This window comes from Hevea brasiliensis, chromosome 9, assembly GCF_030052815.1.
Source record: "Hevea brasiliensis isolate MT/VB/25A 57/8 chromosome 9, ASM3005281v1, whole genome shotgun sequence".
NCBI classification, from domain to species: Eukaryota; Viridiplantae; Streptophyta; class Magnoliopsida; order Malpighiales; family Euphorbiaceae; genus Hevea; species Hevea brasiliensis.
Genome location: NC_079501.1, coordinates 9,209,725 through 9,316,029, shown reverse-complemented (window position 1 = coordinate 9,316,029; position 106,305 = coordinate 9,209,725). Strand labels below are relative to the sequence as shown.

Here is a 106,305-nt window from a genome sequence, read left to right as displayed (position 1 = left end):
ATTTTTGAATTTTTAATTGATAAATTATTTTTTTTTATTTGTCTTCACATCCCTTAAACGCCTCTGATCAAATTTATGATATCTCCCACTTATTTTATCATTATCGAATATAAAAGTAATTTAATAAAAATCCATTCGGTAATAAAAAGTTTCAAAAATTAAAAATATTTAATTACTTGTTTCTGTATTAACAATTAAGCATGAACCCATTAAGATGAATACTCAATCTGTCCATAGCTTCAACTTTTAATTTTATTGCATTCATGGCGAAAGTGAGTCTCCTCAATCTCTTTTTATTTTTAATTAAAAAAATCAACATTTTTTTTCCGGCTCTCTTGATTCCTAATCTCTATTATTATGAAAAATGATCTAATTATTGAAAAAAATATATAATCATTGAATTTCTTCCTTTTTTTAATTTTTTTTTGTTCCTTTTTAATGCAATCTAACTTGACACTTCCAAGTTTAATTCTTAATTATTATGATTTCTCTTCTGTCATGCACCATCTAAAGATTTTTTTTTTCTCAAAAAGAAAATTCGAATAAGGAAATTCAATCATTAATTAAATTGCATTTTGCTAATAAGGCCACATTGGAATAGTATATTTCCTAAAATTTTATGGAAATTATATTTTATGATTTGATTCAACAGAGGTGTTTGGTTTCTTATTCCCTTTTTATGTGCGGCAGAGGCGTTTGTGAAAAGGAATTAAAAAGAGGAAAGAAATCCAGTCATGATATCAATAAGCGAGAAAGACAACAAAGTACATAATATATATATATATATATATATATATATATATATATTCTTCAAAGGATTGGCAAATAAAAAAAATGTGATAGGTGTTATTATCTCATTGTCCATTTAATACTTTTATATTCTTCTTTTAAATTTTTAATAAAATTTTAAAATTTAAAATAATAAAAATAATGATAAGAGTAAATTAATTTTAAATAATTTTATATCTTTAAAAATATTTGTATTATATTATTATATTTTTATTATTTTATTATAAAATTTTTAATAAATTTTAAAAAATATAAAATAATATTTAATTAAAAGAATACAATATATAAAAAATAAAATAATTAACAAAATTATTTAATTTTCTTATATTAAAATTCAAAATATATATATTAAAATTATTTATACACGTGATATTATTTTTCATAATACTATTATATGATATTGCCTATGGTATTATGAAATGATATTTTTTATTTAATTATTATAATAAAATTTTAATATTTAAAATAATAAAAATAATGGTATAATTCAATCAATTTTAAGTAATTGTATATTTTTAAGTAATGTTTTTATTATATTTTTATTGATTTTATTATGAAATTTTTATTAAAAAATTTTAAGAGATAAAAAATTAATAAAAAATTTAAAATATTTTTTAATATATATATATATATAAAATAAAATTATTTGCAGTAACGTCTAATAGCACTAGGGGTGGCCACGGTTCGGTTTGAGTCAAAACCAAAACCGACCGAAACCGTCATTCTACGGTTTGGTTTAGGTTCATAATTTTTAGAAACCGTGAACCAGCGGTTCCGGACCGGATTGAACCGATTATTCCGAACCGAAAAAAAAAACCAATGATTTAAATACAAAAAAATTCAACAAATACTTCACTCTACTCCTAATTCATTTATAATATATATATATATATATATATATATATATATATATATATATATATATATCATTAATTCTCTACACAATTATTCTCTATACTCTCTTTAATTCTTAATACTCACAATTATTCTCTATACTCTCTTTAATTCTTAATACTCTTTCAATTTCTCTCAAATTTTCTAAATAATTATTTTCTATATTCCTTTTAATTCTCAGTACTTTCAAAATTCTCCTACTTTATTATTTTTATGCTATCTCAATTACTCTGTTATTATTTTATATCTTTAATAAAATTTTCAATACCCTCCATTTTGATTTTTTTTTATATTTTTTAATTATCAATTATCATATAATTTTTTTAAAAAGGGTAAGTAATACTCAATTCAACTAAACTTTTATCCCAAAAATTTATTGGGGTCAGCTATATGGATTTTCTTTCTCCACTCTAAACGATTTTGGGTTAAATCCTCGGAAATGTGTAATGCTTCTAGATCATGTTGTACTATTTTCCTCCAAGTCAGTTTAGGTCTACCGAGTGAAATGCAACATCAACATCATATTCACATCATAGCATCAAAAAGGTAATTAAAGAATCGTAATTTTCTAAGCTACCACGATATTTTTTATGGATTTTTTCCTATTTGGTTAGTACATAAATTTTTCAGAATTTTTAAGCTCATAATGGTAAAATTTTGAATTTTTACTGCCTCGGGAAAAAAGGTCCAAAAAAGAAAAAAAAAAAAAAAAAACAAAAAAAAATATAAAATATGTATATATTTTTTTTTTTTTTGTTTCTTTAAATTAATTTTAAAATTCAAATAAAATTAAAATACCAAAAATACTCATAAATAATAAAATTTTGGGGTGTTACAATTATTTTCTTTCTATCCTCAACCCAATATGCTCTACTTGTCTAATTGGAGTTTTGCTATGTCTATGCTTCACATGACCAAGCCACCTCAATTCCCCTTCTCTCAACTTATAACTGAAAATTTTGATTCCTCTAAATCCTAAAGGGATGTATAGGCAAAATTAAATTCATGCACATTTTTTTAATTTTTTTTTAAATTAATTTCATCTCTAATTTTTAATAAGTTCAAGTTTTTGCTTATTAAATTTTTCTTAAAAATAAATTATTTTTATTCTTATTTTTCTTATTTTATTTTGATTGAAAGATTTCTAAGAAAAATTAAAATATTTTAAATATAACTTAAATTCTAAATCAATAAAATTTTCCTTTAATTTTTTTCTTTAAGTCGCTCTTAAACCGCCCCTAAATCATTTTCAAACCGTCTTGAACTGTCATTTTTCGAACCGTCCTTTAAACTGTTTTAAACCGGGACTCAAACTGGAATCGGCGGTTCAAGAACCATATTTCAAACAGTCCTATGACAATTTAATTCAGGTTCATAATTTAATTGAACCTGAACCGACGGTTCAAGAATCGTAACCAGCGATTCCTGAACCGTAGCCACCCCTGAACAGCACAATCAATTCCCTATTATTCACCAAAGCAAGAACAGCACACGAAACGTGGCGCTTTTCTTTCACTGGACACTGGTCAAAACTCAAAACCCTCGTCAAAAATTTTCAAAAACCGCTCATTGCATCACTGTTTCTGCTAGCACCAAACATCTATCAGAAAGTCCCCTGTTTTATGTCCGATGGCTGTTACCCTGATATCAACAACTAGCTTCCTCAACCTCAAGAAACCGGAGGCCCATCTCCATCTTCGCTTCCCCCATTCCAAATCTACTGTCATTTCCACCAGAAGATTCGCGCCAATGGCTGCCCTGACAACAGCTCCTACTATTGGTCTATGTGACACGTTCTCCAATCTGAGAAAACAGGGCAAAGTAAGCACCTCATTATCTTTTTCATTGTTTTTTATATGGGTTTTTTTTTCTGTTACTTGGCGGAATTGGTTATTGTTCTTGGGAGTTGTCATTTTGATATTGGAGAGATAAGAGTGTAGTTCGTTTAGTGATGAGAGGAATTTGGTTTGATGGGATCTGAATTTGGAAAGAAATGGGAAATGTGTTCGTGGTTTGGCAGTTGATTTCCTTTATATACTAATTTCAGACGTCCATATAGTGGAGGTCAGAGATGAATTGTGTAATTATAAATGGATTACTCGTTTTTCATTGCTGGTTATTGATAATTAAACATGGAATAAAAGAACAGCTTAATTGGATTAAATTGACAATATTACAAGATAAAACGCTTAATTCATTGGATGGCCCTATAAGTTAATCCACAGGGCATAATTTGCTGTGGGAAATATGGAATGTTTTCATCTAGCTTTTGAGTGCTTGTTGCAGTTCGTTGAAGAAGGCAAAAATGAAACCCTGGAGCTCAATTGCTCTGCTCTAATATAGTTTGCAACCTTATAAAACAGGCTAATCTCTCTGTACAACGGATTTGGCCATCTGTTTTCCTTTTATTTAGTTGTCGAAAGTAAAGGCGTTAATTAATCTAGTGATTCTATGATGCTGGTCCTTGAATCCAAATATTATACGGGAACAGCCAGAATTAGGGTCGATAACAGTATTTTTGGATGTCCAAAAGGGAATACTTTCTGGCTTTGGGGAACAAGGAGGGGAGAAGAGTGAGAATTAGCATTAGGATTCATATGGTGGGGGAAGTTAAAAAGGAATTATTGTAATATCTTATAATCTTGTTTTAAGATTATATGTTTGTGTGAAGGTGGCATTCATTCCATACATCACAGCTGGTGACCCTGACCTTTCAACCACAGCAGAAGCCTTGAAGGTGCTGGATTCCTGTGGATCTGACATAATTGAATTGGGTGTTCCTTACTCTGATCCACTGGCAGATGGTCCTGTTATTCAGGTCTGGTTGATACTTTGTCCTCGTTGAGCAAATTTTTGTTCCTAATTTTCTTACAAATTTCTCTAATTTTTTAGGCAGCAGCTACTCGTTCCTTGGCAGGAGGGACCAATTTTGATGCAATCACGTCAATGTTGAAGGAGGTAAGACCATCATATGATACCATGTAATTAATCTGCTGCAGTGATATTTAGATAGATTTATGGCTGTTGTATCATTGAAACACATAATTCTTAGCCTAAAGCAAACACCAGCTGTCAAATAATTACCAAAGTTGTCAGAATCGGTCCGGTTTATGTTTAAAACCCTCATTTCAGAAAACTAGAGTTGATACGTGTGAACTGGCTAGTTAACCAGCAACCTAGTCAACCAGGTCCTGCTCAGAAGAGATAGACCAATCCATCTTCATGAAAAAATTTACACTGCTTGCAGGGATGGTGATTTGAACCAATGACTTCATGGTAGACATGGCTGGTGTTCCGGTCTGGGCCAAAATCGCTGGTTGCGGTTCAAGGGTTAGGGTTAACAGGGATTGGACTAAAGGGTCCTGGTTTTTGTCCAGTTTTGATTAAATCCAACGATTAAATTTTTTTTAAAATGAAAAAATAGGTTTTGGCCCGGAATGGTACCGACCAGTATTGGTCTAGTTTTGATCAACCCAGGTTGGACTAGCCCTGTTCAGGTTCCAAAGTAGACCGTGGCTATGATTGCTTCATGGGTCACCCGATACCTTACAAAGTCAACCACTTGAACTAACCTTATAGTTGTGTACCTATGTTCCAAAATATATATATCTCTTATTCCAGACTAATTATTTTATTTTATAATTTTGTTATCAAATTATTTTACATCAATTAAATTATCATATATAAAATATATTAAAATTCTATTTATTTTTATTTTTATGATAAATAAAATTAACTTACTATTTCTTGTATTATAAAACATTGGTAATTTTAAATTTTAAATCTTAATAAAATTTTAAAATAATTTATGAAGACAAATTTAGTTTATTCAATTTTTTATAGCATTATTTAATAATTTACTTATAAAATTTAACAAAGTCTATGAATATAAATTTATAATTTTTACTAAATTTACTTATTGCTTGTATATTAAAATAGTACGTGATATTTATTTGAATTAATTCTCGTTAAACCCTGGTTAAACCTTAAACCCATGAACCTTGGCCTTCACCGGTTCAAAGGCAAGCTGTGTTTGAAAACCTTGGTAATTACATCAGTCAGATTCATGACTTTAAATTATAATAACACACCCAGAAAAATTCACTAGATTTTTTCTCCCTTTCCTCCCCCTTTTCTTTAATTTAAGGAACTAATTAAGTATCTCTAGTTACAGCTTCATGCTAATTTATTTTTTGATTTAACTGTCCTTATACCACTTCACTTGTTCACTGTACAGGTGGTTCCACAATTATCCTGCCCAATTGCTTTATTTACATATTACAACCCAATATTAAAGCGTGGAATTGAGAAGTTTATGTCCACCGTAAAAGACATTGGTGTACAGGGTAATACACAAATCTTATATGCTTAAGGTTTTGTGCTTTTTAGCATCATGGCAGTCAAGTCTACATGATAATCTTTAACCAAACCAGTGTTATTAAATGCTAGGGTGATGCAGGTTGGATGCCCTACTTACCTAAATTGTTGTGCATGTAGTCAGTAAAATTTACTCCACTTAAAGACTATCTTGTCTTTCTTAGCATTCATTCAACACACTTCATTAACATTATTTGTCTACGACTACATCCTCTGCTAGGCTTTTTGTTAGCTTTTATGAGTGCTTCAAGTCCAAGCTGTTATTTGTGTCTTCTGTGTGACTTGACCTACTCCTAATTCACAAACAAGTTGTGTTGGGGGTTGCTTTTGCAATATGCCAATACCTTAAATCAATATCATGTGTTGGATGATGTCTTCTTGGAGAAGGGGGAAAACTGACTTATACTATGATATATGTTAATCTGAACAATTTGGGAAATGAAAATCACTTGTAGATATAGTGTGAATTGGGATTCCTAAATTATGTTTTCTGTTTTCATTTATTTTTTATGTTAATCCTGGGTGTCATATAATGTTATTATTTGAATGCTCCCAAACTTGGTCTCAGGACTTGTTGTCCCAGATGTACCTCTAGAGGAGACTGAAGTTTTGAGCAAGGAAGCTGTCAAGAACAATATTGAACTGGTTTGTATTTCACTCGTACTTTTGTATATATGTCCATTTTTATCTATTCATATTTATTAGCATACCACTTGGAGTAAGAGTGAACTTGTTTTTGCTTTACCAAAAATTTAAAAACATGGACATCTATGGTTGGTGGTAGATTGACGGTGATAGTGTTATAGAATGAAAGCATTTTTTCTTTGTTTTTTTAATCTTCTTTAAATTTCTTGAATGTTGACTTAATTGTGCACGCTGGTTGTTACCTAATTATTATCATTTTAAGGTTTACCTTGAAAGTTACGTCTTTGTCGGCTGATGATTAAAAAGGGATGCATGCCTGTGGTGTGGTGCATGGTGATTATAGGTTTATATCTTAAGTTAATTCTGCAGGTTTGAATTGTTAGGCTTTCTGGTGAAATCAATAATGAAAGTCAAGCACTCTCTTTTTTTTTTTTTTTTTTTTCGTGCTGCTTTAAGAATAGGCACAGTTGATTTTACATTTCCAAATTGCTGGTGGCTAGGTACTTCTTACAACACCGACTACTCCTGTAGAAAGAATGAGAGCCATTGTTGAAGCATCGGAGGGATTTGTGTATCTTGTAAGAGTCTTTAGAGAGTTTATTCTTTATCATGGTTGAGTTATAATACTAAGGAAGATGGAATGGTTTTTGATGTAGCATATTCTATGACTTCTCCATTTATTTTGGAATTATAGGTCAGCTCAGTTGGAGTTACTGGTGCCCGTGAATCTGTAAGCAACCGAGTTCAAACCCTTCTGCAGGATATTAAAGAGGTCTGTCTTTATAATCTTATAACAGCTTTTGATAGATGACACTGGTATAGCGATTTCCAAACTTCAGTGGAATAATCCACTTTTAAATAGGACATTGGCAATTTTTTTGGACTAAAACCCTCAACATAAAATTGGGTTGTGCTTGGTGCATTGGTCATTTTGGCCTCTCGAGATTTAGAGTAATGGATTGGATGATAGGATTAGTGTTTGGGAGAATTTGTTATCCAATCTAATCCTTCTATAAAGAACTTTCTTCTCAACTTAGAATCCTACTAATAAATGGCAAAAAAATCAATTAATTAATACAATGCTTAATCATAAATCTGACGTCTATTGAGATGGATGGATTATATTGGACAATTCTGATCTGCTCAATGAGCAGTGGTATCGACACAATCTGATATGCTTTAAAGCAAATATCTTTAATCATTAGTGACCACTTAATGATTCTCTGAACTAAATGGATTTAATCACATCTGCCTCATGCCACCATTTTTACCACAACAGGCAACAACTAAGCCCGTAGCAGTTGGCTTTGGCATATCAAAACCTGAGCATGTGAAACAGGTTAGTCCTCTGACATAGAAAGATTGATGATGGCCATGGGTTTTCCTGTTGGGTTTATGCAGCACCGTCAAGCTAGATATTTATTACCTGCTCTTTTATTGCAGGTAGCAGGATGGGGTGCTGATGGTGTCATTGTTGGTAGTGCTATGGTGAAGTTGTTGGGTGGAGCAAAATCTCCCGAGGAAGGGTTGAAGGAACTAGAAAATTTAACCAAATCTTTGAAGTCTGCACTTCCTTGAATAGAATTTTATGTGATTACTGGAAGTTTGTGAGTCTTCTTTTCAACAGTGGCATAAATATTAATTATAATAATGTATGCTTTTCCTTTTCCTTTTTTTTTTTCGGGTTTTATAGCTCGAGGTTGCAAGCTCTCCTTGAGGCAGCCTAAGGCACTGAATAATGTAAAATACATGCGCTTTTCTGTGAACTCAAGTTGAGCTACACCATCTACCAAATATCCACAATTCTCTTTCCAGAATTTCATGAACTCCTTGGTGCATTTTATATTTCTGCTGGCCGCTACCTGAAAAAGCTCAGCGCTATTACCAAGTTGATAGAGACAAAAATCTCAGTAAAAAAAAAAAATTGTAAATAGTAACTATTTTAAATTGGATTGCTATTTATAGATTTGATTTATATTTAAATGTGGAATAATTTTTCACAAAATACTAATTTTATAATTTTTTTATTAAATTTTAGAAATATACAATAATTATTATATCAAATAAATATTTTTTAAATTAATATCACATAAATAAAAAATAAGTATTTCATTTAGAGATTTTAATAGGTTTGATATTTTTGGGCATTCATTCTGATCCAACCATATAATGATAATTTTAAATAGCATGTATGGATTTGATAATTAATATTTCTATCAGATTTAATTTTATATATTAAATAACTATTATTGTAACATCCCGTGCGGCAAGGGGAAATAATTTGCTGTTGGAGGCAGAGTTTCGCTTGAGACCCTGACCAAATGGGGAGCAAGAATGAACCGAATCATACATTGAGATGGGAAAAACTAATAACTAGAGGCGTCTTTTGGTGGAATGGCCTGGAGAATTGGAAGAACTCCAAGGTTAAGCGTGTTTGCTTGAGAGAAATTCTAGGATGGGTGACCTTCTGGGAAGTTCTTCATTCCACCTATGGGACAAAACCATGAGGCTCATGATGGGCTGGGCCAGAGAGGACAAAACCTTTAGTAGTTGGAGTAGGGCATTACATATGGTATAAGAGCTAGACCCCCTCTAATAGATGTGTGGTTTGGGAATAAACCAGGCGAAAGCTGGTGAGCTTGTAACATTTCGTGTGACAAGGGAGAATAATCTGCGGCTGAAGGCAGGGTCTCGCTTGAGATCTTGACTAAATTGGGGGCAAGAATGAACCGAATCATACATTAAAATGGGAAAAACTAATCACTAGAGGAGCCTTTTGGTGGAATGGCTTGGAGAGTTAGAAAAATTCTAGAGTTAAGCGTGCTCGCTTGAGAGAAATCGTAGGATGGGTGACCTCCTGGGAAGTTCTCTATTCCACCTATGGGACAAAACCGTGAGACTCAGAATAGGGTAGGCCAAAGTGGACAATTCCTCTAGTGGTTGGAGTAGGGCGTTACAAACTTGTAACATCTCGTGCGAAAAGGGAAGGTCTCAGCTAGAGCAGTCCTTTGGGAGGGCAAGGCTCATTGGTTCCCTTGTCCAAATGGGGGGTAGGAATGAACCGAATCATACATTGAAATGGGAGAAACTAATCACTATAGGCGCTTTTTGGTGGAATGGCTTGGAGAGTTGGAAGAATTCCGGGGTTAAGCGTACTCACTTAAGAGAAATCTTAGGATAGGTAACCTCCTGGGAAGTTCTCCATTTCACCTATGGGATAAAACCATAAGACTCAGGATGGGGAGGGCCAAAGCGGACAATTCCTCTAGTGGTTGGAGCAGGGACATTACAAATGCATGTGTGCTGTTGGGGGCGACGGGCTAGAAGCATGGGGGAACCCGCCTTCTCAGAGTTTGGAGGGGAGCCAACTAGTGGCCGAATCCAATCCCACATAGAAATGGGAGAAAAAGGTAATGATATATAAAATGGAGGAACTAATCACTAGAGCAACCTTTTGGTGGAATGGCCTAGAGAGTTGGAAGAACTCTGGGGTTAAGCGTGCTCGCTTGAGAGAAATTCTAAGATGGGTGACCTCCTGGAAAGTTCTTCATTCCACCTATGGGATAAAATAGTGAGGCTTATGGCCAAAGCAGACAATTTCTCTAGTGGTTGAAGAACTGTCCGTTACAATTGGTATCAGAATAAAGTAGGGACAACGATACGTAACGCCTACGATTCCTGAGAACTCTCACACGTGAACTGTGGCGAAGCGTGGCTCTCTGCCCAGGAGCTTGCAGGGACGGTGATACGTAACGCCTACAAGTGCTCTAATAGGTACCCTTTTTTGCCACCAAAGACAGTGAAAAATGGTATCAGAGCCGGACCCCCTTTAGTAGATATGTGGTTTGGGGATGAATCAGGCGGAAGCTGGTGGGCTTGTAATATCCCGTGCGAAAAGGGAAGGTCTCGGGTAGAGCGGTCCTATGGGAGGGCAAGGCTCGCTGGTGCCCTTATCCAAATGGGGGGCAAGAATAAACCGAATCATACATTAAAATGGGGGAAACTAATCACTAGAAACGCCTTTTGGTGGAATGGCATGAAGATTTTGAATAACTCTGGGGTTGAGCATACTCGCTTTAGAGAAATCTCAGGATGGGTGACTTTTTGGGAAGTTTTCCATTCCACCTATAAGACAAAACCGGCTCAGGATGGAGTATACCAAAACGGACAATTCTTTTAATGGTTATAGTAGGACGTTACAGTTATCTAAATGTTTTTTTATCGATGATTAGTCAAATCAATAATAAGTTAAGTATAAAATATATTTTTATAAAAATATTTATATATTTTTAAATTTTATATTTTACATAAAAATAAAATATAAATTATTAATAAAAATATTTTATATATAAATTATTAATTAAAATATATAAAATTAAATGTGTTCTAGTAATATTTGAGCAATGATAATTAAATTTATGATGAGTAAATTAAGATGTTTATAATGAATTTATTAAAATTATTAAGTCGATTCATATTTAACTAACCCATTATTATTCATAATTTCATTAACATGAATAAATATTTTTCTATTTTTAACCTTTAACATTGAATAAACCAAACAAGTCCATTCTGAAGTTATTGCATTCCGATGTAAGAATGCAACAAAAGTTGAAGGATACTTGACTACACAAGACAGTAATTTGCCTTTTCTCAGCAACTGAACATTATCCAACTACTGTGCACTACGTCAAATATTTAAAAAATTATATGGGGAATGTATGTTAGCAATTTTTTTTTTTCCGAAGATAAGTAAAAACATTGATAAAAGTTGGAGCAAGTTGAAAATCAAGTTGAGGCCTAGGTCCATTATATAATTGATCCCATACTAAAAAGCTCAACCTCCAGCCATAGAAAAAACACATTAAGACCAGAAAATGGGGGCCCAGCTCAATAAGAAAAGTCCTAGCCAGGGCAAGAAGACAACCACCATGGGAAAAAAGCACAGCCAAACACAGCGCCGTCGAGTCTCCAAGAGCAGTTGTCAAGAACTACCTCGCCAAATAAAAGAGACATGCAAGACCAAGAGCAAGGTCCCCTACAAGAGCCTTCCTAGAAGAAGGAAAAAAGTTGGGCGGTAGAACCATCAACAACCAAAAATCACAGAACCCAGGCCAAGGAAACAAGAGAAGTCATGGATCATCACTAAAAATGGTAGAGGTGGTAGTGATAGTTCTCCCCCATCGGCGATAAAGCTTAGACCAACGATCCACAGTCTCCCTTAACCACCTACAACCACTAACACATCTTGCAAAAAGTCATTGCACATCAAATAACAAAAGACAAAAACAGATAAAAAAAAACACGCTCTCTCTCATTAGGATCAGATCTATCAAAAGAGAAAACAAAGCAAAAGGTTATCTACTAACCCTAATTTTTAAATTAATTATTTTATGGGTAGCCATTAATATTTTATTTTATTTAAATTTTAAAAAATTATTTAAAATTTTTAAAATCAAGTTTGACTTTTTTCAAAAGTATAAAATTTTGATGATTTTTAAAAATTTATTTAAAGACTACGTGGTAAAATTAAAAATATATTTAGACCCTATAAATTTTTTAAATTTTTTAGAATTTTTTCAGAATTTTTTTACCTCGTTTTCGATTCCATAGCAAAGTAAAAATTCAATTTTGAGTATCTTGAATCTAATTGGTTGAATCGAACCTGTCCGGTTAGACTGGTCGAATCGGACTGGCCCTTTCTTTTTTCTCTTTTCTTTTTTCTCTTCTCCTCTCTCGCGGGCCCGACTCTTCCTCTCCCCTCTCTATTTTCTCTCTCCTCTCTCCTCCCACCGCCGCCCCAGCCTTTCCAGTCGCCGACGCGTCTCTAGGACACCTCCACGCCGCAGGCCGATGCTCCAAGCCACCGGAAAATGACCCCAAAAACTCCCCTTAGCGCACGTGTCGTTTCAGCTTCTCGGGGCACCGATTGGTCAGGATCTTGTCTTAAAACATATCTACACCTCGAGAGCTGTTCATAGACACCAAGAAGTTTTAGGCCATTTTGACTTTTGAGCTAGATTTCTCAAAAACCGTAAACCCCACCAAAAATCCGAGAGTACCAAAGTGCTCCACTTGACGAAAGCTTTGGGACAATACCCATTTCAAATTTTTTCGACATCGCTTTCAGGTGAGTCCTGCGAAACTTCACAGTGTTTTTCCGAGCTTTAAATGAGTTTAGAAAATTCCCTAAAAATTATATGCTAACCCTCGTGTTGTGGGCTTCACGTGAGTACCTTCAATTCGCAGAAATTCAATAGTTGCTCGGGTCTGCAATTTCAAGCTAGGCAAGCAGGCTACCGAAAAAATTTTAGAATTGGATCGAAATTATAGGCTATCCCACTATTTTCAGACGTTCCAGACTCGTCCCCAAGGTCGGAATTGGCATAAGTAAACCCGAACTCTACTTTTTCTTAATTATCTAGTGCCTGATTTTGATTAAAAATCTATAAAATATTCGTGATAGGTTAGAAAAATATAATTCCTTTTGCATTAGCTTAATAATATTGCTAAGGACCGCGGGACAAAGTTTTAGAATTTTTAGAGCTCATTTGGGCAATTTGTGCAAAAGGGTTAATTGTAGGGACTAAATTGTAATTTTTTAAATTGTGGTTCTTGACTGTTTGGATGGGCCCAGGAGGGGTCATGTGATGTGATTGAGTTGTGGATTATGACTTGTGGATATAAAAGTGCATTTTGAGCCATTTTGCTGGTTGGGTAGGTCCTAGGTATAGGGGAGACTCTGCCGGATTTTCGGCACGACTTAGAGCGTCTTTGGTCCTTTCCAAACTTGTATTGAGTCAAATATATTAAATAATTGCAATAAAATTTATCAGGTGAACCGGGACAGCCTTCCTCCTCCGCCTAGCTACCGCAGTGACATCGGTTCCAGTCTGTGAGTAAAATATTAATTTTAATTATAATTTTAATATTATTATATGTTCAGGCATGCCCATGTGTAACACCCTAGTGACGCGTTTTAAAACCGTGAGGGCTTCGGCCCAGAGCGGACAATATCACTAGTGGGCCGGGCCATTACATTTGTGGTATCAGAGCTGCTCCGCGTGCAACCTTGAACGATGGTGGGGCAAATCTCAGCGAGGACGCTGAGTCCCATAAGGGGGGTGGATTGTAACACCCTAGGCAAATCTCACATCGACAAAACACGGGAGAGATGCTGGGTTCATAAGATGGAGATTCCTAACCTCTAGTGACGCGTTTTAAAATCGTGAGGGCTTCGGTCCAGAGCGGACAATATTACTAGTGGGCCGGGCCGTTACACCATGCATCACTTATAAATATGTATCTATGTAGTTAAATACTAAACACATTTTATATTACATTCTTAATTGATGAAGTGCCATGGATATTGCTATGGTAATTTGGAGCAGTGTGCATGCGTGTGGTGTGTGGCATTGAATATGGATAGGACGGGTAGACGTGGCTTGAGAGACACTAGCTAGGACCCGATTCTTTATGGATAAGTCGAGGTAGGCATGGCTCGAAATGATCTCGTTGGCCCCCACATTTGGTTTTTCAAGCGAAAGTCCAGCTTGAGAGACACTCGCTGGCAGATGTTAGAGTAAGAGAGTTGTATAGGGAATCAGCTCCCATATATGTACTGTTTGAACATTATTGGGTGTGTGAGTGCTCCAAATTGCCTTTTTGTTGTTATGATGTGATGTGTATGAAAATTTTGATTGTGTTGCATTCCACTCCTTAGGATGCATTAGCTCTAGGCAGCTATAGAAATTATAGTTAAAATTGGTATTTTACTCTCTGAGTCTAACGCTCACTCCTGTTCACCTTATTTTTCCAGGTTACAGGAGGATTACTTATTGTGACTAATCTGCTCCTCTTCTTCGCAGATCAATTAGTAATATCTAATGTATTTTGTATAATTTAGCCAAACTTTTAGACTCCACATGTGTTAGGAGTATTTTAATCAATTTGGGACTATAATATAATATTATGTTAAATTTGTAAGAATATTAAATGCATGTATATGTGAGTGTGATTGGATTGGATGAGAGAGCAGAGCTCCCATTTGATTTATAACGTGATGAGTATGTGGAGGGTGAGCTGAGCTCCCTAAATTATTATATATTGTGTTTACAGGTCGGGCGAGTAAAAAACTCTCCATTATATGGTCCATATTATGGTCGGATTCTGTCTACTTGAATTCTTGAAATTGGGCTTAAAATGGGCCTTAGGATTGTGTTAAGGAATAGTTATTCTTACTACGGACCTCGGGGACTTTAGGATGGCTCAGGTTCTAGTGTCGGTCCGGCCCATAGGTTGGGTCGTGACAAATGTGGTATCAGAGCTTAGGCTCCATATTCATAGGGAGTATATGTCTAAAGTTTTAGGAAGAGTCTAATAGGAGTCACATGCGGAGAATAGGGTCCGCATTCATCCTTGCATTGTCATCTTTGCTTCTAGTTTCTGCTTTATATAATGGTTTGTAAATATGAGTCTATAGAGCTGTGTAATATGTTGTTTTGAATTTTTATGGGCTAATGCTATTGAATTTCGGGCAAATACGTAGAAGTAAAAGAGTTGTCACTGCACCAGAACGGGATGTGCTAGATGAGGTATCGGCACAAGATGAGGCGCCTGTCCCGAGGAGGCAGGGCAGGAGACTTAGAGCTGCTCAAGTAGAAGAGCAACCGCCACCAGTACAAGAACAGTCTTTTGTGGCTTAGGGTTCTATGAACTCAATGGCAGCTACCCTAGCCGGATTGCAGAGAACCATCGATATGATGGCACAATATATGGTCCACCATCTACAACAGCAGCAGCCCACCGCTCCAAGAGGGGAACCTTACAAATAGATAATTAATTTTAAGAAGTTGGTGCCTGGTATCTATGATGTAACTGATGATGCTTACCGATTTTTGGACTCCTACAAATAGGCAAGGGTGGAACTGCAGTTAACTGACAGAAGATTGGTAGAGTGTGTGTAGCATGTATTAGGGCTAGTGCCAAGGCAGTGGATGATAGATTACGTACTACCTCATATTGAGGGATTATATTTGACCCAGTTTGTGGAACCGTTCGTCAATAGGTTTGTGCCAGAAAGCTTCAGAGACCAAAAGCAGTGGGCCTTTGAGGCTTTAAAGCAAAATGGCAGATCCGTAGATAAATATGTTATATAATTTTTGGAACTGAGTAGGTATGCCCTCACAGCAGTGGCTACAGAAAGTATGAAGGTAAAGAGGTTCCTAAAGGGGCTGGACAGGAAGTATGCAAACCTGGCCATGATGTTTAATCAATCTTTCAATGTGGTAGTTGATCGAGCCTGACAGATTGAAATCAGCTATACAGGAAATGACAGTGGAAGGGCAAAGAAGAATAGAGTAGAGGTTTCTTCAGGTGTTCCCTATATGGGTACCACGGATAGTGGAGGCCAAAGTCATTACAGAGGAAGAAGTAGAAACAATAAGAAGGGTGGTTTTAAACACAGATCTCGAGGATTCAGACTAGGGTACTGATCTAGCAGTGGTCACAGTTCGGGTTACAGCAGTTCTAGGTTTGGTTTAGGATCCTCCTTGGCACCTTACACGCAGTGTGAAAGAGGACATTCAGGACCTTGTATGATGGGTTCAGAAGTATGTTTCTGATGTGGCCAGCAGGGTCACTTTGCTAGAGAATTTCCCATGTTCAGCGATCCACATATAGGGTCACAGGGTTCTGTTGCAAATGTTCCTCGTCAATTGTATCCTGGTGCTTCCAGCATGGTAGGCAATCAGTTCAATGGCCAACAGAGCCAAGGAAAAGGAGGACGTGGATTTGGAGGCAGGTCAGGAGGTACAAGTGAACTTCAGGGTTCTGCAATGCAAGGTAGGGGTCAAGCTCGGGTTTTCACCTTGACCTACCAGGATGCTTAGGCTTCCAATGCAGTTGTGGCAGGTATTCTTCTAGTCTGTTTCTATGAGGCTCATATTTTGATAGATTCAGGTGCTACGCACTCATTTATCTCCCCGTTTTAGCCATGAGATTGGGTAGGAACCCTGCAATTTTAGAATACCCCTTGTCTGTAGCTACCCCTCTTAGTGACAACATAGATGTAGATATGGTTTTTCTGGGTAGCCCAGTGATAGTGGATGGAAGGATCCTCCCAGCAGACTTGATTCTTTTACCAGTAATGGATTTTGATATAATTTTGGGAATGGATTGGCTGGCAACTTATTATGCCACTTTAGACTACAGGAACAAAAAGATGTATTTTCATATACCTGGTGTGGAAGAATTTAGCTTTGATAGTCACAGGAGCGTGGCTCCATATAACTTGGTGTCAGTAATTAGTGCTAGAAAGATGTTGAGGTATGGGTGTCAGGGGTATTTGGCATTAGTGAGAGATACATTTGTAGAAAGTGTTGGCATCAAGAATATTTCTATTTTCAGAGAATTTATGGATGTCTTCCCTGAGGAGCTTCCAGGGTTACCACCAGGAAGGGCAATTGAGTTCTGCATTGATATTGTGCTGGGTACAAACCCCATATCAATGCTGCCTTACAGGATGGCCCCAGCAGAATTAAAGGAACTGAAGGAGCAACTACAAGAGCTTCTGGACAAGGGTTTTATCCGTCCAAGTGCCTCCCCCACGGGCGCTCCTGTTTTATTTGTGAGGAAGAAAGATGGGTCCTTAAGGTTATGTATTGATTATAGACAGCTGAACAAGGTGAATGTAAAAAACAAGTATCCACTTCCTCGAATCGATGATCTATTTGATTAGCTCCAAGGGGCTAGATTCTTTTCTAAAATAGTTCTACGGTCAGGCTACCATTAGTTGAGAATCAAGAATGAGTATGTGCCCAAGACAGCGTTCAGGATAAGATATGGTCATTATGAGTTCTTGGTGATATTTTTTGGACTCACTAATGCACCATCGGCTTTCATGGACTTGATGAACAGGGTGTTCAGGCCATTCCTGGACCATTTTATCATCGTATTCATAGATGACATTTTGGTATACTCTTAGACCGAGGAAGAACATGTGTGGCATTTGAGGATGGTGTTGTAGACTTTGAGGGAGCACCAGCTATATGCCAAATTTTCAAAATATAAATTTTGGCTAGAAAGCATCTCATTCTTGGGACACGTGGTTTCTAGTGAAGGCATTCAAGTGGATCCCAAGAAAATTGAGGCAGTAACTAGTTGGCTTAGGCTTACAACAGTCACTGAGGTGCGAAGTTTTCTGAGCCTAGCTGGCTACTATAAGCGTTTTGTACAGAATTTTTTCAGGATAGCAGCTCCCCTAACTAAGTTAACTCAGAAGAATATTCTATTCATTTAGACATATGATTGTGAGGAGAGCTTCCAAAAGCTTAAAGAATGTCTAATTATAGCCCCTGTGTTGACATTACCGATGAGTGGTGAAGGATATACTGTGTGCTATGATGCCTCCAGAGTTCGTTCAGGGTGTATTTTGATGCTTCAAGGCAGCTAAAGAGGCATGAGCAGAACTACCTCACCCATGATTTGGAAATGGTGGCTGTAGTCTTTGCATTAAAGATCTGGAGATACTACCTGTATGGTGAAGTATATGAGATATACACTGACCACAAGAGTTTGAAGTACATCTTCCAACAGAGGGATTTAAACTTACGGCAGAAGAGATGGATGGAACTTCTGAAAGACTATGATTGTACCATCCAATATTATCCTGGGAAGGCCAATGTAGTATCAGATTCTCTGAGAAGAAAATCTTCTGGTAGCTTGGTCCACATATCATGTGAAAACCCATATACATTTATTATTTATTATTATTTTATTTTAATTAGCTAACAATAATTTAATATATTTATAAAAAATATATATATTTTATTGGATGGTCTGCTTATTTATTTTTAGATATATATATATTATTTTTGAAATTAAATATATATCTGCAATCTGAACAACCCAGTTCAATAATAACTCTTATCCCATTTTACACCTAATAGAACTCTTGAAATATATATATACCCTAATCATCTCTTCTGTTAAACTTTACTCTCAAAACCTGTTTGTCACCTCCTTTTTTCTATCAAATACTCTCAACAGAGAATCCCTAAATTTTTACTTCTCTATTCATCACATTCGATTCTGTTTTCAAGGTAAAAATTCTCATTCTTTATTCAATAATGGGTGAATTTGATTTTATTTTCTTTCATTGATTTGTTACAGCTACCCTAGAAATTTATTTTTTTTTTCTTTGATCATTAGTATTGAATTGGGTTGATCATAATTACTGTTGAACAATAATTAATTATTATTATATATATATATATATATATATATATATATATATATATATATATATATATATCCCACCTCGTCCCGTTCTCGTCCCACGCGTCCCGTTCTCGTTTTTATCTCAGTTCTCGTTTTTATATATATATATAAAACTGTTCACCCAAATCCGCACCTCCCACGACCATGCGTCAGTTCTCGTTTATATATATATATATATAAGTTATTTTTTATTTTATTATTATTTAATATTTTTCTTTTATATTTTGGGTATGTAGGAGATTCAAATATTCAATCAGTCAATTGAAATTGTCTCCCTTTCATTGAAATAACTATTGTCTTGAAGGTTCCAGGTGAGTGGTAATTATAGTACATGGCACCGTTTTTGTCCCTTTTAAAATTTCTTAGCATTAAGTTTGTTATTAAATGAAATTTTAAATCAATATTTTAACAATGATTTAATATGTGATTTTCTAGAGTTTTATTTTATTATTGAATTTTATTTCGATTTTGATTAAATAATTGATTTTGCCAACTATCTCTGCATTAAACCCGTTAGGATTCCGGGAACAGGCCTTTAATGTATTTATATTGATTGATATTTGACTATAAAATTTTACTGATGTGTTACTGAATTGATTTGAGATTGATTTGATTTTATTGAATTGATTTGAGATTGATTTGATTTTATTGAATTGATTTTATTGACTCTCTGAAACTATTGAAATACACTATTGGAATTGCACTATCAGTTATTATTTGCTATCTGAAATTTTTTATTGATTTTGATTGATTTGTACAAATTGATTTTCTGTTTTTAATTGGTACCGTGCCCGATGTCATTTACATTATCCGCCCCGCCGTGTGGACTATCACGGTATTAGGTTGCATTGTCGAGTCATGCATCATTGCAGTTTATGGTTTGCATTAGTATCATATGCATTGATATCTGTGAAGGAGGAGGAAGGTATCTGATATCTGGTAGCGCGCTTACCATCTGGCCTTTGGTGATGTGGGGTATCATCACCCTGGTGCACTGTACCATAAAATTTTTATTGAATGAATTTCTTTTATATATATGTTTTATGAAGTTATTTTATTAATGATTTTTGACAGCATGAGCATGATTTTATTGAATAAAAAATTTATTGTGAAATTAATCAAGCGTCTGCCTGTTCCTATTCCGTTGTGTGCTATAATTATCATTCACTGAGCATCTAGCTCAAACCACGTTTTCTCATGCATTATCTGTTTCAGATCAGTAGAATTCTGCAGCTGATCCAAATATTCAGTCCATTTTCTGGAGAGGGACAACTTTGATTTGTTCTCATGGTATGCCCGAATTCATGTCTTCTCGGGCTAATAATTAGTTTTGTTTATTGAATAGTTTAAGTTTTTTTTTTGAAATCTTTAGAGACTCCGCAGTTTACTTATGGGATATTTATGATGTTTATTCAACATTTTGTCTATTTAGATTTTGTCTATTTTTTTGGATTAGTAAGTGACAATATATTCATTCAAGATACTCTGATAAGGCTTGCATGATTTAAGAATACTTAAATTATCTGCGGCCTGATTCGTAATTTTGGGTCGTGACAAAGTTGGCATCAGAGCTCGGTTAAGGTCTAGTAAACTTGCAGAGCATAGGATCCTTAACGTCTTTTCAGTTTATCATTGCTTCAGATATCTACGTCCTTCGTACTTTTTCACCTGTCTTAATTTGGCTCACATTTTCAAATTTAATACTTGTTTATTAAAATGAATAAGTGCCTGAGTCTGTTAAACGTAAGAGGAGAGCTTGGGTCAAGGGTCTTAATGGTGCAAACCTTGATCCAACAAGGGAGGTACCCCCTAAAACTATTAATCAGACATCTAAACAGATGCCTATGGCTAAGACTGGGGCACAACCATTCTTTTGTTTCTCCATACTTTTCCATGATATTTAGTACACCACCTACTTTGTTAGAGTATCCTTCATCTGTATCAACACCTATGAGGAACGCAATAGACACTAATATGGGGGATGTATAATTCACATTGGAGATAGGGAATTAGTTGCAGATCTTGTTTCTTTGGATATGTTTGAGTTTGATGTGATTTTAGGCATGGATTGGTTAGCCACTTATCACGTTTCATTGGATTGTCATAATAAAGTTGTACTCTTTAAAATTCCTGGGGTGGCAGAATTTCAATTTCAGGGAGATCGCAGTATAGCCTCTAGTAATCCTATCTCTGTAGTGAGTGCTAGACGATTATTACGAAAGAGGTGTAAAGGGTATCTAGCTTATGTTAGAGATGTTCAGGTAGAATGTGCAGGTTTGGAGAATGTTGCAGTGGTTAAGGAGTTTCCTGATGTGTTTCCAAAAGATTTATCAGGTTTACCCCCGGAGCGAGAGGTAGAGTTTGGTATAGACTTAGTTCCTGAAATTGAGCCCATATCTATGCCACCTTATCGTATGGCGCCCGCAGAACTTAAGGAGTTGAAGGAGCAACTACAGAACCTACTAGATAAGGGGTTTATTCACCCTAGTGTTTCTCCATGAGGTGCTCCTGTGTTATTTGTACGGAAGAAGGATGGGTCTTTGAGAATGTGTATTGATTATAGGCAATTGAATAAGGTAACTGTGCGTAATAAGTATCCTCTTCCACGCATAGATGACCTGTTTGACCAACTTTAAGGTGCAAAGTATTTTTCCAAGATTGATCTTCGATCTGGGTATCATCAATTGAGGGTCAAGAAAGAAGACATACTGAAGACGACCTTTAGGACTAGGTATGGATACTATGAATTTCTTGTAATGTCTTTTGGTCTTACCAATGCTCCGGCCGCTTTTATGGATCTCATGAATAGTGTTTTCAAGCCTTTCTTAGATCAATTTGTTATTGTGTTCATCGATGACATTCTAGTGTACTCAAAGAGTAAGGAGGAGCATGAACAGCATTTGAGAATTGTCCTTCAGACCTTACGAGAACACAAGCTATATGCCAAGTTCTCAAAATGTGAGTTTTGGTTAGATAGTGTGGCTTTCCTAGGCCATACAGTATCTAAGGATGGGGTGTGCGTTGATAAGAAGAAAGTTGAGGCAATGCTTCATTGGCCTAGACCCACAACTGTGTCAGAGATTCGTAGTTTCTTGGGTTTAGCAGGGTATTATAGACGGTTTGTTCAAGATTTCTCTCGTATTGCAGCACCTTTAACTAAGTTGACACAGAAGAATGTGAAATTTCAGTGGTCTGAGGCTTGTGAAAAAAGTTTTCAGGAGCTTAAGACTCGTTTAACTCTGACACGATGTTAGCCCTTCCATCCGGATCAGGGGGTATGTAGTATATTGTGATGCTTCTAGGATTGGTTTAGGATGTGTTTTGATGCAACATGGACGGGTTATTGCATATGCTTCTCGTCAGTCGAAAAGGCACGAGCAGAATTATCCAACTCATGATTTGGAAATGGCTGCAGTAATTTTTGCTTTGAAAATCTGGAGGCACTATTTGTATGGTGAGACTTGTGAAATCTTCACTGACCACAAAAGTCTCAAATACATCTTTGACCAACGTGATCTTAATCTTAGGCAAAGAAGATGGATAGAATTGCTGAAGGATTATGATTGCACCATACAGTATCACCCTAGAAAGGCTAATATGGTGGCTAATGCTCTAAGCAGGAAGTCTTCTGGTAGTTTAGCCCATATATCTACCAAGATGAGGCCTTTGATTGGTGAATTACATGAGTTGCTAGATCAGGGAGTAGAGTTTGAAATCATAGCTGGATCACTCTAAGCACATTTTCGAGTTAGGCCTATCTTGATTGATCGAATAAAGGCCGCTCAAAAGAGGGATTCTCAGCTGTGTGAGATTATAGATAATATTCATCAAGACCAAGCTCAAGGATTCATGTTGAATGATGATGGAGTTCTTCGTTATGGCACTAGACTTTGTGTCCCCAATGTTGATAAGTTGAGAAGAGAAATCATGGAGGAGGCACACCATTCTGCTTACACAGTACACCCAGGTTCAACTAAGATGTACCGTGATTTAAGGGAGCATTATTGGTGGGGTGGCATGAAGAGGGATATTGCAGAATTTGTTACTAAATGTTTGACTTGTCAGCAGGTTAAGGCAGAACATTAGAGACCATCTGGGTTACTTCAGCCATTGCCTATTCCCGAGTGGAAGTGGGAGCATATTACCATGGACTTTGTTGTGAGTTTACCTAGTACACGAGGTGGTTACAATGCAATTTGGGTGATAGTGGACAGATTGACAAAATCTGCTCATTTCCTTCCTGTGAAGACTACATATGACTTTGCTAAACTTGCACAGTTGTATATAAACAAGATTGTTAGTCTTCATGGAGTTCCAGTTTCTATTGTCTCTGATCGTGGTATTCAGTTTACTTCTCGATTTTAGAAGAAATTCCAAGAAGCTTTAGGAACAAGAGTAGACTTTAGTACTGCTTTTCACCCTCAGACGGATGGACAGTCAGAAAGGACCATACAGACATTAGAGGACATGCTTCGTGCATGCGTTATGGATTTTGGTGGCTGTTGGGATCATTATTTGCCTTTAGTGGAGTTTGCTTATAATAACAGTTATCAGGCAAGTATAGAGATGGCTCCATATGAGGCATTGTATGGTCGAAAGTGTAGGTCACCAGTTTGTTGGGATGAAGCTGGAGAAAGAAGGCTTACTAGACCAGAGTTGATACAATTAACTTCAAAGAAGGTTCGACTAATTCGTGATCGACTTTTGACTGCTCAAAGTCTACAGAGAAGTTATGCTGACCCTAAGCGTAAAGATGTAGAATTTATGATTGGTGATCATGTATTTCTGAAAGTTTCCCCTATGAAAGGAATCATGATGTTTGGGAAGGAAGGGAAGCTTAACCCTCATTTTGTTGGTCCATTTGAAATTTTGGAGAGAATTGGAGCAGTTGCTTACCGTTTAGCCCTTCCACCTGGTTTTGCACATGTACATCCAGTTTTCCATATTTCTATGCTTAGGAAGTATGTACCAGATCCATCTCATGTTTTACAACCTCAAACCATGCAATTTAGGGATGATATGTCATATGAGGAGCCAGTAAAGATTTTAGATCGACAAATTAGGGAACTCCGGTCTAAGGAAGTAGCTTTGATCAAAGTCTTGTGGCATAATCACTCAACTAGTGAGGCCACATGGGAGGCAGAATCTAAAATGCGAGCCAAATATCCTCACTTATTTGATTCTTCAGGTTAAAATTTTGTCTATTCAAATTCGGGGACCGAATTTTTTTTTAAGGGGGGAAGTATGTGAAAACCCATATACATTTATTATTTATTATTATTTTATTTTAATTAGCTAACAATAATTTAATATATTTATAAAAAATATATATATTTTATTGGATGGTCTGTTATTTATTTTTAGATATATATATATTATTTTTTGAAATTAAATATATATCTGCAATCTGAACAACCCAGTTCAATAATAACTCTTATCCCATTCTACACCTAATAGAACTCTTGAAATATATATATACCCTAATCATCTCTTCTGTTAAACTTTACTCTCAAAACCTGTTTGTCACCTCCTTTTTTCTATCAAATACTCTCAACAGAGAATCCCTAAATTTTTACTTCTCTATTCATCACATTCGATTCTGTTTTCAAGGTAAAAAATCTCATTCTTTATTCAATAATGGGTGAATTTGATTTTATTTTCTTTCATTGATTTGTTACAGCTACCCTAGAAATTTATTTTTTTTTTCTTTGATCATTAGTATTGAATTGGGTTGATCATAATTACTGTTGAACAATAATTAATTATTTTATATATATATATATATATATATATATATATATATATATATATATATATATATATATATATATATATATCCCACCTCGTCCCGTTCTCGTCCCACGCGTCCCGTTCTCGTTTTTATCTCAGTTCTCGTTTTTATATATATATATATAAAACTGTTCACCCAAATCCGCACCTCCCACGACCATGCGTCAGTTCTCGTTTATATATATATATATATATATATATATATATATATAAAAGTTATTTTTTATTTTATTATTATTTAATATTTTTCTTTTATATTTTGGGTATGTAGGAGATTCAAATATTAATCAGTCAATTAAAATTGTCTCCCTTTCATTGAAATAACTATTGTCTTGGAGGTTCCAGGTGAGTGGTAATTATAGTACATGGCACTGTTTTTGTCTCTTTTAAAATTTCTTAGCATTAAGTTTGTTATTAAATGAAATTTTAAATCAATATTTTAACAATGATTTTATATGTGATTTTCTAGAGTTTTATTTTATTATTGAATTTTATTTCGATTTTGATTAAATAATTGATTTTGCCAACTATCTCTGTATTAAACCCATTAGGATTCCGGGAATAGGCCTTTAATGTATTTATATTGATTGATATTTGACTATAAAATTTTACTGATGTGTTACTGAATTGATTTGAGATTGATTTGATTTTATTTAATTGATTTGAGATTGATTTGATTTTATTGACTCTCTGAAACTATTGAAATACACTATTGAAATTGCACTATCAGTTATTATTTGCTATCTGAAATTTTTTATTGATTTTGATTGATTTGTACAAATTGATTTTCTGTTTTGAATTGGTACCTGTGCCCGATGTCATTTACATTATCCGCCCGCCGTGTGGACTATCACGGTATTAGGTTGCATTGTCGAGTCATGCATCATTGCAGTTTATGGTTTGCATTAGTATCATATGCATTGATATCTGTGAAGGAGGAGGAAGGTATCGATATCCGTAGCGCTTACCATCTGGCCTTTGGTGATGTGGGGTATCATCACCCTGGTGCACTGTACCATAAAATTTTTATTGAATGAATTTCTTTTATATATATGTTTTATGAAATTATTTTATTAATGATTTTTGACAGCATGAGCATGATTTTATTGAATAGAAAATTTATTGTGAAATTAATCAAGCGTCTGCCTGTTCCTATTCCGTTGTGTGCTATAATTATCATTCACTGAGCATCTAGCTCAAACCACGTTTTCTCACATGCATTATCCTTTTGGATCAGTAGAATTCTGCAGCTGATCCAAATATTCAGTCCATTTTCTGGAGAGGGACAACTTTGATTTGTTCTCATGGTATGCCCGAATTCATGTCTTCTCGGGCTAATAATTAGTTTTGTTTATTGAACAGTTTAAGTTTTTTTTTTTGAAATCTTTAGAGACTCCGCAGTTTACTTATGGGATATTTATGATGTTTATTCAACATTTTGTCTATTTAGATTTTGTCTATTTTTTTGGATTAGTAAGTGACAATATATTCATTCAAGATACTCTGATAAGGCTTGCATGATTTAAGAATACTTAAATTATGCGCCAGTCACGGTTCAGAATTTTGGGTCGTGACATATCAGCAGTGAGGAGACCATTAATTCAGAAATATGAGTTGATGGATTAAGGTCTGATCTTGGATATTTTATATAAGGGGGTATTATTAGTTTATTTTTTAGTAAGACCAGACCTGCGAGATAGAATCAAAGTTTCTCAGCACAGGGACTTGTAATTAATAAAGATTATAGAAAGAGTATAGCAGGGTGAAGGTTGTGAATTTGGATTTGCTAGTGATAGCGCTCTTATACAAGGTTCCAAGATATGTGTGCCCGACGTGGACAACCTCAGGAATGAGATCATGCAAGAGGCACACTATACACCCTACAATGGCCACTCAGGCTCTACCAAGATATGCCATGATGTGAAAGATAGCTACTAGTGGAATGGCATGAAGAGAGACATAGTAGACTTTGTGTCCAAGTGCTTGACTTGTCAAAAGATGAAATTTGAACACCAGAGGCTATCAGGAAAGCTGCAAGAGCTCTCTATCCCAGAATGAAAATGGGAAATGATCACTATGGATTTTGTAACTGGGTTGCCTCATACCACGCGATGATATGATTCGATATGGGTAATTATAGATCGTTTGACTAAATCAGCTCATTTCTTGCCTGTGAGAACCACCTATTCTGTTGCATAATACGCAAGGCTCTATGTTTGAGAAATAGTCAAATTGCATGTAGTTCCTACTTCCATAATATCTGACAGAGGGCCCCAGTTCACTTCTAGGTTTTGGAGAAAGCTGCAAGAGGTACTTGGCACGCAGTTAAACTTTAGTACTGCCTTCCACCCTCAGACAGATAGGCAGTCCAAAAGGACAATTTAGACACTAGAAGACATTCTTCGTATATGTGTTCTGGATTTTGGAGGTCAATGGGATGATTAGCTACCCTTGGTGGAGTTTGCCTACAACAACAGTTATCATTCCAGCATCGAGATGGCACCCTATGAGGTGCTATATGGCAGAAAGTGTAGGTCTCCTTTGTGTTGGGCAGAAATGGGAAAAGCGAAGGTGCATGATGTAGACCTAGTGTAGTACACTTCAGAGATGGTTCCTTTAATCAGAGAACGATTGAAAACGGCTTTTAGCAGGCAGAAGAGTTATGCAGATTCTAGACGGAGGGATGTAAAGTTTGCAGTAGGCGATTACGTATTCCTGAAAGTTTCTCCGATGAATAGAGTTATAAGGTTTGAAAAGAAAGGCAAGTTGGCACCTCGGTATATTGGACCTTTTGAGGTTACTGACAGTGTTGGAGCAATTGCCTATCAGTTGGAGTTACCACCCAGCCTTTCTCATGTTCTCCCTGTGTTTCACATCTCCATGCTCAGGAAATACATACCTAATCCTTCTCATGTGCTACATCCGGATACTGTAGAGCTGAAAGAAGATTTGACGTTTGAAGAGCAGTTAGTAGCCATAGTGGACTACCAAGTGAGGCAACTAAGATCAAAACAAATTCCTACGGTTAAGGTTTTGTGGAGGAGCCAATCAGTAGAAGAATACACCTGGGAGTCAGAGTGGGACATGCGTAGCAAGTACCCTTATTTGTTCAATGTGTAATTCAGTTCTTTTCTCCTGCCTTGTGTAAAAAATTCAAGGACGAATTTTCTGTAAGGGGGAAAGAATGTAACACCTCTAATTTTTAAATTAATTATTTTTATGGGTAGCTATTAATATTTTATTTTATTTAAATTTTGAAAAATTATTTGAAATTATTTGAATTTTTGAAATTTTTCAAAAATATAAAATTTTGATGATTTTTAGAAATTTATTTAAAGACCACGTGGCAAAACTAAAAATATATTTAAACCCTAAGAATTTTTCAGATTTTTCTAGAATTTTTTTAGAATTTTTAGGCCTCGTTTTTGGTCCCAAGGTGAAGTAAAAATTCAATTTTAGGTATCCTGAATTGAACCGACCGAATCGAACCGGACCGGGTCAGACTGGTCGAATCGGACTGGCCCTTTCCTTTTTCTCTTCTCCTTCCCCACGCGCCCAACTCTTCCTCTCCCCTCTCCATTTTCTCTCACCTCTCTCCTCCCCTTGCCACCCCACCACCGCCCCAGCCTTCTCCAGTTGCCGGCGCGCCTCTAGGACACCTCCCCACCGCCGGCCGACACTTTAGGCCGCCGAAAAATGACCTCAAAAACTCCCCTTCGCTCGTGCACCATTTCGGCTTCTCGGGCCGATTCCGACAAATTCGGCCACCGATTGAACCGGGTCTTGTCCCAAAACACATCTATACCTCAAGAGCTTTCTATAGACACCAATAACACAAAAATCTGTTGAGTGGTTTGTCCAATTTTTGCTTGAGAAGTTTTAGCCTATTTTAACTTTTGGGCTAGATTTCTCGAAAACCGTAAACCCCACCAAAAATCTGAGAGTACCAGAATGCTCCACTCTACGAGTGCTTCGCAGCAATACCCATTTCAAATTTTTTCGACATCGCTTTTCGATGGGTCACACGAAACTTCGCAATATTTTTTCTAGCATTAAATGAGTTTAGAAAATTCCGTAAAAATTATATACTAACCCCCGTATTGTGGGCTTCGCATAGGTACCTTCAATTCGTGAAAATTCAACAGTTGCTCGGGTTTGCAATTTCAGGCCGGGCAGGCAGGCTATCGAAAAAGTTTCAGAATTGGGTTGAAATTATAGGCTACCCCACCATTTTCAGACGTTCTAGATGCATCTCCAAGGTTGAAATTGGCATAGGTAAACCCGAACCCTACTTTTTCTTAATTATTTAGTGCTTGATTTCGATTAAAAATCTATAAAATATTCGTGGTAGGTTAGAAAAATATAATTTCTATTGCATTAGCTTAATAATATTGCTAAAGACCGCGGGGCAAAGTTTTAGAATTTTTAGAGCTCATTTGGGCAGTTTGTGCAAAAGGGCTAATTGTAGGGACTAAATTATAATATTTCAAATTGTAGTTTTTTCTTATTTGGATGGACCCAGGAGAAGCCATGTGATGTGATTGAGTTGTGGATGTGTGACTTGTGGATATAGAAGTGCATTTTGAGCCCTTTTGCAGGTTGGGTAGGTCCTAGGTATAGGGGAGACTCTGTCAGATTTTCTGCACAACTTAGGGCGTCTTTGGTCCTTTCCAAATTTGTATTGAGTCAAATATATTAAATAATTATAATAAAATTTGTCAGGTGAGCCGGGACAACCTTTCTCCTCCGCTCAGCCGCTGTAATGACCTCGGTTCAAGTCTATGAGTAAAATATTAATTTTTATTATAATTTAAATATTATTATATTTTTAGGCATGCCCATGCATCACTTATAAATATGTATTTATGTAGTTAAACACTAAGCACATTTTATATTGCATTCTTAATTGATAAAGTATCATGGATGTTATTTATGGTAATTGGAAGCAGTGTGCGTGCGTTGGCGTGCGTGTGGTGTGTGGTATTAAATATGGATTGGAAGGGAGACGTGGCTTGAGAGATACTCTTTAGGACTCGGTCTTTTATGGATAAATCGGGGTGGGCACGGCTCGAGATGATCTCGCTGGCCCCCGCATTTGGTTTATCAAACGAAAGTCTTACTTGAGAGACACTCTCTGACAGAGGTTGGATTAAGAGAGCTGTATAGGGGATCAGCTTCCATATATGTACTGTATGAATATTATTGGGTGTGTGAGTGCTCCAAATTACCTTTTTGCTGTTATGATGTGATATGTATGAAAATTTCGATGGTGTTACATTCCACTTCTTAGGATGCATTAGCTCTAGGTAGCTATAGAAATTGTAGTTAAAATTGATATTTTACTCTATGAGTCGAATGCTCATTCCTGTTTACCTTATTTTTCCAGGCTATAGGAGGATTACTTGTTGTGACTAACCTGCTCCTTTTCTTCGCAGGTCAATTAGTAACATCTAATGTATTTTGTACAATTTAACCAAAATTTTAGACTCCGCATGTGTTAGGAGTATTTTAATCAATTTGAGACTATAATATAATATTATATTAAATTTGTAAGAACATTAAATACATGTATGTATGAGTATGATTGGATTGGATGAGGGAGCTGAGCTTCCATTTGATTTATGACATGATGAGTATGTAGAGGGTGAGCTGAGCTTCCCAAATTATTATATATTGTGTTTACAGGTCGGACGAGTAAAAAACTCTCCGTTTATGGTCCATATTATGGCTGGACTCTGTCCAGTTGAATTCTTGAAATTGAGCTTAAAATCGGCCTTAGGATTGGGTTAAGGAATAGTTAAGCTTACTATGGGTCTTGGGAGCTTTAGGCTGGCCCAGGTTCTAGTGTCGGTCCGGCCCATAAGTTGGGTCGTGATATCTACAACCCACCCAGTGGTAGGGAGACCAAACCCATGACCGAGTAGGTGAGGAAGAGCCACCCTTGCCAGAAGGGGCAAGGTGTAACACCCCAAAATTTTATTAATTATGAGTATTTTTTATATTTTAATTTTATTTGAATTTTAGGAATTTTTTTGAGATTTTTCGGATTTTAAAAATCGGGTTCGATTTTCCGAAAATATAAACTTTGATGATTTTTAAAAATTAATTTAAAGACCACGTGGCAAAACTAAAAATATATTCGGAGTCTACGTATTTTTCTGAGTTTTCGGGAATTTTTTCGGAATTTTTGGACCTCGTTTTCGGTCCCGAGGCAGAGTAAAAATTCAAAAATTTTGTATTTCGAATCGAACCGGCCGAATCGAACCGGACCGGATCGGACCGGTCGAATCGGACCGGTCTCTTCTCTTTTTCTTCCTCTTCCTCCCGCGCGCGACGCACTCCCCTTCTCTCTCTCTTTTCTCTCTCCTCCCCTCCCCTGCTGCCGGCCAGCCGCCTCCCCTGCACCCTCCTCCTGCGGCGCCTCCCGGTAGTCGGCCCGGTGACCGGCGGGAAAGCGCGCGATTCTCTCCCCTGCCAGCGCCGCTCAGCTTCCTCGGCCAAATCCGGCCGATCCGGTCCGATTGGATCGGGTCTTGTGTCCAAAACCATCTACTCGGCGAGCTTTTCATAGACACCAAGAACGCCAAATCCATCGAGCGGATTGTCCGATTTTAGCTCGGGAAGATTTTAGCCCATTTCGACTTTTGGGCTAGATTTCTCGAAAAGTGAATCCACGAGAAAATCGAGGCTACCGATGCGCTCCACTCGGCGAGGATTCGCGGGATATTAATTTCAAAATTTTCCGACAACGTTTTTGGTGGGTCCCACGAACTTCGCGATGTTTTTCGAGCATTAAATGAGCTTAGAAAATTCTGAAAATTTTATGTACTAACCCCGTGTTATGGGCTTCGTAGGTATCCTCGATTCGCGGAAATTCGGCGATTGATCGGTTCGCAAATTTGGGCGAACGGACTGTTACGTAAAAGTCTCGAATTGGACCGAGGTTTTGGCTAGCCCCATTGTCGAGACGTCGGCGCGTTCAAGTCGGAATCGGCAAAGGTAAACCGAACCTTGTTTTTACGTAATTTTCTAGTGCTTAAATAGGATTAAAAATCCATAAAATATTCGTGGTAGCTTAGAAAATTACGATTCTTTTGCAATAGCTTAGTAATATTGCTAAGGACCGTGGGGCAAAGTTTTATAATTTTTAGAGCTTGTTTGGGCGATTTTGCAAAAATGATCAATAATAAGGGTGAATTGAAATTTTGCGCATTGTGATGGATGATTGATTTGATGGGCGGGAGGGGCTGTGTGATATAATTGAACTGTTGATGTATGGATTGTGAATATAGAAGTGCGTTTTAGCCCTTTTCGGGTTGGGTAGGTCCTAGGTATAGGAGACTCACGATTTTCTACACGACTTAGGACGCATTTGATCTTTTTCTTTGTTGTATTGAGTCAAATTTATTAAATAGATGTAATGTAATTGTCGTGTGAGCTGGACACCTTCTTCCTCCGCCCACCACCACGTAATTTGTCGTCAAGTCCGTGAGTAAAATATTAATTTTAATCGTAATTTCGATATTATTATATGTTCAGATGCCCATGCATCACTTATATGCATATATTTATGTAGTTAAACTCTAGGCACGAATTATGTTGCATTGATAATCGTAATGTGCCATGAGTGTTGTCGTGGTAATTTGGAGCGCAGCGTGCGTTGGCGCGTGTGATGTGGTGTGGACTATGGATAGGACGGGTAGACACGGCTTGAGTTCTTCATGGGACCGGTCCTTCGGGTAGACACGGCTTGAGTTCTTCGCTGGGACCCCGAGTTGGTATTTCAGTGGACGTCCGAAATGAGTTCTTCACTGCACCGATTGATTTAAGAGAGTCAGATAGGGATCGGCTCCATATACTATGAATGATGTTACAGGTGTGTGAGTGCTCCAAATTACCTTTTGATGCTATGATGTGAATATGGTGTTGATGTTGCATTTCACTCTACAGGTTGCATTAGTTTCAGATAGTTATAGAGATTATAGTTAAGATTGATATTTTACTCTCTGAGTCGAACGCTCACTCCTGTTCAAAAATTTTTACAGGCCACAGGAGGATATTTTGTTCTGGGTTAACCTGCTTTTCTACCTCGCAGGTTGTTTATCAATATTGTGTAATTTTAATTACTCCTAGAATTTCCGCATGTGTTAGCGATTTATTTGAATTTGGTCTGTAATATTTTTATCATGTTGGACCTGTAAACTTAAATATGTTATGCATGTTGATGGATTGGATGAGGGAGCTGAGCTCCCATTTATTTTATGTTGATGAGTATGTGGAGGGTGAGCTGAGCTCCCCAATTGAGTATTTATTGTGTTTACAGGTCGGGTGAGTCAAAAACTCCCCGTTGGAAAGTCCATTTTATGGCCGGACTCTGTCCGTTTGTTTTCTTGAAATTGGGCCCAAATGGGCCTTAGAGTTGGGTTAATGAATAGTTAAGGCTTACTACGGGCCTCGGGGGCTTTAGGCTGGCCCAGGTCCTAGTGCCGGTCCGGCCCATAGGTTGGGTCGTGACAAATGTGGTATCAGAGCTTAGGCTCCAGATTCTTAGGGAATGTTGTCTAAAGTGTTGGGAAGAGTCTAATAGGAGTCACATGCGGAAATATAGGGTCCACATTCGTCTTGCATTGTCATCTTTGCTTCTAGTTTCTGCTCCATATGTTATGTATAAATATGAGTCTATAGAGCTGTATAATGTGCAGTTTTGAATTTTGTGGGCTAATGTCTTGAATTTCAGAAAATGCGTAGAAGCGGGAGAGCCGCCTTGCACGAGAACCAGATGTGCCCGACGAAGTGTCGGCCACAGGATGGGCCTTTGCCAGGAGGCGGGGTAGGAGGCCTAGAGCTGCTCAAGTAGAGGAGCGACCACCCATCTGAGAACAGTCCTTTATGGCACAGGTCCCATGGACCCCATGGCGGCTACTCTGAGTGCAGAGAACCATCGACATGATGGCTCGGTATATGGTCCATCCTCCACAAGCAGCGATCCACCGCACCAAGAGAGGAATCTTACAAGCGGATCATAAACTTCAAGAAGTTGGTGCGGTACTTATGATGTGTCGGACGACGCATATCGGTTTTGGATTCCTGACAGGCGAGAACGAATTACGATTGGTGATAGAAGATTGATAGAATGTATGCGGACGTCATGGGGCCCATGCCTGGCAATGGATGAATGACTACGTGTTACCTCGGATGGAGGGTTTGACATGGGCTCGGTTGTGGAACTTTTCATCAATCGGTTCGTGCGAAGCTTGAGATCGAAGCGGTGGGCCTTTGAGGCCTTAAGGCGAATGGTAGGTGCAGCAGATGAATATGCTCTGCATTTACGGAATTGAGCAGATATGCCCCTGCAGTAGCTACTGAGAAAGATGAAGGTGAAAAGATTCCTAAAGGGGCTTGGCAGAGGTATGCGAACTGGCCATGATGTCGATCAGTCTTTTGATGTGGTGGTGGATCGAGCGCAGACAGTTGAGGTTAGCTATCTTTGTGGATGACAATGGAAGAGCAAAGAAAAAGCAGGCGAGGGTTCTTGTGTGTTCCCCACGGGTACTATGGATAGTGGTGGCCAAACTACTTAGAGGAAGAAGCGAGAAATAAGAGGAGTGGTTTTAGACACAAATCCAGGGGTTCGGACCGAGTGCGGATCAGCGGTGGTATGATTCGAGCAAGCGATTACGCTGCAGTTCAGATCCTCTTTGTACCGTGTGCACGATGTGGAAGAGGACATTCAGACCTTGTTTGATGGGGTCGAGTATGCTTGTGTGGCCAACCGGGCCACTTTGCTAGAGATCGCCCCATTTTGATGAGCCACGGATGGGGTCACGAGGTTCATTGCAAATGTTCCTCGACAATTGTATCCGGTGCTTCCAACATGGCGGCGACGATTCGGCCAACAGGCCGAGGACAAGGGGCGTGGGGAATTGGAGGCAGATCAGAGGTAGAAGTCGATGTCGAGTTACGCCACTCAGGGTAGGGGACAAGCTCGAGTTTTCACCCTAACCCACCAGGATGCTCAAGCTTCAAATGCAGTTGTGGCAGGTATTCTTACAGTGCATTCTTATGAGGCTCGTGTTTTGATAGATCCGGTGCTACGCACTCATTTGTCTCCTGTGTTTGCCATGAGGTTGGGTAGAAACCCTACAACTTTAGAGTGCCCTTTGTCGATAGCTACCCCACTTAGTGACAACATAGAAGTAGACATGGTATTTCCGGGTAGCCCGGTGGTAGTGGATGGAAAGATCCTCCCAGGACTTGGTTCCTCTACCGTAATGGATTTCGATGTAATCACGGGATGGGTGGTTGGCGACTCATTATGCCACCTTAGACTGCAGGAACAAAAAGGTGTATTTCCACATACCTGGTGTGGAAGAGTTTAGCTTTGATGGTGACAGGAGCGTGGCTCCATATAATTTGGTGTCAGCAATTAGTGCTAGAAAAATGTTGAGGCAGGGATGCCAAGGGTATTTGGCATTGGTGAGAGATACATCGTAGAAGGTGTCGGCATGGAAAATGTTCTGTTGTCGAGAATTTATGGGTGTCTTCCTGCAGGAGCTTCGTGGTTGCCACCGGGAAGGGAAATAGAGTTACGCATTGATGTTATTAGGGTACAAACCCCATATCCATGCCACCTTACAGGATGGCACCAGTGAATTGAAAGAGTTGAAGGAGCAACTACAGAGCTTTTGGACAAGGGTTTCATACGTCCGAGCACTTCACCACAGGGTGCTCTGTTCTATTTGTGAGAAAGAAGGATGGGTCATTGAGGTTGTGTATTGACTACAGACAGCTGAACAAGGTGACTGTGAAGAATAAGTATCCACTTCCTCGGATCGATGATTTGTTCGATCAGCTCCAAGGAGCTAGATTCTTTTCCAAGATAGACCTGCGATCAGGCTACCATCAGTTGAGAATCGGGAATGAGGACGTGTCCAAAAGCGGCTTCGAGGACAAGATATGGTCATTATGAGTTCTTGGTGATGTCTTTTGGACTCACTAATGCACAGCGACCTTCATGGACTTGATGAGCAGGTGTTCAAGTCATTTTGGACCGTTTGTCATCGTATTCATAGATGACATTCGTATACTCTCGGACCGAGGAAGAACACGTGTGGCACTTGAGGATGGTGTTGCAAACCTTGAGGAGCACGGTATCGCCAAATTTTCAAAATGTGAATTTTGGCTAGAAAGCATCTCATTCTTGGGACACGTGGTTTCTAGTGACGGTATTCAAGTGGATCCCAAGAAAATTGAAGTCAGAATCGATTGGCTTAGGCCTACAAATATCACCGAGGTGCGAAGTTTTACGGGTTTAGCCGCTACTACGAGCGATTTGTGCAAGATTTCTCCGGGATAGCGGCTCCCTAACTAAGTTGACCGGGAAGAATGTTCCAGTCATTTGGATGATGACTGTGAGGTGAGTTTCCAGAGGCTCAAGGAGTGTCTAACCACTGCCCCTGTGTTGACACTACCTGTGAGTGGTGAAGGATACACCGTGTATTGTGACGCCTCCAGAGTTGGCCTAGGGTGTGTTTTGATGCAGAATGGAAAGGTAGTGGCTTATGCTTCAAGGCAATCAAGAGACATGAGCGAACTACCCCACCCATGATTTGGAAATGGCGTGTAGTCTTTGCACTAAAAATGCGGAGACACTACCTGTATGGTGAAGTGTGCGAGATATACACCGACCACAAGAGTTTGAAGTACATCTTTCAACAGAGGGATTTAAACTTGAGACAGAGGAGATGAATGGAGCTTCTGAAGGACTATGATTGCACCATCCAGTACCACCCTGGAAAGGCCAATGTTGTGGCAGATGCCTTGCGAGAAAATCTTACAGCGGTTTGCGCACATTTCGGTAGAGAAGAGACCGTTGATTCGGGAGGTACATGAATTGATGGATCAAGGTTTAATCCTAGATCTGTCAGATGAGGGGGTATTGTTGGCTCACTTTTCAGTGAGGCCAGACTTGAGGGACAGAGTTAGAGTTTCCCGGCCACGAGACCAACAATTGATGAAGATCATAGAAAGAGTACAAAGAAGGTGAAGGTGGTGAGTTTGGATTTGCCAATGATGGCGCCCTAGTGCAAGGTTCTAGGATATGTGTGCCCGATGTGGACAACCTCAGGAATGAAATCATGCGAGAGGCACACTACACAGCATGCTGATGTCCACGAGTTCCACCAAGATGTACCATGATGTGAAAGATAGCTACTGGTGGAATGGCATGAAGAGAGACATAGCAGACTTTGTGTCCAAGTGCTTGACTTGTCAGAAGGTGAAGTTTGAACACCAGAGACCGTCAGGGAAGCTGCAAGAGCTCCCTATCCCAGAATGGAAGTGGGAAATGATCACAATGGATTTTGTGACTGGGTTGCCTCGTACCACGCGAGGATATGATTCGATATGGGTAATTGTAGACCGCTTGACCAAATCAGCTCACTTCTTACCTGTAAAGACTACATACTCTGTGGCACAGTATGCCGCTCTACATTCGAGAAATAGTCATTGCATGGAATTAGGCCCATAATATCCGATAGAGGGCTGATTCACTTCTCGGTTTTGGAGAAAGTTGCAGGAGGCACTTGGCACACAATTGAACTTCAGTACAGCCTTCCACCCTCAGACAGACGGACAGTCCGAAAGGACAATCCAAACACTGGAAGACATGCTTCGCATGAGTGTCTTGGATTTTGGAGGTCAATGGGATGAGCAGTTAGCTTTGGTGGAGTTTGCCTACAACAACAGTTATCACTCCAGCATAGGGATGGCACCCTATGAGGCACTATATGGAAGAAAGTGTCGGTCTCCTGCGTGTTGGACAGAAATGGGGAAGCAAGGGTGCATGATGTAGACCTAGTGCGGTACACTTGAGTAGTTCCTTTAATCGAGGAACAGCGAGGACGGCTTCGATGAAGCAGAAGAGTTATGCGGACCCAGACGGAGGATGTGGAGTTTGCGATGGCGACTATTTATTCCTAAAGGTTTATCCAATGAAGTGAGTCATGAGATTTTGAAAGAAGGTCAAGTTGGCACCTCGGTATATCGGACCTTTTGAGGTTCTTGATAGAGTTGGAGCGATTGCCTACCGGTTGGAACTACCACCCAACCTTTCTCACGTTCACCCGTGTTTCACATCTCCATGCTCAGAAATACATTCCGATCCTTCTCATGTCTGCAAAGGATGTGATAGAGCTAAAGGAGAACTTGACATTTGAGGACTGTAGCCATAGTGGACTACCAAGTGAGACAGCTGAGATCTAAACAGATCCCTATGGTTAAGGTTTTGTGGAGGAGTCAATCAGTGGAAGAGTGCACCTGGGAGTCAGAACGGGACATGCGTAGCAAGTACCCGTATTTGTTCAATGTATAATCATGTGTTTTATTCTGCCTTGTGTAAAAATTCGAGGACGAATTTTCTGTAAGGGGGGAAGAATGTAACACCCCAAAATTTTATTAATTATGAGTATTTTTGATATTTTAATTTTATTTGAATTTTAGGAATTTTTTTTGAGATTTTTCGGATTTTAAAAATCGGGTTCGATTTTCCGAAAATATAAACTTTGATGATTTTTAAAAATTAATTTAAAGACCACGTGGCAAAACTAAAAATATATTGGAGTCAACGTATTTTTCTAGTTTTGAATTTTTGAATTTTGGACCTCGTTTTGGTCCGAGGCGATAAAAATTCAAAAATTTTGTATTTCGAATCGAACAGGCCGAATCGAACCGGACCGGATCGGACCGGTCGAATCGGACCGGTCTCTTCTCTTTTTCTTCCTCTTCCTCCCGCGCGCGACGCACTCCCCTTCTCTCTCTCTTTTCTCTCTCCTCCCCTCCCCTGCCGCCGGCGCCTCCCTGCACCCTCCTCGCCGCGCCGCCTCCCGTCCCGGCCGCGGCCGCGAGCAGTAAAGCGCGCGATTCTCCCCCTGCGGCGCGCTTCACTTCCTCGGCCAAATCCGGCCGATCCGGTCACCGATTGGACCCGGGTCTTGTGTCCAAAACCATCTACTCGGCGAGCTTTCCATAGACACCAAGAACGTCGAAATACATCGATCTTTTTGTCAGATTTGAGCTCGGGAATATTTTAGCGCATTTAGACTTTTGGGCTAGATTTCTAAACCGTGAATCCCACGAGAAAACCGAGGCTACCGATGCGCTCCACTCGGCGAGGGCTTCGGGATATTAATTTCAAAATTTTCCGACAATGTTTTTGGTGGGTCCCACGGAACTTCGCGATGTTTTCCGAGCATTAAATGAGCTTAGAAAATTCTGAAAATTTTATGTACTAACCCCGTGTTATGGGCTTCGTGTAGGTATCCTCGATTCGCGGAAATTCGGCGATTGATAGGGTTGCAAATTTGGGCGAACGGACCGTTCTGGAAAAGTCTCCGAATTGGACCGAGGTTTTGGCTAGCCCCCATTGTCAGACGTCCCGAGCGCGTTCCCGAAGTCGGAATCGGCAAAGGTAAACCCGAACCTTGTTTTTACGTAATTTTCTAGTGCTTAAATAGGATTAAAAATCCATAAAATATTCGTGGTAGCTTAGAAAATTACGATTCTTTTTGCAATAGCTTAGTAATATTGCTAAGGACCGTGGGGCAAAGTTTTATAATTTTTAGAGCTTGTTTGGGCAGTTTTTGCAAAAATGATCAATAATAAGGACTAAATTGAAATTTTGCGCATTGTGATGGATGATTGATTTGATGGGCCCAGGAGGGGCTGTGTGATATGATTGAACTGTTGATGTATGGATTGTGAATATAGAAGTGCGTTTTTAGCCCTTTTTCAGGTTGGGTAGGTCCTAGGTATAGGGGAGACTTCTGCCGGATTTTAAACGACTTAGGGCGTGCCTTGATCTTTTCTTTGTTGTATTGAGTCAAATTTATTAAATAGATGTAATGTAATTGTCAGGTGAGCCGGGACAGCCTTCTTCCTCCGCCCAGCCACCACAGTGATTTGTCGTCAAGTCTGTGAGTAAAATATTAATTTTAACTGTAATTTCGATATTATTATATGTTCAAAGATGCCCATGCATCACTTATATGCATATATTTATGTAGTTAAACTCTAGGCACGAATTATGTTGCATTGATAAGCATTAATGTGCCATGAGTGTTGTCGTGGTAATTTGGAGGCGGTGTGCGTGCGTTGGCGTGCGTGTGATGTGGTGTGGACTATGGATAGGACGGGTAGACACGGCAGTTCTTCGGGACCGGTCCTTGGGGTAGACACGGCTTGAGTTCTTCACTGGGACCCGATTTGGTATTTAAGTGGAAGTCCGAAATGAGTTCTTCACGCACCAGTTGGATTTAAGAGAGTTGTATAGGATCGGCTCCATATACTATGAATGATGTTACAGTGTGTGAGTGCTCCAAATTACCTTTTTGATGCTATGATGTGAATATGGTGTTGATGTTGCATTTCACTCTACAGTTGCATTAGTTGAGATAGTTATAGAGATTATAGTTAAGATTGATATTTTACTCTGAGTCGAACGCTCACTCCTGTTCAAAAATTTTTACAGGCCACAGGAGGATATTTTGTTTTGGGTTAACCTGCTTTTCTACCTCGCAGGTTGTTTATCAATATTGTGTAATTTTAATTACTCCTAGAATTTCCGCATGTGTTAGCAGTATTTATTTGAAATTGGTCTGTAATATTTTTATCATGTTGAACCTGTAAACTTAAATATGTTATGCATGTTGATGGATTGGATGAGGGAGCTGAGCTCCCATTTATTTTATGTTGATGAGTATGTGGAGGGTGAGCTGAGCTCCCCAATTGAGTATTTATTGTGTTTACAGGTCGGGTGAGTCAAAAACTCCCCGTTGGAAAGTCTATTTTATGGCCGGACTCTGTCCGTTTGTTTTCTTGAAATTGGGCCCAAATGGGCCTTAGAGTTGGGTTAATGAATAGTTAAGGCTTACTACGGGCCTCGGGGGCTTTAGGCTGGCCCAGGTCCTAGTGCCGGTCCGGCCCATAGGTTGGGTCGTGACACAAGGATAATCGCCACTCAATAAGAAAGAGAGGTCCTAATCCTCTAGCAGAAAAGAAACCGAAAAAAGAAAAAAAGAAGGAAAGGGAGAGAAAGATAGAGTTAACTTTGGGGTTTGCAATAGCAATTGAATGAATACGATGAACGCATTTCTTCAATCAAGAAGATACGTGAAGGCTTAACTCATGTATATTTCTTTTTTTTTTTTTAAATTAAATAATAATGGATATCATATAAAATACCTAAATATAATTATTGTTGATGATAGATATTTGCTAAATATTGAAAATTAATGATCTAACAAGTAAATACAATAATACAAAATATAATCTTTGCATTAAAAAAATTTAAACAAATATTAGGTGCACTGTATAATTAGAGGAGCATATGTTGGTTTTAATTGAAAAATTAAATTGAACCAATTTAATTCAGTTTTTTATTTATTTTTTCTATTGATCAATTTGGTTTTAGTTCTTATTTAAAAAAAAAAAAAATTTTTTTTAGTTTGATTCAGTTAATTCAATTAAAAAACCAAACTAATCAAACTAAACAAATTTTACAAGCAAATTGTGTCATTTTTATGCGCTCTTATATAAAATGTTTCTTTTTCCATTCCCTTTTAGTCTCACACTACTCCATGCCTTCAGATAACAACCTACACTTTATTTTCTTTCCTCAAATCCTAATAGCCTCATGCCTTCCCTTTCATCATTCTTTGCCTCATGCCTTATTTTATAATTCCTTCCTCCATTTTAAATGTTATTATTCACCTGCCTCCCTTTGTTTTTTTCTCTCATTTTGATTTTCCCATCCGTTCATCTACAAAGGCTATTCTACCAAATACAAGAAATCTTACTGCCCAATGACCAAGCAGTGTTTTCTTCAAAGTCTTCACACATGCAGTAGGTGATCTGGGTTAATGCTCCATCTCGCCACGTAACGGGATCTAGGTTTGTTTCCTCAAACAACAATTTGGGTTCACCTCTGGGTTCGAGCTCGTCGTCGCTTGGCCTGCATTTCCAATAATTGCATCTGGATTCAATAGACGACAATAATCTCTTGATTTTCCTTTGTATTTGGTATTTTTGTTTTTGTGCTGGTGATTTTTACGTATGGAGACTCTGCCTTAAGAACCTATCGACTTCAGTTTGAATTTGATTCAGTTTTATTATTATTTCGGTTCGGTTGATTAAAATTTACTTTTCGATTTGTGGGTTTCTACGGTCGGACATACACCAACCATAGCGCACCGTTTTTCATGCACAGAAGCGACGTGTCATTGCAATATGGGTAAAAAATGTAATTTCAACTATTACTCGCATAAGCGGCAGTCAACAACTCTAATATCACCGTGCAGTGTAAAGCACGTGATATTTGCTTATTCTGACATAAGGACGAAGCAAAGCTAAAGATGGCATTAACAAACCAACCTTCCTTTCGCGGACACAGAAAAAGAAAGACTAGAGAAGGAGAAAGATAAACAAATCAGTGAAGGGAAAGAAAAAGAAAGCCGATGAATAGTATATTTTCTGTCGACGATTTCTCCGACCTGTTATGGCAGCCTCCGGTGCCCGTTTATGCGTTGGCAATAAGTAGTAGTGCATCGGAGTGGGAGCTGCTAGAAGAATTCCCTTCCCCTGCTTCCTCATCTGCTAGGGAAAACACCGCCGCTCCTTCCGCTGTGTCGCAATCACCAACTTCATCGAAGCCTCGGAATAGTGATGATGACATGGTGGATATCGAAAAGCCTGAAATTCCTGCTCCTCCTCCTTCAGCTTCTCTTCCTCGTGATCGTCCTCCTCAGCCGTTGGATCGCGCTTCATTGGCTCCGGCCGATTCGGAGTACTACCACGCTTTTCTCAAGTTCCAACTCGATCTTCCCTGTGCGGCTGCGGGCAAGTCTCGGGTATATTTGCATATATTAGATACACATCAATGTACATGTACATTGTTTTTTTTTTTTCCTTAACAAATTACAAATATGTATTGACCAATTGTAACTTTAGAGATACATGTTTGCTTGGTGGATTTTTGCGAATGTTAATGAATGAATTGAGTGAAAAGCCTGAAGGCGTTTCTTCCTTAGCTGAGGATCAAAGAGTGGCTTCCAAGAATTTTCAGTCAGGATCACAAGTTTCTGGTAAGAGCTTGCTTCTGATCTATCTATCTATCTATCTACATCACTGTATAAATTTGTTGATAAATTAGAGTGCTATGGACGAGAATCTCTGTTTGATAAATTTTGAAGGAAGTACAATTAACCAGTTGAAACTTGCAGCGTAAGGCGAACAATCTTGCAGAAACTTGAGGTCGAGTTCAAAGTTTTAGAAGCAGTGCAATGCATGCACGAAAGTTTTACTTGTTAATTAAAATCGCTAAAGTCAATATGCTGTGTGGTGCATCAGTGCATGTTCACCGGGTGAACTTCACCTATAATCTTACTAATTGTTTTGTAGATTGATCTCGTCATGAACATTACATTTGCTCACTTTTCGATTTGTGGGTTTCGTCACACCTTATGATATGGATTTAAATGATATAAACGTTGAGGCATCCTCTACTTACAACGCGCTACATTGGAGCTCGGGTGTAGTGAGAAATATGCATTCACCGAAAGTGACGCGCCATGCCAACACCCGGGTGTGGTGTTAAGTGAGCAAAGATTCTCACATCATGGACGAGTGTGCTTAAAGAAGTTAGTACACAGGACAGATAGTAGAACAGATAATAGAACACAAGATAGACATAGAAAACAATAGAAGACATCATAGAAGGAAACCAATTAGGAAGGAACAGGATAGGAGGAGGATCAGGGTTGGTACTTGTAATGTTGGATCACTTACTGGAAAATTAATGGAGCTTGTGGATACCTTGGAAAGGAGAAGCGTGAATATTGCTTGCATTCAGGAGACTAAATGGGTAGGAGAGAAAAGCAAGGAAGTGGGTAATTCAGGATACAAACTGTGGTTTACCGAAAATGAGAGAAACAAGAACGGAGTGAAACAAGAACGGAGTGGGCATAATCATAGACAGGACATTGAAAGACGCTGTAATAGCTGTGAAAAAAGTAGGAGATAGAATTATACTAGTAAAGTTAGTACTAGAAGGAGAAACAATAAATGTAGTTGGTGCTTATACCCCACAAATAGGACTACATAGTGAGAGTAAATAAAGGTTCTGGGAAGATATGGATGATTTAATGCAAAACATACTGAATGAAGGGAATGTTTTCATTGGTGGAGATTTGAATAGACATGTAGAAAGTGATAGGCAAGGTTATGAGAATGTTCATGGAGGTTTTGGTTTTGGTAGTCGAAATGAAGAGGGAAAAAACATCCTGGATTTTGCTATGGCATATGACCTAATACTAGCAAATACCTATCTTATAAAAAGAGAGTCACATTTAGTGACTTTCAAAAGTGGGCAACATAGAAGCCAAATCGACTTCCTCTTAACTAAGAAAACAAATAGAGTTCTATGCAAGGATTGCAAGGTCATTCCAGGAGAGGCTTTAACAAATCAACATCGGTTAGTGGTCTTGGATGTCAAGTTTAGGAACAATTCAAGTAAGGTAAGAAGAAATAGTGTAGCTCGAATAAAGTGGTGGGAATTCAAAGGAGTAAAGTAAGTGAAGTTCAAAAATGAGCTTCTCGAGTCCGAAGCATGGAAGCTGGATATAGAGGTCAATTATATGTGGATACAGATGGCATCAAAGATCAGAGAAGTAGCTAGAAAAGTACTTGGAGAGTCTAAAAGATATGGACCACTCTCAAAAGAGAGATGGTGGTGGAATGAGAAAGTACAAATGGCAGTGAAGAGAGAAAGGGAATGATATAAGAAATTATCTAAATGTGATAATAATGAGGCATATGAACAGTACAAGATAGCAAAAAAAGAGGCAAAATAGACAGTTAGTCGAGCAAGAGCACGGGCCTTTGAAAAGTTATATGAGAAACTTGGAACTAAAAAATGGGAGAAAGATATTTATAGATTAGTAAGGAGGAGAGAAAGGAAATGTCAAGATCTCAATCAAATTATGTGCATTAAGGATAAAGAAGGAAAAGTGTTGGTGAAAGATGAGGACATTAAAGAAATATGGATAAATTATTTTAATGATCTCTTTAATAATAGTCAAAATGGTAATAGTGTGAATATAGACTATAGAACAATAGAAAAGAATGTGAATTATACTAGAAAGATTAGATTTTTAGAAGTAAAGGAAGCACTTAAGAGACTGAAAGTGGATAAAGCCTGTGGACCCGATGGAATACCAATTGAAGTGTAGAAGTGTTTGGGAGATATAGGAGTGGCATGGTTAACTAAATTATTTAATAAGATTCTAAACTCAAAGAAAATGCCTGATGAATGGAGGAGGAGTATTTTAGTACCTATTTTTAAAAATAAGGGAGACATACAGAGTTGCTCAAACTATAGGGGAATTAAACTCATGAGCCATACTATGAAGTTGTGGAACAGAGTTGTGGAGCATCGACTACGTCATGATACTTCTATCTCTCTTAATCAATTTGGCTTTATGCCCGGTCGTTCAACTATGAAAGTGATCTTTTTCATTAGAAGTTTGATGGAGAAATATAGAGATGTGAAGAAAAATCTACACATAGTTTTTATTGATTTGGAGAAGGCTTATGATAGTGTTCCAAAAGATGTCTTATGGTGTGTGTTAGAACAAAAGAGGGTATCTATCAGGTACATACAAGTGTTGAAAGATATGTATGAATGAGCAACTACTATTGTGCGCACAGTGGTAGGGGACACTAGATTTTCTGATCTCAATTGGATTATACCAAGGATCAGCTATAAACCCTTACCTTTTTATATTAGTTTTAGATGAATTGACGAAATATATACAAGAGAATATTCCTTGGTGCATGATGTTTGCGGATGATATTGTTCTGATAGATGAGACGCGAGAAAGAGTCAATAAAAAGCTAGAGTTTTGGAGAAGTACTCTAGAGTGAAAGGGCTTTAAGTTAAGTAGAATGAAGACAGAATACATGCATTGCAAGTTCAGTGAAGGCCAAACTGGTAATAGGGAAGGAGTTAGTTTGGATTGAGTGTTACTGTCCCAAAGTAATCATTTTAAATATCTCGGCTCAGTTCTTCAAGTTGATGGGAGATGTGAGAAGGATGTTAGTCATAGGATTAAAGCCGGATAGTTGAAGTGGAGACGTGCCACGAGAGTTTTATGTGATCGCAAGATTCCCAATAAGTTGAAAGGAAAATTTTACTATATAGCCATACGACCAGCTACGTTATATGGTAGTGAGTGTTGGGCACTGAAGGAGTCGTATGTGTATAAGATAAGAGTTGCAGAGATGAGAATGTTAAGGTGGATGAGTGGCCATACTAGACTAGATAAAGTCCGTAATGAGAGTATTAGAGAAAAGGTAAGAGTGGTGCCAATTGAGGATAAATTGAGAGAAGGTAGATTGAGGTGGTTTGGTCATGTGAAGCGTAGACATACGGAGGCTCCAGTTAGACAAGTAGAGCACATTAGGTTAGAGGATAGAAAGAAAAAAAGGGGTAGACCTAAATTGACTTGAAGGAGAGTAGTACATAATATCTGAAGAAAGTGAAGAAAGTGAATCCATATAGATATTTTTAGGATTTAACTCAAAATTGTTTAGAGTGAAGAAAGTGAATCCATATAGCCGACCCCAAATTTTTGGGATAAAGGTTTGGTTGAGTTGAGTTGAGTTAAGTTGTGCTAAGGTTCAAGTAAAAATATATCAACTCATATGCGCTTAAAAAAATGCACTGCCTTTTATAGCCCTTTGATGTCTGGTGCTTAAAGATGTTCCACTTTGGTACCACATTTGTTAGGTAAGTTGAATGTAATTACCTACACCATGCTATCACATATTTTATTGAATGGAACTGTTATATGTATGATGATTTAGCACATAATATCTGTTATTTAACTGCTGCAAAGTTGTGCATTCATTTTATGTTTTTTTCTTGCACCAATTTATCTCTTCACTTTCTAAAAGTTTATCATAATCTTTTCAAGCAATACCATGTCTGAGTTTTGATTATTATAGGTAATGGCAATGGTATCTTAAAGGCACAGAGTGAGGCTGATGGTGGATCACTTCGCCTTCCAGCATTACCTTCTACACAAAGAAAACAGTATGTACCAGCAAGGAAAACAGCCAGTGGATATTCAAGGGAAGATTCAGATAATGATGATCTTGATGGAGATATAGAAACCAATGAACATATGGATCCTGCTGATGAAAAACGTGCAAGGAGGTATGAGGTATTTATGTTTTCTTATTCTGTCTTGATTATTTTCTTTTGGTTTTAGTGGCTTCAGAAGACTGTTTAAACCACTTTGTATTCTCTGTTTTCCAAGTTCGTATGCCTTTTTCCTTTTAATTACTTCTGTAAGTAATAGTATAAGGGATCTACAAATCATACTTCTGCTATTACCGACTACATCAAAGTATCATTCTGAGAAGGGAGAATGTCAGGCTGACAAATTGTACTTGTATCTTGTTTTGCCTTTCAAAACATTACCTAAATGCTTCCTTGGAAAGTTCCAACTATGTTTTTTGAACCTAAAGGTTCAGAGTAACAGAGTGAGCGAGTTTCTTTATCTTTTCCCCGAGGGTTGTGGGCGGAATCTGTCTCTAAGTTTAATGGATCAACAAATTCTTTCATATCTTAGTTTATATCATATTTGTTACATTAGAGAAACGGCCTTTCTCAATTAATTTATTGAAGTTGTGATGGTGACCCAGGATGGAGTCAAATCGGGAGTCAGCCCGACGTTCAAGAAGAAGAAAACAGGCACAGCTAAATGAACTTGAAGCACAGGTCTAGCCAAGTGCTTTTCTCTGGCATTGTTTTCTCACTCTTCTTAATAAATTTTTGCTTCTCTTCGAGAACATCATTTTATGTATGTGGTATCTAATAGTTTGGTCAACTGAGGGATGAGTGCACATCATTGCTGACACGCTTATCAGACATAAATAAGAAATGTGATGAGGCTTCTGCTGACAATAGAATTTTGACTGTTAATATTGAAACATTAAGGACAAAGGTAAATTCTTACTGCATTATGTGATTTTTATTTGGCCGATTACTTTATGGTTCCCGTTGGGTGTTGGAAAATTACTAAATTATTTACTTAAGACTTGTTGCTGATGCTTGTGAAAAATGGAAACTTAATCAGATCATGAAAAACCAAAGTTATCTTAGGATGCCATATGAAAGCTGATTTTGCATATGCTTGAATGTGTGCTTGCCCATGTGTGAATATGGCAGAAGGAAACTTCTGTTTCAGCAGAGCTGGTACAAATTCTTGTATGTTTTGCATTATCATATTGAGGAAAACGTCTGCTCCGACTCCAAGTGATGCCTCCTAAATGGTTGGAGCCAAGAAAGTCAATGCTATTGACATTGAAGTTGGTTTGCTTGATATCAGGTGTTTGTGTAATTGAGGTTGGTTTGCTTGATGTCAGGTGTTTGTGAAATTGCGTTAGTTGCCACAGAAGTACTGGTCAAAAGTAAATTCATTTCTAGTCCAGAAATTTCTGTATATCTCATTCCTTGTCATGAACTGCCATGATTTGCTTTGTTGATAAATTTTCTTTTTCATTGAAAAAATTTATCAGGCAAATGTGTTGTATAAACTTTCAGGTCAAAATGGCTGAAGATCAAGTTAAACGAGCGACAGATTTGAACCCAGTACTTTTAGCAGGATCCAACATGCCTAGTGTGGGGATGCAGTTCGTTGCTGGCCAAACGGATGCATCTGCAAGAGTTGCTGTGCAGAGGCAACCGAACAACAACCATTTATTTCACCGATCAGTTCCTAATATATCCCCTCAAGTGCTCCACCTCTCCATGGACTAAGCAATAGCTGCCCTAACAACAATTTAACCTCTCCATCTCACAAATCCTCGGTGTGATAATGGAACAAGTAATATTGGTGGAATGCCCTTTACGCGGCCGTTAACAGCTAGCGGGCAAGCTGTGGCTGACGATTCTCCACTGCAGCATGTGCAAAAGGACACGCTTTTTTAGCCAATTACAAAGGATAATAATAAGAACCGACTCGGATGCTTCTCCCATCTCCCATTACTGGTGGTTGATATCAGGGCTCGCAGAAGGTTACTTCATGGTACAATTATTGGTTCAAATAATTATAGGATTTTCAAATTATATCAAGCCTTCTCATTTATCTTACAAATAAGTACTTCCACCTAATGGATCATTACAAACTTCTTTTCATTTACATATGGGAGTGCTCACGTAGTGAACAATTTACGCTCTGTTTGAGTGGGGTGAGAGAAGGGTAAATAAGAGTAATGAGGGGTAAGTAACTATTATATCTCTATTTGGGAAGATGTGAGCTAGTCAAAGATAAGGGTAAGTGAGGATAAGGCTTACTCTCCCTTACTCCTCAAATCTCAATTTTTCTTATATCCCAAGCAGGGGGAGGTGAGAGCTGAAAATTACTTTTTTATATTTTTCTATTGTATTCTTAATTTTTTATTAAAAATTGAATTATACCAATTAAAAATAAGCTTAGCGTATTAAAAATTGAATTATACCAATTAAAAATAAGCCTAGCGTATCACTACAAATAAATGTCTTCTCTCTCAAGTGACCATACATAATTTCTCTGCTTTCAATCATTTGTTTTTAAATAGTTTGCTGTAATTATTATACTTCAATTATCATTTTTTTATTTGTTATTTCAATAGTTTGCTTCAATTATTATTTTTTTCTAAATAATTTATTTTTTATTCAATCTTTGTTAGATTTGTGCATTATTATTTTAATTTATTAATTTTATGATTTATTTATAGTTAACCATTATTATTTGTAAATTTAAGATTTATCATAATAAGTTTACCATTTAATAAATTATCTAATAAAAAATAATATTTTTATATTTTTAATAATTATTTATCCTTCTTTCACCTCTTTCCAAACATGAAGAATATACCTTACATTTCATTACCTTTCCATTAATTCACCCCTTTTCAAACATTGAAATTTTTTTTATTATAATCCTCTTCACCTTTCCTCTTCCTTACCCTCCCTCTTCCTTTCATTAATTATCATTCCATCGCCTCATCCAAACAGAGCCTTATCCTCAACAAGGTGCCTGTAGCCTGTAGGCGATACGAGACAAGTCGTAGTTGATACTGCATCGGGTACTGTAGCTGTTCCGCATGCATGCATCTTTCTGGCAAAGGGAAGGAACGGTGCTAGGTTTTTTTTTTTTTCTTGGAAAAAAAGGGACCCAGTAACAAACAATTGGAATTGTATCCCCATTGTTTCAATTTAATAGAACGGGCCATGTTTATTCAATTTAAGTTAGTTGGATTTAAATGGGTTATCTAGTTTCCAATTAAAAATGAAAAAGAACATTAAAAATTGAAAAAAAAAAAAACGCCTACTTTACAAGCAAAAGGTCCCCACTTATTCTATTGCTAGAAGATATTTTTGGGGGCACAGGCACCCAACTAAGGGCTGGAGGCATGAAGCCAAACAACTCCGACAACTATGTTAGCAAAATGTACAGCATACATGATTTGGAGATAAAAGAAAGAGGCATAAATTATAACATGATCCACACCCCAGACAGGCATCAAAAAAGGATACACAAATAATCAGTAATCCCAACGCAGATGTTACGTGAAACCCAGATCTAGTGAATACTGACAATATGTACATTCGTCGAGGCTGTTACTGCTGAATTTTGGCAGCAGATTGGGAACCTGATTGAACTTTGCTTTCGGAATGGGCTTCCAGACTGCACATTGTACATAAATATAAATAAATGGTTGAAAAGTGAAACAGAAAAGAAAAGCACAGGGAAGGGAGAAGAGTATTCCCTGGTTGCACATTTATAATAAATGGTATAAGCTGAGTTATATGTGCGTGCATTGGCAAACATCCTCTTCACATCAGCAACAAACATATCGAAGGTTACATGGTATTGCTCTGATTCTACCCATTTTGACATTGTCTTCAGGTCTGTAGAATAACAAATATTCATTAAAGAATTACAACACAAGATCCAATCTGAAGATTAAGGACCCGTTTGGCGCTGCAGTCTAAGCGCAAAAAAGCTAGTTTCATCCAAAAAGCAGATTAAAATCTGTTTGGATAATTTTGGAACCCCGACTTTTCGGAGTTCAAAACCCCAGTTTTAAAAAAGCAGCAATAATCACAAACGCTGAGGTGATGAAACTTTTTGCAAATTTTGAATTGTTATCTTCTCGGTTTTTGTGCAAAAATTACTCTAAATTATTATTTTAAAAGTAAATTACTTTTTAATTATAATTTCTTGTATAGAAACTATCTTTCATAATTTTTTATAACCCTATCTAAGTCAATATATAAATCATTTTTTATCAATAATTATAATAAAAAAAAGGAATAAATATTTATACTTTTTAATTAAGAATTAAGTAATTGAAGTATTAGTTTAATAATTATTTTGTAAATATAGATGAAAGATTTTATTGTTGTTTATTAATGTTTAACAAATAATAAAATTTTTAAAATAAAATATATTTCATTATATAAATTAAATATAATTATAAAAAATAATAAAAATAAAATTAATTATTAATTATTAAAAAAATTAAAATAATATATTTATAGTTTAGTCTTTTTTATTATTTTCCCACTAACAATATTTTAAACAGTAATTTTAACCAAACACATAATAAACAATTTTTTTTTTATCAACAACAGCTTTCTACTTTATTACCAAACATATAAATTATTTTTTCAAAACAATAGTTTTATAAACAACAATTTCAAAACAGCAATAATAAAATTCAATAGCAATACTAAATAGACTCTAAATTTATCATTAGAACGTCTCAAATAAATTCGAGAAATTAAGGATTCTTAGCAAATTATGTATCAAAATCAAGAAGGGCAGAGATTCAAAGTTCAAACATAGTTATTACCCAGCATTATAGTCAAAATTCTAGAATCACAGTTGTCTCCATTGATTTGACTATAAATTTCCTCCCACAAGATATTACTATACGGTTTTAGCATTGAAAATTAACTACTAACTAGACATCATATTCTACCATTTGGGTACACATGGAGAAAATGCCAAAAAGGATAAATTTGTGGTGGTTGTTGGGAATTAATGATGGTTGGCAACGAGTGATGAAAATTGATAGAATAAGAATAGTGATATAAGCCTGTGTGGTTTGCAAGATTTTGGAAATTGACTTCCCATTTTGAAAGTAGGAAATCATTTTTCTTAGGGTTCATTTGAAATAAAATATTTGCAAGAAAAAAAATTTTAAAAAATTCTCACACAATCATTTATGAATTCTATTTATTTTTAAAATGAAAAAATTTTTAAATTAAAAATAATTAAATTCTTTTATTCACAAGAATTAATAAAAAAAATCAATTGAATTAAATTTTTACAAAATTCTACATTCTAAATGTCACGACCCAACCTATGGGCCGGACCGGCACTAGGACCTGGGCCAGCCTAAAGCCCCCGAGGCCCGTAGTAAGCCTAACTGTTCATTAACCCAACTCTAAGGCCCATTTGGGCCCAGTATCAAGAAAACAAACGGACAGAGTCCGGCCATAAAATGGACTTTCCAACGGGGAGTTTTCGACTCACCCGACCTGTAAACACAATAAATACTCAATTGGGGAGCTCAGCTCACCCTCCACATACTCATATCCTCATAATAATAAATGGGAGCTCAGCTCCCTCATCCAATCCATCAAACATGCATATCATTATACGTTTACAGGTCCAACATGATAATAATATTACAGACCATAATTAATAAATACTTCTAACACATGCGGAAATTCTAGGAGTAAATAAAATTACACAAATATTGATAAACAACCTGCAAAGTAGAAAAGCAGGTTAACCCAGAATAAAATATCCTCCTGTGGCCTGTAAAAATTTTTGAACAGGAGTGAGCGTTCGACTCAGAGAGTAAAATATCAATTTTAATCATAATCTCTATAACTATCTAAAACTAATGCACCCTGTAGAGTGAAATGCAACATCAACAACATTTTCACATCATAACATCAAAAAGGTAATTTGGAGCACTCACACACCCTGTAGTATCAATCATAACATATGTGAGCTGATCCCTATCTGACTCTCTTATATCCAACCCGATGCGGTGAATTACTCAAGCTCGGACTTCCACTTAATAACCAAATCGAAGGTCCCAGCGAATTACTCAAGCCGTGACTACCCCTCGAAGGATCGGGTCCCAGCGAAGAACTCAAGCCGTGACTACCCGTCCTATCCATAGTCCACACCACATCACACGCACGCCAACGCACGCAGACTGCTACAAATTACCGCAACAACATTCATGTCAATTTAACACTTATAAATGCAAAATAAATCGTTCCTAGATTTTAACTACATAATTATATGCATATAAGTTATGAATGTGGATTCTGAACATATAATAATATCGAACTTACAATTAAAATTAATATTTTACTCACGGACTTGACGACAATCATCATGGCGGTGGGCGGAGGAAGAAAGGCATCGGCTCACGACAATTATATTACAATTATTTAATACAATCGACTCAATACAAACAAAGAAAAGACCAATTACGTCCTAAGTCGTGCGAAAATCCGGCGAGTCTCCCTATACCTAGGACCTACCCAACTGCAAAGGGTTCAAAACACACTTCTATACTCACAATCCATATATCAACAGTTCAATCATATCACACACCCCTCCCGGCCCATCAAATCGATCATCCATCACAATACGCAAAATTTCAATTTAGTCCTTATTATTGATCATTTTTGCAAAAACTGCCCAAACAAGCTCTAAAAATTATAAAACTTTGCCCCGAGGTCCTTAGCAATATTACTAAGCTATTGCAAAAAGAATCGTAATTTTCTAAGCTACCACGAATATTTTATGGATTTTTAATCCTATTTAAGCACTAGAAAATTACGTAAAAAGAAAGGTTCGGGTTTACCTTTGCCGATTCCGACTTCGGGAACGCGCTCGGGATGTCTGACAATGATGGGGTAGCCAAAACCTCGATCCAGTTTGGAGACTTTTCCGGTAGTGGGTCTGTCTGGCCAGAAATTCACAGACCCAGACAACTGTCGAATTTCCGCGAATTGAGGATACCTACACAAAGCCCAATAATAATATATAAAAATCAGGGGTGTTACATTCTTCCCCCCTTACAGAAAATTCGTCCTCGAATTTTACACAAGGCAGAATACAGTACATGATTATACATTGAACAGATAAGGGTACTTGCTACGCATGTCCCGTTCTGACTCCCAGGTGCACTCTTTCACTGACTGGCTCCTCCACAAAACCTTAACCACAGGGATCTGTTTTGATCTTAGCTGTCTCACTTGGTAGTCCACTATGGCTACAGGTTGCTCCTCAAATGTCAAGTTCTCCTTTAGTTCTATTACATCCGACTGTAGTACATGAGAAGGATCGGGAATGTAGTTCGTGAGCATATAGATGAGATACACGGGTTGAACGTGAGAAAGGTTGGGTGGTAGCTCCAACCGTGAGGCAACGCTCCAACTCTATCAAGAACCTCAAAAGGTCCAATATACCGAGGTGCCAACTTGCCCTTCTTTCCAAATCTCATGACTCCCTTCATTGGAGAAACCTTCAGAATACATAGTCGCCCATCGCAAACTCCACATCCTCCGTCTGCGGGTGCATAACTTTTACGCCATCTTGAAAGTTTTCATCGTTCCACTGATTAAAGGAACTATCTCTGAAGTGTACTGCACTAAGTTTACATCATGCACCTTCGCTTCCCCCATTTCTGTCCAACACAGAGGAGACCTACACTTTCTTCCATATAGTGCCTCATAGGGCGCCATTCCTATGCTGGAGTGATAACTGTTGTTGTAGGCAAACTCCACCAAAGCTAGCTGATCATCCCATTGACCTCCAAAATCCAAAACACTCATGCGAAGCATGTCTTTCAGTGTTTGGATTGTCCTTCAATTTGTCCGTCATGCATGCGAGGGTGGAAAGCCGTACTAAAGTTCAACTGTGTGCCAAGTGCCTCCTGCAACTTTCTCCAAAACCGAGAAGTGAACTGGGGCCCTCTGTCAGATATTATGGAAGCTGGAACTCCATGCAATCTGACTATTTCTTGAATGTAGAGTCGGGCGTACTGTGCCACAGAATATGTAGTCTTCACAGGCAAGAAGTGAGCTGATTTGGTCAAGCGGTCTACAATTACCCATATCAAATCATATCCTCGCATGGTACGAGGCAACCCAGTCACAAAATCCATAGTGATCATTTCCCACTTCCATTCTGGGATAGGGAACTCTTGCAGCTTCCCTGACGGTCTCTGGTGTTCAAACTTCACCTTCTGACAAGTCAAGCACTTGGACACAAAGTCTGCTATGTCTCTCTTCATGCCATTCCACCAATAGCTATCTTTCACATCATGGTACATCTTGGTGGAATCAGGTGACATCATGCAGTGTGTAGTGTGCCTCTCGCATGATTTCATTCCTGAGGTTGTCCACATCGGGCACACATATCCTAGAACCTTGCACTAGGGCGCCATCATTGGCAAATCCGAACTCACCACCTTCACCTTGCTGTACTCTTTCTATGATCTTCATCAATTGTTGGTCTCTGTCTTTGGGAAACTCTAACTCTGTCCATAAATCGCCTCACCAAAAATGAGCCAACAATACCCCCTCATCTGAAAGATCTAGGATTAAACCTTGATCCATCAACTCATGTACCTCCTGAATCAACAGTCTCTTCTCTGCTGAAATGTGCGCCAAACTGCCAGAAGATTTTCTGCTGGATGGGGCAATCATAGTCTTCCAGAAGCTCCATCCATCTCCTCTGTCTCAAGTTTAAATCCCTCTGTTGGAAGATGTACTTTAAACTCTTATAGTCGGTGTATATCTCGCACACTTCACCATACAGGTAGTGTCTCCAGTTTTTAGTGCAAAGACTACAGTAGCCATTTCCAAATCATGGGTGGGATAGTTCTGCTCATGCCTCTTCAGCTGCCTTGAAGCATAAGCCACTACTTTTCCATTCCGCATCAAAACACACCCTAGGCCAACTCTGAAGGCGTCACAGTACACGGTGTATCCTTCACCGCTCATAGGTAGTGTTAACACAGGCGATGGTTAGACACTCCTTATCCTCATCATTATAACTGACTCTATCGAGCTCTCTTCCTGTCCTTTGGATCTTATCAACTTCCCTTTTCCTATTTTTGGTATTGTTGGTATCTTTTCAACCTGCTGTACTTATTCCTTAATTTTAGTCCTATCTCATCCTTACACCTTTTCCTTCAAAGATGTCTATCCCATCATCAACTTTAACTTTCTTTTTATTTCTTAGTCTTATCTTGATTACTAGTTTCATTACTTCGAGAATTCTAACCCTATGATTTACTCCTACCAACACATTCTTCACCTTATGTAACACTTATAATTACCCATAGAGAATTTTTTTTTTGTACCCCCTTTTTTCCAACTTAACTATCAAAACATTATCATTCCCCTACCTTAGTAGGAAATTGCTTATCTGGATGAATATGAGCCCCATAAACTATAAGTTCCATCTGAACTAACACTGTAGGAAATATGTGTCATGCCTTAATTCCAAACAAGATACTTCACGTGTTCATTCTCCTTAATATAATCATATATACTGCCTATAGCTTTCTAAACTTCAACCTCAAATTACCCATCAGCAACAATTTCATCTATTGAATCTCAACCATAAATAGTACTTCCTCCAGCTCATAGTTTAAAACAGTTGCAAGCCTTAGTAGCTAACTCAATTTAACTCCTGTCATTACTCTGTTCGTCCTTTCATACTTAATACTAGGTATGCACTTACTGTCATTCTCATATCAGGAAATTATGTATGAATTTGTGCCTACTAAACTCTCAATAACTAGGTCTCATTGACTCAGTTTTTGTTCCTTATATAACCTTCTAGAACCAAAAGCACAAGCTAAACTTGAAAAGAAAGAAAATATCCTCTTATATTCAACTACACCCGATTGTCATATTATAACGTTTCACCTAAGTTTCTTGGTCTTTATCTCCAAATTTCATCATCTCTTAGAACAATTATGCTCTACCTATAAGTTATCATCTGCATAAACCCTTTTAGTACCATTTTCCTTCTTGACATAATATTTTATAATTTATTAACTTTACTTATACTCGACCTAAGATTCATATCTATCATCGTTTTTATTGTGCCCTTAACTTTTGTTGATTCCTGAAAGATTTCTCTCACTAATAAATTCTTCCAACACTAATTCCACCCTTATCTAGGGTCATTAATTTGATCCCTTAGACTGACTTTTATTCAACTTACTGCTTACTAACTTCTCTTTCTCTACCTATTTAGGTAGTCCGCAATACCATCGCACACCTTCTAACATTTACTCATTATTATTGTATTCCATACCTCCATCACTTTTCTCACTAATGTGATCCCATTTTGGGTTTTCCATCCTTGTCATTCTCCTTGCCAAGAATAACACTTAGCCTATCCTATATCTTAACTTTGTTCCTTTTATTATGCGCTCTTTAGGTTGTCCTTTCATTTATTTCATTTGTCTTACTCAAAATAGAACTTGACTATTCTATCCCTGGTTCCATTCTTCTTCCTAACATAATAGCTGTACTTGCTAACTATATCTTTTAGAGTCTCTATCGCGTTATCATATGTCTGTGCTACTCAGATTTGGTCCTTTGACCACTCTAGCTAGTACTTCCACTAGCATTTAGATTATATTGCATATGCAATCAATTGTCCAAACTTTCATTCTACACTTTCTTTATCCATTGGCCTTCTGTGATTTATCTTCGCTAATTTATTACTCTTAACACTATTATAATTAGATTATACTATTGTTTTGAATAATTTGAAATTAGAAAGGAACTCAAAGAAATTACAGTCATACTTTTATTGTATGATCTCTATTCTTATCCTTTAGCTTACATAATACCCTTACCACCTCGAGAACTGATTCTGTAGTAATTTTATTTATTTGTTATTTTTATTATTATTATTATTATTTTCCATGTTTACTCAATTCCAAAACTTAAGATTTCGGGCACCCAAACCCGTCATCCAATTCAAAGGATTTACATCCATCGTGATCTGATTATATATGATTCCTATGATGGAACTTGTATCCTCTCCAGGATACCCGAGCCAACTACTCTCTACCACACTCTACAGTCCCATCTGGGACACTATTCCATAAGTCATCATTATCAGTAATAACCTTCGATCCATTCTGAAAAGATAGGACTATATCCTAACTTGCTGCAACAAAGGTACTACATCTACCACCTTGCCAGAACCATGTCAAGTTAATGACTCTTTTATCATATCATAGCTCTATAAATCATCAATTCATAGTTTCGACCTTCTCTAGGTAGTAGAGTTGTACTTTATTCCATACTGATACACACAAGGTATACTATTCTCACTCTATAAGTGTCACCTTTACTTTGCAACTAGTCCAAACCTGCAGTGCGATGGCAACTCTTGATGAAACTCTAGCTCATGCTGGGGTAACTGAGTCACTGACTCTAGTTATCACCCAACTGTGACCTTTCAATATTCTAACTCTAAACTCTTAGCCAGGAGTTCCCAACTCCTCTGCAAATATAGAACTCTGCTCGCATAATCGTACCAAAGCGAAGCCATCTCAAACACCCTCATCATGGAGCACCACGGGGATGCGCGGCTCTACACAATAATCTCATGTCGATGCATGTCTGCGACTTACAGGCGGACATCGAGAATATTGTATAGTTACTACGATACGTTACGGCGGACTAGGTCTCCTAATTTCTTATCTCTCCGAATCTTCTATTATCACAAACTTATTACATTTGGGTCATCTACTGATGACTGCCAGTAGTGGTATCCTCATCCTTATCTAGGGCAACTGTACTTTTAAGACTCACTTTTATGTACTCGTGTCTTACACGAAATGGGCACACCATTTAAACCCATACTGACAAAAATATAATATTTTTTGGAGTACGTATCCTCATGATAGATCTCACATGTCTACAAACTCTATTTCACATTTCTGTGTACTCCACGAAAATCAAGACACTAACTGAGGTAATCTTATATTTCCCGAGGTATAACGTAGAATCTAGAAACAAAGAATTACAAAAAAGACAAAACAGAATCCTATACTCCGCATGTGACTCCTAGTAGACTCTTCCCAACACTTAGATAATTTTTCCCTATGAATCTGGAGCCTAAGCTCTGATACCACATTAGTCATGACCCAACCTATGGGCCGGACCAAGACTAGGACACAGGCCGACCTAAAGCCCCCGAGGCCCGTAGTAAGCCTAACTGTTCATTAACCCAACTCTAAGGCCCATTTGGGCCCAGTATCAAGAAAACAAACGGACAGAGTCTGGCCATAAAATGGACTTTCCAACGGGGAGTTTTCGACTCACCCAACCTGTAAACACAATAAATACTCAATTGGGGAGCTCAGCTCACCCTCCACATACTCATATCCTCATAATAATAAATGGGAGCTCAGCTCCCTCATCCAATCCATCAAACATGCATATCATTATACGTTTACAGGTCCAACATGATAATAATATTACAGACCATAATTAATAAATACTTCTAACACATGCGGAAATTCTAGGAGTAAATAAAATTACACAAATATTGATAAACAACCTGCAAAGTAGAAAAGCAGGTTAACCCAGAATAAAATATCCTCCTGTGGCCTGTAAAAATTTTTGAACAAGAGTGAGCGTTCGACTCAGAGAGTAAAATATCAATTTTAATCATAATCTCTATAACTATCTAAAACTAATGCACCCTGTAGAGTGAAATGCAACATCAACAACATTTTCACATCATAACATCAAAAAGGTAATTTGGAGCACTCACACACCCTGTAGTATCAATCATAACATATGGGAGCTGATCCCCTATACAGCTCTCTTATATCCAACCTGATGCCAGCGAATTACTCAAGCTCGGACTTCCACTTAATAACCAAATCGAAGGTCCCAGCGAATTACTCAAGCCGTGACTACCCCTCGAAGGATCGGGTCCCAGCGAAGAACTCAAGCCGTGACTACCCGTCCTATCCATAGTCCACACCACATCACACGCACGCCAACGCACGCACACTGCTCCAAATTACCGCAACAACATTCATGGCACTTTAACAGTTATCAATGCAACATAAATCGTGCCTAGAGTTTAACTACATAATTATATGCATATAAGTGATGCATGGGCATGCTGAACATATAATAATATCGAAATTACAATTAAAATTAATATTTTACTCACAGACTTGACGACAATCACTGTGGCGGCTGGGCGGAGGAAGAAGGTCATCGGCTCACCTGACAATTATATTACAATTATTTAATACAATCTGACTCAATACAAACAAAGAAAAAGACCAATTACGTCCTAAGTCGTGTCGAAAATCCGGCAAAGTCTCCCCTATACCTAGGACCTACCCAACCTGCAAAAGGGTTCAAAACACACTTCTATACTCACAATCCATATATCAACAGTTCAATCATATCACACAGCCCCTCCTGGGCCCATCAAATCAGTCATCCATCACAATACGCAAAATTTCAATTTAGTCCTTATTATTGATCATTTTTGCAAAAACTGCCCAAACAAGCTCTAAAAATTATAAAACTTTGCCCCGAGGTCCTTAGCAATATTACTAAGCTATTGCAAAAAGAATCGTAATTTTCTAAGCTACCACGAATATTTTATGGATTTTTAATCCTATTTAAGCACTAGAAAATTACGTAAAAAGAAAGGTTCGGGTTTACCTTTGCCGATTCCGACTTCGGGAATGCGCTCGGGATGCCTGACAATGGTGGGGTAGCCAAAACCTCGATCCAATTCGGAGACTTTTCCGGTAGCTGGTCTGTCTGGCCGGAAATTCACAAATCCGGACAACTGTCGAATTTCCGCGAATTGAGGATACCTACACAAAGCCCAATAATAATATATAAAAATCAGGGGTGTTACACTAAACAAAAGGTAAAAATAAGGGTGTTCCCAAAAGTAAGAAACAATTTGTTGACCAATGCTCCTATGTGTACCAAATACCAAGAAATGTGTAAAATGTTTCTCGTGAAAAATATTTCCAAGAAACAAGAAAGCCCAAATTTCACAATTTTTGACAATGGATATTAGAATTTTCCTCCTCTTAGATGACAAGAATTCAAATGAAATTTGCACATTTGATTGTCCAATGTTATGTATGACGAGTTTCCAAAAGACCATTAATATCAAAAAACAAGGAGGAAACCGCAATTATTCTTACGAATGGCAAAGGTGTAGGTTTTGCTGTTTCCATTCTCACCTTGTAGATAAATAGGGCTGGGCAATTAAAGTGCAAGGTGCAAGTAGGGTGGGCACATATATCCTCATTTAAAATTCTATCTTTCAATGAAGAAAAAACAATCTATTTTATAGATTTTTTAATTTCACATTAAAAAAAAAAAGTCATCTAGGCTATTAAATGATATATGCATGGATATTAAAATATTAGCTTATCTGAGGAAATGGTATTCACATGCCTATCAGCATAGAAAGTCACTGGCCTATATAAAAATATTAGTTATTTTTGTCATATATATATATAATAGTCATCTCTACAATTCTAATACAACGATGTATAATGTTTGGTAAGGCAATTACATGTAACAGTTTGATAAAATGAAGCAGGTCAGTTTGAAGTCTCACCCATTGGATCTTTGATGATGTCATAATAATCAGGGTCATCACGAGCATCAACTGGTTCCTTATATGGCCAAGCATCAACATGGTCATGCATCGACTGCTAAAATGCAAGACAAAAAATAAATGTTTGCATGGAATTGTGAATAGAGCAATAGAAAGAGTAAGCCCAATGCCTGGAGAAACCAAGAGGATTAAAATGTGTGTGTGTATATATTAAGCCTAAAGCAAAGACTATTCTCTTCATGTTTTGAGTTTTGACAAGTGGATAAAGTATCTATAGTTTTTTTTTTTAACACCTCATTTCAATTAAATCTCAAATTGATCTTTTATAAGTTTATAGAGTCTACATTTAGTTCATTAATTATTTTTTCAAAGATTTTTTTTCTTTCCATTTTTTCAAAAGTTCTCTTCACTTTAGCATTAATTAAATTAATTATATGTATATTATTTTTTTAATGATTAATAATAAATTATAATGTGGGAAATTGTTTATGGTTTTCAATCACCTCCTAATAAAATTTCAATTAAATTTAAAATTGAATTATTAAAAAGATTACCATATGTGTTTGATTAATTATCTTTATTACTATCATTTAATTATCTTTATTACTATCATTTTGTTTGAAATTTTTAAAATTTTTATTATTAAAGTAACAAAATATCCCATGCAAAGCGTGGAGTACCATCTTGTTATATGATAACACAACCTACAAGAGGTAATTACTAAAGATCAACTTGTTCCAATTTCATCACTGACTATTTTTTTAATACAATTTGGCAACGTTGCCATCAAGAACATTCAGTGAGTTATGCCACCAATTCTCATTATGAATTGCTATGTATACGTGTTTTATTGCCTATTCGGTGTAATAATCAAGTCACTCCACTTGGAGATTATGGATTTGAGCCATGGAAACAGCCCATCTGCAAACTAAGGGTGAGGCTACATGCATCACCCCTCTCCAGAACCCACAAGTGTGGGATACTTCATGTCACTCTTTTTTTATGAATCGATTCAATGAATTTTCTTGAATTTGCGGTTAGATAATTTGTCAGAATGTTTGCAATTCTGTCCACAGTGACCAAATTGTAAACAAAATGGAAGTTGAGCGAATTGATCTTTTGTAACTTGAAATTAAGCCTAAACTTCAGTCACAAACAATAGAATTCATGCATGCCAAAAGTGGCATAATGCTTAACCTTTTGGGTAACTTATATCATAGATAAACCAGATTTTATCCAAATTGTGATTCATCCATCAAACAATAAACAAAAGTATATCTTATTTTCTAGATGGCAAGAGCTGATAAACATGAAAGTATGTAAACCCGGCACAGTAATCCCCCATCATTCTAGTATGAATAGAAATAACGGCTGATTTAATTAAGTTTTGTAGTTAACCTAATTAAGCACAATCAATGCAACAAAAGGTATACGAGTGAGAATTCCATTCCGAAAGCAACACAATTTTCAATCGTGACTCACTATACTTCACTGTCTATTTTGCAACAAACTTTCATGATCATTGAAGGTTTTTGTTTATCACCATGGATTATTCAATTGGAAAATTTGAAGATAATTTTTTTTGGAAGACTTTCCTTTAAAAGTGAGCGCATGAATGCAGTCCAATGCTTTTGATTTGTGGCAGTCTGTAGAAGTATTAAACGCGCTGAAACGTGAATGGCCCCATTGATCAGGAGTCCATCCAGTCTCCCCTGTTATCATATACAAAACAGGCTTCCAATCAGTCTTTGAAACCTTCCGATTATACCCTATCTAATTTACCAATGTACCATAAGAACAAAATAGAATAGTTCTTAAAAAATGTAAAAAGTCATGTTTAAGAACTTACTCAAGCCAGGAATATCCTCAACTTTAACGATCTTTTTAGGAATACCAGCTTCTTTCTGAATTACAACGAGTTCTTAATCAAAACTAGGTTCACAGTTATGGTCACAATGTGCAATCTGAATTCAATCTAAACAAACAGCAACAAATTGCGCTGCTAAATAGGAAGAAATAAATACTATGAATTGATTAAGGCATAGGAACTTGAAGAAATGCTGATGGCGTATACCTTCTGAAAATCAAAACCAGTGTAAACAATGTGACAATTAGATAGCTCTCTAATCTTTTCATCAATTGCCTAACATTACCAAAATAACAAGAATGATATGTCAGTGTAAAGATCTACTAAAACAGGGTAAACAGCACAGGCAAATGTTTAAAAGAAACTTCAAAAGCCATGCATTGAAATAAGTCTTTTTAAATGATATCACATAAAACAGAGTAAATCAAGGAGTAAGAACTGTACAACATAATCAATAATAATTATAGGCCTCTCTATCAAGGAACAATTTTTGACACTTAAAAACAATGCTAATGCATTTACTGTGTTGACAAATGGGGCTCGATACTATGCAATGATGGAAGCATAGTAAGAATCTCGATTTGATGATTTCCATGGTAAACAGTGTAACCATTGTAAATCCAACTCACTGTTGACATTAAATGTATTCTCTCTCAACAGCATCCCTTAGAAACTTCCACATAAGAATCAATTAACAAAGTACATTTTTATCCCACCTGTCTTTGACGACGAATCATAGTTGATAAATCAGTGTATGGGAGTTTTGGATCAATTCTGCACTCCATAAGAATACCTCCATCACAGTCTTTAATATACCCGGAAATAGGACAAACTTATAAATAAACCAGATGCACAATGATAACTCTTAGATGACTGGAACCAAACATGGTTGACAAAGGGTACAAGAATACAGAAGTGAAGAAGCACTTCGACAATCAAAGTTAGAGCTGAAGTTTGTGAACTAACAATACCCTTGCCATCGATCCTTCTCCAAGTAAATCTCTTTTGTAAAAGCCTACAGGTTAGAAAAAGAATGAGTTATTAAGAAAAGCAATGGCATATGAAATAAAGAAAAAAAAAATCAGAAGTATCAGTTGAGAAGAAAGTATGCTGAAAATCAACAATGAGATTAACCCTCAATGATCTCAAAAGCCACCAACTTTCACAGATCACTGTAACCACTAACGAATAACATGGAAACATGAAAAAAAAAAAGGTCAAATATATGAACAAAAAAATATTAACCAATAAAGAGACAGATTTCTCAGTCATAAACATAGTCCTGTAATTTTGCATCACCATTAATACATGAAGATTGGAATTGGAATCACCTACTATCTAGGTGATCACATTAAACCTTTGATTAGTCATTAAACACTCATTTTTTAACTTTCCCAAAACATTATCAAAAGCAGATAATTGCCATCCCATTTTATACAGGAACCCACCAACAGCATTGTTATCAGCATATGTCAAAAAATGTGTTAGCCCATCAACATCGAGTGCATGCTGCTTCAAATGATTCATCAATTTGTACCATAACCTTTTACTTGTTCATCTGCTGTGATTGCACAAAAAGCTATGTCCCCAAACTTTTGGCTGTGGTTCCCAGGGAAAATAGTGTCAGCTATGAGAGCAAATGAGTTTCAATATACAAATGAAAACATAACAAAAATGTATCACTCACTTTCAAGTATTGGATAGTTACGAATAATCTGAACCAGGTGGAATCATTTAACCTTAACACCCTCATTAGGGCCAAACTAGACACCAGATTATTCTTGATTACATAGATTGTTCACTCATCAACTGAAGCTATATTTATAGTACAAACAAAATGAAAAGATAATAGATGGCTCTTAACCTTTCATCATGTTCAGTTCTGGGAAAGAAAAACTAACTAAGCATATAGAGATTTGCTTTCAAAAAATATATATAAATGACAAGAGAGTAACACTTGAAAATGGCACAGCATAACAAATAAAACCAATCTAAATCAAACCTGACATATGGACGATACGTGATGCCACCAACAACCTGATTACGTCTGATAACCATTACGGATTTATGGCTTCTGTACATCAAATTAGAAAGAGAGAGAGAAAGAGAGGGAGAGAGAGAGAGAGAGAGAGTAGAATAAGAATACTTCAGATGTGCAGAAAATAATGTCACATAACTAGAAAGACAAGTGAGTTAACCACAATGCATCAGCTCCTCTACAAGAAGATAACCAAATTCCAACCTATGACCTCAGCTTTTGTGAAATGCTAGAATGAGGGAGGAAAAAGCAAGAAAATAGATGTGATGGGCCTTTTTGCACAACTGACATGGTCATCTCCCCACAACATGGTTCTAAAAGTTTGTGATTCAAGAACATGAAAATAAGTTTATTTTATGATACAAACAACAGGTATCAACTGCAACCCTCCAAAATCTGGCCACAACAAGACAAGCAGATTACTTATGAGCAATCAATCACAGTCTTCTTATCTAATCTCTGGTCCAATTGGTCAAACAAAGGGGGGAAAAAAAAGAAGAAGCAACTTATTTCTATGCATTTTTAGAAGATTTTACGGAATTACCTATCCATCACAAGGTGGACAATATACTCCTTCGGCATGTTAGCCAATTGCCTGGCAACTATGTTCTTCAATCCTATCAACCTGAGAACCACAGCACAAAGGTGCATTAAAATTATAGCACTATTATCGAAACCTAAATAAGTTGAACGGTTGAAGAAAAGAAGAAATGTTGAAATAAATAATCAAAGATAGCACAAGGATGGTCGTAAAGATAAAAAAACAGATGCACAAGAAAATGTTGAAGAAAAGATATTGGAACCAAACCATATGTTCATCAATACCATCATTTGCAAGACATAAGAACTTGAGTCTCCCTGCTTCCTCCCGAAACATTCCAAATAGGCGAAATTGTCAAAGTGGACACAATACTGAGATCAAGAACCATATCAGACAGCTCCCACCAAAGGAAAGCGGGAGAAAACTATATATATATATATATATATATATATATATATATATTTGGTTAAGGGTTGCTAATTAGGAGTTTGTGATTCTGTTTCAGAGTCTGCCTAAGCGTCGAAACTGGACTGAAATTTCAATACGATTTTGGTTTAGGTATTAGATATTCGGTTTGATTCTTGTTCAGATTTTAACTTTTAAAATAATTTTATATAATTATTTTTATAAAAAAAAATTACACTAAAATTATCATTTAAATTTTAAAATTATTATTAAAATATAATATATCCTATAATATATATTTTAATTATTTTTAATTATATATATATATTTTAAAATTAAATATATATATATATATATATATATATATATATATAATATTACGAGTACATTAATATAATTTTTGATTATTTTTTAATTATAATATATTTATAATTAAAATAATTAAAAAAAATAAAAGATAATATTAAGCTGTATGTACTCTGACAGTGTTTTGATATTGCTTTAAGCTGTTGAACATGTTCCAGTTACTTCAACTTTTCTATTTATTTTATAATTCGAGGGATTAGCTTTCATAAAAATTCCCAAAATCTTACCTCTCTCTTCAAACTTTCTTCTCTAGCGCTATAAGCTCCACTAGTTTGCAAATTCTCGGTAAAAATCTTTACAGAGCTGCTCCCCGTGGTAGACCCCACGGCACCAGTCCCCGTAGGTCCACCATCCGACTTTTCAATCTTCACCGTCGAATTTTCCGTCTTCAGCTTCGTCTTGCGAGCCGAGGACCCGCCTCCTCCACCTGAACCAGCGCCGGTAGCGGAGGCTCCAGGCATTAGTCTCAAGACGGGCAACGGTGAATGTGCGCATTGAGGAGTCATTGTCGAACTCGTCTTCATCATCGTCAACGACGGCGTCTGAATCCTCAACGTCGGAGTCAGAATCAGCGCCACGGGCCGAGATGCTCTCTAGGTCGTCGTTGGACGTCAGTGCACCGTCTCGCGTGTCATCGGAGAAAGATGACGGAGGAAATGGAGGGGCGTGGTCTTCAGAGACTGCCGAGGCAGCTGCAGCCAGCTTGCGCTAATGAATAGACGAAGTGGCGGAGGCCAAAGCAGAGTGGGAGGGCGACGGCGACTGGGAGCTGCGAGAGCGATTGGGTACGTTTGGGTGAGAGTGAGAATCCATAGACTCGAATTGAGTTGACTCGGCTGAGAATTTGGGAAATTGACGAGTTAGGGTTTTGGAGATGGATTCCAGAGCACAGAGAACGATTACGAGAGGGCAGTGAAGTGATCGATGTCGTTGTTACAGTTGGCTGGAGCATGTTCTTTGTGACATAAACACGATAAAAATTATCATTTATTCTTTATATTTTAATAAAAGTAATTATTTAATTTTTATAATTTAAAAATATATTATTTAATTTTTATATTTTATTTTAATTAAAGTATTTAAATTTTTCATTAAATTTTTTTGGTATTCATTGCATGTTAGGTTATTATTTAATTTTTTATTTTTATAAAATTAATTAATTAATTTTTATATTTAAAAAAATATTTATTATTTAATTTTTTTAATTTAATAAAATTAATTAATTTATTAATATATTTTAAAAAATATTTTTTTAAATAAAAATTTTATTATATAAAGATTAAATTTATATTTATATTTTTTTTTTAAATTATTCAAATGATTTTTATTCAATTTTATGAGTATTATTTTATATTTTTTTATTAAAAAATAATTTTTCAATATTATCACTTTATTTATTTGAAAATTTTAAAAAATTGGTTAATTTTTTTACATAAAGATTAAATTTATATTTATAGTTTTTTTAAATTATTCAAATGATTTTCATTCAATTCTATAGTATTATTTTGTATTTTTTATTAAAAAATAATTTTTTAATATTATCACTTTATTTACTTGAAATTTTAAAAAAATTGATTAATTTTTTTACATGTATAATTTATATTAATTTCAATTAAAATGTGAAAAATAGAGAGTATGAGGTGGGAAAAGAGAATGGTGCAGAAGGGAAAAAATAAGAGAGGAGAGAAATGAAGGAGAATAAAGAATAAATAAAAGAAAGAGGGTCAGAGCAATTTGAATATAAAAAAATAATAAAAAAATTAATAAAATAAAATTATAAAAATTAATTAATATATTTTTTAAAATATATAAATTAATTAATTATTTTCATTAATATAAAAAAATTAAATAATAATTTAATTAATATTAAATATTTTATTAACAGAAAATTTAATAGAAAAATTAAGTAATTTAATTGAAAATAAATATAAAATTAAGTAATATATTATTTAAAATATAAAAATTAAATAATTATTTTTATTAAAATATAAAAATTAAATATTAATTTTTGCAAAACAACTCGTGGACTTGGAAAAAGTTATTAACTGTCGCTGGATGAAAATAATGCCTTACGATACCACGTTTGATCCGAGAGATTTTTTTTTTTTTTTAATAGGCAGTAGATTTCATTTAAAGATTAAACGGCCTTACTAAGGAATTTTGAATAATTCATTAATTTATTTAAATAAAAAAAATATATAACTCAATGGGATTAATTTAATTGACATGGATTGGAACTCATAGTTTATTGACAAAGATTTGATTATATTAGGAAAATTCCGATATAATAATTTAGATTAATGTGTGAAAATAGAAAATTTTTTAAATATGATGGAGCATTAAATATTGTTCTCCTTATAAAAATAAAAATTATTATTTTTATTTATAAAGATAAAATTTATGTATTTTGAGACTTATGTAATTTGTGAATGAGAGAATATAAATATCAGATATATCCAATAAATTATCGTATGAATATATTTGAAATTAATTATACAAAAAAAAAAAGAAAATTTAATTACAATATATGTGTAAGCTGATATGAATAATATAATTAATTTTAGATATTTATATAAGAGGGTATATTTTTAAAATTGTTCTAAAAAAACTCGAAAATTACTTTGTGTAGTATTAACAATTTTTATATGTTTTTAATAATTGATTTATATTTTTAAATATGTACAATATAAAAAAGATAGTAATAATAAAAAAAATTGGAATCGGTTTTCAAAAATCAAATTAAATATACGCAAACCAAATTATTTTTTCCTTTTATATTTTTTGAGTACCCAAACTATCAACAATATAGGCACATACATGGAAATTAGAAAGAAAATAAAATTAATAAGGATAGAGTTGATATTCATACTTGAAAGGAAATAACAGTTTCTAAATTCCCGAGATACCAAACAGAAATTAAAGCATATATAGGAAATTAATTAAGGTTGAATTTCCCATTAATAATCACATATATCTGTGGCTGTGATTGACTCATCAGGAGTTCCTTTTCTGGAGTAATTATTTAAGATAGATAGATGTTAGGTACTAGTAGTACCAGATGTAGCAATCCCTTTTCTTCTCTCTAAATGCCAATGGAATATAACCACTCGGATTCGAAGATGACCTTCCCCTCTTTCTGGACTTTGCTTTCTCCCTACTCTCCTCATTTGCTTCGCTTGGAGAATTGTTTTCCAGGGAGGTTGCTGTTCCTGTGGTAATCTTCTTCTTTCCCTTGTTATCCCTTTATTATCGTAAAACCATTGGATTAATCAGTAAATCCAATATAAATTACAGGAAATTTTATCTAAATTTATCATAAATTCAAGATAGAAATATATAATGATAATAATAAGAGGCAAACCTTAACAATCTCCAAAGCAAGCAAAGGAAACTATATTTAAATTCATAAATATATTACCTAGCTTCCAAATCATCGAGATAGGCATTAGCAAGATGAGGAGGCGCTATAATTTGATCAAATTCACTCCAACCCATCTTTTCAGAGTTTCCATCATCATACTCCACCTGCATAACAGAACACCTTAAAAAATCAAATAATGTAATCTTATAATACTTATAATATAATTATAATATGATGAGTAGCTGTAAAGCAGTAAAAGAATTCAAACCTTGAACAATTTATTGACAGCATCAAAGGCTACAACATTGCCCATGCATCTCCTACCATCAAATACTTTCGTTACAATAGTTCCAATCTTTTCTCTTCCTTCAGCAATCATGTCATCATGTTCCTTAAAAACAATAATAATAATAATAATTAAAACTCTTAGCCAAAGATAAAACCATATATGGGTCAAATCTTTATCAACAAGCTCTATGAATAAATATATTTTGACCAGCAATTCGGCTCTCACTTTCGCATGCAAGGCATTAACAAATCCACAGCCTACTTTATTCTTCGCTTCCTCTTCCTCTTTTATGCTAAAAAATGCTGATTTGCTTTGAACATCAGAGTTGAGCGGTTCATATGAGTCTATTGGTTCATCTGTTTCACATATTTAAATTAAAGAAAAAAAATATTAATAAATCGAGTTATGTAACATTTCATATATGTATGCGTGAAAAATTAACTCGAATATTAGAAGTAACTGCATACAAAATAAGAAGTTCTCACCAACCTATGTAATTTTGTGGGAGCAGCATTTCCACAGATCTAGCTGAATATATAAATGAATAAATGAAGCAACACTTTACCACCTTGTGATATAATGTGATATTCTCATCTTATTCAGTGTTCACTAAGTTTCCAATGATATTCATTTCATGGTCGAATCATGATCATTCCGACCAAAAACAAATAATGTTCATATCTGAATTTCGTTAGAATATATTGACTGGATAATAGGTTTTCTTAGAGAATATTTATATCTGAAGTCAATTTAGCGATCCACGATCGAATTAACATCAGGGTTTTGCAAGAAAAAAAAAAAAGCATATATATAGTACATTAATGGAGAGGATTGAAGTATTAATTAACCCGAGTTATATAGAATAAATAATTAAACATTATTTTAAAGCTACCATGCATATTGAATAGTCAAGGTAAATTTATTATATAAGTCAAAGGTATATATTATGATAGACTATTTTGATTTAGACTTGGTGTTGGGAATATATAAGTGTGAAATTCTCACATCGAAAAAAGATGAGATAAGTGAGAAAGAAATGACCCATAGACTTATTGCCTTAAGGTTTTGGGTTGAATGTGGTATCACGCTCATGAGTGTCTTCTTTCATAAGACCCATCAAGAAAGATTTTTCCTAGGTGCTCTGGACTCCCCAGATCTTTAATAAGTGGTATCAAAGCTTTGGGCTTCCCAGATTTATAACACTTGGTTATTTAGGGTATAAAAATAGCTTATTTGAGTTCATACAAATACAATGCTAGATAAAGATAAAGACAATTATATATGTTGTATCTATTGATACATTAATGTTAATAACTAATTAATCCTTATAGAATATTTTAAATTTTCACATGTAATAATATTTTATTGGCGAAAGAAACTAAATCCTTTTAAATTTTCAAATGTATTAACATTTTCCACCAAGCTGCTTCCCATGTCCATCCTCAAACTCAATATGACTCTCCACTCCTCCTCCCAGAGCTTCTAACCATTTGAAGTCTTCTAAAGGATAGCTTTTTATCATTTCTTTTAAGAGATCATTGCAAGCCTGAACATAGGTGTCAACCTTTTCGATCAGCAATTGCATCCTCCTGAGCCTTCAAGGCTCTATTCAACTTTGCCACTTCAACCAAGTGACTCACCTTAAGATCTTCAATTTCCTTTTCAAGTTGCGTGATTAGCCCTTCTAACTCCTGGATCCTAGCCTTAGCTCTAGATAGATGGGCCTTCAGTGATATGTTCTCCTCGATTGCCTTAGACATGTTTGTTCTCAAGTATTACACTTGCTCCTTTACCATGTGCTCAGCGATGACAGCTTCCAACTTTAGGCTCATGGAATGATGGAGCAAATCCTTAATTCTCTCTAGAGCAAAGCATTGGTGGTCTTCCATCATACATATGATTGCCCAATGACCATGGTGAGCTCTTTGTTAGCCCACACAGTTTGGCGTACTTGAGCCCCTCTAGATGATGGAGGCCCATAAGACCTAGCCCCTGAGGTCACCGATGTAGTAGGAGCCAGTGATATGGCAGGTTATGGGGGAGAACCAACGTCTGTTGAATTATTTGGGGAGCCCAAAGAGTGGGAGGATTTTGAGCATTAGTCCTCTTTGCTGAGGGCTTGCCTCCCCCGGACCCAGCAGCAACAACAACCTTAGATGTTTGCCTCTTTTTCTCCCATACCCTCATGGCCATTTCTTTGTCCTTTTTCTTTTTGGCTTTATCAACCTTAATCTCAACCACTTTTGTGCAAAAATAAAGTTAAAGTAAGCAAAAGAGATTGTAAAGAAAGAGATTAACTTTTTACCCTTTGTAGGCCCTAAGTCAGCCAATTTTAACTTAGTATTAGAGCTGGCGACCACATTGGTTTACCACCAAGTCAGCTTAGCTTGTGTCCTTTATTTTGGGCACTGCTATGTCTTTATGAAGATTAAGGGCAAGCTTCCCTAGGCACTTATCTGCAACGTAATTCTAGCCCTGAGCTTCTTTAGATTGAATGGTGAAAAATTTCTTTCCAATTTTTTAGGGATGAAGAGAGCTCTATAAATAACTAGCAATTCAACCTTGCCTGGAAGAATCAATACTCTTTACTTTTCCTAACGCTGAGCCGGTACAGAGTAGTGAATGCTTTTTCAATTAGAATGAGGTCCTTGGCTCAGCACATTCCTTGGAAGTCCACCAGTATCCACCAGGAGTTCGAATGCAATTAAGCGATGGAGAGACGATGAAAATTGAGTTTATCTCTTCATTGAGGTTCGACGAATAACCTATCGACCATGTCTCAAAATTCTCCTAGCTATCTATCTCACTCATTTTTGGATGATAAAAAGTAAAAGAAGAAGAAAAATAAGGAAAATAAGTAGAAAATGAAGGTTACCTTGCTAGAACAATCGTCTCAAATCTCGCTAGAAAAGGAAATGTAAAGAAGAGACAAATAAAAGTAAATGTAGAGGAAAAACACAAGTGAGGAAGGGGCAAACAAAATGACCTTCATATGAAGTATCCAAGTATATATAGCTGGGGCATTTAATGCCCAAATTTGAAAAATAATATCGAAGGATGCCTTGAATGCCAAAAGTGCACACATGATGCTTCAAGTCCCGAGATACAGCTGTGCACACCATTAATGCTACCATAATTATCTAAAACGTGGAATCACATGGCTCAAGGAATCCAGCTGTCATGACAACTGAATCCAAAGATTTCATTTAATGAGGGGACTAATGGTATAGTCCATCCCAAAATCCTATCTTTAAGGTGTCAAACTTTCTAAATTTGAACCCGAGCCTAAGTGGGTTAGATTTAATGACAAGCCAAACCAAGTTTGATGATCTAGTAGCAGTTCATGTTCAGTCATCTCTAACCTCAAGGATATTAGTAAGATCGGTCAGTCAAGTTACAGTTCAGATGATATCAAGTTGGTCAAAGAAAGAGCTCAACAACACTGAGCTCAGTATGACGTGGCTTGAAGACAAAAGCCATTGAATATAGAAAGCATAATTCTCACTGAGAATCACATTGACACAGCATAATCTCGTAGCATAAGGCAGCAAACAGCTTGAGATTTGCTAACATAATTCCAGGATTAGCGCCAATAGTTTCTTACAATGGTATAAATAGGCTACAGGCACCTACTCAAGTACATTTTCACTCTCTAACAATCTTTTGTTCCATTGCTCTAAGCTATCTAAGTTCTCCCAAACAGTCTCTAACTTAAGCATTAGAGTGACTGTCAGTAAGCTATCAACCTCACCTCTTCTTTGATTTCAGGCAACTCGTGATCCAATAAGACCCATCTAGTGATCCAAAAATTCATGATAGCTTCAGTAATCTACTCATCTTATCAATATTCACTAAGTTTCCAATGATATTCATTTCATGGTCAAATCCTATTTACATGATCAACTAACGTTCAAATCCTATTCGCATGAAACTGCTCGAGTTCCATATTGTCCGTAGACCATAGGTCTACACACTCGAAAAGAGTGGATTAAGCAACCCTTTTATATATATATATGAACTCCCACATATATATATAGAGAGAGAGATGAGATTATCATATCCTTATCTTCTTTAGTCAGTTTAGCCATCCACATGATGGAATTAACATCAGGTTTTTGCAAGGAAAAAAAAAAGCATACATACTACATTAATGGAGAGGATTTAAGTATTATTCAACCCTAGTTATATAGTAATAAATAATTAAATGTTATTCTAGAGCTACCATATTGAACATTCAAAGTAAATTTATTATATAAATCAAAGATAAATATCGTGATAGACTATTTTAATTTAGACTTGGTCATTTAGGAATGTAAAAATTGCTTATTTGAGCAAATGCAATGGTACTTAAAGATAAACACAATTATATGTGACGTATTTATTGATACATTAACGTTAACAACTGACTAACCTTTTTAAAATATTCTAATTTTAAATTATAAATATTAATATTTTTTAAAATTTTACGCGCCAAAGTAATTAATAAAATATTTTAAATTTTAATATATATTAATATTTTACCTGCGAAAAAAACTATATTCTTTTAAAATATTTTAATCTTCATGAATTAAATTTTTTATTAAAATTATATGATGAAATTTAATATTAATGAGTGGATTTCCCTTGAAGATCAGGAAATTTTCTTAGGGATTATTATCACATGATCATATATATAATTTCAAATCATCGAGTTTTTTTTTTTTTTCCAAAGTAAATCACCAGGTTGAGATCTCTTATTTTTATTATTTAGATAGAACAATAAAAAAAATGAACATGATATAAGAGGGTTTCTCAAATAATCAAAATAATCTCTTTGTGACTGATCGAGAAAAAGTTTAACAGAAAGAAGATAAGAAATATATATATATATAATCAAAATCCAATACAAAACAAGGTCATGAAGGATGAATCAAGATCTCACCTTTCACCTTTCCCTTACTGCAGTCAATTTCCATAGAGTTGCTCATTTTCAAATATGCAAAACTCCTATATAACAAATTAGGCTAATAATCATATAAATAATTAATCAAACTTTGTAAAACAAGAATAAGATCCAAAGGTTAAGAAGAAACCTGCCACTATCCCCACAAGAAGGTCTAACACACACATACACACACAAGTACTTGATAAGAAGCAGAGAATGAGGGATATGGCAAACTGGGACGATAGGGCTATTGAAATAGCTGAATTTTCAGTTGGTTTGAGGGCTCATTAATAAATGACACCTGCACGTAGATTCATCCATGGGGCCATTCAAGCAAAATGACTAAACCCTATATTGCACATATGGAAAATAATTAATGTGTTGCCTTGTAAAGCAAAATCTATCCATATTTATTATATTTTCTAAAAAAATTAACTATTTACAAATTCATTATATATATATATATATATATATATATATATATATATATATATATATATATATATATTAACGTGATGCTTGCTTCAAGTAATAATGATTGATGCACAATCAAATTTTCAGATACCATAGACTTAAGTGGTGAAAATTTTTTTTTTAATAAAATCCTCAAAATTTATGATATATATAAACGAGAGCGTGTAAATAAGAGTGTGTTTACTAAATGTAATGATTTTTCTTTCAAAAAAAATCCTATATATTTCTATAAAATAAGTCAAACCCATCTCTTTAAGTTAACTTTTACAATGAAATTAGATCTTATTATTTTCTTATTAGAGCTTACCTTGCTTAAATGTTCGACTAACAGTACAAATTTCATTCTCCAAATATTCATATCAAAATTTTAATTAATTAGAGTTCAATAAAAAATTGTATATATCTAAAGCTAGGTCCTAAACTTTATAATCGTAAAGTGAAAACAATGGAGCCGGAAAAACCATATCTTCAAGGGTCTACTACAGTCAATGAATAACGTATTGATCAAAAGGTACTTTGTACAGTGCTGTAGAATGACCAAGAAATGTTCGCGATTTTGGAACCGTATCGACTTCAAAACCAACTTAAGCTATTAGTTCTTGTTCTTCCTAAGCAGTATGGGACAATTCCCTCACCATCACAATAAACAGAAAATATGTGAACCCTCTTTGTAGACTCGAGATTATTAAACCAGAGTCGGCAGTTAATCTGCAAATTTCCAGACATTTGATGATTACGAAGTCCCAAACATTGTTGTATGATTTCATTAAATTCTGCAATCGCATCAAATGTTACACGCTTTATTCAACATTGCACAAACACAAGGAAATCGAAGCTAGCCTTCCCCATCTCAAAACACCACAGACAAGCCAAGGGCTCTTGTTAACTCTGTTAAAAAGGCTGGAAGAGCAGGCCATCCACTAGCAGTCACTAGCTTGCCGTGAGCCACGCACCCTTCAGACTCCACTACTTCTCCACCAGCCACCTTCACGATGGCCTTCATTCCATGGCTACTCGCGCATCTCTTCTCCTAATTAGTCAAATACATGTGTTCTTTACTAAACTCTTAATCCAGAAGTATATATATATACATGTAATTTGATGATAATTAATTAATAAATTACCTTTAGAGCACCAGCAGCAGCCAGAAGCCACTTCCCTTGTCCAATTGCTGCAATGATCTTGCCCTTGTCAGCGAATTCCTTAATCAGAGAAACCACTTTCTCATTTATGACCAGCAACTCTGGGGACCTGCCTCCAGGCAACACCAAGCAATCGTAGTCATCTACAGAAATGTCACTCCAATTGGCATTAACGACGAAGTTATGGCCACGCTTTTCGCTGCGTATTTGGGCTCCCTCGTCATCGTGGATGGCGGTAACGCAGCTCTCCCCTTTTTTCTTGCTTGGGCAAACTGCATCAACCTTGCAGCCCAAACTTTGTAGAGCCCGGAATGGCACATTTACCTCGTAGTCTTCTACATAATCCTATAAAACACAACCCAAATTATGGATCGTACTTGTAGGCACGCTATTTACTAATTTCTATGGCACAAAATTTGTCCGGCTTACCGCTAACACAACCAGTACTGAGTTTCTGAGAGATCTTGAAATTTTGGCTCCCATGGATTCAAGGAGAACTCTCATATATTCACCATGTCCTGGCCACCCAATGGAACTAACAAGATTGCCGTCCTTTAGACAAGCGGTAATGTCAAGAACCGATTCTATACCAGGCTGCTCCCACCAGGTGCCTCCTGCAAGCTCAATGATGGGTTTCAAGCTGGAAAAAGCAGTGCATTTCTTGCCATTGAGGAGTCCTGCTGCTACCAACATGAGTTGGCTGTGGCAGCTAGTGATTAAAGGCTTCCCTGTTTCTGCAAATCTTTTTACCATACCGACCACCTTGTCATCGGCGCTGAGGAGCTCAGTGAACCTGCCTCCAGGTATTATGAGGGTATCATAGGATTCTACAGTTACGTCCTCGTAGTTTGCATTAAGCGTGAAGAAATGGGCTTGCAGTTCTGTGTATAGCTGCCAAGGTAGAACAACAATGAATTTGCCATCTCTGTTGCTGGGATATAAAAGGGAAATGGATTAAGAACATTACCTCGAAGCCCAAGTAATCATGAATGGCAGTGAAGCATTTATCACCGGCACGCTTGCCGGGAGAGGCACAATCGACCCTCAAACCTAAGGATTGAAGCATAAAGAATGGCACAATCACTTCATAATCTTCCATGTAGTCCCCGCATAGTATGAGAGCTGATTTTTGAGCATTGGAACCCATGATTTCTATACCTTCACTAGGATCTGTGAGATTGTGCAATCAGGAGGAAGCTATTTATTTACGTAAAATGAAGTGGTCCAGTGGAGAGTGGCGACTGGTAACATGTGGTGGAGAATTGGAATTCATTAACAAGGAAGGTATTGGTGGGGATTATATTCACGTTTAAATTGCACTCAACAACTTTATCTACTTCTTGTCTTTTTATGCCATCCGTTTTAGTTTTATAACCCAAATTAAGATTCACATTTTTATAAATGGATGGATGAGGTTATGAGTTGAATCATGACTCCTTTGATGTTCCAGCTAATCGATTTTTTCCCCATGAAAAATTACTAAGGGAAATAAGAAAATAAAGTTGACAATCATTTTATTAGTTATCAATTGCTTTTTTAAAGAGTTTACCAAACAGGTTAGTTAGATTAGTATAATTATTTGGACACTTATTTTCTATCAAATAGATGAACCAAAAACACCCTTATCAGATATCTATTCTATGGCAAATTATAAGATAGACTTGGCCTACTAAAAAATAGTAGGCTGAACTTGGCTTGGCCTACTAAAAATAATACTGGATACTAACATAAAAATAATTGAGTCTTAAATTAAATTTAGGAAAAAAAAAACCCACATATTTGTAAGTGAAGGACCCACAACCCAAATGTTAAGGACAAGTAATAATAATAATAATAATAATAATAATAATAATAATAACAATAACAATAACAAAGAGCTGCTCTTTTTTAACACAATTTTTTTTTTTAGAATTGAAGAGAAGTCATTATGTAATGGCTGTACAGTTGAAATGCTAATTTTCTGGGTTGACTTGAATGAATAACTGTGACTTAATAAAACTGTATTTATAATATTTATAGAATATCTAAACCTGTGAAATAATAGACATTTCCAAGTAATCAAGAGTTTACACAGATATAAACAATCAGGAAATGCTAGAGTTACAAAAGATATCAGCAATGCCGGGCAATTCATCACATCCTCCACCTCTTCTCCATTTCAGATTCAAATGACCATGGAGAAACCAAAATTAGAATGGCAGGCTTCATATATGAAAAAAAAATGGAAAGCTCACCGATTATATGGTCGAGGAAAAGTATGCCAAAATTCAAGGCATACAGTAAAAAATCATTCAGTCTGATCTCGGCCTATTAGGTCCACCTTTACCATTGTTGTATAGCGGTAACAGCCAACGAGACCCATGTTTCCTTTTGCCATAACAACGCCAATAAATCACCAAAATTGACAATATAAAACCAATTGGTACTGCCCACCTGTATCCCAAAAGGAAAAACCATTAAATGAAAAAGAAAAAATGAACAATAATTAAAAAAATTCAGACTTCACTTGAGGGTATTCTAAGAGTCCTCTGAGCATATGTATCCATTTACACCACTTACGAATCAACTGATACATTTGAACAATATAAATTATATTTAACACGCCTCAATGGTGTCATTATTGTTCTACTAGGAAGGAATGAAGAATTTTCAATGCTTTTGTCTATGTACTAGAGGAATTATTTTCGTTTTTGTGGTTGCGAACAAAATGCATGACAATCACACTGCAGAAAATCAAAAAGATAATATTCAATTTCACACACGGCAAAACACCATCTTAAGATATAACAGGCCTCCTTTTTTAGGACCAAAAGTGGAAATGTTGTATTACCTGTCCAAATCAAGGATAGGGCTGTAGACAAGAGTTTCCCAAGTTGCTACGATAAAATGCCAAACCGGATTATAATAGAGAGATTCTGCAGACCAGAACATCCTTGTGTACGTCTCCAAGAAGATAAAAAGTATCCATGCGCCCATTTCTATCAAAATGAACTTTATAATAAACCGGCCCACTACCACCATAACAAGGGAGAAGGCCACCAACCAATTGAAGAGCCTTTGGTTGTATTCTTTTATAAACAGAGACTTTGACTTCCCCAACATCTGCAGTTTCACACAATACGTTCACAAATCCCAATTCAGCTCAAGAAAATGAGTAAGCAAGCAAACATCATCAGGGAAGTATAATAAATAACTATGGTTGATCAACTGACGCAAGTCTTTCACATTACATGGTGAAACAAGTCTACCAGGTACCATTTAGAGGGCCACATCTGAGGAGATCAAGATTGACATAATTTCAGATTAGTTGGCACTTGGCATGTTAAATGGAGATAATTTTCTCCATTTTGATAATTTTGCTTTATATTTTCTCCATTTTGATAATTTTGATATAAACACCATCTGAAACAATGAGGAAGTAATGATGGCACATTTGATTTCCACTTTCTTTAAAATGTGATCCAACTCAAGCATCAAAGTACCTTAGTTCAATCACTAAAACAAATTTGGAATAAAAAGAAAAACCTGGAAAAGAAGAGATTGTGTAATTAAAGGAATAACAATGAACGACGGAGAATACCTAACCTTCATCATGCGTTGCTCATAGTTTGCTTTTGAGGGTCCAACACACTCCCGCTCAAAACTTTGGTTGCATTGCAGAAAACCAGCATTGAACTTTGCCATGGAAGGAAGTCTAAGAACTTGAAGTTGGTCCATTTTGTCCTCACATCTAACATACAATGCCTCACAGAGTTTTGCTGATTTATAGTCATTCGCCATCATGACATTTTTATATGCCTACATAGAATTTCCAGAATAAATATCTCTACAGGATCACAATATATTGCAGAAATAGTCCTATACAATATTGCAAATATTGTAGTCCTAGTACAGGTGCCTATAAAAATATAAATAGATAGCATATTGAATTTCAAACTATTTCAAGCCACAAATATGCATGTTACACATGGCATAAAGCACATGCCAATTCCAGCATTGCCAGATTGAGCCACCTACGATGAGAATGTCAATTAGCAGATAAATCATGAAACAATAAATTATCCATCTAAAATTATTTTCAAAAAAATTTCCAATCTACTTGTTTAAGTGGATTAGAGGGCCTAAATAATATCTTCTATTATGTGAATGATTCAACAGCTATGAAGAACATTTAGAAGGGAGACATTTATAATCAGGTCTTGATATTCTACGTGACATGCATAAACCAGTGCTGCTCTCTCTCGCTCTCTCTCTTTGGTTGGGGTTGGGTCTGTATTTGGATAATCTATTGGGAGTTTTTTCCATGAAGTCAAATGAGAGCTCAAAACATTAGACAAGCAAGAACCATCAAGTCAATCAGTAAAATCTTTTGCAGAAAATGTAATTTTACTTCACTGCATATCAGTTCCAAAAATGAATCTATGAATTCTTGATTTTGTTTAATGAGAAAAGAATCATCATATCATACCTTCTCTATTTCCTCTTCCAGTTGCATGACAGATCTCTTTGCATGGTTACGGCCAAAATGCTGTTCATCAAAAGATTTCATTGCTTCCCCTCTAGACCTTTCATGGGCATCTAGCAGAGATTGCTCTGGGAGTGGTAACCTTAATTTTGCCATTGTTTCACTGTATAGCTTCAAACATCGCTCAAGGATACCTTTGTTGAAAACCTCCACGAGAGATCCTGTTGATGGAATCTCCCCTTTATTCAAGGCTTCAAGTATCTGAAAATTTTAAGATGAATGCTGAGGGAATATAAATGACCAGTATCAATAAACCTAGATTTCACCTCTACTCTTTTTCCTTCTTGTTTTCCCCCCTTTTCTCTCTTCCATTCCCTAGCACAGTAAACTAATGGTGTTCCAATATGCTTGGTGCTTGATGCCATTTTTCAAGGACATCATCCAATTCCAACCATTAATTGCATATCACATAGGTGGACACTGCTATGAGCATTGCAGGGATGTGTCACATTTAGTTGAAATTCTGGGCATCTAAGCAATTCCTTGTTAATTTATTATCTAACCGTTTATCTTTTACCCCTTTTTGGGAGAAGTTACAAGTGATGCATTAACAAAAAAGTGCCTAGTGAGCCATAAAATTGCTATCCACACAATTAAGTATACCCCCTATGAAAAGGCCATATTACACTTTTCTTTTCAATAAAATAAAAGCAATAGATGTACAATTTTAATGTTAAAAATGGAAAAAAACATCAAATTGGCATACAGTTTAAAGTAAACTCAATTTTCACATCTCCAAAACAAAACTTTAACTTTCATGTAAATTCCACCTGATATGACACAGAAGGTTGGTATAAACAAACCTACCTGCTCCAGGAAAGTTACAAACTCTTGTCCATTTAGAAGTTTTCCCTGCACAATCTTTGGGCGAACAATGCTAACAACAAGCTCCTTCAATTGCTCCCTTCTTTTAACATATGCTGGGTCAAGCTCAACATCTTTCATGTCGCAAAGCTTTGTTCGCTGGAGATGAGGCTGCCCAAATTGAAGAGCAATTAGATTATGAAAGGTAATTAAAGCATTTGAACATGCAAACAGATAATCTGGATCTACACGACATTGATATATGACAAGACACATTTTTCAGCACTCTCTACCACCCACCCAAACCACACCACACCACACACCGCCACCACCCACCCTCCCCCGCGCCCCCCTCCCTCTTTTTCATTTTTTTCATTTGCTTTTGATTTTAGGTGTTGACTGCAATCATAGCAAACTAGAAATGAAAAGCAAATGGGAAAGGCGAAGGAATCAAAGACTTACATAATGCAGCAAACATATGGTAAGCCCTTACCTGTGGCAAGCTAAAAGCTGTGCTGTTATCACCCATAATAGCAAGTGATTCTCGAATCTGGTTAACCTGATAAAAAGTTACAAGAAGAGTGACAACTCCCAGAATTATTAAATTTCAATGACTGCACTGGAATCAAAATCACACAGATTAGTGAAGTACTTGATCAATATTTTTGTCCCCTGCATTCAGAACAAGCAACCATTATCAAACCTCTGTTTAAAAACTAGTTATTACACTAAGGATAACGCTTCATCTTTTCTAAAACCAGGTTTGGAGGGGGTAAAAACACTAACCATCACTGTTAGGGACACGTTGAAGGGCTTCATTCACCATTTCTTGCACTGATTTCCCTTCTATGTAACCAAAAAACAATCAGTTTTCTTTCAAGTATACAAGACGTCAAAACATGCATAGATGAATCCAAAGGTAATAATAATAATTAATATGTGATTTATGAAAAAAGATATGCAAATTCTTCATAACTTTTTGAAATTGGCACTCCAAAATTTATATATATATATATATATGTTTCATCAACCCAACATACGTAAGTCATTTAATTAGTGATTTTTATATATGTGAACTTGTTTCTAGCACTTCAATTCATCTTTTTAATAATATTACTTCTAATAATGTGAATTTTTTTAATTTTATGACATAGCACTTGCATATTTTTATGTATGAAATCTAATTACATTAAAATATCATTAAACATATTTTTTTAATTAATAATTATGCTTTGGCCCTTCCAAATTTTTAATATTTGTCCGTGAAAACATGCCATAATGAGGAATGTAAACCAACCTTAAGTCTAAGAAATCAGAAACGTATAATCATCTATTCTGGGGCATTTCATTGAGAGTATGGAAAAGGCAAACAATCATCCAAAAAGTTTGAAGGCACAAACGCACAAATTCAAAGAGTCAAATAAAATCTGAGAATGATCAACACTTAGGTAGATTTGAAGAATATTCAGAGCAAACACCCCACTAGATGTTGCAGCATAACATTATATAAAACCTAGATCATCATTGATAGAAGCAAGCAGCTATTCAACAAATAATATCCCAATAAGATATTGATGAACTTACGCAGAAAATCCCGCTGGATAAGCCACAGTAGTTTTGCAGGTTCAAAAGCAACATCTTGGCCCTATATATATGTGTGTGTGTGTGTGTGTGTGTGTGTATAAAATAAATAAATAAAAAGAAAATCAAATACCCGTCAGTTTCAGATATCCATTTCAAAGAAAATATATAAAGGGGAATATCTTTGCAATGACTCATAAATTACCTTAACTCTATTTTCCATGTATTTGTCAGCCAACGCATAAAACAACTAGTGTTAGTAACGAAAGTAGGGTGTCAAAAAGAGAAAACCGCAAATTGCTTTTCCAGTTTACAAATTTTATTCATTAAACAGATATGAAGGTGAACTCAAAGAAGTGCAAACCTTCCATAAAATTCTTCAGCAAGCTCGACTGCAAATGACAGGCGGGATATGTCAGCTTCTCGGATCTAAACACACAATGGAACAACATGTAAGTATTGCCAGAGGAATCAACAAAAATGAGGCAAGCTTGATGACAAATGGCCAACAACCTTTTACACAAACTATAACCTCAAATTAGAAAAGGAAATTGTAAATATTTCATATATGAATGCCACAATGCCTACAAAACATGGCATAGATGTATAGTGTCTTGTTTTTCTTCATATAGCTAGTCTAGTTCTATAAAAAAAAAAACAAGTTACCATTCTCATATGTAAATGCCTCTGCTTAGTTCCAGACTTCCATTGACTGGTTAACAATTAAGATCGAGTATCTTCCCACAAAATTATTTAATGGACAATGTTAATATCAAGTTACAGTATTCACCATCAGCTTCTTGGAGAAGAAATAGGATGCCTAAAAAAGTGGATGTCGGCATGGGGTGGTAAAAGTGCTTATTTAACTTAAGATTAAGATGGTTTCAGCTGCAGTACCTTAATTGCTATTCTAGTACAAACAAAAAAAAGTCCGCATAACATATGGTGTCTCATACTCCCAATGCTCAAGGCCTCCCACATTGTGGACTTAGGGCCGGGACAAATGTATACATGCTGATTGTCAAGCTTTTTGCTCTGACTCAGCCTTCTTTAAAAAAAAAAAAAAAAAAGAAAGAAGACAACAACAACAACATAGCCTCTCATCTCTCAGGTGCCACATCAACAGATTCCAGATTCTAATGACTGGAATATGGTCAGTGGTTAAAATTGAAAGGAATCTGAAAGTTCACATAATAAATTTATTTAAAAGTTGCTAAAAAAAGAAAGATCCAAAGTTCAGGATTTTTCGACAATTTGGCCTTAAAAGAGTCATATTCTCTTTAAATTCTAGGGATATATTTTATCCAGATTGCTATTCTTTTCATCCATTATAACAAAGTTAATCATAAAGCACACCAATTATCCAGCACGAAAAAAGTCATAGAGAGCTATAGCATAGCATAGCATAATTTGTACGCCTAACAAGTCAGATTTTCGCATAACAGCACCTTCAGATCCAGCAAATGTATATTGAAAGCTAAAAGTAGAGATAAATAACTAACCGTCTCAGGTAGATTATAAATGAGTACAGAACTCAAAACAGTTGCCAGAGCAAATATCCTGCAAGAGAAATATGAGAAAGGAAATCTACAAAAATTGTTGATGTCCAAAGGCAAGCAAAGATTAAATGATTTGGAATTTACCGGTCATCATATACATTTGACTTTCCAACACTTTCAAATCCCTCTGTATCAAGGTAAAACACAGAAGTTTTAACTCCATCAATATCCAATTCTAGTGGAGTTCCCCAAACCCAAATCCCTGAAAGAAAGAAATAAAAAATATATATATATTAAAGATGATCATGATTCCAAGCAAAGAATAGCACAAGCTTCCCACTCAAATTTGGATTACCTTTTGTCTTCGTGTCACGCATATGTCCAACTCCAAAACCTGAAGAGGGAAAATTGAACTCAAAGTGCTTTAACAATGAAGTATGTGTATTACAGATAACTTAACCATGGTGAAGACAGTACCTTCATAACAAGAAAGGGAAAGAAGCTGATTAAGCAAAAATGATTTTCCAGAGCGGTATGGACCAATAACCTGATTATGCAACCATCAAATAAAAGGGAAAAAGGGTAAAATAAAATAGAACAACTGCTCTTCATATGGTTATACAGATTATAAATATTCTTTACATAATAAAAATAAAATTTTAGGTGTACTTGTTAGATACAAGTATTGACCAAAGCTAGACATGCTATATGGGCAATTTATGTAAACCTACCGTGCGAAAAGCATCAAGAAATTGATCAAGTGTCATTGCTTCATTAAAAATTGTTAAAGAAATAAGAATTTCTGAAAACTCACAAACTTAAAATTTTCTGAAGCATAGATTTCTCATCATTAAAAATTTTCAGCTCTCAAAATTTCACTGTCCACAAGAGTTTTGAAGCCCATCTCATGAAGAATAGCATAAAATCCTACAATATGCAATTATATTGCAACTTACTAGGCTGAAAATATAGAAATCATTAACCTTCTCATCACAACTGATTTCCACAAGTATTTTTTTTCTTTCTCATAGTTGGTAATGAAAGATTTCTATAACTCTACTTGCTTCTTTCTGGATCCAGATTCAGTTTTCAACCTAGGACTCCATATTACCATTACACTCATGGAAAAAATTATGATTTTGATCCTCAACAAAAATGTTAAAATTTATCAAATTATGTGGATGGGCATGCCAGCTCCAAAAAAAACAAAGATCATTTTTCCCTATATATAATAATACGTAACTTCATCATTAAACCAATCATATTCATATGATTAACCAAGTCAGATAAAAAATAAATAAATAAGTAAATGCTCGTATGTTTTACGCATGGCAGTTATAATGAACTCGAACATCATGGATATTTTAACCAAATTAGTTGAAAAATAAGTTGCAATTATTATAAACAGAAGAAGAGGTATCTCATGCATACAGCAACTGCAGCTATTGGTGTTGTTATTCGTCTGATGGCTTCCAAGCCACCGCTTGCAAGCCGAAGCTTTGTATGACCAGGATCAGGTTCAATAATTGGAAACCTGTATATGCAGAAAGGAAGACAAGTATTAAATGAGATAAAGTGTATCATTAGCTTCTACATAATATCTAAAATATGTGATGAATACTCAACTCAACTCAACTGAACCTTTATCCCAAAAATTTGAGATCGACTATATGGATTCTCTTTCTCCACTCTAGACGATTTTGGGTTAAATCCTCGGAAATATGTAATGCTTCTAAGTCATGTTGTACTACTCTCCTCCAAGTCAGTTTAGGTCTACCCCTTCTTTTCTTTCTATCCTCTAACCTAATGTGCTTTACTTATCTAACTGGAGACTTCGTATGTCTACGCTTCACATGATCAAACCACCTCAATCTCCCTTCTCTCAACTTATCCTCAATTGGCATCACTCCTACCTTTTCACTAATACTCTCATTACGAACTTTATCTAGTCTAACATGACCACTCATCCGCCTTAACATTCTCATCTCCGCAACTCTTATCTTAGACACATACGACTCCTTTAGTGCCCAACACTCACTACCATATAAAATGGCCGATCGTATGATTGTACAGTAAAATTTTCCTTTCAACTTATTAAGAATCTTGCGATCACATAAAACTCTCGTAGCACCTCTCCACTTCAACCATCCGGCTTTAATCCTATGACTAGCATCCTCCTCACAACCCCCATCTACTTGAAGGACTAAGCCGCGATATTTAAAGTGATTACTTTGGGACAGTACCACTCCATCCAAACTAACTCCTTCCCTATCACCAGTTTGGCCTTCACTGAACTTGCAATTCATGTATTCTGTCTTCGTTCTTCTTAACTTAAAACCCTTTGACTATATAGTACTTCTCCAAAGCTCTAGAATATGTGATGAACATAGTTATCAAATGCTCAAGGCACAAAAATAAAAAATATATATTAAAAATAAAAAAAAAATTATAATTATACTATCACACCTCAAGTAACATAAAACTATATAATAATAACTAACAAATATGCAAGTAATAATTAGTTTATAATCCAAAAGAGATAAAAATAAACTACTAAAAATTAAAGTTTAATAAACTAGAAAACTACTAAATGTTCAATCCACATCAATAGAAATATCAAAATCCTCTTCATCTTCTTCATCATCTTCATTATCCTCCTCATACTCATATTTTCACATATTAACAATAAAGGTCAAGTCTCAACATATTTTCACATATTCACAATAAACAATATGTCAAAATCACAAATTTATACTAAAAAGAAAAGGAAAAGAAAAACATTGCAGGGTAAGGACTAAGGAGAGAGCATGAAAAGAAGAAAATGGAGAGCATGTCATTGGCATCAAAAAAAAAAAGTTGCAGAAGAAGAAAGTGTAGTGCAGAAACAGTGCAGGAAAGAGAGAGAGAGAGCATGACAGCAAAAAAAAATGCAGAAAATAAAGTGCAGTGCAGAAACACTGCAGGAGAGAGAGAGAGAGAGAGAGAGAGAGAGAGAGAGCATTCCAGTCCAAACAAAAAAAAAAGAGAGGGAGAGAAGAGAGGGCATGGCAGTCCAAAAAAAAAAAAAAAAGAAAAGTGGAAAAAGAATACCCAACACAGGAAAGGGAGAGAGAGAGAGAGAGAGAGAGAGAGAGCATGGCATTGACAGCAAAAAAAAAAAAAAAAAAAGGAAACACTGAAACAAAAAGAAAAAAATGCAGCACAGGGGAAGAGAGCAGAGGAGAGTGAGAGGAGAAGAAAAAGAAGAAGAAGAAGAAGAAAAAAAAGAATAAGAAAAAAATAAGAAAAATTACTACCAGGTTTGTTTGATCTCTCCCTTCACTCATCTTCTTCTTCTTGTTCTTGTTCTTCTTCTTCTTCTTCTTTTTCCTTATCAAGCACCTTGCCTCATCTGATAACAGTCACTAAACAATTAAAATGACCAGATAGCTACTGACATAGTTATTAAAGGCGCATTTCAAGCACACCTAAGTCTCAAGGCACACCAGGCTCAAACCCTAGCGCCTTATGCGCCTTTGTTCCAGGCACAAGATTCCAGAAAGGCATGCCTTCTTTATCTCTACTTTTAGCGAGCACTTTCATTGGTACAAAGGACTACCACTTAAACTTAAATAAGCAAACGTAATTCAAGATATATGCCAAAGAAAAAAAAAAAAAGAGAGAAAAGCTTCGAATTTATTTGACTTTTAAGGATTTTTAAATTTTTTACTTTTGCTCCTCACCTCACTTAGGCGCACGCCTGCGCTTTACACCTTGTGCCTAGGCTCCAAGACTCATTGGCGCCTTAGCGCACCTTGAGCCTTTAATGACTATGGCTACCGAATGATAGAGTCAAGGCAACAAAACAAAACGACAAGTGTACAAGGAATGTTTTGAAATAAATTAATATTCAAATATCTAAAAGTATGCAAGAATGAAATCGATAAGCCAGTATAAGAAAAACCTGCACTCAACAAGAGTTAAAAGTGAAGCATTGTGAATATATTGGCAGTTGCATATCACTTCCATTGGAAATGCATACGTAATAACAAAATTTTAATACCATCCCTCCAAAATAATGAGCTTCCAGAGTTCATGAGAGCGCAGGCCTAAAGCAGTTGCAAAAAAATTTTGCCCACAAATAATCAATTTTATCTTTACTCCTAACATTCTAGACTTTGAATCCTCAAGTTTTTCTTGCACTATCTTTGAACTTCAAAAGTGCTTCCCACAAAAATACTAGACTAGGAAACTGCCAATTTTGATGGTTGGCATTTCTAAACTGCACCCATATAAAAAATTAAAAAAAAAAAATTGAATAGGCTAGGTTTGGCTCCTCTTCATTGTTCATTACATGATCGTAGCTAGCTTGAAAACATAACATAATCCATCAATTAAACTCCAGAAAATACTCTTAACATTGTAAATCAAGCTGAATTGGCATTGGTAATAACCAATGCCATATGATGTCTTACCAAAGATCTTAAAAGCATACAGTAAAAAAAAAATTAAAGCTTTACAGGACAATAAAGCACGAAAACTTCAGAAACCAGCTTTATGCTAATTCTAAAACTAGATAACTACAAATCTATTCGAGTAGATGCAAATCCATAAATTAACAATAACAATAATAATAGGCGTTACAACAGTTTGACATCACTTACGCTTGCTGAAAATTGTCAATTGAGACAGACCCGGATGCGAAAAGACAGAGAATAAGCGAAATAAAGAAAATCCAACAAGAAATCTTCATGATTGAAAGATTGCCAATAATCGTTATGTCTCTTCTTCCCAAATGCAGCAAAGCAAGGGATAGATAATGTGTCGAAATGTACGGAAAGCGCACTTATATGTGCGAAGAGATGCACGAACGGATTTTTTGAATAAACGGGTAAAAGGAGGAGTGGGATCTCGAAAGACTATTGAGAAGGGTGCACGTTAAGAATCGCGCAACCAGTGGAGGTGGTTTTGCATCTAAAGAAGAGAAGTGCAGAGAACTAGTTTAGGTGGGAAAAGCAGAGGATCCTTGCCTCCTAGCAAAAAAGTCATCAAGTTTATTGTGAATTTACCGTGAAGGACTCTTTTTACACGGGAAAATTGGAGTTATAGGGGTATTATTGTAAAGCAATTAGATCACAGTAACGTCGTGAGTGGACGTGGCTTACTCGGTTTAACCTTCTAGTAGCAGTTTTGGTAAATGGTTACAGGATCCCGATGTCCAAATAATTTTTAAAAATTTTTCATTTTTAATATTTCAAAATTTACTAAAATTTATAAGCAAATTATAACTAAAGAATTATTTATATATAATAAATTTTCTTAAAATAAAACCTTATATTAATTGAAATTTTGTCCAAATAATTAAAAATAAATTACAACGATAGATTTTAGTCATGATAAATTTTAAAATATAATTTAAATGAATATTAAAATATTTTTAATTTAATAATATTAAAATTGATTTTAAAATTATAAAATATCAAATTTTAATTTTAATTAAAATTAATTGTATACAAAAAAAATAAGCTTATATTGCTTGGTGAGTTCTTTTTCTTGGACCTGTGTATATCATTGTAAATAAAATTTTTTTCATAAAGGTGAATATAATTCAATATATAAATTAAATTTTGGAGATTCAAAATTAATTTTTTTTAATTATAGGAAAAAAAATAATGAATTCATTGCATTTACCATTTGAGGAAGAAATCTAGATATTCACTCTTAAATAATCTCTATTATTTTTACCATTTAGAATGAGATAATAATTAAAAATTATAATACAATTATTTTTATCAAATTAAAAAAATAAAATAGATTTTTCACCACCGTGAGCGGATCTAACCCTATACTAGTGGGTCAATTGGCCCTCTAACTCTATATAAATTCCATATATATATATATATATTAAAAAAATTATATTTTATTTTTATTAAAAAATCAATTATGATGAAAATTAATAATAAAAATAAATTTACTTAATTTTTTATAAAAATATAATATAAATAAATTTTAATTATTATTAAATTATATATTTATATTAAAATATATATATAATTAATTAAAATATGTATATATAATACACAAATTTATATATAAAAATTTTATCCGTGCTTAAACTCTTCATAAACATACGTTTTAATTAATTCATTAATATCTTATTTTTTACCCACTAACTGGCCCTTTAGAATTTCAAATATATAAGTTTTTTTTTTAATTGAATTTCAAATTCAAAAATTCATAGCTTTTAACATTTAAACTTTAATTGTTTTAAGAACATGTAATTTTGTGAATTACAGAAACTATAATATACCCATTTTATTATAATTAATTAAATAAATAATTTAAAGCGATTTAATGAATAAAAGAAGTGAGAGAAGCAAAATAACGGTTGGTGAACATGAGAACAAACAAATTGTTAGGTATCAAAATTTTCAATGCAATCCATTGAATTGCTAATTCTTTTAAATTCGTGGATTGAATTAGAGATACTTAGAAATATAATTTAATCTATTATATAATAAAATTAATATTACAATGTAATATAATATAATGATTATGTTATTTTCATATTTAATTATTAATTTTTATTTTAAAATTTAATTTATTTATAAGATAATAATAAAAAGTAATAATATATATAATGATTAGTGATTAAGTAATAATTAAACAGTAATAATAGCTATATAAATTTTTTAATGTATAATATAATTAAATAAAATAATAAAACATTCAATACGATATAGATTTTATTGCAATTTTAATTATGTTTTATTAAATATAGTCTTATTTTTTGTGTGAGCTATTAATTTTGGGGTACTGGAAACCGGCTGGAAATCCTTTAAATAGCGACAATATAGGAATTATTTAATCCTAAAGTCAACTAGTGAAGGCCTTTGTCATTTATCCGTGATAGAATTTAATTTGACATCCATCCAAACATACCGACGGCAGTTAATACGACGTTATGAGCTCAATGTCCACTAAAGTATAAATTCTCAAAAGAAAAAAAAAAAAAATATATATATATATATATATATATATATATATATATATAAGGAATGTCAAGAAATTTGAATATATTTTGACAGTTTATTATAATAAATTTATAATTATAATAAAATTATTGTATATATATATAATAATTAAAAAATTACTCGTATTAATATATATAATTATTAATAATTTTAATTTAAATACTCATTTTTTAATTTTAATATAAAAAAATCAAATAATATTTTAATTTTTTTATCAATTATTTCATATTTTCTTTTATTACTTTTATTTTTCAAAATTTTTAATAAAATTTGATAATAAAAATAATTAAAAATATATATATAATTAATATATATTAATATATTATAAATTATCTTATAATAATGACTATTTATTGTAGTATTAATAGAGCAACTATTAAATAATTTATAACATACATATGATAGAAAATACCACATAGTAATACTATAAAGGAGAATATCACGTATTAGCTATGTGTCAATATTATAAAAAAAAAATACCACGTGTTAAACTCTTTTGTTGATTATTTCAAATTTTATTTTTATCACTTTTATTTTTCAAACTTTTTAATAAAAATTTCATAATATAAATAGTTAATATATATATATATATATATATATATATATATGCAATTAATATATGTTAATATATTGTAAATTATTTTATAATAATAATTATTTATTATAATATTAATAAAGTAGCTATTAAATAATTTATAACTTATATATAATAAAAAGAAAATTATATATCAGACTCTTTCATGTATTAGTTACGTAATAATATCATGAAAGAGAATGTCATGTGACAAACTATAGATAATATATATATATATATATATTTAAAATTTTTGTTATGATATATTGCAAGAAAAATTTGTATCCCATATTGAAAATATAAGATTTCAATGTGGGATACATGTGTACTTGAACTTTTCAACCTCAATTGTTAGTTTTTTGGGTGTTATTCTTTTATGTTTGTATAAATGATATCCTAACTCTATCTTGGGATAGTCGATATTAGGAAAGTGGCTCACAAAATGATGACTCATAAAGTGATGGCCTAGACCATTTTGCAATGATAGGTGATCAATATATAAAGATTTGTGACTATGATCAACATGACCATAAGAATGTTAATTTTTCAAATATGGGTATTGTTAATTTTCCAAATATGGGTATTGTTACAATCCATTAAAAGTCGAAAGTATGAGATGTTATAGCCTGTCGCTTGATCAACTCTCCTTGCAACTTAGTTAAGTCGTCTATTTCCTCTTCATTTTTGGCTAAAAGGCCATCGTATCGTAGTGCAGCTAGCATACTCGAAAGACGGTCAAGAGCCTCCATCTTTGAGACAAGGGAATGTTGAGCGATACTTGCAGTTGGCGAATTGAAAATTATCATAGGATGGTCATGAGAGAAAATATTTATGAGGTTACGAACTAGGTCGGTGAGGTTGCATGGAGGGAATAGCCAAGTTTGGAGATAAGAAGAAAGAGGTAGCACCTGAAAGGTCAGCAAAAGGGTGGTCTCGATGAATTGGTCATGGAATTTGCCAAGACAAAGACTACAGAAGCTAGGTATGTAGGGATGGTTTTCATGAAGCCAAATAGTGAGATAGATTTAATTTCTTGAAAAAATAATTAAAATTAAAATATTTATAATTAAAAAAAAATAAAACATTGATTGAAATTAGATAATTAATATTAAAAATTAAAAGTTCATCAATTTAATTGTTTTTTTAATAATTGAGTCTACTTGAATTTAAAAAGGAAATTGTGAGTTAATTAAGATTAAAAAAATAAATAAAAATAAACTTATTTAAATGTAAACTAAAAATTCAAGGGCAGAATTTAACATTCTCCGGAAGGGTCTGGATAGGACAGTGCATAAGAGCTGGTACAAGAAAGTGCAGTGTCAATGTATTGGGTTTTGGATGCTGGTGCCATTTAAACAAGTGAGACACAACTTTGTTTTGCTAGACTTCATCTATGGAGATATGTATACAAATATAAATATAAATCTATTAATTTCTATATTAGAAAGACCAGAAGAATGATGAAGTCAATCCTTAAAATGAATTTCGCAGGACTAAGGTTGCTAAAAAGTTTTCGAAAAATTATTTAGTGCACTTAATATATTAAATTTTAGTATCTTTTTAATAAAAATTTCTTTCTAAATTGTAAAAAATAAGTCTCGAATTTATGTCAGTGTATTGCCCCTTTTCTCACAAATCTTATTAGGCCTGGTCCATTTCAGTCGACAACTGGTGCTTAATCTACGACTTCGATTCGAGTTTTTGCGCTATGAACATATCATGGGCCCAGCCCAGCTGTTCATTTGAACCACCTGATATACAAAGATCGCAAGATGGGCCAAGCTGTTGGAATCTTGCCACCATCAATATGAATTGCTAAGACCTAAGAACAACCGAAAAAGGCCCAAGCCCACACAAACACGAGCAATCCCACTAACTTGTATGTTTTTTTTTTTTCGGTTGAACAAGATGCCCCCTTGGGTAAAAGCTTTAGAAATGATTGGCTTTTCTCAGAATCAAACAAAAAGAAAGGACCAGCAGCAGGACTATAATTTTAGCAATGACCTGATTGAAAGGAAATTCTACATTGATAATGCAACAGCAGGGAAAGATCCAATTTCACGCAAGCTTGTAACTTGCTGCAGGTTTCTTTCACCATGTACACTTTGCTTTAATTTAATCGTCCATCTTTAAGTCCCCGATCTCTTCTGCTATGACCTACCGTTAATCTTTTTTCAAGAAACCAAAAGAGGGAATAAAAGAGGATGATAGAGGGCTGGGAAAGTAGGTGTAACGTCGAGGGTTTTGTTTTTCTTTTCTTTTTAGAATGATTTTGAAATCCAACCTCTTTGCCTAATAAAGCAAAATCTACCATCTCTTACATATTCTTATTTCTCTTTGTTCTAATTATCTTTATTTTTTTTTTCTCTTGGACCTTGCCGTGTTATGCAGGTCTTGCATATGTTGTCTTTAAGCATTTTTGCTTTGAGGCAACCGACAGTGCATGGCCTTTCAGCAGCCCTTTTCCCTTTCTGCTTAGCGAATACCTTGAACAGATTAGGAGGGGAGAGTGCCATTTTTTATTCTCTGCTATGACTAACTCAAAAAAATCCAAGGAATGAAAGTTGGGTAAGGGGAACGAATTGGAGTGATCCATTGGTCTTGAGTAGAGCGCTGTGTGGTCCATTTTAAAACGCATTGGCAGCGGAACAAGTCATGCTCTGATCATCACACAAGAAATGAGATTTTCTTATCCTTCGGTACCGACATAACCCTGCTATATTTATCTTATTCGTATTGTTTTGTTACTAAGGAAAATTAAATTTAAAAAAAAAAAGAAAAAAAAAAAAGAACAGCGAGTCACGAGAAGGAATCATCTTTCTTCTGCTTCTTCTTCCGCCATCTCCTTTGACTCTGAGTACGCACAGTCACAATTAAAGTTAGCTTTGCTAAGGACGTGCTGTCCCCTCACCCTGCAATGTCAGGGACCACGTTAGGGTTTCTTTATTTTACTATGTACTGTGTCTGTGTTCATATGCAGTTCACTCTACCTATAAAAGCACATAATCATATCTATAATATGCCCACCTTTCTCAGTCCTCCCATCCCAACTGAGCCTTTCGATTTGATCTTAAACGTATATTAATTTAAAGATAAATATAATTCTTAAACATTAATTTTAAGACAGACATTATGCGAAAACGGCCACATGAATGCTTTTGCATGCTCAGCTTTTTTAATTATAATTTCATGTAGTAGTAATTAAAAAAGCTATGGAGTGGATGCCGATTTAATTTCAACTACTAATAGCATGAGACTGCAAAGAGATAAAAGAAATGGTGAATTCTTAAATAGAAAGTGTCATTCATTAAAGAAAGATCAAAGGAGTCAAATTAAGATTAAGAAAGATATTACTTGAAAAAAGGTTGATAATGATAATAACAGAGAGAGGACTCCAAAATTCAAAACGAGTAGTTGGAATGTTACTGTCTAAGAAAACAATCCATTAATGGCGATGGAGAGCTAAGTTTTCATCAACGATCCAACTGGGTCATGCGGCCTTCAATGTTCTACTGCTATGGAGGATGGGGTAGGTGCACAAAAATTTACAAAACGCAATCATTGGTCCTTGGTTTAAAGATACATAAAAATTATTACTACGAGAAAGAATAAATTATTATTATTGAATATTGTAAAAGCTTCTGTTTTTGCAATTTCCCAGAAAAAAATGTCAAAGTGTGTCGACCCATTCACAGAAAAGACAAATTTGGAGCATTTTAGCAACAAGTATATAGCAAAAGCAGATTCTGCGCCAGGGGTTAATAATTATAAAATTCACCCATGTTTTGCTGCAGCATATGCTTTGCTTAAAAAATCCCGTGAGAAATTCAATAGGAGTAAGAGAAACGCCAATAATCAATAAATAAGTTTCGATAAGTAGAAGATTGAACAAGTGCAATTGAAGTCCATTTACTTGAAAGGCGGGCAAGGGGAGGAGTTGGTTGGGAAAGAAATGCAGCGACCCGAAGCGTGTTGAATAAATCTAAAGCGACAAAATTTGCGGGTCAATTGTAATTTGTCTTTATTAAAAATTATACTATTATTATTATTATTATATTTAAATAATAATGTCTTTTAAATTTTATATTATGTTAATAAAATAACTATTTTATTTAATTTAGACCTAGTAAATCAATTTAAAAAATAAATTTTGACGCTCAAATTATCCTTATAACCATCCAATCCCTTATTCATTTAATGACTTTATATTTGATGTGTTTGATGATGAGTGATAACTGAAGATTCAGACCGTATCTTAGTATGTGTCACGTAGCTGAGGTGAACTTATATAGTATTGATAGTATTTTTAGGACTCATTCGACTTGTCAAGCAATTGTGACTATTTTTTAAGGGTTATCAAAAGTTGATTCGCACAGAGTCATGATATATGCTGAACATGGAGAGACTTTTATTTATAGAACTAGCACATCAATGTTCACCTGATTTGTGTAAAATCATTGTAAATGGGTTGTTTCAATCACAAGAATATATTGGAAATGTCCAATCAGATTGTCTTTTGTAAGAATGGCCTTGGTGCAAGAGGTCCAACAAAAACATATGATAACTAGTCGGGCGAGCGTGCTAAACTTATCGTTCGACTGGTTTACCCAAATGAATATACACATCAGTTCACTAAATGAAAGGCTCTCCGAATTAAACAAGTCAAATATTACAAAGTACTAGGTAAAACATTATAAAATAATCGTTTATACCTCTTTTATTTAGAAATATATTAGTAAAAATATTTCATAGAATATATTAAAAAATATACTCTTATCATTTTTTCTAAATAGAAAAAGACTCATTCCTTACAAAAAAAAAAAAACCCTCTCTTTACTCTCTTCTTTCATATCTCTCTATCCTCTCTCCCTACTAGAATACCACCCATATCACATTTTATCAAATGGAATGAAACATGAAGAAAACAATTATTTTAAATTAAAAAAAAAATATTAATTTTTGACAAACCTAACAAAGCAAGTCATTGTTTACTATAAAATGTGTATGATATTCTTATCCTTTGAAAACGATGCACCAAGTATTGGCACTGGAATAAAATATGAAAAATATAATAATTTAATAAACATGATAAAGCAAGTCGTAATCTAGATTAAACTAAAATAATCTTGTATTTTATCCTTTGAATATCTGTTGTGTATGATAACGATAGCACCAAGAATTCGCACCTACGATTGAGGTGGGTGATCCAAAGTGCTATACATTTAGACAATCACAGCAGAGAAATCGGCCAGAATAAAATATATTTATTGACAAATAACGCTGTCCTCTTAAATAAATATCTTATTTTTTAGCGATATCATTTATTTTCTTTGAAAAATATTTTTATTATTTTAAATAGAAAACCATATTTCCCACTGCATTTTAAACAAGCAAAATGGGAATATTCTAACCCATCATCTGAATTCGGAAGTCTTAATCTTCTTCTTCTTCAAAAAAGATAATGTTTTATGCTTTCTCGAAAAAACTTCATCTTGAAACTCGCTAAAAGTGTTAAATTTGAATTTTTAATATCATTAACCTTTACACGAAATTTTTCAACCAGTTCCAATTTCAAGCGATGGCATTACACTGCAAATTTCAATGTTGATTTACATATTTAAATACTACTCTGGACACAGTAAAATCTATCAAATTACTATAGAAGGTGCTCAACAGAAAGCAATTCGCCAATTCCTTATAATACTGTTGCATCTACGACATCGAAATTCAAAGCCCCGAGACAGAACCCTTCCGTGTTAGCAAAAAAAAAAAAAAGCCACCGAGGGCAGAAGAGGGATGTTCCATGGTCTCAAATCCTCAGCAGAATCTAACCGGTAAGCCTCCTATAAGACAAAAACTAATTTGCATCAAACACAAATGGCTGCCCTCATCGCTAAGGTGCCGCAAAGCCCAAGATCTTTACATGGATTGTAAGGGTCTCCAAAATAAATTCCAAGTAAATATATAATCCATTTTTAGAGACCATTAGAACAGCAACAACGGATTGCTTGTTACTATTATGCATACACCGGCAGAGATTCAGAGACGACAAGGATTTATTGCGGATGGAGGAGTCGCATGGCGTGGAATTAAAAATGATTTTATCTTCAAACCATTAGAACAGCAACAACGGATTGCTTGTTATTATTACGCATAGATCGGCAGAGAATCAGAGAGGACAAGGATTTATTGTCGATGGAGGAGTCGAACGGCGTCATCAAATTCCGTTCTTCTCCCTGTCTGAGAAAGAATAGAAAATCACCAACGGCTATGACATGACCAATTCAATAAAAAAAAAAAAAAAGACGAGGGGAACAAATTAAGTAATGAAGAATTACCATTTACTCATTTCTTTTCTTCATTCTCCTGATCCGAATATCCTTCTTTGTAACAGATTGTATGATACTAAAAACGGGTAAATAGAGAAGAAAAGGAAAAATCAGAGATGAACACGAACAAAATGCAGAATCAATTGATCTCATCCATTCAAAAACTAATCTTAGACACGCAAAATGTAAATTTTTACATAGAATTATCCAAAGAAAAAACAAATTATGTTAATCTGTATGCTATTCTTACAGTAAAGAGTTTTATTGATATTAGTAAATCGGACCCTTACAAAAAAAGCAGAAGGGAATTTCGAGTGGTTATATCACAATATTATATTTGATCTCCAAAATTTAAAATCGGAGAAAAAAAGAAGAAAAGCAAAAGACCAAAATTTCATGGCTCATCTTCAATAACTGAAGCCAAACCCGTCACGATCTTAACCCCAATCTGAAAACTTTTGGGCTTAATCTCAGGTGGTTTCCATTCTCGCACCACCGTCTCGTTCTCTTCTTCCTCGGAACTTTCAGATGACAAAGCAAAGACAGACTCGCCCAACTCAGTATCCTCCAACGAGTTCTCCTCTTTGCCGCTCGGTGGAAAATTGTTGATCCCTTTTGGAACCAAAGTTTGCTCCTTTTGAGGTTTGGGACCGGTTTTGTATGAGGAAAGAGGCGGTGTAGCTCGCAAATAAGGAGAAAGCCATTTAGCTTCGACATACTCGGCTTTTCTCCAAGGTGGAATGTGCATACCCTTCTTCTTGAGGCTCTGCTTGGCTGCATTTGATACGACGGAGATGATCTTCTGGAGACGACCGGCTTTGCCCACAAAGATGTGGGGAATAGATTGAAGAAGAGATTTGTAGGCCTTGGTTGATCGAGCAATTTCAAATTCTGATCTGAAATCAATGTCAATTAGCAGTCTCTCGCCTGAGATGATCACGTCTATGTACTCATACTCACCTGCATCAGCAATTAAATTTACCATTTCTCAGGATTTATTGTAAACATAGCATGTGTTAGACTACAGATTGATATGTAATTCCCTCCCTCAAATCCTCAATCGCAAACAAACGGTGAAAAAAATGATATTTTTCAAAATTGAAACTTTCAAATGTTCTCCAGAAAAATAAAAATTACTCCTCCGCAGAATTGAAATTTGCAAGTTGTACAAGGGGGAGGTTGATTTTTTTTAATAATTCTTATTTTAATTATTATTGTCTTTGATTAAATTCCTAGTTCTTGCTTGCTTCCGGCAACCAACAGAACAGATAGATACTTTTCCAAATTGAGAGAGAGACGCGGCTTAAGCGAGAGAAAGTACCGGAGGGATGGGTGGGGGATTTTTCCCAACGAGATTTGCAGATTGAAACGTCGTATCCAAGAGCCTGCAATCCATCAGTAACGATCCTCATGGAAAAATCGTCTTTGCGCTTGCAGATCTTGTTCTTATCAACGATCCCCGCAGTGTCCGCTAGCAAATTCCTCTCAGAAACACTTGCACAAGGGACCAAACTCTGTCCATAAACGGAAACGCATTACAAAAAAGTCCAAACGGAAAGAAAAAAGAAAAAGAAGATGAAACGATAAGAAGTTAACAATACTTTCTAACAACACAAAATTTATCTACCTTTAGAATTTCAATTCCTTCGCTGGAAGAAACAAAATTAGAGTCACCAAAACCACCAAAAGCTTCGAATTCGTCTTCCGAGCTGTCATTACATTTCCCGTTGAAGCAGTTGCAGCGACTGCGGCCGCACCTCACTGCGGTGGACAATTGCTTCTCGTTGCTCTCCTCGATGAAGTTCTGTACCATCTTCGCCAAGCACAGTGAGCTCGGCTCAAACTCAGTCGAGCCATTAGCGCCGTCCTTGTGGAAATGCGGCTCATCAACGATGCCGACCTTTTCAGTGGCGGAATTTCTCAGGAATTGGAGCTCAAAGAGCCTCTTGAGACGCGATTTCACCACTAGCTTTGCTGGCTCCAATCTAGTCGACTCTTCATGGGTGTGTGAATCGATTGGCTGGATCTTCATCTGAAAAGGCATGATCAGCGCGATCAAGACCACGAGAAATGCTTGAACCCACCACCGATGTCAACAGAGTATTATCATAATTTCTCCTCCATTTTCAAAAATCTTAATCACGATCAATAGCTCCTAATCTACCAAAGCTCAACAGACTCTATACTAATTATTTTCTCAGCTCTTCGTCTTGAGTACAAAAATTGAGGAAGAAGAAAAGGAATTACGTAAAAGAAAATCCAACAAGGTTAGTTACAAGTTTAAACCCTACAAATCAATCGAAACAACCACAAATGATGCACCAGACTCATCAATAACCCCACAAAATGAGATCAGCAAATCGAATCGAAACGGAAATTCAGAATTTTGCCAAAGATAAAGTGCGCCGAACAAAATTCGAGACTTTTGATGCTGAAACAGCTACTCTACACCTCCGATTATTATATACTATTTAGCCTCTGATACGCGAGACAAAGCATGGAATAACTTCTAAACTCTGCTAAGTAAAGTCGCTTTTGCTTAGGGTTTCTACATACGGTTAAAGTTCCGATTTACGCGACGGTAAGATAACGTCACGCTTCCATCTTCGTAATTTAAACCACAATCTATAGCACGGACCATCATTTCTCCGGCAAAAGGCTTGAAATCTCAGAGGAGATTATCGCCGGCGACGGACAAGAAAAGCAAAACTAAAAACCAGAGAAAGAGAGTGAGAGAGTGAGAGAAGGGGGGATGAAATAGGAACTTTAGTCGTGTAGTAATTTGGGTTGTGTGAAGGACGATAAAGAGCAGACGATAGGGCGTGGGCGTTTTAAAGAGGACTGAGGCTGAGAGCGGGGTTGACTGGGAATGAAATGCCAAGTGTTAATCCGACGTGGCAATGGGAATGTAATCTACTGCTTATGGGAACGTGTCGAGAAAGGAACCCATTTCGTGTTCGTTGTGGTTGTTACTCGATGCCACGTTAAGCGATAAGGACCCCACTTAATTTTCCCAATATATCCTTGTAGTTTTGCTGAAGGACGACGTCATGACCAGGGAGGAGGCTTTGGGCGTCCATCGTGTTGGCATGGGTAACTTTGAGAAACTAACTTCCAAGCTAAAATTAGTGTGTAAATTGTTGGCTTGACGAGAACGCCCCTGCTGAACAAACCGATGAGACGCTAATTGGAGCCAATATTTCGACAAAGGGGCAAGCGGACAAAAGGGCTGCATAGTCATTCAACAAGAGATTCCTTTCCGGTTAAATGCTCGTTCATTTGTGTGGATTATGGAAAATGGGAATTGCCTTGTCTGGAAGCAGAAACAGTAGTTAGGACGAATGGTTTGACTAAAATGCCCCCCGGAAAACAAAATGGGTTAGATTGTCGACACGGTCGATAAGAATTTCCATGCTTGGCTTCATATGTCATAAATGGCCAAATAAATTAAAATATACAGATACTTATTTAATAAACAATGAATATATTTTTTTATATATAAATTTTATATTTTAAATTTTATAAAAATAAATAGCAAAACAAATAAAAGTGAGTTTTGAATTATTATCGTAAACGAGAAAACGCCACTTGCACCATTATGCCATCATTTTAAATTGTTTTTATTAATTATGTGATTTATAAATTAAAATGTTAAAAACTTAATTAATATTAAAAAATATTCACTACAAATATTTTTTCATACTAATAATAGTAAATTTTGTTAAAATTTTAAATTAGTTTACACTAATATATATATATTTATATTTTACAATACGATTTTCATAAAAAATAATTATTTCATGTCACAGTTTTAAATATCAGGTAATTAATATTACCTTTTTTATAATATTCAAATTTATTAAAATATAATATTTTAATTATTTATGATATTTTTTATGTGACGATATTTTAATATTTTAAAACTTTTAATATGTGGTGGTAATTTAATATTTTAATATATGGTGGTAATTTAAGAGAAAGTTGGAAGAGGGTGGGGTCGTGGGGGCCCACAATATGATGAATGTTATTACTGTTACAGTTAGTTGATGGTTGAGCAGGAGAAAGGAGGGGTTGGACCTGCGGTTGGGAAAAACAAGGGCACGCGTCGCCACTTTGAGAAGGACGTTGTATCTTTTGGGGTGCAGTGATGAGGGCACGTGTCGACTTTCCAATGTGGAAGCCGTTATCGCCTGTGAATTAGAGTGGCTGGAGGTAGACGTGGTGACTGCTGGTAAGGGTAGCGGAGTTTCGGACTTAAAAATCAGATTGAAACCAACTCATATGAATTTGAAACTAAAATTAATTCAAGAGTTCAAATCTGGCGGGAGCAAATAGCGGCTTAATTCCTCCCTTTAAATTTTAGATCAAATTAAATTAGAATTATCAATTCAGTTTAATTTAAATTAATATTTTCAATAATAATAATAATAATAATAATAATAATAATTTTAATTATTTTATTGACTTAATTTAATTACATTAAAATTAAACTAAAATTAATTTAATCTATATATCAAATTTATCTATTCCAATCAAGAACTAGCCATTGGTCCTCTCTAGCTAGAGATTCAATGGGTCAATTTTAACTAATAAATCGAACTATCTAATCAATTTTTAGTTTGCTTCAGGTTATTAGCTCGGCTTTGATTTTTATTTTTATTTTTATTTTTTTTAAATTAAATTTAATTAATTCAATTATTCAAAATAATTAAATTAACTTGTTCAAATAGATTTCTTATACTATATTGTTTGATTCGGTTCAATTAACTCAATTTCCATTTTGTAGACTATCAATTTTTAGATTTTATAATTTTATTCGATTCAGGTCAAACAGATAATCGAACATCCTATCTAAGACTATCATCAAGGTGTTTAATATTATTTATTTAGACAAATATATAAAAAAAGCTTTAAAAATATAAAATTATGAATATAAGAGTGAAAAATATAAAATGGTTAAATAAAATTTCAAAATAATAATAACAGATTAAAATATTTTTTTATATAATTTTTAGAATAAAATAAGTAAATATTGGTTATCTAATTTTTAAAGAATTAAAATAACGTGACAATTTTCAAATGAAGAAATAACTTTTTTATGAAAATTTTATAAAAATAAATATTATAAATAACTTTTTTTATGAAAGTTTTATAAAAATAAATATTCTATTACTGTATATTAATTTCAAAATATTTTTTAGAAGCTAAAATAAAATTCACTATTATTAAGATGAAAAAAAAAACATTTATAATGGATTATTCAATTTTTGCTTTAATTCTTTATTTGATATGTTAATTTATATAAAATTAAAAAATTAGTAAAATAATTTTAAATAGTTGGCATTGTCGTACAAGTGACATTTTATAGTTTGTGATTATAATCTGATAACCATTTTTATTAAAGGAAATTATAAAAATGTACATTGTGATTCCACCGGTTTTTAACTTTAAAATTTTTAGTTAACTTTATGATAAAGTGATATCTTAAGATTTTATATTATTAATAAACGATTTTGTTTACTCTTTGTCCTAATGTAAAATATAAGATAACAGAAAAATTATAAAATAGTATCTTGTGGCTTTACTAATTTTTTAATTCATGATAGAAGATTCATTTTATGATAAAATGATACCTTATCCTAATGCTCTCTTAGGTAACCACAATATTTTGTTTGATGCTATTAATTTTAACTGATATGATATTAAAATAATATTTTAAATTATTTTTAACAATAAAAAAAATCACACCACTGATATGTTTCATGCAAATAAGAGACTTTATTCATTTCAGGCATGGTGATTTCGAGAGTGAATGCATACTTATTGGAATTTTGCATGAAAATCTTAACTTTCATAATCACTATTAATAAATTTATGAATCTGAAATTTGCAACTTTACTTTCAAAATCACTATAAAATATCATTGATATGAGTTACCAAATTAATATTACTAAAAATTTGGATAGAAGGAACAGTTTTACCATTAGAGTGGTTAGATTAAACCCATACTCTCAGTTGGCTAGATACTTATTATTTCCTTTTATGAGATGGCCGATACATATTTTCACTATGAGTACGACTTTCATCAACACTGCCTTGAGGACATCATGGTTGAAATTGCCCCTCGAACTCTCTAGCACTTTTGGACATTGTATCAAATTATAATAGAGACTTGGCCACTAGAAATTACTATAATTAACAAATTAAGTTTTTCAAAAAGAATATGTACAAAATTTTTCATGGTATTTCAAACGTGAAGGATCGCAGATTTCAACTATTTTTTAGAATTAGATAATTCGTTTGTTTGCTAATAGTAAATAATTCACTTGTTTGCCAACGGCGTAAAACATTCGGGTACTATTTTATCATAAAATAAATTACAAATCTGAAATGAAAAAGGATTAAAACCACATGGTTTTTTTTTTTTTTGAAATTTCTATTTTTTTATTTCACGCTAGTAACTTTTGATGAAAAGAATATGAAAAATAATTGAAATTTTTATTTCACACTAGTAACTTTTGACAAAAAGAAGATGAAAAATAATTGAAACAGTATGGTACCCTTTTGATGAATAGGATAGAAGATAGAAAATTATTATTTGCTAACAGTGTGAAATCTCATCATATCACTTTATATACCTAAATGAGTAAAAACACATGATACTTTTTTAATAATTTATAATTTTTATTTTTTTATTGTAAATATAATTATTATTACAATACATTGAATTATATTTCAATAAATCAAAATATCAAATGATATTATGCTAAAAAACAAATATCAATTAGTAATGTTAAAAAAAAAATATATCCATATTCTTTATCATGACACAACCTATGGGCCGGATCGGCACTAGAACTTGGGCCAGCCTAAAGCCCCCGAGGTCCGTAGTAAGCCTAACTATTCTTCAACCCAACTCTAAGACCCATTTAGGCTCAATTTCAAGAATTCAACCGGATAGAGTTCGGCCATAAAATTGACCATTTAATGGGGAGTTTT

At 35.3% G+C, this 106,305-nt stretch overlaps 4 protein-coding genes, 2 long non-coding RNA genes and 3 pseudogenes across 6 annotated transcripts; 3 read left to right on the top strand and 6 right to left on the bottom strand.

The window, feature by feature from the left end:
* Positions 1–3,134: 3,134 nt before the first annotated feature.
* On the top strand, positions 3,135–8,531 carry LOC110665451 (tryptophan synthase alpha chain). Its single transcript, XM_021825583.2, has 9 exons — positions 3,135–3,504; positions 4,355–4,501; positions 4,576–4,641; positions 5,921–6,029; positions 6,629–6,705; positions 7,206–7,283; positions 7,400–7,477; positions 7,985–8,044; positions 8,149–8,531. Exons 1-9 carry the CDS (start codon positions 3,313–3,315, stop codon positions 8,281–8,283), a joined length of 942 nt encoding a protein of 313 aa, XP_021681275.2. The 5' UTR covers positions 3,135–3,312; the 3' UTR covers positions 8,284–8,531.
* A 30,623-nt stretch (positions 8,532–39,154) lies between these two features.
* On the top strand, positions 39,155–40,564 carry LOC131183354 (uncharacterized). Its single transcript, XR_009151472.1, has 3 exons — positions 39,155–39,241; positions 39,688–39,746; positions 40,301–40,564. It is a non-coding gene; the product is annotated as an uncharacterized LOC131183354 (long non-coding RNA).
* A 1,384-nt stretch (positions 40,565–41,948) lies between these two features.
* Positions 41,949–49,254, top strand: LOC110665452 (light-inducible protein CPRF2-like; annotated as a pseudogene).
* A 1,036-nt stretch (positions 49,255–50,290) lies between these two features.
* LOC110631739 (histone acetyltransferase GCN5-like) lies at positions 50,291–67,751 on the bottom strand (annotated as a pseudogene).
* LOC131183035 (uncharacterized) lies at positions 59,303–60,268 on the bottom strand. Its single transcript, XR_009151172.1, has 2 exons — positions 60,147–60,268; positions 59,303–59,569 (listed from the first exon to the last, which is right to left on the bottom strand). It is a non-coding gene; the product is annotated as an uncharacterized LOC131183035 (long non-coding RNA).
* An 8,821-nt stretch (positions 67,752–76,572) lies between the features above and the next one.
* Positions 76,573–78,293, bottom strand: LOC110631730 (DJ-1 protein homolog E). The gene is made up of 4 exons (XM_021779668.2): positions 77,949–78,293; positions 77,411–77,872; positions 76,964–77,326; positions 76,573–76,869 (listed from the first exon to the last, which is right to left on the bottom strand). Exons 1-4 carry the CDS (start codon positions 78,126–78,128, stop codon positions 76,690–76,692), a joined length of 1,185 nt encoding a protein of 394 aa, XP_021635360.2. The 5' UTR covers positions 78,129–78,293; the 3' UTR covers positions 76,573–76,689.
* A 671-nt stretch (positions 78,294–78,964) lies between these two features.
* Positions 78,965–90,390, bottom strand: LOC110631729 (uncharacterized). Its single transcript, XM_058152755.1, is given in 17 exon segments — positions 78,965–79,414; positions 79,812–80,083; positions 80,567–80,779; positions 81,450–81,707; positions 82,314–82,481; positions 82,804–82,869; positions 82,963–82,982; positions 83,097–83,156; positions 83,895–83,955; positions 84,097–84,141; positions 84,183–84,320; positions 85,394–85,451; positions 85,535–85,652; positions 85,746–85,784; positions 85,868–85,937; positions 86,822–86,924; positions 90,034–90,390. Coding segments are annotated over 17 exon segments (1,920 nt in total). The 5' UTR covers positions 90,123–90,390; the 3' UTR covers positions 78,965–79,272.
* Positions 90,391–93,573: 3,183 nt separating this feature from the next.
* LOC110631736 (uncharacterized) lies at positions 93,574–94,328 on the bottom strand (annotated as a pseudogene).
* Positions 94,329–99,529: 5,201 nt separating this feature from the next.
* On the bottom strand, positions 99,530–102,128 carry LOC110631735 (uncharacterized). Its single transcript, XM_021779679.2, has 3 exons — positions 100,934–102,128; positions 100,628–100,820; positions 99,530–100,266 (listed from the first exon to the last, which is right to left on the bottom strand). Exons 1-3 carry the CDS (start codon positions 101,348–101,350, stop codon positions 99,701–99,703), a joined length of 1,176 nt encoding a protein of 391 aa, XP_021635371.2. The 5' UTR covers positions 101,351–102,128; the 3' UTR covers positions 99,530–99,700.
* Positions 102,129–106,305: the final 4,177 nt, after the last annotated feature.

Excerpts from the sequence above, each read along its gene's own strand:
- LOC110631730 (XM_021779668.2), bottom strand. The coding sequence starts at position 78,128 with ATGGGTTCCAATGCTCAAAAATCAGCTCTCATACTATGCGGGGACTAC. Across the intron at positions 77,873-77,948 it reads ATGATTACTTGGGCTTCGAG|CTATACACAGAACTGCAAGC; the intron begins GTAATGTTCTTA and ends CTACCTTGGCAG. Across the intron at positions 77,327-77,410 it reads CAGTACTGGTTGTGTTAGCG|GATTATGTAGAAGACTACGA; the intron begins GTAAGCCGGACA and ends TGTGTTTTATAG.
- LOC110665451 (XM_021825583.2), top strand. The coding sequence starts at position 3,313 with ATGGCTGTTACCCTGATATCAACAACTAGCTTCCTCAACCTCAAGAAA. Across the intron at positions 3,505-4,354 it reads ATCTGAGAAAACAGGGCAAA|GTGGCATTCATTCCATACAT; the intron begins GTAAGCACCTCA and ends GTTTGTGTGAAG. Across the intron at positions 6,030-6,628 it reads AAAAGACATTGGTGTACAGG|GACTTGTTGTCCCAGATGTA; the intron begins GTAATACACAAA and ends ACTTGGTCTCAG.
- LOC110631735 (XM_021779679.2), bottom strand. The coding sequence starts at position 101,350 with ATGCCTTTTCAGATGAAGATCCAGCCAATCGATTCACACACCCATGAA. Across the intron at positions 100,821-100,933 it reads AAGGAATTGAAATTCTAAAG|AGTTTGGTCCCTTGTGCAAG; the intron begins GTAGATAAATTT and ends GTTTATGGACAG. Across the intron at positions 100,267-100,627 it reads ATCCCCCACCCATCCCTCCG|GTGAGTATGAGTACATAGAC; the intron begins GTACTTTCTCTC and ends TTGCTGATGCAG.